Source organism: Vanessa atalanta, chromosome 14 (assembly GCF_905147765.1).
Source record: "Vanessa atalanta chromosome 14, ilVanAtal1.2, whole genome shotgun sequence".
Taxonomy (NCBI): Eukaryota; Metazoa; Arthropoda; class Insecta; order Lepidoptera; family Nymphalidae; genus Vanessa; species Vanessa atalanta.
In genome coordinates, this window is record NC_061884.1 from 9,052,716 (window position 1) to 9,196,894 (window position 144,179).

At 31.6% G+C, this 144,179-nt stretch overlaps 1 protein-coding gene across 1 annotated transcript; it reads right to left on the bottom strand.

Moving 5' to 3' along the window:
• Positions 1-30,909: 30,909 nt before the first annotated feature.
• LOC125068691 (connectin-like) lies at positions 30,910-86,276 on the bottom strand. Its single transcript, XM_047677971.1, has 3 exons — positions 86,165-86,276; positions 36,542-37,605; positions 30,910-31,364 (listed from the first exon to the last, which is right to left on the bottom strand). Exons 2-3 carry the CDS (start codon positions 37,587-37,589, stop codon positions 30,937-30,939), a joined length of 1,476 nt encoding a protein of 491 aa, XP_047533927.1. The 5' UTR covers positions 37,590-37,605; positions 86,165-86,276; the 3' UTR covers positions 30,910-30,936.
• Positions 86,277-144,179: the final 57,903 nt, after the last annotated feature.

Genomic DNA, 144,179 nt, shown 5'->3' on the forward strand with positions numbered 1-144,179 from the left:
CGACCTTCATAGTTTCAGTAGATTTCAGTTGTTGTTGCCTTTTCGAAAATTTCTTTATATTCTTGTACTGATATGGTCATCCTTTTTATAATGATATCTGGTTCTATTTTTATACTACAACATTGTTTTAAAGTTTCATCATTCTCAAATTTTATGTAAAAGTTACGTATGGTTGACGTCTCCTGACCTTTTAACTCGTCATGATAATGTCTACCCAAGCGTCGTCTTTTGAGAAATCAGAACATTTAGTAATGGATATTTTATAAGACCCTCTAACAATATCTCATTTGAAATTTCAATCCGAGAATAATATTTACCTTACCAGATGAACCGTAAGATTGATATGTAAGTGATAAATTATTAATAACATGCAATTTATGTACTGAAACTCCACAAGAAGGAATAAAATTGGTTAAACTGCCCAGAACAAAATCTCCTACTTCGATTGAAAACTCTGTTTTAATAAAGCTCTTTAATTGAAATTATAAAATACTTTTGATGCTAGTGTGACCCTCCACAATACTTGATACTAGACTAGTTACTTGAACTCGATTAAGCCCTAATGCTTGTACTGTTGCTTCAGACACAGATGAAGCCTTAAAATAATGATCAATTAGTGCTCGTATAATTTGAGTGGTCATTCACTTATAGATTCTTAACCATAGCAGTGGGAAAAAAACTCTCTGAATATTATTTTCGCAAAATGTTCTAAGAATTTTTCAGCTCTCAGAATATATTCTGGCGGTTTTTGATTCTCTAACAGTACACTCCGTCTACTAAGACGGGTATAACTATATATGTGATTTAATAACATAATCAACTATTGAAACTACAAGATGAATTATAACAATGTGCCAAGAATTTGTTTTGACTTCTAGGTTTTTAAATGACGTCATGCATGAAGATGTAGTATCAAGCAAGTTTTTGATTAATGAAGAGGATTAACCCTTTTCTGTAAATACAGACGCTTTAAAATCTCATTCGAATTGAATCGTTTATTGTTATAGCGCCGCTTCACTTTTTCCCATGTCTCAATATAATTTTCTTTTACAACCGGCAAATTTCGCAATAAAACTTCAGTCATACCGAACAAATATTTGTTTTAATAACTCTCTCTCTCTCTCTCCTGTGCATTTATTATTCCTATCTGATGGCGGGGTCTGCCTTCCTAGTCTTTTGCTTCCACTTCGTTTCCAGTAACATTGCAGGAATCTTTTCTGACCACATTTGTCCATCTGGTTTTAGGTCGCCCTCTGAGTCTTGACTCTGTAACGTTAAGATTGGTCACTAAATTTCCTATTTGTTTTAATAACATATAAACATTATATAATTAACATAATATAAACTAGAAATTAAATGACGACCTCCGTTGTCGAGTAGTGTGTACACCTGCTTTCATGGGTACGCAACTCCGAGGTCCCGGGTTTGGTTCCCGGCCGAGTCGATGTAGAAAAAGTTCATTAGTTTTCTAGTCTTGGGTCTGGGTGTTTGTGGTACCGTCGTTACTTTTAATTTTCCATAACACAAGTACTTTAGCTACTTACAATGGGATCAAAGTAATGTATGTGACGTTGTCCAATATTTATATTTATTTATTGAAGTAAATTCTAAACAAAAACATATATCTGTAAAATTCAACAATACTTCGATCTTTTGTAATAAATATTACATTACACACATACATAAACAGCCTTTAAATTTCCCACTGCTGGGCAAAGGCCTCCTCTCGAACCCGAAATCATCGGTTAAGATGCACGCTTTCTAACCACTGCGCCATCTAGGCTTTTGATATTGGTAATAAATATTCATAGTAATATTTATTACGTAAGAATATGAAATTTACGCTTGTCATGTCAAAAGTCTGAATAAAAGCGAATAAAACTGCGAAGCGTAGTTACTTATATAATAACATTTTATTCTAAAAGCTTCTCAGAAACTTCAGATACGCATTACAAAATAAAAACTCATCTCTCATTTATTAGTACAGACCGATATAGAATTGTACATATATAGATTCGTGCGACGACATTGTTTTTTAATATGTACGCCTCCGAATTAAATTAATTTAATTCGTATCATTTAGATTCAGAATTTCATCATATAATTCTTCAATTTACAAAATTCATTTTATAAATGTGGGTCCCGCGAAATTTCAGACTTTTATACAAAAGATTTTTAGGAATTTCGAAACTTATGACAGGCTTTATTTCTAAACTACATTTGGCGCGAAAATTATGAAACTATAATTGAATGAAATTTTATGTCAAAAAGTATACATTAGTTCAGTTAGAATTTGGGTTTTTTTAAAAACAATTAACTTTAATTTTGGTAGGCCAGTAACATTTTTCCGCTCTTTAAAATGAATTATTTGTTAAATTGTAAAAGTTTAGTAATTCGCAATCAAGAATCCCCTTTAATTTTCTGCATATCTACTGCTTCTATTCTGCATGCAGCTATAGTGCCATAATCACTGGGACTAATATCTGCTTAAGCTATTGATATATAACATAAGCTTGACGAACAATATGTATGTATCCCCTAGCGACTGTCATCGAGATCGTTGGTGAGGTGAACGGTGACGTCTTGCACGTTGCACATGCTGCTTGCCAACATTAACAGCGACAACGTAACATACAAATATTAATTTTAAATTGCAAAATAATTTTTAGTTGGTAGTATTTTTGAATCTTATACGTCGTAAGATACCTAATTGAAAAGCTTAACGAAATAATAAGTCATTATTTTTCATCTTTCATTTTGCATATACATTAACGAGTACTTATTTTTTTCTATTATTAAAATAGGAAACCTTTTCCAAGCTAATACGCCTCACGATTGGCTTTAAATTTATTTATGAATTTAAGCACCCTATAAAATGAACGTTTACAGAATTACGGAATTGTTTCAGGATATATTGATAGAATATTTTAGAAATCAGTGTAACTTTGTGTTCACTTGGTGGTTAAGTTTTGTGCGGGCTCGTCTGCGTAGGTACCACCCACTCATCAGATGGTCTACCTCCAAACAGCAGTACTCATTATTGTTGTGTTTCGGTTTGAAGGGTGAGTGAGCCAGTGTAACTACAGGGACATAACAGGCACAAGGGACGTAACATCTTAGTTCCCAAGGTTGGTTGCGCATTGGTGATGTAAGGAATGGTTAATATTTTTTTACAACGCCAATGGGTAGTGGTGACTACTTAACATCGGTTGGCCCATATCGGCCGTCAAAATGATATATAAGAAAAAAAGAAAAAAAATACATAATAAAAAACTTACCACTAAATGGTTCGACTAGGTACGTTCTATGTTACTGGGCTCTCATTTTAATGTTATATCAATATTTATTTTATTTATATATATTGAAAAAAGACCCTCACCTCACCCGCAAAATTTTTAGGTACAGAGACAGTAGTACAGTAACAAAGTTACAGCGTTATTGTACTCTATACAGAGAATGTCTGTAAAGCCAAAGCAACAATGTTTCATCATGACCCATTTAGGATAAATTGTAATAAAACTTGTAAAAAACGGATATTATAGAAAGTTTTGTTTCAGAATGATAATGTTCTCCTAACTGATTTGAGTCACAACTGCCAACGGAGAGTACCCAAGTATGCAGAAGATTTTACAGTGTTCGAGTACGAGTACCGATACAAGTGCATTCTGTTTTCCGTCACTCTCACAAACTCATGAATATTACAAACACGAATTATTACACAAATTATAACGTGGAATAGTCCCTAGGATTCAAACAAAAGTTCCAAGCTTTAGGCTGCTACCTATAATTTAATGATAAAAAAATCTAATACAAATTTTACTGGTCCTAACGGGGTTTTAGAACCAGGAGTTCTAGATCTGTAGCGTTATAGGTAGCCACGATCCTAATAAGTCAATCGTTACGTTGCAGAATAATTCTATGTTGGTATAATAAACCTGTATATAATTTTATTATGTACAATGTGTACTCGTGTATAATAGCCGTTGATCGATAGTGTAAGGGAACATAAATTACAGCCTTTTGAATCCGACCTTATAAGACGCTAGGGTCAGAGCATTCAATCGCTGAGATATCTTACTATTAATCGAAATTAACGAATGAGTGGCTGTTATATTATCGAATTAATACTTGTTCCTTAATTGTTATGAGATAGAATATTTTATAAGAAAATTTCAATACAATCCGTTCAAAATTCCGAGTGAGAGAGTATAAAAATAAAAAATCATCTAATTTTAAGAAGAGCGTAACAACAGATTTTTTTTTATTGTTATAATATAATTGATATACTTTTTTCTGGCGTTTTTATCGTAACTAAAGAACAATGAAGCTTTTCAAGCAATCTATTTTATGTTTTTGTAATATTTTATTGGAACACAGTGTTTACATACGACCTACACTAACAATAACGACAAAACAGTAGCAGCCTATAAACGTCCTGACCGCTGGGCAAATGCATAAGACTTCTAGGAAAGATTCTTTTTCCATCACTGAAATGCTGATTGGAGGAAAACGATATAATACACTGTTAACCAAATGCCGCGGGTATATTCGGGTAAGCGATTCAAAGGTTTTCAATTATTTTTGTGTTTACAATCCATCTCGTGCTCTGCAGCTAATGTAAACACTGAGTTCACGTACCTGCATCTCTCTGAAGATACTCTAAAACATGCATAACCCGCTTCGGAGCGGTGTGGATTAAATTCTAAATCCATTTCCTTAACAAAAGGCCTTTGATCTAGCAAAACAGGCACAGACTTAGTTTTTGAAGACATCGCAGTCATAAATATTTACATACGTTTTTAGTATATTCTTATATAAACTAGTACTCAGTTATAAGTTATACGTACTAATTAAATTCTCAAATATATTGTTAATAAACATTTTGATTGTTTATTAACTCAGTCGTATCAGTCCACGTCGCATCGTTTTAACGTAAAATTATGTTTTATATTTGCGTACGAATAAAAAATAAATAAACATCATTTATAACTATTTTTTCTCAAATTTGTTAAGAATACTTTCTTGTCATGGCTTGACGAAATATTAATAATGTATATAATATTATAGAATGAAAATTGACTGAATCGATTACGTCAATGAATACATCTATTTAGAGCAGACAATCTCTCCTAAAGATATTACCTCAAAATAAATAGACTGAGGCATTAGGAATACTTGGAAACAATTTTGGAGAATAAAGGTAATAATTAAAAACAAATATACTAACATAAGTATCAAGCGGCAACTCTTGTCGAAGAGTGTCGACCAGCGTACTACCTATACTCACTTATGGCTGCCAAACTTGGGCATTTAAATTCCACACTAAGCACTAACGCACACGTAATAAAGTTAAAAACTTGCCAAAACTCCATTTAATGGAGTATGATGGCCAAAAGGCTATCCGACAAAATAAGAACTCAGACCATAAATAAATAAATGAAAACAAAAGACGGTATACAAAGGAATTAGAAAGTTAAAATAGAAATTAACAGGACAGACAATTAGCGGAAAGAGCAAAAATGGTCAAAATCAATAACAAACTGTTTTACTGGTCACAATATAAGGAAAAAAAGGTAGACTACTTAGAAGATGGGTGGGCGATATAATAGTTGTAGCAGGAGGTACATGAATAAGAGCTGCTAACGTTAGAGAGGAATGGAGGAAGTTGGAGGCCTTTGCCATTAAAGGGCATACAGACAGAGTTATCGTTACATTCAGTTAAGCAAAAATATAAGTTATGTAATAATACATATGAGTGGGTTGTTATACAACAAAAGATAAATACTGTAATTGAAATACTGTCTGAAATAAAGGTTATTATTATTTATTTTATTGCTACTTTACTTTTTCTCGCTTATGATGTAACTAAATCCTACACGCACGGGCTATAGCCAAGCGCTCGTATGAGCTAGGTAAGGGTATAGGCACCTCAGATGGATGAAGTCGTATGGAACTTGCGGATGAGGCAGCAAGTGTTGAGGATTACTGCCTTTTGGAGTAAATAATTAGTGTGATGAGGTACCTGTAATATATCAATGCTGCATTGTAGTCTTTTGAGTGCGACTGTATAATTAAAAGTATGTGACTTCATACTTTTACATTTTCAAAATACTAGTTTTATTTATTGAAACGCCTTTCTGTTTTTGATGCGACCTAGCACACCGGGATACTCACTAAAAACCAGCGTTACCGAGACTGTCTTGTCGGGGGCTCATGGGATCATCATGGGATTGCTTGCACATGTCAACGTGACGTAACGTGTCTCTGGGCTGATACGCCTAAGACAACCGTTCTCGGGCACCGATCGAAGAGATCAACCGTGGGTGGCTACTCGCTGCGAACTCTAGCGCTTAGTTTTGCAGTAACGGATGTAGGAGAAAGCGGTCGCCCCGTACTGGGACTTTAATCACACGTTACGGATATGGAGGTGATGTTCTTTCTCACTCTATATTTTTATTAGGCAGCAGTCTCTCCCTCTAATTAGTGGCTAATTGGGAGGGAGCTTGAGTACTCATGCAACCTAAGAGATGGGCGTCTCCTCATAATCTAGTTTTAGTGTTATATCAACGAGGTAGTCAATAATAAAACGAACTTTACAGTGCAGGCGTGTACGATGTGTGTAACATATTTTACTAAAAAGAAACATTGACATTATATCCTTTTGGAAATTGGGTTGGTACCACCTGACGGCTAACTATATCGACGCGCGCGCTCATTTATCAAATCATTAACAGATTGATTTGATCAATGAACGCGTGATACTTTCGTCCCTTTTCACGAAATCATTCCGATTGCAGGAAAGCGAGAGGGAAGATGTTACACAACAAGAATAAAATATAACATCATTTGTGATATAAATGATAAAAAATAAATAAAAAAACTATTATTCAATGTGACCAGTGTTAAAAATAAAATTGTTAATGATAACAATAATATGTAGGTACTTAAACTAAAACCAAAGTTTCGCATTCTCATTCAGGAGCCAATCACGATCACATATTGTCGTCACGCTGATTGTATAAGTTAAATCGAAAACCAACAACTTCAATGACTGAAAAAACTTTTAATTCATTTTTGTTATAGTTGTCGTGATAAGAAAACTCAATTTATTGAATGTGTATTATTTTCTATGTATGTATGTAAATTATTTATTTATTCAGATTATTAATAAATAAATTTAACTATCATCACGACTAATTTATTTTATAAGTAGTAGTTACTAGCATGTGGGTAGGGCTTTGGGCAAGCCTGTCTAGGTAGGTCTGGTACTCATCATTTAATATTCTACTACCAAAAAGCTATTTTTAGGTTTAAAGGGCGAGTAAACAAAACTCCGTTTCTTGCCGGTTCTTTTCGGTAGAGTCAAGTTTCATAATTAGTGCTAACTATAAATTTAATTTCCTCTTGTAAAATGATTCAAGAGCCTACTTGAATTAAGTAAATAAATAAATATTGGACAACATCATATACATTACTCTGATCCCAATGTAAGTAGCTAAAGCACTTGTGTTATGGAAAATCAGAAGTAACGACGGTACCACAAACACCCAGACCCAAGACAACATAGAAAACTAATGAACTTTTTCTACATCAACTCAGCCGGTAATAGAACCCGGGACTTCGGAGTGGAGTACCCATGAAAACCGGCGAACACATTACTCGACCACGGAGGTCGTCAAAATTACTTTTAGATTTTGAAAAACAAAGAAAAAAGTAAATATCGATGCGTGAATTAATCACCTTTTCCTTGGCCTTGATTATTATTAAGCTGCAAAACGTTTTATAAGATGTCGTTAACCTTTCTTTTTACCGAACTGTCTGCGCCGGCAACGGATGGATAAAACATTAATCAACATTTTCTTACGCTGGTTGGCTACAGCTTAACAGTAAAGTGATGTCGATTTATACAAGAATAAAAATAAAATAGTATTCGTCATCTCTATATATAAAAACTCTTTAACGAGTTTGTACCTTAAGATATCTTCGGTATCATTTTAATCATTACATCAAAAATACATTTTGACGAAACTCACTCTGTCTTTATTTTGGTGGCGAAAAAAATATGGTTGGATTAAAAATATATCGACATAGCAATCGTTAATATTATAGCTATAAATATATATGGAATCATTTTTAATATGAAACATCAAAAAGGATTCCAAGAAGTAGGAGAATTGCTTCATAAATGTATTTAGTGTTTACGAAACCAAAAGTTTAAAAAACCAATATTGAAGAATATCATTGAACTAGATGAGCCGAGATGGCCTAGTGGTTAGAACGCGTGCATCTTAACCGATGATTGCGGGTTCAAACCCAGGCAAGCTCCACTGAATTTTCAAGTGCTTAATTTGTGTTTATAATTCATCTCGTGCTTAGTGGTGAAGGAAAACATCGTGAGGAAACCTGCATGTCTCTAATTTCAACAAAATTCTGCCACATGTGTATTCCAGCAACCCTCATTGGAGCAGCGTGGTGGAATATGCTCCAAACCTTCTCCTCAAAGGGAGAGGAGGCCTTAGCCCAGCAGTGGGAAATTCTCACGGTAGTATGCGCAAGTGATCCCGTGACGTCTCCCAAAAAGACAGAGTGGGTACCGCTGGTTTTTTAGTGGGTATTCCGGCGCCTTCAGCGCCGGCGAGCCCCAAATACCCACCCACAACATGTGGGGGAAACGTGTTATGCGTTTTACCAGCGAAAAAAAAAAGCAGTGGGAAATTTACAGGCTATTAATGTAATGTAATGTAATCATTGAACTCAAATACGCTTTAATGTTCTAGAGCCTTATATACAGTTGGACACCGATTGAAGTGCATGGGTTGAACTTGTTCAAGTTATCGCAGACGTAGTTATTTAAGCAAAGCCGTGAATATCAGAAGCAAAGCTCTTTCAGGAGATAATTCTATGAAATAAAATATTTTCATGAGATGTTAAGACTCTTTGCACGGCAAGAATAGAAGACCAATTAACACCGAGAACAGATCACATGCATGTGAGAACTTATCTATCACGTTATAAAGTTTACCTTAAAAAAGCCTCCTCTTTAAAGAGTACTTTGTCAAAAAATATTTAAAAAGGGTTGAGGAGGATTAATACAATTCAAGGCTGTGCTGCCAGGGGGCAACAGAGGCATACCCTGGGGACGACTATGGGCGGAGACCTCTCGACGAAATGCTCAGTAGCGAGACGTGCAGGTCGGAGATGCGCTCCTTCTGCGAAAACGTGATGTCACAGAAGTAAGCCACGGAGCAGGAGCGGGAAAAGGATGCCGCTGGAGAACCTTTTTTTTTTCTCGCTGGAAAAACGCTTTACGCGCTTCCCCCACGTGTTGGTAAGTGGAGGGGTGTGTGGGACTCCCCAGAGCCCTGGACGAAGAGAGCGCCAAGGTACGCTGGGTTTACCCACTAAAAAACCAGCGGTACCCTCTCCGTCTTTCGGCGGGCGCCACGGGATCGCTTACGCATGCAACCGTGACGCCCTGACGGTCGGCCTGCCTGTGCGGGCCTCCAACACCTAGAGGGGGTTCTCAGGGTACTGAGACCCCCCTAGTCCCTGTGACGCCTATTGAGGCGGGGGGAGAAGGTGCGCGTAGCGCTTCTTCCTCCTCCCCGGTCGTCTTCGGCGGAGCGGGTCTGCAGCGGCATGCTGCTGCGGAAGCCGCAGAGGGTTATAGCGGTGAGAGGCATCAGGGGGTACCGTACGGTGTCGTGGACTGCGGTTTAGATAAAAAGAACATACAACAGACAGACAAAAAATAGACCCTATGCAAAAAAAATAGGTAAACGAATTCATCATGAATATATTTAATGTTATAAATAAATTTAACAAGCTAATTTTTAGCCCAGTTTTGACTGATTTGAGAATCAGCTCCGCAGCATACGCGGTTAGAAAAGTTAGACAACTAACTGATTTTGATACTGTTCGGTTAGTACTTTGGTTACTTTTATTTTTTTTTTATGTCTTTCGGTATTTTGATTCAGAGTAACGCTACAGATATTAAATCGGTTTTCATTCCATAAAGGCCGGCAACGCACCTGCAAGTCTACCGGTGTTGCAGATGTCTATGGGCGGTGGTAATCACTTTCCATCAGGTGAGCCTCCTGTTCGTTTGCTCACTATAACATAAAAAAAGAGCTGAAAAGGGGGTCTATTTATAATGATGGACCTCGAGGTTCTTTCGGGATGATTTTGTTAAAGTGGGTATGTTTACAACAATATGATGTTTATTCATCATTACAATCATTGTAAAGAGACGAAGTGGAAAGGATAACTTAGGAATTGGAAACTGGTAACTAGGTGTTATCACCTAGTTACCGTCTTCCCAAAGTTAATACATCCTTCCTGGAGCATGCTATTACTTTATATAATAAGACTCCACAGTTACCTAAACATAACCTACTTACAGACGTAATCTGTAATTAAAATGGTGTAAAAGTACTACTGAGTTTCTTGCCGGTTCTTCTCGGTAGAATCTACTTTTTCGCATCGGTGGTAGTTAAAATTAATTCAACTCTGTAACGTGACGATTCAAAAGTACTTTTACGAATCTCCTTGAATAAAGGATATTACGAATTTTGTTTTTTGATGTATTAATTGAGCTACTTTAACGAAATACCACTTAACGTAACCTAAATTTTAACAAGATGGAATAACTTAATACAAGTACGTTAAAGGCGAAAGGTCTGAAATATGCTTATAATAATTATATATCCAAAATTAAGTTCATTTTCATATGAGTTCATCTTGGAATGAAACACGTTATCATTGCAATGCAGGCGGAGTGAGCTATACCGTCCTTTTTTAATATTCTTATTCTATGACTGTGTATCAACAACGACCAACTGTTCAAAGGCATTTCACCTGGACTCGTTAACGGTTTATTTTATTTCGATTTAACTTGCTTAAATTACTAATTAATTTGATATATAGTTTTCGTTTTATATAATGCAAATTGTTGTAAAAAATGTGTATTAATGATCTGGATGGGTACTAAGCAAGCGTCAGCTATTTTACCGTATTCTACAATATTTGGGTCTGTAATGTGTTGGATTTAACTATGAGTATGATAAAAGACACATAAAAATGTTAGGTCCCTTAGATGGTTGGGTATTATCGGTGTAACTGCCACTGTCTAGGAGCTTTTGAATATTAATAAAATCAGTGTAGTCAAAGTCCCTTTATAACATTTACAATAATTTTCTTACAGAATAATTACATTAAGACTAGCTGAACCTGCAGCTTTACTCACGTGAAATTTACAATTTTTACATACAGTACGCAAACCTTCAAACCCATTTTCATCCCCTCGAAGGGTGATTTAGTAGTATATTAAATGTATATATATATAATCATAAGGCCTTTTCAGGAACTCTATTTTCATACCATACCATACCATGGTAAGCGAACTATACGCCTTCATAGTTTCAGTAGATTTCAGTTGTTGTTGCCTTATCGAAAATTTCTTTATATTCTTGTACTGATATGGTCATCCTTTTTTAATGATATCTGGTTTTCTTTTTATACTACAACATTGTTTTAAAGTTTCATCTTTCTCAACTTTTACGTAAAAGTTACGTATGGTTAACGTCTCCTCACCTTTTGACTCGTCCTGATAATGTCTACGTCCTATAAAAACGACGCTTGCGTCTTTTGAGAAATCAGAACATTTAGTAATGTTCAAATCAGTTTAGTGTGAAGAGGTAACAGACAGAGTTACTTTCGCATGTATAATATTAATATATTTAAAATGTTTTAATCGTGCTATGTTTAACATTGTGCAAGTTTTACTATACAACACATCTTCAAAGCAATATTCCATATTGCTGCGTTTCGGTTCGAAGGTTAGGTTAGCCAGTGTAATTGCTTGCACAAAGCAACATAACGTATTAGTTACGAAGGATTGTGACACATTGAAGGAATACCTTCCTAATAAGGAACAGTTAACATTTCTATAGACGGCGGCGGCTACTTTCCATTATAAATACTTTTAAAATATATATGCATAATTATCGCATTATATTATTCAATAAAAGTGGAGCGTCAGTAAACTATTTGGGTGTTTAGTTAAATGTCTTACGACTGATATTGTACATATCACGTTTCGTAGACTCTGTAAGCCAAGAATATTACAACGTTCGATGTTTTTTCAATTTCACGGCTCATTGTTATCTGTGTAAAACATTTATATCGATATAGATTGAAACGACTTGGAATGTCAAATTATAGTAAATACGAAGCAAAAGTGTACTAAGACCCTATATTAATAAATAAATAGATAATTTATAATCGGAGCTATAATATGCATTGTATATTTTCATACAATAAAACAATCCCAAGATATATATATACCTTGATTGATAAAATTATATGTATTGAAATAAAACGTGGTCACGGGCAGACTCTGCCCGTGCCGAGTCTGCCCGTGACCACGAACACTGCAAAGTGCTCGAAACGTCGGGATGTTAAAATAAAATAATTAATATACGCGATTAAATCCGTTAAAAACTAGTTTTATTTCAATGTGTAATAATCGCGAAAATCTAAGACAACATTAAATTATATGTAGTCTAATATTTCCATATCTAGATTAGACTAGATTGGAATATTTTAGGAAGGTGCTTTTCATTAATGCGGTAAACATAGCAGAGCAGAGCTAATTGCAATCTGTATGAATTGAAGGAAATTCTAACGTGGTAGCCCGTCTGGGCCAACCACGCATCATATATTCTATCGCTAAACAGCATAGACTAAGTATTGTTGTGTTTCAGTTTAAAATGTGAGTGAGCCAGTGTGAATACCCTCAAGGGACAGTGAGTTGGTGGCGCATGAACTTACCATCATATCACCCATTTGCAAGACATAAAAAGAAAATTAGAGCAATTACAAAAAACGGCATGTAAGTCAACCCTAAAAGAAGCAATGTGATGAATTAGGCTACTACTTAATAGAAATTGAAATACTTCCTTAGCAGTTTCGATTAAAAATAGCTGCTGTACAAATTAAAATCGCGTGGAATAGTCGCAAGAATGCTATTACGTTCCTCTGGACGAAAAATAACTCAGCCCTGATGTCACCAGTTGAGACGGTTGTAGAAAAGTGTAAATTATCCATTTCATATATTACTGTATTCGTATTTCAATTGTTGTTATCTTTATTTATTTATTATTTTAAATAATACTAGCAATGGCCCAATTAAATAAGGAATTACTAATATTCCTATTTACCCCTCCTTTTAAGCTTATCACTTGTGTCAGGGGTGGGCAATAGCCCAAGGGGTCAGGATCGATCCTGTGACTTTTTAAATCGCTTGGCGGCCTGTAAACCATTGCGTTATTGACGCTTAAGCTTATCATATTTATTTGAATTATTTTTTTTACCAGAGCACCTTTCGTAATCACGAATTCACTACTTCGGTAAAAATATTTTTACGAATATTATGTGTTCGTACAGTTTATTCCAACCATAGGAGCATCAGCAAAATCGTTGATTGTATTATGAAATATCAAATTCGATAAGGGATTTCACTGGCCCTTACGCATTACATAATAAATCTAGACTCAAACCTATACTGAGATAGATATTTAGCTACTCCCGAATCCGTTTCGAATGCTCCAGAGCTGAGCCAAACTTTGTTCAAACTTGGTGAACTCGACTCCAGTTAGGTATATGTGAAAGTTTGGACTTGCCTTTTCTTAAGATTTAAATATTGCTATTGTTCTGAAAACAGTGACCACATATATATGAATATTTAAATTCGCAGCTGTGCTTTACGGAATGTTAAAAATTGGCGATGAACAAGATAGTCAGTCACACTGACGTTTCGTCGTTAAATAGCGAATCAGTCATGTACTGTTTCAAGGTATTCAATAAAATATGAATAAAAATATACACGAATTTATTGGGAAGAGGTTAGTCAGGGCAGCTGCTGCATTGGGTCACCTCTATCAGTGTGGCGCGCCTTTTGACTCGGGACGTCATGCCATGACGGCGCTACGTGTACCTTCTTCAACCACTTTAAACGTGTAAGCGCGAAAAAAAATTGTCCAGCACTTCCTTTACAAGCATCTACCATGATGAACGATGACGACAAACCCAGGTTTGACCAGTGTCCTGGTCGCATGGCGCCGAAAATAATCGACCACCGCGTTGTCAAGAATTAAGGTGGACAGGTACTAAACATTTTGTAATGACCGCTCCTCTACTCCAAACTTAAAAGGAGTTGGATAGGTTAAAATAATGTTTTACTCAAATTGCTAATCATTATTAATAATCGCGCAACGATTACTTAAATCTCACGTAAGCACGTATTGTACTTAGTACGATATGACGTACGTAATTCTCAGATAGGAGACGCGTGTGATAGATGACTGAGCGGCCGCAGTTTAAAGTCACTCGCAAGCGCAAATAATGTAACGCGTAACAGACAATAAAATGTCCGTGAGATAGGCAATTGTATTAATTATTTATCTGAATTACTTAAATATATATAAGATTTATTTATTAATAATAACATGTATTACCGAATTTTAATACTATTAAAATAATTATTTTGCATATACAGTTAGTAACAACAACGTTACAGTCAATATTTGACAGTCAGTGGGTGATATTTGACAGTAAATACTTTATTTGTCAAAGTACAATTTGTCGATCTTATAGTTTCCCATCCGGTGGTCAATTTACTCGTCCGCCAATCGATATCATAAAAAAATGTATTTGTTCGTTTTTTTTTTGGTTACACTTTAAATAACTTTTTAAAACTTTATTTTATATATTATCTGTTAATTAATTGTTGTTATTAAGTTCATTCCATGTTTTAATGTAACAGTGGAAACTTTGTTGGCTTATGTGAGACTTATTTTGGTATCAAATGTTGGTATTATACAATGTTGCATGTTTCCCGAAAATAAAATAAATTGTAAGCATAACGTCATGATTATAATATTGTCCAATTTACTATCGTTCCTTTTCATATAACAATTTGAATTAAATCGTTTTATATTTGGTAATGATTTAATTTATACTTCTCGCTTTCTAATTTAGTTAATGTATAATTGGATAATATCTAATTGTAAACTATGTTATGTAGTCTTTAAATTATTATGAAATATGGAAAGTTATAAAACAAAAATATTCTAACATTTTCGAAGTGTTAATAAAATACACAGACGAACCGGGAGATCTTCTGCCACGCCATTTACTCAGATGAACCTTTTACGCATCATTAATTTCCCCTTTTCCTAATATCCAAGACAAAGTGTTACTAAGTACCAGTGGACGTACAATGACCTTCAAAATAACAACATAGAACGTAACTATTGTTTTTTGAAAGGCACAAAATGGTCGCTTCATTTGACGCGTTTAATGACCTCTGATGATAGGATGATAAACAGTAGTATTAGGCAGTAGTTATTAACAATTCCAAATGGTTAGGCATCCTAGTATTCTTTTAATAATAATATACTTTATTGTATATAATAGATATTTTTATAGTATAGACAGGTGGACAGGGCATGGGCATAGTGGTAAGGGGCCACCACCCTCAAAAATTGCTCAATTTGTGTTGTTTTTTTTTTTCACAAATTATAATGTTTTAATGTTACCTTTGATTGACGGGAAAAGTTGACCCAAATTTTTGGGTTCAATGGGATCAGTAGGAAATCTAAATAATCCTTTTTAATATAAGATTAAACAAGTAAAAAATTTCAAGGAGAGAATGTTTTTATTTATGACAAGCTGTTTAAAAGTGTTTTTTATATCGTTAGTTTTATATCGGACTTTGTGTAATCATTATTTTCTCTTACGTCACTTGAGCAATAGATTGAAGGACGCAGTAATCAAGCATTTATGAGAAACCAATATCAACCTGCAACAATAGAAAAGCGCTTTTTATTTCTCGTGTGTTTATATGAAAGTGCTCGTTTGTTATTAAATTTTGTATTATTGTTGAGAATCAATATTAAAGCAATTTCTTTCCGTTTATATTTGAAAGTAATAATTTAGAAGGGAGTTGATTACAAAGTTATCCAAACAAGAATATTAATAATTAAAAATATACATCTACCACATCACACATAAATTAGATTAAAGATGTTTTTATTGACTGCTAGTGTTCAAACGCGGCTTTGACCACCTTTGTAGGGAGGAGGGGAGGAGCAGATGTTACTTATTCTATGTGTACGCGATAGAGATAAATGGATTGTATTAAGATGAATAAAAAAGGGAGTTGTTAGCTCGAAATCTGGGCTCTTATTTTCGAAGACGCTTACTTCTTGGGAGCGCTTCCTTGGTTTTCACACACTTGAAGAACACCGCTAAGGAATGGGTAGGAGAGAGATAATAGTTCGTTACACTAGCTGACTCTTAAGCGCGGCGCACTAACGAGACACACTTTTCCGCGGCCCACGCATGAGGGGAAGTACGTCGTGTGTAAAAATCATACCACGGACAATTATCAACGTTTTAATATATTCATTATCCTAAACACACTACAATATGTCTTTTTCTGTAATTTCATAGTGATTGGTTGAGAAGTATAGACGCAAAAGTGTATCAAATATTTATAATATTAGTTAGGATTTTTCATTTCAAAGATACTATAATATTTTTTTCAGCCTTTTGCCGTCCACTGCTGGACGAAAAATGAATGAATGACACTAGGGAAGTGCAATTGACTGTCTGACCAAGTGCATATAAAAAAAGCCTTTGTTAAAAGCCGACGACCATTGTCGTTCGATGGGGTCTTGGGCAGCCCGAACCTATCCTTCACCTGCCACCCTTTTTTAAAATGTCCTCTATTCAGTCATTACATTTAAAGGGTTATGTATCGGACTTTGTGCAATCATTATATTCTTTTAATAGATAGAATGATGCATCTATTTCTGTACCATTTTTTAAGCTTAATATTCACTTCAAATGTCAATCTTAACGTCGCACGGCATATGAGATCGTATTTACGTACATTCTGATAGACGCGAAGACTGCTAAACTTCGGGCATGCACTACAAATTTCCTAACAAAAAAAATAATAATCTTTTATTAGTTCGAAATGAATGCATCGGGTTCTGCAGTCTTAATTGTAACCATTAGACCAAAGACAGTCAACTATATTAATGAACAGCAAAACTGTGCTAAGTGATGAAGACACATGTTGTCTGTAATATATATAAGCTCCAAGCCTTCTCCTCAAAGGCAGGGGAGGTCTTAACCCAGCCGTGGAAAATGGCTGTTACTATACTTTACTTACATTAAGTAGGTAAAGTAATCCCTCAATAGTGGAAGTATATAATTTCACAACTTAGTCGCTACCCGAAGTTTCATGGAAGCGACAATCTTGATAAATAATTGAAGCCACGAGAACATTTGTCCACTAACGCGATGAGTATTACATTAATAGTGTTTCTGTTTGATTGTTTTACTTTTCCCTAAATCGTTGGTTAAAATCAACGATTTAGGGAATTATTCCTAATTATCCGTATCACAATTTAACAAAAATATTTTTGATTTGTTACTTTATATGAAGCTGGCTGTCACCAGTTTTAGGGGTTGGTGTTAAAAAGGCATAAAAAGTGGCCTATGACGTGGCCTATGAGTTAAAACTAGTTTCATACCAAATTCAATAAATTAAGGTTCAGTGGTTTTGTCCGTGAAAGAGCAACAAACAGATATACACAGTTACTTTCGCATTTAGAATATTAGTATGGATATTACCTTAACACAAACTTCGTATAGTGTAGAAAGTAAAGTTCTAGTGTGTAAAAGTCTCGCTATCGGGTCTACATTTCCTCATAAAGTTAAGATTTTTTAGAGGTTACCTGCCATTGCTCTAATGCATCATGGCGGATACACGCGTGGTTTTATTTTATTTTGTATTATAAATAATTTCACATCAGTTGGATGTTTTGAATAAATAAATAAACTCTTTATAAATTAAATATGCGTTCAGATATATCATTATAAATAAAATAATAGGGGTAATATGCGGTAACGACTAGTGACAGGCTTTGTGCACGCTCGTAGGTAATACCTATTGATAATTTATTCTACCGCCAACCGCAATACTTTGTATTGCTGTTTTCCGGTTTAAAGGATGAGCGAGTAATTGTAATTACGGGCACTAGGGACCGACAGATAGCCTATTTATTTGATCTTCTACTATGAATGAATAATGATACACATCCTATCGATATGAACTGTGTATTGTTAACTTTAAATTAATATACAGATTCATTAATTATAGACCACTCTTTCAATAACCATAACAAGTATCAACAGTAGCGAAAATATTTTACACAGGGAAATGAGAAAAAGTAAACAAATGGTACTTAAAAATTAAAAATCTAGTAAATATATATTTTATTTTCAAAACGTAAAAATTTATACCACAAAAATGAAAAAAGAACAAAAAAAAGTTCAACGAATATGAAACAACGTGAAAAGTCGACGCGGAAATTACAATGAATATTACTGGACGTGTTTAATTACTGTGCCTTTTGGTATTCCACCTCATCCCAGATATGGAAGAGAAGTACCGGGAATGCGTAATGAAATAGCCAGGGAAGGAATGTCAAATGAGTACAAACCAAAGGAACGGTACACACAGGTGACAAAGGTCATTTAGACTAGAGAGAATAAGAGATTTGATACGGTGAAATCCGGGCGGATGACTAGTGAATTCTTAATTTTGTGTTAACTTCCCTTTGCGTACTCTATCCCTGTATAATATTGTCTATAAAATAGTTACTTTTATGATATCAGTTTTATCTCATATAAAGTAAAATTGCTTAGTGATAAATATTTTGTGTATCTCATATAACTCATCAGTTTATTTTTTTTATTTTTATTTGCATCATATATTTTTATTTGACAAATAAAATTAAGGTAAGCGATAACTGACGTATAAACTCGATTTTCAAAAAAATAGCAATTCAAAATAAATACATTCTGTTATTGATATTCATGTAAAGATTTTAATTCTAAATATAAATTTAATCTGTTTGTTTATGTAGATATTATATTTTAATTTGAAATATAAAATTCATTCTACCGATTACAGACACGCAATATCAATTTTCTAAAATAAAAAAAAAACATTCTGTAATTGAAATTCAGTGAAAGATTCTAAGTATAAATTGTTTTTAAAATTCGAATAATTTGTTTTGCGTTATTCATACGTAGGTCTTTTTGGATCTATATGTTCTACGGATAACATCCTCTACGTATGATATCAACTGTAATAGATACTTATTTCGTGATCCAATGTGACATTCATGTGAACATACAGTGACCCAGTGACATGAACAATCTTAACCGATCGATGGTAGCGGGATCAAACCCAGGCAAGCAAGCATTGAATTATGATGCTTGTTTTGTTTGTAAATCAACTTATGTTCAGCGATGAAAAAAAATCTGTGTGAGGAAACCTGCATGTGTTACAAAACAATTGGTTTCATTTTATCGGTTATTAGTTGTTGACGTTTACACATCATATATTACATATAGGTTTTTGTAAATTTTATAAACACAGTTTTGGCAGCGCCCGCTTGGACAGCTCTCAAACAATTTCCTCTCTGACTACGTTGACGTAATGAACAATTTATCTCGAAGATGCAATATATGAACTTACAATGCAGCTTATTTCGTTCCAAAAGTTATATAACATAAAAATATAAAAGTCATATAAACCATTATTTTAGTTAGTGTGTACAAACCAAAATAAAATTATCTATTACCAGCAATATATTGAATATTATAGTTCAATAAACAATTGCATGATTCAATTAATAAAACAATATTTATAACAGTACATAATGATTTAAACATCTACGTTATTCAATGGGTAGAAAATAATAACTATTGGGTTGAAATAAAACTAGTTTTTTAACGGATTTAATCGCGTATATTAATTATTTTACTGCCTGCCCGTGACCACGAACACTGCAAAGTGCTCGAAACGTCGGGATGTTAAAAATAATTAATATACGCTAATCGCGTCCGTTAAAAAACTAGTTTTATTTCAATGTGTAATAATCGCGAAAATCTAAGACAACATAACTATTGGGTTTTTAGCAAATTATTTTCGGTATAATATACATATCATCCCAGGTATAGGTCATACGTATATGTATATATATTAAAAGATTTTAATATTATGGAACAGTATAGTGAAACGGGCAGCAGAAAGGCTATTTTGCATCAGATGATTAGCAACAAAAGTCTGAAGAAACAAAGACTCAACTCTCATTTGATGAGAAGATCTCATTATTACGAGAACTTTTGAAATTATCTATTTTATTTCATACTATTAAATTGAACTGGCACCTGAGAGAACTCTCACAATGTTACTACTATTATAAATGCGAAATTAACTTTGTCTTTCTGTTGCTATTTCACCACAAAGCCGAATTTTATGATATTTGGTATGAAGCGTGCTCGAATTCCAATGAAGGACGTTTTATGCCTAAGACCTAACGACCAACACCGCAAACGCAAGCGAAGTGGCGAGCGAAAACTAGTAATGTTATAATAGTAGATTTTTGAACTAGACTTTTCTATTTCTCTATATTTTTACCTATTAAGAGTGTACACACACATATCACAAATGTTTTATTATGTTGATTTCTATCCTTAACGCGGCAAATGACATAAAGAAAGTGGTTGATGACGATCACGTATTTATTCCGGAAAAATACATCACATACACTTTATAGTTTGGGATTAATTATGAATTACCATTTCTAACTATAAGTACTACAGACATGGCTTAAATGCTCCTTGTACTACATGTACAATTACTTATAATTGGATTTCGGATAATTCGTCCCCGTGGGCACGAAACGGGGAGGCCTTGAGATATTCGAAAGACTACCGATATATTTAACTCTACAAAATAAAAGGCTTGAAATTCGACATTTATATTGTTTGTAGGTAAACAACTTTGAATGCAGATTGCGGAGGCGTCAAAATTAAGAGATTAAAATAGTAGCTTATTTTAAATTATATTCTAAAAACATATCTTCGTAATAAAAACACCCGAAGTAGGTGGGTTTTAAGTAAAAATAAATTCTCAGAGTGCGAAAGCTGTAGCTGTGGGTGGTACCTACCCAGACGGGCTTGCACAAAGCCCTACCAAGTAAACTAACTAACCATAAAGTAACTTTGGTAAAGCAAAGGTGTAATCTGCCTTTATGTCAGCAATTATCTTTATTCTCATACGGCAATCCAACTCGGGATTTAAACCCAAGACGGTATCTGAAGCTTATGATAATGTCTTGAGCCACGGTGGTCAATCTCAAAGGAGATTATCCAATTACGCAGGCCATATTGTAGTGTACATATTTGTGTGAGAGCATGCACTTTCTAAAGAATTCAGCGAATTACAGCTTCATGTAAGCCTTACTTTTCGGAAAATAGTGCTTTCCGAGGTTCGGGGTATCTAAACACTCGGTAGCGGTAGAATTTTCGCTTGCTTAATTTGTGTTTATAATTCATTTGTAACAGGTTTAGAACCTGCGATGGCTATAATATAATTCGCATATGAGAACTGCCAAGTCAGACCTTAGGCTACAATATATTCTCCTAAGTTATAGACAGAAATTATATTTTTTGTAGTTATAAATAAAATTTCAGGACTGACTATTGAACTTGGCACCCATTTAGATCTCACTTCTTTTGTCGTTGAAGTCAATATCCAAGCCCTTTATCATAATATTGAACTTCGCTCTCATTTCACATTGATGTTTTGACGATATACAATTTTCAGAGACCAGGCTGCTTCTAAGAATATTTGGATAGAAAACCCACAATAACTTTTTATCGGTCAGACTAGGGCTTGAACTTAGGACTTCGGGATCTGCGGCATAAAAACTTTGTGAATACTACTATATCGTAAGTATTATTAAATATACATTTCAAGCAATATGCCTGATCTACTTATTAAACTATGTTATTACAAACGAGAACCATTGTAGGTAACCATGTAGGTTAACCATCCAAATTTCAAAGTTTACAGAGCAATATTAAAAGCTAAATATTGGTGTCGTTTATTTTAAAGAGAATTTTTAAAACTTTACATAAAATTATATAAATTACAATATTTTACATTCAATATAATATAGTTAAATCTGAATGGAAAATATATAAATATTTGATGTGAAAAAACTATATCCTCAATCAAACAAAAACGATGATATTCATGTTAATAAAACTGAAACGAGAAACAATATTTATATAATTCAAAGAAAAATCATAATGTTTTGATATTAATTTATGTTCAGTAAATAATAATTACAACATGGTTATTTCTCCCTATATCAATAGTTTGTTACGAAACAATTTATCAAAGGCGCCGAAAAGATCTCCATCGCCAAGCAACGGAATATTAAAACTTTCTTTTGAACGGATACGTGTTCTGCAAAAGAAGATGTGCGAATAATACGATATCTTATTTCTCTGTACACAAACGGTACATTACAGAACATTGTGTTGTGTTCGTTATTCGTACGTGTATTAAACTTATCAAGTATTTTATTAGATTGGATATAATGCTGTATACCATAAAGTTTAATTTTTTTTATTACATTGGGAAAACGGGAAAATGGGCCATTTGATGTATGCCATAAGATATTCTTGCTATTTTTTACATAGCAAAATACTGCTAGAAATATTAATCATTACTGATATCACCAATGCACCAATACTGGGAACTGAGATGTTAGATCCCTTGTGCCTTGTTACACTGGCTCACTTACTTTTTAAACACAACAATAGTAAGTATTGCTGATCGGCGGTTCAATATATTATGGTTGTGTCTAAACAGGCTTGCGTAAAACCGCCAAGTAATTCTTTATTATTAGTTTCGAAATGTAGATTTTACTTAAAAGAACTCAGTAGCACCACTCTTCCAGCAAGACATATTAATTAAATACAATTAAATTGATTATTCGTACAGCTTGAAAATAAACGAATATGAACTATCAAATATTTTATCGAGTAATTAGTTCTATCATTGATTTTTTGACATGAGATCTTTTATTAATAGAAAAAAAACACATATTATATTATATTTTGTTAATGAACAAAACATATTCAATTTTGACGACGACGTTTTCATGTGTAACCCCGATGTCCCGGGTTCGATTCCCGGCCGAGTCGATGTAGAAAAAGTTCATTAGACTATTGACTGGATAAGCGTGATTTTTTTTGTATTTGTATGTATATATGCGTTATATTATCGGGATGTATATTCTTTGACTGGTGAATGAGATATGTAATCATAAATACATACTTGTAACGCCCTATTTTAACGTGACTATGTGCTCGTCGGTTTTTGATTCATAAGTATTATTTTTTGATCCTCTCATTTCGCGAGATGAAAAAATATATATAGAATTTAACACACATATAAAACATAACTTATCTGTTGTTTTTAGGTATGAAGCTCGCTTTATAGATCTTTCTTTATTATATTGTAAATTGTACTTTATTGACATACTATTATGGTGTAAAAGTAACTACAGAGTTTCTTGCCAGTTCTTCTCGGTACAATCTACTTTCCGAACCGGTGGTAGCTTTACATTTAATTCAACATTGTAACGTGACGATTCAAAGGTGCTTTTATGAGCCTACTTGAATTAAATTTTGTTTTTGTATACATGTTAGAGAACGGTAGGCAAAATTAATAGTAAAACCAATTTATAAGTAAACATAGTATATTTAATATAATAGCAAGTACTTATCATTATTTCTAAACACTGATTACAATGAATTCCATAGAAAACAATTAAGTTAAAAACAGAATAAATACAACAAAACGCTCACCTGGGTTATTACTATATAAACAGTTCAGAGCACCGATAGTGCCGTGTTCAACACTGAACCACTTCTGATCTGTTGACATCTGTCGAGCTTCTTATAAAGACTTTTCATTTGAGTCAATTACACAACTGTGTTGTAAGATCGGAACTTGATTAAAAATATTATTATTACGAATTTATATTTATTACGAAAGAAGAGAAAAAAAAACCGCTGACTTCTATCGCTGGACCCGGCCCTGATCGTTTTTTTCCGAATCGATTGTAGTTCTTACTTAAACGATTATTATGTATTGCTTTTAAGTAATTTTAACAATAAAATAAAATAAATCATTTTACTTTGATAAAATTTCTTTTAATTTCTACAAGGATCAATCTCAATCGCTGACATTCAGTAGCTTGATTCTTCCTACAGCGCTAATCACTGAGAGCAAAGTCAGCGACTTTCTATCAGGTAACTTATTTGTTAGTCTGCTGAATCTCTTAATAGAATGATTTTTCTATTAGGAAGTTCAAGATGGAAATCGATTTTCTTAAATTAACTTTAGCCGAAGACATGAACTGTTTCCATTACTCGAGAAGTTACGAAGAATTCGTAAGCGATTACCATACTTTATGACTCGCATTAAATTGAAAATTGTTTTTTGGGTTCGAAACAATGGAAACTTTAAATATGTCAACTTAACTTCACTCTTTAAATCAATCGAGCTGATCATTAAATAAATAACGCCTAAATTCATTAGAATATTATATATAATTTTAAATATCTTACATCTTATTGCAATACAATATTTCCTGTTTTGAGCTTTTAAATATCAAATCACGGTCACATTTATGAAAGTAAAAATAATAAAATTAATATTTGTGCTTTAAGAACTAAACGTGTTAAATTATTTTCTTATATTACTTTAAGTGAGAGTGTGTGTGTATGTATTTATTATTAAGTCTGACTACTACATACAAGCTAATTTCTAATTTTAAATGAACGTAAAATAATAATTTAATTACAAAACTGTCTGCTACTTAAATGTTAACGATATAAGCCGTAAGTCGCTGTTAATAATTATCGTCTAATTTTTTAACACGATAATCCGTAACATGTAAGTGTAATCTGGCTTAGCGTAATGCTAAATTGATACGAAAATCCGTTTCACTTTTCGTTTATAACCCGAGGTTAAGCCGACGATTAAGGCTTCATATAGGTGAATTTCGGGACAACAGTGTAAAGCTCAAATAAGCCATTTAACATATTTTGATGGCTTTGTAATATTATATAAGTTAAGTAAAGTAACAGTCTGTAATTTTCCCAAGGCCCAAGACCCAAGACCTCCTTTCCCATTTGAGGAGAAGGGTGTTCCAATTTGGGGGTACACGTGTCACAGATTTTTTTAAATTAGACACATGCAAGTTTGTTCACGATGTCTTCCTTGCAAACACAAACATTAATCATATGAAAAATCAGTAGTGCCTGAGTAAGTCGGAACCCGCTGTCACAGGTTAAAATGCACGTGTTCTAACCATTTGACCAACTCGGCGTAAAACTCTTATAAGATAAAATGTAATATAAATGTAGTATATTGGAAATATACTTTGAAATACCAACCTAGTACCGACATAGTATCGTAACTTTATGCAATTACTCACAGATATTATAAAGGAAAACATTTTCACTCTGTATGTTTTCTATAAATGTGGTTCAGTTTACACAATGAGCTAATGCTACAAGTAAATTACAATATAATCAATTACCCATTGAAATAAAAAAAAGTTTGAGTTGTTTATTGAAAAAAAAATTTTAATTCATTTTGCAAACTTCCCGTATCGACTTAGAAATTGTTAAAAAAAAAAACAACAAACAACATAATAATTGTAAAACATTACGTAATCTCATTTAAAGTGAACTATAAGGTTTTTTATGAAAAAAATAATGTTCTAACATTGTTTTTCTCATAAAAAAAACACATAGGCATATCCGTGATTCTCCAGCGAGTCCAGCTAAATGCGCAGGACATTTTTGGTGCATAGCTGTATGCAAATACAAGTGCATCCTCTTTGCCTTCACTTCTTATAAACAGATAGGACAGCAAATCCGACGGCCACGAAGACGACGACCGGGATGAATTCAGGCGCAGGACTAACGGCTTTATGTACTTTCCGTGGCACAAAAGTGTAAACACTGTCAACTTCCAAACGCGACCGGAGCTTACTGAGAATTTCTTGTCAGAAAAACCCAATTATGTCTGTGTCCACTTAAAGTTATAGCACATTTTTCAATTTATCTGATAAACTAAAATAAAAACAAGTTACTTTAAAAGTACACGCGATGGACTATAACATTTGGCTATTTGACGTTGGTATGTTTGACAGGATGAAATTTAGCACAGAAATTCCTTATAGAACGTATGTGATAACTAAGAGAGAAATTTTGTAAGCTATTTTATATCAACAATTCTGATGTTATAAATATAGATATCGGTATTTATTTATTACATATATGTATTTTTTATAAATTAGTTTTTCATCACCTAAGAGGGTGAAACTTAGGATGAAAGTTTAATCATTTTTGAAAATTAGAAGACGGTATTTAGGCTTGCTTTTATGAATAAAGACTAGTACTATCGCTCATCCCTTAAAGAGATAAAATTAGTGTTGACAGTCTTTGTGGACGTTGGTAATTTTATAAAGTTAGAAACATGGAAATCGTTTACACAACCAACGTCATGGCATTTTTCGATGGAATATCCATATCGTGTACACGGCGAGTTTCTATGTAATAATATATTTCGTAGCAGAAGGCTAGTCTTCCAAATTGCTCACTTTAACCGAAATTGGTCAGGAAGACAATATGTATATATCCAATATAGCTCCGATATTGCTAGCAATTAGGACAAATTACACTGCAAGACAATGGATTTCAAAACAATCAATAATTGATTGCTCAGTTACAATTATAATTATATTATAAGTGGATAATTACCCAAAACATTTGAACGTTGTTGAAGTTCGTGCGTTCCTTTTGAAATAACTTGTTTTCGGTGAGAATAAAGCGGAGATATACAATTTGTTACAAGACAATGCTCAGACATTATAACAATTATTAAAATTAGACTGAATTCAAAGACTCATAAATATAATTAAAATAGTTAATCGACGATTCATTTTCAGTAATTATATTTAATATTATACCTTTATCTTCACGCTGTGGAAACCTTTTTATGTGGGATTCCTACCCACTAAAACCACTGCACTGGTCGTCCTTAATACGGATTGGAGAGGCTTCGGGATCGCGTCGATCTCCCACACAATACTCTGTTCGTAGCTCGGCATAGCTCTCTTTATGGGTTCGTAATATACCTACGCTAACTTACGTGCGACTTTACACGTGTTCTTAACTGTCTGTTTTGTTTCGTTGTGACTATTTCCTGCCTTTCCTAATTTAAATAGTAATTCGTTCACTTGTAATGCTACATCATTAGCTTTTCATTTTATCTAGTTATTTAGGTTACATACTATTCTGGTAGAGCGTTAAAGGTCAATGAACTAAGAACGAGTCAAAATGTTAAATATTATCTATTCTTAAGAGATTTTTAATACATAAAATTTATATATTTGTAACATAACATCTTAGTTCGGCAATATCAATGTATTTCTATTGTACCTTGTTGTTACACTTGCTCACTCACCCTTCAAATCGGAACATAACCATACTTAGTATTGTTGTTTGGTGGTAGAGTATGTGATGTGTGGGTGGATGCTATCACCAATTATATACAATTATACACGTAATAGTCATATACAACACTCAATGAAATCTTATTTATCATAAAAGTAATCTAGTTTCGCATAATATAACGTATATTATACGTTACAAGATTAGTTGTGTGATATTCGCCGTATTTATCTAAATCTCAGTGCTACAAGTCTATTTTAATGTACTGTATTCGTGTCTATACAATATTAGTATTTGTTTCTATTAATAAATCACTTTTGATACGGATAAATATGAAATGATTGTTACCGTTTTTATATCTAAAGCGTTACCCCAATGTGGTATAGCGTCAAACACATCCGCAGGACACATTGAAGATGATTTACTGAATATCTGCCATATAAAATGTACTTGTTTTTTGTAATCTAATTAATAATAATTACTTAGATTTTTTTTTAATAGATACTCATCTATATGTACTTGTTCAGCACAAAATAAAAATGTATTACAAAATATATAGTATATTTTTTCACCTATGCGAGTATAGTTTCCGTATTTATTTTATCTTAGATAGTAATTTCGTTGCCATTTGAACTAACTTCACGATGAGCTAGCGAAATGTAGGGAGCAGTTTGAATTAGTATAAAAGAGTAACTACTGAGTTCGCAAAATCTTCATTTCGAACCGGTAGTACTTTTACTTCTAATTAGTCGAATAAAACGACGATACAAAAGTGTTTGTTAAAATCTATTTTAGTGAAGTTTATTTTGATTTTATTCATAAATTTAGTTTAAGCTGGTTGCAGTTTAACTTAAATCTTTCACGGATAATATAATTACTGAATTGTAAAGGACTAAAAGTTATGTCAAAAGAAGAGACAGACTCGTAGTTTTAACGCTGGTGATTCAATTAATTAAGCGAATTAATAAGCTTATGTATAATTTATGAATGAATTTCATACATGATATAATTTTTAAACCTTATTTATTCTAAGTAACAGTTCATCACTGTCATTTTATAAATCTTCTCCTAATTTATTTCGTCACTGTATCTTCTTCTATTCTCTTCTTTATATTAACTTAAGTCTATCTCAATTCCCAATTCATATCAACTCCTTTCAACCGAAACGTCTTACTTACAATATTTACGTATTCTATCATTATCATTAATATTAGTATTCAGAGCTCGTTTCGTCTTATACCATTTACCCCTTATCATTAAATTACAATAAGCGTTTCTCTTTCGTTCTTCTTCACTTATAAAAATAATATAAATCTCCCAGAATATTTATTACATACTACGTAGGGATTATTGGGATGAAATAAATACGCGTTATACGTGTAGAAATATTTATTACAACAGATTCTGAGCTATCCACAACATCTGTAATTACATGAGATCTATGGGTAAGAATAAATATATTTTGTACAATTCGTTGCGTTCATAAATAATATACATCTATTTATCTATATTCCACACTTCATACGAAATAACACAATTTTTTTTTAAATATATAAGCAAAAATCGCTATTTATTATAATTGTTTTAATTATTAGCACGTTAGGGTCTCATGGTGAGGGATACTTTTTTGTTCGTAAATCGACATAAATAAAAGCGAAGATTGCCCAACGACTAGAACACCTTTAAATCTGAGCTAGTTGCGTTCAGTTTTTATTTAATTGTAATTTATCTCTTGCTCGAAGGTCAAGGAAGACAGGACGTGAATTGAACCAGTAAGTGTTACGAATTCTGCTATATGTGTACAACGCCTTGGGGCATTGTGGTGAAATAACCTCAAACTTTTTCCTAAAGGATCGGCGATTTCTCAGTAATGAGATTTATATACTGTACTTTTGTTATAATAAATAAAATACATGGAACTAAGTCAATGCCAATGGTTCATTGTTCATGGATTCTGGTTACAATTGCTTCTAGACTTAAAAAAGTTTTACTAATTAGTGGTCAGATTTAAACCACATTTTTGTTAACATTTAAATGTTCTATCTATTGTTGGCAATCTTCAAATTAAGAGAACTTAGCTTATTTTTTTTTTTTCAAAACATTCCACTAAATCCAAAAAGCAAAAGAAATTAAAATTATAGTCAATATAATTACACGCAACCATTTATTCTAATATATCTTTACAATTGCGAAATATATTTTATATTTAATTTCACGATTCTCATTAAAAAACATATATTGGTAAAGAAAATCCGTGATAATGGAATGAGTGTCGAGCATATATTAAATACGAGCTAAAAATGTGACCCGTAAATTCCACGGAGGGACGAGCTTATATGATTTTTATATGGGCATACAATTTCGTTAGCCTTTAAAATATTTGCAGCGAACGAACATATTTTCACTTAAGCACGGGATCGTGACAAAAGTTTTCACATTTCATTTATTATTAAGCTCGTTTCTGCTCAAGTTATATGGTGTGTAAAAATTTGATCCACAAGAAGTACTGCCTTCCTTCTTCAGAATGTTAACGGCATAAATAATTTAAAAGTTAATCTTTCAGTTTGTGAATATATTTTAAAGGCATACTTTTATGTTGGAAACATTTAAAATACTTAACACGAGGAAACGTGGGATGAAAAATTCACGGGTTTTTTCGCATAACCGATGAAGTAATTAAAGATGGCCATTCACTAAAATTATCTTCTAAAAAACTAACACGAAATTAATAAATATTTTTTACACATTTAAGCAAGCGCATAAAATTTAATTTTAAACATTTAATTACATTTATATTATATTGTATGTATTTTTGGCATATGATTTAGTAACATATCAACGAGTATATTGTATTTTTAATATCAAACTGCAACGAGTGATACATCTAAGAATCGGAATGTTAAGAAAATTACTTTAAACAAGTGCGTATTTATAGACACGTTAATATATTTAACAATATGTTGAGAACAACAGATAATAAAGACGTCTTGTTAATAGTATGATTCATTTCCGTTGATTGGCCACGTTTACGCACGGTTGCCATTATTGTAAGGTTCACAGACGTGCATAGTACTGACTAATGTCATTATTGTGTATCACCTTAGACACACTCGCTACTATTTTTGTTGTTATTCATAATACACTCACTTCACAATAAACATCACAACACACGTCATTAAATAATCATACTACTAACAATTTACCTTATTGTAAGTTACAATCGCATATAGTTTTTTTTTATATTTTTTTATATCGAGATATGAATTTTATGTACAATAAATTTTGAAATTGTTAATTTCCTTACATAGCCTATGAAGAACAAAAAAATCTTAGCCTATTTTTAACACTTAAATTTCTACAATTTTTACAATATTAAATAACATAATTATTGACAATATAGATACGCGAAATTTTAATCTAATATCACAAACATTGTTTTTGTCTTTTAAATATTACAATTTAAAATAATATCAGCAACGTTGCAATGAAAAGGAAGTTAGGCAGATCTCTTCCGACATTCGAAAATGCTTTTAATCTAATCTCATTCTGTACGGGATGGCCATAAGTTTCCTCGATCGACTGCATTAATTCCTTTGGACAAGGTAGCGTCTCCAAGGGGATATCTGTCAGTTTAATGGCTTTATTTGCTTTCGGTTTTTCCTTATCGTTGTTATAATCGTCACTTTTATCGTAATACTCGTAGTTGTCGTCAGCTAGGACATTACCATTATCTACTTCTTCATCTTTCGCTTCAGTGAGTCGTCTATCGTTAGCCGGATCGGGAACACAGGATATTTTTTCGAGGGCATGTTTCATTGTATTGTCTTGAGTTTCATTACGCAAAACATATATCCAGGATAGACGACAGTTACAGTTGAGTGGGTTACCTGAAACAAAGGAGCGTATTAGATTTAATGCGCAGAACAATTGCAAATTAGAACCATCTCGACCTCTGTAATTAGCGAAGTCAAGCCTTCTGTGTCATTAACCTCGAAATCCTTGGATACTTAATATGCATCACAAGCATTGAGATTGCTTCTTTGAAATTCAAATTTTAATAGTTTTTTCTAATCTAACGAGGGATCTTCGCGTTCATTAATTCTAATGGACCTAATTAAAATTTTATGCACATTTTTATCACTTCGCTGAAAATGCACTTTTCCCCTTTCCATATATTATAGGATTCATTATGCCTAAAGGACCTATTATTTTTTAGAATACTTACTAAGAAATGCTATTATCTAACAAAGAGAAAAGTATCCTATTGCCTCAGGGAATAATTAAGAGCGTTGAACCTCTAAATCATTTACTTAAAAATGCCGTTAAATAAAAATGCTCAGACCTTGAATGTATAATAGGGCTAAATAACTTTTTTAACGGTAAGACTTAGATCCGTTGGGGTACCATTCACTTAACGATTATCCTATGGGCATAAGTCTAAACTTTGTATAGCTATGTTTTAGCTGTGCCATTATTGGACCAAAAATAATTTACTAAACACAGAAACATAACATCTAAGAAAGAATAATAGCTTAAACTAATTGAGTAAATTGGTGACTAGTTGTCACACTATTCGTCTATTTTATCCAAAATTAATTAAAATATGAATCAAACGTTAATAAGAAAAAAATAATCGATTAAAGCAAAGTCTAATTCTCATTCTGGAACACGTTTGTAAAATGTTAAAATTTTAATCTGTAAAATAAAAGATAATAGTTAAACTATGAAGTAAATATATTACAGCTATTCATGTGAAAGAGTCAATTTAAATTCAGCGAACGTTCCAGAATTATCTACCAAAGTTAGCAACATGGAAACCTGCGAACAGATAGTGGTACCTCGGACTTAGTGGAGAAAAATGGCTCCCATCCTTGGATAGCACGTGCGGCATCCATATTCGTTGTAAGAACATTTCATGTTGAATCGAATTGACGTTGAGATATTGCATATTGGAGCTATGAGGCTATTACCATCTTATGTTGAACAAATATTTACACAAGACAGTTTCGATAGCGGAAGTTTGCTTGCAAATTCATGTTACAATAAATTGTAAATACATTTCGTAAATCGAAAATGTTGTTATTTAAATTACCATTTATTTATGTTACCCCAGGGACGTTTTAAATGTTTTCAGATAATATAATGTTTTATCAGTTTTTAAAATAATTTATACGAAAATCATATTCGTGGTGATTTATTATATAAACGAACTAGCAAACCACGTCCCTGTTTCAACCGTGAAAATATAAGAATTATATAATATATTAACAATTCGACTGTAGTGCCTTAAACCTTATATAACATCAAAATATACTTTATTCGATAATGTTTATTTATTTTTTTAACCAATCAAAATTTTAATATTTTTATTCGAAAGTCTTTGAGCAAAAGGTCTGGATTTGATTACTAAAAGAGATAAGACCGCCTCTGCATTTTTCATTATAATATACCCTAATTTTAAGTTGATTTAAAATAAGCTAAAAATACTGCTTCGAAATTTAAATAAATACTATTCTATGCTTGCGGTATTTACATAATATCATATTCTATTTTAAAATTAATTTGTTCGATTATTCAATTTAAATTTCATTTCCAAAAATTAAAAAACAAAGAAGGGTATTACTTTGTTCAATATTATAATTGTATATTTATCATTAAAATCCAAAATAGCTGTATGTTGAATAATAGCCCGAAATAAGTTCATATATTTTGAAAAGTCTATAATGGTAAATTTAGTTTACATTCTCGCTTCAAAATAACCACTATTTCAAATAACGATTTTTAATTTTTCAATCATTTACCGATTATAAAATTTATTTAATATAAATTAAAATATAATTTAAATTTAAATATGGAAATAACTGTCTATTATTAACTTTCACATATAATAACAGTTTTATCTTTAACATATTTTTATTCATTTTGATCGAATATTTGTGTAAAGCTCAGCTAAGTTATTTTCATCCGTTCCATATATTTTGTTCCGAATACGTAATGCGTTAAACTCACTTTAAACAAAAAAGTGGTTCCTTCATGGGATTATCTAACAAAGTTTAACTTAAGTTCATAAATTTAATATTCGTAATAGATCTGGTATTGTACCAGACCATTGATTAATAGAATTATCTGTTGAATAAATTTGTAAAACGCTTGGAAACAAAATTCTGTTTATTGTGTTAGAGAAGTTTAAAAATGTCGAATACTTTACGTTACTTTTGACGTTAAATTTATTATGCTTTCCAGTCGATGTTACACAAAGTGAGAAATTAAATATTTTATTATAATTTTTTTCTAAAGCTCAAGGATTGCTAATTTTGTAACAAATCACTAAATAGTTAATACTACACTGTCATAGTTTGTTTTGTTTAACGAACATATATATTGCACGAATTTTATTCGTCTTTACTGATTAGAATTACTTTTTCCAAATTATTGTCATAAATATGCACTTCGCAGTCAACTGTTTCCTCAATATGAACCTACTGTCAATAGTTTGTATATACGTATAACATAGCAAATCAACCATCCATACATAAACACTCTTATCATCCTATTAAAGCAGCAGTTAATGGTGATTACTCGCCACAATCAATCAGTCCTTGTTAATGACGATGGTAGATACCACCCACTCATTATATATTCAACCACCAAGCAAATAGTACTTAGAAGTGTTGTGTTCTGGTTTGTTGAGTGAGTACCCATGGTACCATTAGCATAAACTAAATAATTGGTAAATTTCCATACGGAGCCAAAGGGGGATGAATACCTCTTACCATCGGTCGGTCTATTTGTCCACCCGCTAAGGTTAATGGAAGAAACGAAAAAAAAATGTTATATAAAAAATATATACATAACAATATAATAACCATTGAAATGTTGTGTATCTGAGACAAATGGATGCAGGTTGTCATTATAGAAATCTACTAACTAACTACGATTACAGGAACAAAAACGCATCACGGATTAAGAGATACCTAAAAATTAATTCAATACACTTCATCTGACCCGAAAAAGCATATTCACTAACAGCGATATATCGACAAGTGGAAAGTGATAACGAATGATGATTGTGGGAACCTTTTAACTCAAAACTACCATCACACACTAGTTGCCTCATCCGGTAACGGCAGTGTTATCTGACGCAAAATTTCAAATGAAATGAATTGTGATGCTAAATTCATCAATATAACTTTTATAGTTACATTGATTTAATATGTATTCATATCAAAAATCATTCAACCGATTGATAAAGGATAAACAGATAGTTTAAATGTCGATGAAGAGAAAAAAAAACTATGACCTACTTGTGACCCGATAGAATAATATTGTGTAATATTTGTTATTGGTTTGAATGAAAAATCTAGCTACATATAAATATACAAGAGTCTTAATAAATTAAACGAAAAAACCTCAGAGTAATTTACTAATTTCTATGAAAACATAATTAAGCCGAAAACGTGAACAAATTGGAAAAATCGGTTTGCAAAATAAGAAACGTAACATTAAATATTCAGTCATGAGATATTCTTGGATTCCATTACATGTTTATTATATATTAAAACCTAATTTACGACAGTAAGCCAGCCGGAGATAAAGGTGATAAGACCCTAACCATTTCCTTCAGTTTACCTAACAAAATACGATTCTTATTTTCAATAGCTGCCTTTACAGCTACCGAAAATCCATTTATGAATAATATAAAGGATTAAGCACGCACTGCTATAATAAAATCGATCCTGTTTTATAAAGGTACGCATTTGTTTATTTGTATGTATCGAATTGGGTTTATACGATTAGAAGTAAAACAGACAGGACTTATTCCCTTTGGGCAAAGGCTGTTAAAAATATATGGCTGTTACGAACATTGCAGGTTCAAATCTGATCCTTAGACCAATGTCGCATCCACTCTAGACGCAAACGTTACGCTTAAGTGAAGGGGAAAATAGAAATAAAAGTGATTCCTAGAAAACAGGCGTTGCTAGTATTCTTAAAAGTAAAATAAAAAAGAACATAAAGCAATTCGCATCGCAAGATGCTCTTGTATTATCTTGTCTTATTGATACATTCCTCACATCGAATGTGTTATTGAGGTTACATTGCGGTGCCGTAAAGAACAATTCAGAGGCATTTTATCATTTTGATCCTATGTTTCACACATTTTTTAATTTAACGATAAAACTTAATATGAAAACTTATATGAATATGTAAACTCTCAGCATAGATAGAAATCCTACCAATTAAAGAGAAACGTAAAAAAGACTAAATCATTCGAAACGTCATTAATTACAAACAATAAAAATTAACAATACCTCCTTAACGATTACAATTGTTGGCAGTGAAAAACAGAAAATTGTTTTTCAAGAAGAAATTGAAAAATATGGCAAAAAGTGGCCTTAACACCTATTCATTCCAACTTTTCAAGCTTTCACACTTTCCGCATTGTAAAAAGACAAAGCAATTTGAATTTCATAACTGAGCCCTGGTTACAGCGAACTTCTGTTTACGAGGAGAAAAAGTAACAAGAAACGACAGAACTAAATTTATAACAAACTCGACCGTCCAAAGTTTTAATCCTATTTAGAATGAGGGTAATAGAAATGGCTTACTTGATAAGGATTATTTTAATACAGTTGAAAGTAAATATATCATAATCAATTTGATATTTGCTTTTAGATTTGAAATTATTTGAGATAAGCTAACTCTTATATGATATAAAATAAATACACGTATTAACTAATGGAGAGAGTTCATGTCAAAAGTGACGTTAAAAATAAAGTATAAGATATTAGATTTGGATGCAGTTCTTAGACTTCAAAAAAATCAGATTTATTGAACATTATATTTTTTGAGGAAATTTATTAAATAAGCTAGGTCATATATTTAAGCAATACATGCAACCCACTTTTATAAAGTAGAAGGTCTTTTATGAAGTTGACAAGAATTGTATTGTGACATTAATCGCAGTTCTTGGCATAACGATGGCCTTCTAAGTAGGTCGCAAGTGAAGTACAAAAGAATGACGTCAGACAAGTTTTAATCATGCGAAATATCGTTGGGTACTTACCGTCTAAATAAACCACAGATGAAAGGGATTTGTCATTTTCTACAACAGGTCGTATTGTTTCGTACGATATTGTCGTCAAAAGATTGTCTCTTAGATCCAACACGATGAGACTTCTTATGTCTTCAAGTATGTCCTCGTAAAAACTTGTCAGTTTATTCCCCGACAACGTCAACTTTCTCAATTGCGTTAGTCCCCCAAATGCTCTCTCTGATATATATTCTATAGCGTTGTTATCTAACATCAATTCTTTCAAACCCCACAACTCACTAAATGCCAAGTTTCCAATCATGTTTATCTTATTATTTCTTAAGTTCAATCTAGAAAGATTCTCCAAGCCCTCTAACATTTCCCTAATTACTACTGAAATATAATTATTATCTAACTTTAGTTCGATGAGATTATTTAGGTGCTTAAAACAACCTTCGTGCAGTAAGCTTAAATTATTATTCGACAAATGTAATACATGAAGATTGGGTAAATTAAAGAATACGTCCGTTTTTAGTTCAGATATTTGATTATCATCCAAGCTAAGGTTTGATAGCATCATCATTTGCGAGAAGGAATGTTTTTCTAAATTTGTTATTTTATTCGATTTCAATACAATTTGGCGTAAAGTAGAAGAATTAGTAAAAGCATATGGATGTATAGTTTTGATCGTCCCGAATTGGATCGATAAATGCTTAAGTCTGTCGAGTCGAACGATGGCTTTGGCTGGAATAAATGTTAACGCGTCGTCGGTACGAACGTTGAACATGAGATGTTCTATTTCGGATTGTGATGAAAAACTCGGCCATATGGAATCGTCCTCAGTTAATCCACCGCCGAATATCCAGCAATCCGCTCGAGTCGCCATTTTAGGCTTATTACTGTCGCAGTAGCAATGTACTTTCGAACGTCTATCGACAATGTCGCAGACATTGATGAAGATTGGCATTTGGTAGTGACGTCTATCAATTTTGGGCTTCGTCTCGTTTTTGCTCTCGGTGACGGTCAACTTGACAGTCATTAACGACGTGATGATTATGAGGTACTTGCTCATTTGTTCCATTATGTTATAAGTAAATCTGAAACAAAAAGATTTTCGTTTATTAAATATATTCGTAGAAATCCATTTGTAATACATTCGTCCTTCATAACGTTATTCTTATATTTTATACTGAAGTTTAATAAAGATAAATATTATTCCAACACCAAGAATGTTTTTTATTATAAAACAGAGAGCCTAAGAAAAATAGACAATTTTTAATGTAATTAATTGAAAATTATAACTGGCCCGAATAAGTAAAAAATACTTCGTCGTTTTTTATAAGTTATTACGAGTATTATATCTAAAGAGGTTTGAATTAACCGAATTTTATATTTTAGCTTAACATACATGACAATTAAATTACATACTTTTAATAAAATAAAACTTATAATGAATTTGTAGGAACATAACTCATAGTTTTAATTTATGATGTGTTATTAATATATTATATCACGCAATGCAAATATTCAGGTCGTCGACAAAAATTTAGTAAAACACCTAGTTTTCAAACCGTTTTCAAAGTGACCCATATAGGTACTATAGAACATAGATAGAACTTCCTATTACTTACTAAAACCTAACAAAGATTTAAAAGTGCAAAATTTATATTTACATTTCATCTCGAGCGCTGCGGTGAAAATATCGTGAGGAAATCTGCACACATCGAAGGAAAGGCTGACAAATGTAAATCCGCTAACACGTAGTAAAGAAAAGTGGGAGCTTCTGAATACTTTTCTCTTAACATTACAGAAGATTTGCCAAACGTATTGCTATTTATATAATTTTATGAAAATTAATATGAAAGTAAAAAAGAAAAATAAAAAAAGTAATAATTATAATGACTCGAATTCAAACAATGGTAATGTCGTATTTAATTATCGCGCGCTATTTTATGTTTATCCAAAAAGTTTTCACTCATTCAAAGTATTGTACATTAATACAAAAAGAATACCAAAACATATTTGTAAACATCAGATTCTATAATTAACTGACCATTAATTTTAAATTGTTAGAGGAAACATAGGAAAACTAAAACTTTTAAGAAATGAGATTTACTAACTTCACCTTATCTGTTGACGAAATGATAATAAATTGAATAATTTAACAAAATGACCTTACCATGAAGAAAACAAAGATTTATCACTGAGACAATTATCACTGAGTTTAGGCATGATAAAATATTCATGACAGTATAGAAAGTAACTTCCTGTATTCAACACCAAAAAATTTGAGCAATTAAATTTTATTTAATTTACGACCATCACGTCTCACCTGAAAATAAATCGTCCCATAACACATGTTATACATTATGTTAATTAATCATCACTATCTTTCATCAAGGCATATTAACCTAATTAGGCTTCGTTGGTAATTTGTACTAGGTTATGCCGTGACAAACTAATATATTTCATTGTCGGCTTAAAGGATTTCAAACTGGAGTCGCTACTAGAAGTTCACAAGCGGATTAAAAGTTCAGTGGGGATTTGCATTGTTAAAACTAAATTTTGACGCGGAAAAATGTTCAGCGGTATTTATGAAACTGAATTTTAACAGTAGTTTTAGCAACTGCGATATAACAGCCTTAACTTTGAAGCTGCAATTGATATAGGTATACTCGGTGTATTTAAATATGTGAGACTAGCTATCCGTCCTGACTTCGCACTTGTGTGTGCACGAGAAGCGTGTTAGAATTCAGGCATAGACAATATATTAAATTCTCTATCGAGCTAAGGTTTTTTTTTTCACCTGCATTAAATTAACTACATTTATCTTAAAGGAAAACTGTTACAGGTTTCGCTTTAAAATCACAGATGATATTCTCTGTGACGTCACCGTTACTTAGTATATGGCATATCCAATTAATTATCATTTCGTCAAACGGTAAAATTTAAGACAACCTGTTTTTCCAAAAGCTATTTAGGCGTTTAGCTTTTCTTCACTCTCTCTCTCTCTGACGATTTGTATCCTTAGTAGTATTGACAAAGAGTTTAGATTAGAATCATCAGTATATTCAAATAATTATTTTATATAGCCTATACTGTACGTCGTATGCCACAGCCTAACATTTGAAAATTTAAATAAAAACATTACCTATGAACATACCCATAGACTATAATAAACAGTAGGACGATAAAGATGATTAACTTTACTTGATGATAAGTACTCGTACAAGCCCATCCGGGTATGTACAACAACCCCCCCCCCCCTCCCCAATTTATAGTATATTTTAGTCGCAATACTTTGTTAATACAATGTGCTTCAGCTTGAAGGATAAGTGAGCCAGTGTAACTACAGATAACTATGTTAATAACTACGGCACCAATGTCTATGGGTGGAGGTGACCACTTACCATCGGGTGGCCTAGTTGCCCGTAAGCCTATTTCATTAAATAAAAAAAAAGTGTAAAAAAAACAATATATAAAAATATATATATTGTTTTTTTTTTACACTTACAATAATATAATTACCGTCTTAAGAGTAAATGTAATGTAATCAAAAATGTATGTTAATATGTATTTTGGCCGAGAATGTTATGGGAACACGTGAGTTCACAATTTATGATGTAAATCGCTAATCGCTTGATTTGCACTAGGGATGTCGCATGTATTATAACATAGAATGTTTTGTATAAAAAAAAAACTAAGAAAATATAACGTACATTTAAATTTCTCCAACATTTTGTATGAAAACTTTCATTTAAAATAAAATAGTAGATTCATAATTTATGTATTTTAATCAAAATAAAATTTATCCGCCTATTCTTAAAATAAACTCTGAATCTTCATTTAGAAATAAAATAAATGTAAATCTACCATTGGAATAAATATGGTTAAGCCTTTTCACTGGTAAAATTATAAAGTGATGTTAATTAAACAATCAATTTAATTTATTCTGCATAAACGAATTAACGAATACTTACTCCACGCTTTCATAGTTATATGTTCTTTATTTCAATATCTGTTTAAAATAATATTTAAACTTATTAATTGGTTAAGTTAAAAGCAGCAACCAGATTTTATATGCCTTGTCCAAAAAAAGATGCAATACCATTTTCCGTGTAGGTTCAGAACATGGTTTTAAAACTTAAATAAAAAAAAAACAATTATATTATCAAATCATTATATTAATCATAACTTTGCTGTAGATGTATTATATATCGTAAGCCAATCGTGAGCATCCCTACTTTGTAAAAAATATCCCAAAGGGAGTCCCAAGCTCCGAGATTGCAAATAGCCCGAACAGATATTTTCATAAGATTTTATATAACTTCACCCGTAAGTATATGTGGGTCAAATCGTGCAACTGAATTTCAAATCAGATCCAACTAATCGAGATGCAATTAATAACTCGTTTGATGCTACAATTAAAATAGATTCATTTAAGTGTGAAAGAATATTATTCATGCATAACATCTCAGTCGGATCAAAAGGAAGTTTGCTTTAAATGATTTTTCTAGCTTATGTCGTTTAGTTGAGAAACATTTATTGGCACCCATCTGGGGTAGTACCAATTTACATTCACGACATGTTACTCTCTTATAACGTCATGACGTACCCCCTAACCGTCGACGATATCGACTCTCTATTGCATGCCTGGCGCTTATGTTATTATTAAATAAATAAAAACATATATTACTAACGAATTCCTACGTTTTATAAAACTATCTATTGACATCTGAAGCACAGAGTGACTATTACGATTTTCGTAAATAAATAAAGTATACTAATAGAATAGTGTCTGTATCAGATAGTTGTCTAACGGAATGTATTCTGTATTAAAAGTGAAAAGTGTTTCCAGAATTTTAAAACACTATTAGATCTCGATAACATTTATAAAGTTTTCATTGAACGAGACCGGTCTCATGAGACCATACTCGGGGAGTTTGAAACAAGTAAATTTGAGTCAATAACGAAACTAGATTATTATCTTCAAGATGATATCAGATAATATTCAAGCTCCATAATAAAATAATTCTGATCACAATTATTTGAGACCGTAGCTTATAACTATTATGTAACTGATGTTCGAACACGATGAGTTTACGAGTGTCAGACATAAGTCTGGTCGCACCTGACTCCTCAAACTTTTTTTTTTATTTCGCTGGAAAAGCTCGTTACGCATTTCCCCCACGTAGAAGTGGGGGGGTATGTGGGACTCGACGGTGCCCAAGATGTTAGCGGCACACCGGAATACCCACTAAAAACCATCGGTACCCTCTCCGTCTCATCGGTGGGCGCCAGGGGATCGCTTTCGCATGCTAGTACCTGCGTCATCCTGAACGTGAGCGTGTCACGCTTTCTCTTGGACCAGCGACTCAAGTGGGGACTGTCGCCAGGCCTGCGGGGCTATGGCCGATACGATCAGGGCTTGCTGGGCTATGGCCCTGATCCGCCCGACCTCCGCCGACACTGGACGGTCGCCGCCGTTCCTTGCCTCCACCTGGAACCGGTACACCTCTGCGAGCACATCCGCTTGGAGTTCCCAAGGTGGATTACCCGCGAGAAGTGTCGCCGCAATCCATGACTCCGTACGGTACCCTCTTATACCTCTCACTGCTATGATCCTCTGCGGTTTCCGCAAGAGGGCCCGATTGCCAGCGGTGAGGGCGTCTATCCAAATCGGGGCACCGTACAGCGCCATTGACCTTACTACACCGACATATAGTCACCGGCATAGCGATCCCGGCCCTCCCACATTTGGTAGGAGGCGTCCCAGGGCGGCAGTGGCGTTGATGAGCTTCGGTCCGAGTTGAGCGAAATGCTGCCTGAAGCTCCATCGTCAGTCCAGGATCAGGCCCAGGTTCTTCATCTGGACCTGCACCTTGATCACCGTTCCCTGCACGGTGATCAAGGTGCAGGTCCCCTTCGTGGACCGAGGAAAAGGAGAGCCTCCGTTTTCGAAATGGAGACCCTCAGGCCCAGTGCTTCCATCCGGTCAACGGTGAGAGCAGTTCCGACTTCACCCAAGCGGGCTGCGTCCCGAAAGTCCCACCCTATCACCGTGATGAGGGTGTCCGCGTAACAGAGCACCCTCATCCCGGGAAGGACGGGAGCTCTCAAGAGCCAATCGAAACCAACATGTCACAGGATTGGGTCGAGAACCGGCCCCTGTGGAACGCCGCAGCCTACCCGATGCCGGACCAGCTCCCCATTGTCATACCATTGGAGGTACGCCTCCAACAGCCCCCTCAGATAGGTCGGCTTCCCGTGGTATAGAAGTGCCTCCCTGATCGTTTCGAATGGAAGACTGTTAAAGGCGTTCGCCACATCGAGTGGCACCGCCAGGACGACTTGCCCCCGGGCCACCGCTTTCGTCGTCCGAGTCTTCAGGGCGTCCAGGGCGTCGACTGTTGGTCTGCCTGCCCTGAGCCCATACTGGGCCTCTGAAAGACCCGGACCGACCTCCTCAAGGTGCTGAACAAGACGGGCTGCGAGGACCTTTTCGATAAGTTTAGCCGTCTCGTTAATCTGCACTATTATCCTGTACGCTGAATGGGAATCCATCGGCCTTCCTTCGGCAACAGCACCAACTTTCCCTCCTTCCAAGGCTTCGGCGGAAACTGCCCACTGCAAAGACATTCGTCGAACAACTCCCGAAGCCTTGCACCTAGGTATTCCAGAGCGTCGCACAAAACACGCCCTGGAACCCATCTGGACCCGCCGACCTGACTCCTCAACCTACCTATATATCTTCAATACAGATTTTTCTTTTATGTCATAAGTAAGCGGACTGGTAAATCAGCCACCTGATCACAAGTAATCAAAACTGCCCATATACATTGGTACTACAAGAAATATTGATCATTCCTTTTATCTTCGATGAACTAATAACCTTGGGAACTAAAGTGTTATACTGTCTGTTATACTGGCTAACTCACTCTTCAAACTGTAACAGCTACACTGAGTATTGCTTCTTGGCGGTATAATATAAGCTGAGTGGGTCATACCTACCCAGATTTATTTACGAATATTGTAGTACATACCATAGTTTTAAATACTTCTACGTTATAGCTTAAAACCAAACACAAAAAAAAACCTACCATAAATAACCTTTTTAGAAAATAAAATTATTATAATAATTCTGTTAATTTATAAAGTCTTACTAAAATTGAGCTACAGGTAAAATGAGATATTTTAGATTACCTTGGTTATCAAATTCCAATTTATCGCCCTTGGGTACACATATACGACACCTTGGGTACAATATTTATGGATTTTTAATTTATTGATAACTTAATGAGCTATATGATGTAATTTTGATTGAAAAATAAGTTTCATTAAAATAGTCAAATATTCTCCGAATTAATATTATTATTTGTACCCAAGACCATAGCGGAAAGAACCATTATAATATTATAATATACATAATTAATTCCTTTGCCCTAAATTCGCCGATTTTAATCAAGACTGCCAATTTCAAAGAATATTTAACTGCGTCGAAGTAATTTTAGGGAACAAATGTGTACACAAGAGTACCCTTTATCCTCTAATGAGCCACCTGAAGGGAAGTGGGCACCCCCGCTTTTGGACACCAAATTTGAGAAGAAAGATGTTTTGTCCCTTATAACTGTAGTAACACTGGCTCACTCACCCTTCAAACCGGAATTTAATAAGCATTGTTGTTTGACGATAAAATTTATGATCGGTGAGTGTATCTATCCAGATGGGCTTTCATAAAGCCTTACTATCAAGTAAATTTATTATTAGGGTCCAGGGTGTTAGTAATCTCGAACGACAGGTTAGATAAAAAGGGAGAGAACGCTGGAAGAACAAGAAAGCGAGAAAATCTTAATAAGTTTTGTTAACACGGCCAACAATTTGAACCCGGAAACACTGGGATCTTAAAATCAATATAAACTAACCATTTGAAAGAAATATTGATGTCCATATTCCTACAAAGACTAGGAAGTTCAAAAAGGCTGATCAAAATTTGGGATTTTAAAAATCGAACCCATTACAATAGCTTCAAATGACTAGTTAATAAAATAAATGAATAATGGATTAAAACCGGAAACTTTCACGATATACAAACCAAAACTTTTAATTTCAAAACGAATGAAACGAAATAATTTCTTTCCATTCAACTTAAAAGCAAACAAAAGTTAAAGTTTCGAGTTTGTTAACGTTATTTCCGTTTTGTAGTTTATTTTAACGAGTTGATAATACAGGTATGTTTTTTTTTATTATTTCGAAGAGCAATTAGCTTGAAAAACAAGGAGTAAATAATTCATTCTGTGAATGGTCGTTTGGACGATAAGGCTAGTCAAAAATTAATTTGTAAGCACGCTTCGTGGCAGATAACGGTTGTTTGTAAGTTCGTAAATATATCAAACTGAATCACATTTTTTTAAATGAATGTCAAGACAAACACAGTGGACAAAAAAAATAAAAAAAACTGCGATTCCACTTTTAAATTTGTGAAAATATATTCATAAACTTTTTAGTAGGCGTTTTGTTTAAATTGTAATCGATAGTAATAAACGATAACTTTAATTTAAAATTTTAATGCATTATTTCAGTATGTATCTTTACTAAAAACATTAACTAAAAAATCCGTAAAATGCTGTTTTTTTTATTTTCGACCAGTAATTTAGAAAACAATAATCGGGTAAAAGATTTTGGGCGCTATAACTTCAGTTCAGACATCGTTCAGTTCAATACTTATTAAGTATTTATTGATAGTTATATTAAAATCATATTTGACTGTTTTGTCGGTCTAGTTGCTAGATTAGGGCCGCAGATCTCGATTTCAAAATACGGGTCTGGCAGATGGAAGTATGTACGCACACTCTCGTGTCTCTGAAAGCACGTACCTACAACCGTCTCAATCAAGGTCGCCTGAACATTTTTTCGGTCGCGTGGGATTGCAAGAGTGCAACTGTATCTGCACACTCACTTATGCCTGATAATATACGTAGTTAGCTAGCATTTCTTGCGATTGGCTGATTATTTTTTTTACGGCTGTGGTTGTTGGCGATCATATAGGCCACCTGATGGTAAGTGATCATCACCGCCCATAGACAATGGCGCTGTAAGAAATATTAACCATTCCTTACATCGCCAATGCGCCACCAACCTCAGGAACTAAGATGTTACGTCCCTTGTGTCTGTAGTTACACTGGCTTACTCACCCTTCAAACCGGAACACAACCATACTGAGTACTGTTATTTAGCGGTAGAATATCTGATGTGTGGATGCTACCTACACAGACGGACTTGTACAAAGCCCTACCACCAAGTAAATTCCTCAAAAGGGATGTGGATAAAATCGGTTAGGGTGACATCGCATTATCATCATCAATATCATCATTTAACTGCCTAGTTGATCCAGTGAGTAACTTATAGGGAAGCAAAACCCTGAATTCCTGGTCGTGTCGTGGTTTGGCCCAGGATCGGATTAAGAGATTAAAGAAATAGAGTCCATTTATATTTTGTCACAACTGCTTATTATATAAATACTATAATATCTTCTACGTTAGCTTATCTAGACAATGGCTTACTATCAAATCGTAAAAACTCGTATTCAACAAATCATTTTAGAATTATATTTGTTAATATTTCTCACAGGCTTATTGTTCTTTAAATGTTCTCGCCTAAATTATTCAAATGAAAGAAAAGACTCATTTATTATGTAAGATTTTTTTTACAAACCGGTTTGTTGCTTTGTTGCGTATTTAATTAAGCTTCATTTAAATTTGTCACGAAATGATAGCCTAAAACATTTAGTGAATCTCGTTTTTTTATATAATTCTTTGAATTTTTAACACTATTACTGAATATAAAGCTTTATCTTCCAATTAGTACTAATTGCGTCACTTAAAGTTAATACTTTCTGTTGAAAAGTATAAGATTTATTCGAAGATTTCTTATAAGTTCTCAAAACGTTTTTTTAGCAAAAGTAATCTAGCAGATCATTGAACTCTAAAACATATAAAATATGCGTATAAAACGTGTATATATGTAGCACTATCGATCGTTCTAGTTTACTCCCGTTATATCCAAGTTTTCGATAACTTATCTCGTGGGCACGAAGCATGCTTGCTTTTAGAGGAAACTGATTTAGGCACAAGCGTTGTTACGTCAAAGGTAAGTAAGACAAGCCTAACTCAGTTTGATGCTTCAATTTTGATGTTATTACATTAAGTAATATAATATTTTTATAATTTTATAATAGCATTATACACTCTTATGAATGAAATTAATAAGATTATATTCTTATTTGACCTAATTAATGAAACCATATAGAGTTTTTTTTTTCTCGGTATATTATTATGACTATCGTTAATTCATTCTTTGTAAGATATTGATTTTAATTATTGAATATTTTTTCTTGAACTATTAATATATGGTTATACTTCTCGGTTATCTGTTTGATCTAAAGGTTAACTGGCAGAGAATGCCTTCAGGCACTAAGCCCGCCTTTTCATTTACTTTGTGGTGGTTAAAAGTCTTTAAATAAATAGATAAGTTAATTAATCAGTTCTTATAGAACCAATGTGTTAACAACCTTGGGAACAGAGATATTATATCCCTTGTGCCTGTAGTTACACTGACTCACTCATTATTCAAACCGAAACGCAATAATACTAAGCATTGCTGCTTGGCGCTTGAATATATTATCATGAGCTACCAATATATACAATTATACTAATACTTATTATTTTGACTGTACGCTAATCGTTATAATTTCAAACTGATACTTATTTTTCAGAACGTATAGAAGATATATCTTATAAGGAAATGAGGATTTTATTTTATTGTCCAAGAGTAACAAAATTAAATTTAGTTTATACTCTTTATTCAAAACTCCATGGTTACAACCCAGTATAATGATGATTGCAAGAGTTTGAATATAGCAGGAAATTGGACACTTAGTCTGATTGGCAGTGCACCTTGGGCACGATAATCTCAAAGCGTGCGAGTCAAACCAAGTTGCCTCGTTTCAAGTATGATATTACAGAACACCATTAGATATTAATGTTTTGCCGAGGCGAGATGGACCGGCGGCTAGAATACTTGAACATTTATCAACGATTGCGGGCTTAAACCAGAAACGCCGAGTTCTTCAGAGTTTTTATGTGACGTCAAAATTCTTGCACGTGTGTATCCAACCCATATTCTAGCAGTTTCGTTAAAAAACCAGCATACTTTATTCTCAGATACAGGTCATTTACAGGTATCAAGAGTGATTTTTTGTAATTTTTTTGCACTCAATTTTTTGGCACTTATAGTAATATCCATAACACAGGCTGAATTATCTCAGTTAAGGTATAAAAGTTTTGTATTTGATCTATTTTCATAGCTTTCGTATATTTGTTGCTTAAGAGCGTAGTTTGTAAGCGTGGGAATTTATTTTAGAACACACACATAGGTAATTTCCAATAATACAGTTGCATTATGCAGTGTATCGTACGCATCCCCGGAGACAATTAGTTGTTTGTTTTAGGTGCAACGAATAAATTAAATTTTCATTGCGCGTTCATAACGTAGGATTTATAAAAATACATTTAATTACGAATAATCTATTAGCTAAAACACAATTATAAATTATTTGTTTGCATAGGGTGCAGTCAGAGTGCATTAAGATGCTTAATATACATTATGATTTTTATTGTTTCAACCGCATTTGTCTAACTAAACAATTAATATTTTCTGGATATTTTAAGGTTGGAAGGTATACCGAATTAGGGCGTAAAGAACATAAACTTTATAAATAAAAATAGGTAAATATTAATCAAATATTTTTTTTAACTAACAAAAAACTAAAGACAAAATACTTTTTCTTGGTTAAACAAGTCTTTATTTTTAAAAATTTAATTACGTATTTTTATGAAATAATTCAATTCAAATTTATTTATATTACACAAAAATCAGGGGGGTGGGCCGTTGACGGTATCTGGTCATGAAAGGTACTAAGTATAGCATCAATACACAATGGACTGTATATCAACCGTTTTTTCTTAGCACTATGCACTATTTTAATAAAGCATTTAAATAATTAGAAATTAACCAGACGAACTAAGCGACATGAGTAATAGTATGAGTTGGCGTTTGTTTTAAATTTCGAATTTAGAGAAAAAAATAAGCAGGATAGTGCAAAAATTACATTACATTCAGATATATTCAGGTATTCACTATGTTTATTCTTACAATTTTGTACTTTTAATTCGACATTAGGGGAAAGAGATTACCCTTCGTACACTTTTTAGATTTGATTTTCTTACTATGTGATTAATTATCGCATTTACCTAGTTTATGTACTTAAGTGTAAAAAATATATTATAGTTTGTTACAAAAAAGTCCAAAACTATTATAAAAAGTAAAAATTAACAATTGCATCAAACGACACTCGCGCCCCACCCTTATACTAACTTAACTATGTGTGCGTAGACGTAGTGTAGTAGTGCGTAATTATAAGACTCGGCTCGAAATAAAAACTGACGTTCTCTCCTTGGGCTCTGGGGAGGGACTGAAAATGTATTGACAGAAATGTCGAATAATAAGTCAAAACCGTCAAATTATTTTCTCCATACTAAATAGTATGGACGACGAATGCCAAAAAGTAAGCAATATTTAAATAAAAATTACTATAATATTGTGTTATATAATAGAAATTGAACATGGTGAATTTATTATTTACACTTTTATGTCCCCATTTAACCAAAAATACATGTATAAACTAGCCGCTAAATAGCTTAAAAATGTTAATAGAAAAGGCGATTTCAGTATTTGGAGTGATGTTGACGATGAATTTACTAAGCTATTGATATATATTTTATAAATATGATCCGGTGAAACTTGAGATATATCTATTCACATACTGAATGTATTTTTTTATCCATAATCAATGCTCCAGTTTTAAGATATTTTGAAAATAGTAAGCGCTATTTTAGCGTTCCGCAAGGACTGTCCTCTTAAGAACCTTTTTCTTTATGAGTAAATACAAATATTGACGACAGATAGTTAAGACAGGTAGTTTAACACGTAAATTTAGCAAGCTATATTGTAACCATCACAACCAACATAACGTAATCATCACAGATTCAAGGGTTTGCGCTGCATTAACGGTGTGAGGACTAGTATCTACTTCTCGCTTTGCCAGTGCACAGGTGACTATTCGTAATCACACGTATAAGTAGCATAGGTATTTGAGACAATATGGCTGGCTGAAAATATAAAACTAAATTAAAAAAGAAAAGATTAGAAGTGATACAACCCTATGATTGACTTACTTCTATCGATCGTAACATTTTAGAAGAAAACAATTATAATTCTTAATTTAAAAGAAAAACATTGTGTATAAATTTAAATGATTCCATTATACCACTTCACAGTTAGTTATATAATATGAATTTATATACACTATGACAAACTACCACGTAGTTTGCATCCTGAAACTATTACTTCGGTCGTATATTTTAATACCTTAGGTGTTCTAGGTACGGACACGGTACAGCAGTAATTGTATTAGCCATTCTGGCATGTTATAAAGTAAAGGTTAGTATCAATTTATGGTCCTTTATCTTGTGCACCAATCTTCGTTATTTATTCAGTGTAACATAAATATTTCAAGGAATATTTTAGCTTTTGATGAGCTGCTTGATTTGGTAACCATAATCGTTTAGTTTCTTTATATACTATAAAGGAGTCTTCTAGGAAATTTAATTTATATATGTGCTGATAACAAAATATTGTCGGATTCAATTTGGCTTGAAGTGAATAAAATTGTAAAAGTTTTATTAACTTATACAATATTGGTTAATCTGTGTCTTTGATATAGTGGCCAAGTCTTACAAGACTGAAGATTCCGAGATACTCTGTTGAAATCTTGCAACCAGTGATTTCGAGTTTTCTTAAAAAAATGCCAGTGCAGTTTGAAGTTTATAAGTTACCAACTGCCCGATCTTGTCTTGCGACTGTACCATTTCAGTATCAGATGCACGGAAACACTTCTCTGCCATCGGATCCTGTGCAGTGGGATAGTCCTTGAGATTGACCGTATTTTCGAAAACCGGACTGGAGGAGTTTTCATATAACGTTGATTTAATCTATATGCTATTTTTTTTTCAGACCTTATCACATTTATATTTACAATTAGAATAAAATTGACTTAGTTCGGACTTAGTCCATTCCTTCTTCCAAGTGGATTCGAACTGTAATAACAATTACGGCGGATTTCTGTGTTCTATTCCTGATAAAGGATTTGGAAATTTGAAGTCTTATCATAACCTTATTTGCGAAAAGTAGGCGAATGATCTTGGCGATGGTCAAGAAGAAGGAAAAGATCGTGAGAAAATTATTCGAATGAATTTATTTTATATGGTGGGTTTTATAAACTATATAAGTATGCTCTAAGCCTTTTATTAAAGAAGGAGACACAACAAAATCCTTAATGTTGTAATTTAATTTCTTTACGTAGTTAAATATACATAAAAAAGCCTGAATAGATGTTACACGAAGTAAAAATACTTAATTTAATTCAAGCCGTGTAATCCAAAAATAGATTCAACAGTTGAATGTGTTCTGCTATTAGTAGAACATATACAACTGTCCTATATATAACTATAGAACTTAGATTTATGTAAATTAATTTCGAGTTACTAGATACTATTGTAATAAAATTATCAGGACATAAACGGTCGCAATTTAATATTTTTCTATACTACCAAGCAAAAAACAGTTTTTCTAGAACCGATTGAGGTTTTGCTGTCATTCAATTTATTTCTCGTTGGTTTATGATTAAAATCTCCGATTAATCTCAAGTTAATTGTGGGTTAAAATATTTCGATAAAAAAACTTTAGCTAAACAGTGTGACAAAAATCTTTAAAAAAAAATGTATATATTAAATGTATCGATTTATTATATCAGATTCAGTAATATCTTAATGCTATATTTGTACCTTGAAACGACAGGCAATCGAAATCAGCCACTATCCCAATTACAACAACCATCGATGACTACATACTAGATCTAATGATACAGGAGTTGCCAGGTTGGTTCGACGTGTGTGCGCAACTTTACCGGACATCAATTAGGTATAGTGCTAGCAGCGACGATTCCGCAAAATTGACGCACGATTATCACCTAGCTTTAAATAACGACCGGTGTGAGTGGCGGCTGGCAATTGATGACGTACTGGAGGAAGGTTATTGCTTATTAACGTTACTACGACTATCTGACGAATAGAATCAGATCAGTAAACTCCAACCAATCAAACTGTTTTAATGAGATATGTTTGGTCCAGAGGTTACAGGTTACTTAACCGAAGAATCTTATTTCAAACCCGACGCAATAATAACTGAATTAAATTGAACTCATGCTCAGCGGCGAAGGAAACATCGTGAGGTAACCCACGTATTGGATGAGAATTTGCCACGTATGTATATCCAACTATCCGAATTGGAGCAGCGTGATGGAGTAAGATCCAAAAAACTATTTCCTCAAGAGGCCTTTTCCTGTGTCTGGAATTACACTGGCTATATTTGCCTAAAAATTTAATTCAATTGAAGTTTGACGGGAGAGCACCTGTTGTTACAGTTACATTTATGTAAATTCTTATTTGGTTAAAATTATATATTTTATTTCATGTCATTTCTCATGAATGTCAGAAAACAATTAACTACGTGAATTATATCTTGCAAAAATATTTATAATCTTTAAAACTGACAATCAATTATGTGACCTGTATGATAAAATTATTCTTAGTTCGATTAAATTAATATTGTTTAAAACAAAAAGTCCAAACTTATATCTAAATGTGATGTAATTGGTATAAAGAAAGGTAGGGTAATAGTCGTTATCGGTAAGGTTTTCGTTACGTCATCAATTAACCCAACGAAGTCAATAACCGTTGACTAGGTGGACTTTACAGAGAACTCGGCTTAAATTCACCCTTATAAATAGTTGATTCCAGAACCGATAGTAATTTTGCTTTGTTTGCAATGTAAAAAATAAATGAAACTTAGTGAATTGAATTTATCGTGCTATGCCTAAACTTCCAAACATTGTGATCGAACTTCGTCTCCTATTTTCTAAGTATCACTGTATAAAAATATGGTATCAATTATGATCGTCATTTATGGATTATATTTAAATGGACTATCTACTCTAACTATGATGGATGGTAATAATTTTTTTTTTATTGTTTACTATATATTTACCAACCTAATACCGAAATAATAATGAATCTATCAACTATCTATAGGCTATCAACAGAACTCAAACAATTTGTTTTCAAAGTAGGAACACAAATCATTTAATCGATATATTATAGATATTTAGTAAAGTGTTTTTTAAGCATTTTACTTCTCCGAATTGCTACAATAATATTGATAAGCAGTCGAGTGACAGCTGTGATAAGTTTGTGTGTCTTTTATATTGATGATATGACGAAAACTTTAAATACTTTCCGAACATAATACATAAGAGCATATGACTGTATTGAGAACAGTTAATATGCTTATTTGTACAAATTTATTTCTTAAAAAGTATTCCTTAGTTAGGTTATAAGCTGCGGGAACTGCCCTATTCTGCAGAATCGATTTTGTTTGGTTGGTGGTTGAAAGCAACATGCCTTACTTTACAACAACTATATATAGACTTTAGATGTATATCTGTTTAATCAGGAAGACGTGCTCCTCCATGTTTTTTTTTTCTGTCTTTATTCTTACGTCAGTCATCTCACGCACACTAAGACATCTTGCAAGTACGAGCATCACTCATACTAATGCAAGTCGATTATTTAACTTGGAGGGGCGCGCCTTGATGAATGAATAGATCTATACACGGCTAAATCGAATTTTCGGCAATTTCCTTAGTTTATATTTCGTTTTACATTACGTTATAGTATAGTAGTACGTTTCAAGCTACTTGCGCAATACATTACGTAACTAGTGAAAAAGAAGAAATGGTTTATTTCGTATATTTTTTGTCCTACACATTCTTTGTGAGAAAAATGAATTAGTATTCCTTGAACGTAAACTGTCGAAATGATTTTCATTCTCTGTATATTTATTATATCGCTTAAATCGTGTTTTAAATATTCTATTTTTGAAATCAAATTATAATATTTTTTTTCTGGAAAAAAGAGCAAAGAGAGAACGGCGAGCTATATAAATAGGTAGGCGTATGGACATTGGCAAATATACTTACCTCTTTATCTATATACATTGCTATACGAGTAACCCCAGCGTGTCTATTTACATTGGCGCCTTCGAGGCGTCTGGTCTGAATCCTAACCATCAAAATATTTTTGTCATATTGTAGGTTCAAATCATGATGTAATTTTGGGTCTTTCAACAGACTCATTCAACAATTAGCTTGTACAGATAAATTACGGGGTATTTGGCTCAAATCTTAGGTAAGGCAAAAAAAAATGTAAATCAAAATAACAGTAATTAGAAAATTGGCAGTTTTATACTCTCAGAGCAATTAACCGGGTGCCTGAATTCTCTCTGGTCATATAGGATTGGCGAACCATCTACAGGCGGACTATGAGTGAGAGGACGGAGATGTTTAATTAAAATTAACAAGGCAATGTAAATTTTTTATAAATTGTGAAAGGAGATTTAATTAAGTTTAATTACTTTTTTGTTACAATTTCTTTTTAAGCTGTGACTTTTGATTTATTAAACATTTTATCTCATCAAAATTAAAATGTTTTTAATTGAATATTTTTAATTGTTAAAGAGAGTTTTGCTTTACACATCTACACAATAATATCTTCTGAGTATTTGACTAGAATCGGAATAAATCACGGCGTTAATTATTTATCAACGTCCAATAACTTACTGGGAATAGATTGGGATGTACTTCTTTCTTATGTTATCTCGAGATACCCCGAGTATTACCTTTTAACGGGAGTGGTGTCTGAGAGGAGGAGACTCCCCTTGCACCCTCAGCTCCTCCTGCCAATAGATTCCGAAATTTTTCCCATTATAATATTTAAACTAATGGAGTTTGGCGAACACACATTTTGGAGCATCATTTTTTCTCAGTAACGACGAGTTCTACACGAAAATTGTATTAAACGAAATATGACCATATTTTCAGTACCTTAAACTTTTGTGGAAGAATATTGAAATTTTGACTATGAAAGTTAATATGTTTGTTACTAGGGCGTCGAAAACAATCGGAGGTAAGAGCTAAATGGAAGTTTATTCCAAATTGGTAGATTTGTATTGTTACCAATTATTATTTTATCTAACATCATATTCAAACAATTATTTTTATCAGTTAGAATATTTTTATGTTTATAAGTAGTACTCCCAATATAGAAAGTTATTTAAATTAAAACTACTGTGTAGCTTCACGTCAGAACTTCCAAGTTAACTGAATAACAATTATGGCTTTCTAAGTCTAGTTAACTGGAAGTCGGTTATCGACCGATCTCTTAACTTAGCATCTACCAAGTTACATTTCCTCGTTCAATCGTTAAATAATTTAATCTTTTCAGTTAAAAATAGTCAAAATAGATGCATTGGTTTTTTTTAAAGTTACAAATAGAATCTGCCACTCAAATGATACGACAAAACTGAAATCAATTTACCATTCAGTAGAGTTATTCTCTAGGAAAAACCTCTAAGCTCACCGCAAAAAACTATTACGGAATGTCAGAAAGAGGTAAACGACATTTTCTGTAATATTTATAATATCTAAAGGATATAATCAATAATATAGCATCACATGAAGTAGGTTTCTACTTTTATATTTTAAAAAAAGGAGATAGGAAATGAGTTCGTATATCTCTGCCGTTCTATGTCAGAAACATCACACTCAAATTTAACCTTGAACTGTACCTATCAATATGTATTAAAAAAAACTCTTGCTTAATATTAATTTGAGTAAAATAAAATAATTCTAGATTTAAGAGTTCAAATAACTACGGCGATTACGTTCTGAAGCTGTCTAAAGCAATACATTCAAATAAGAATACCACGTTACTTTGAAACTTTATTAATTTTTGTTATAATAATTATTATACTATAATATATTATATTTTCCTCAGAATTTATTTATATCATACCCAAGGAATATTAATACAAAATCCTGGAGTGCAATGTACTAAAATCTTATCAAGAGTACAGCGCAATACTTAGTTGCCTATTAGAATACGCCACAGAATTTATAATTACTCTAAGGCAGGTAACATTTACGTAATTAGTCGTGAAGTTTAGTGAAGACTAAACTTCAGACATCAAATTCGACACCGAACTAAGATAATTTCGGTAAACGTCACGTAAATAGAACACGGCTTGATTTATGAATCCAACTTTTGTTTAATTGAAGGCACAGTTTATTAAGTAGGCTTTATGCATACTTCCATTGAATATTTCGTTTTAATTTTTACGAAACGTCGGAAAAATAATGCAGTCTAGAGATTTAATATGCGCCTGATATTTTAAAGGCTTCATTTAAGTATCTAAATATTCATTCGTTCACTACGTCAGTCCGTTATAGTGATCGGTAAACATAAAAAAAACAAACACATCAAACATGTAAATTTATGAAATCATTTTTTTTTTATAAAAATGATATATATTTCTTTAAATTATCCAATCCATTTTTTTCTGTCACAAAACAATATTAAATAAAATGTCATAAACGTTGACAGATTCTAGGAATAGTTCAAGACAAAATTTAATTCTACTCGGTTGGCACATTTTAAACGAATAAAATAGGGTGCCAAGATTAGATGAACAGCGCGCAAAGTTCGCGTTTTCTGTAACCTTTTGTGTTTAACCTCTGCAGTGTAGATGGTAGATCAGCGAAACGTGCGGAAATAGACTGAAGTTTTGTCTAAACTAGGCGAGAAATAGTAACGTAAGTACCTATGCAGAAACTCGAGTTTTATTTTCAGTGTTTAATTTGCTAATACACATTTTGATATATGGAATATCTTTGAGTTTTATTAAATATTTAAAGAATTATTAGCTATTGATGTGTGCGTGTGTGTGACACTCACCCATCAAAACTAAACACAAGCGTGCTAAATATTTCTGTTTCGCAAATCAAATATATGATGACTGGATGACCTACCCAGGCGGGCTTGTACAATGTTCAACCACCAAGGAAACATTTACGTATAGATATAATTATTTTTTTTGAGCCGAGATGGCCCAGTTGTTAGAACGCGTGCATCTTAACCGATGATTTCGGGTTCAAGCCCAGACAGGCACCACTGAATTGAAAATTGCGCTTAATTTGTGTTTATAATTCATCTCGTGCTCGGTGGTGAAGGAAAACATCGTGACGAAACCTGCATATGTCTAATATCAACGAAATTCTGCCACACGTGTATTCCGCCAACCTGCATTGGAGCAGCGTGGTGAAATATGCTCCAAACCTTCTCCTCAAAGGGAGAGGAGGCCTTTAGCACAGCAGTGTGAAAATTTACAGACTGCTAATGCTAATACTAAAAAAATAATTATTTTAACATTTTAAACGGACTATCCCTATACAATAAATCCCTGAAATTATATCAATCGTCTTAATTTCACGGATCAATTGCAGTTCAAATATAACTGGTCAGAACGTGGCGTTAATTATCTTTTGTGTATACGATATTAGATTTTATATCACCGTTATATTGTCATATAAAATTAGTAATCAACCCAGGTACGCAACTTGTTCGAAAATTATGTAAATATCAATAAGTAACAATTCGTAAGTATATTATAACTTTTGATTATTCTCCTGAACTTTTCTTATTGGAGGGAATTGAAACAATATATCGATATATTATATAATTCAATGTATTCCGAAATAAGTTGATTTCAGCGCGGTGTTTTCTTTCTCTTCGCGTTGAGTTACCATTAGTAGGTATTGTTTAAATATTCAACAATTAATCATAGAGATAGAATAAGTCTTACAGATCATCTTTTGCTGGTTTCCGAGTTATATTTCTTAATATTTATAAAATAGGTGATCATATTGTCTTTAGTTAATAGATACCTGATATAAAATCAGTCTAACTTAACATATCTGTATAATCGTGTATATTACAGCGGTAGGAATGGATGCTGTTAGTAAGAAAAACAGAGAGATTGTTTCTTGCCAGTGACGACAGCTCAAAATATGAACAAAATGTATTTTAATACTAAATTTATTGTGTTGGCAATCTACAAAAATCTGGATTAACTATTTTAGTTTGTATATACTTAAGGGTTTCTATATAATAAACGAGTAAATTATATTATATAATATTTTATCAAATCAAACACAAAATAATCAGCTGAGTTTCTTTCGCGAGTTTTACTTATGTCAGGATTTTGTTTTCTTGAAAGGTAATTTTTTTACCTGTCCACTGGTATGTGGATACGGTTTTATCGAATAGATTAATATAGTATAAAAATATTTTTACAAACAAACAATTATATTCAAAATATCGTGTTATTGTTGATCATTGATGAGATCAATCAGCCAATCCTGGAGAACTAATATACTAACTTAAACCAGTAATTACTTATATATATAACTTCAACTTCAATTGACCAATTCTAAGAGAACCAATTCTACTAATATGCATCGTTTACAATGTGATCCCGATTATAATCTAGTCCAACTTTGACCGAACCGCAACTAAATCTTTCTGTTTGGAGAATAGGAACACAACTAAATTCCACCGATTACGTTTCAATTTGATTGCAAGAAACTATCAATTACTTATTAGAATTCGGGATCAGAGTATCGAATTGAGGCATGTTCGTCTTAAAAACTAGACATCCAGCAGGTTAAATTTAAGCTCGATTGGATAAACGGTCGTAATTCTATTTCAGCTTGTAACAGAACAGAACTAAACAAACTAACATACATTGCAAGTTAAATAAAAGCACTTTTTTCACTTTATTTTATTACAAATAAAATAAAGTGAAAAAAAACCTCAATAAAATGTGTATGATTTGTTAACATTTAAACTATTCGCCGCAACTGACAGAATTAATAGTATGGTATAATTGCTATTTACTTTTTTTTTTGTATTTACCGTGCGTGTCTTATAATTGACCTAGTTATATTTGCCAGTGGCATAACAGACGTTTTGTTAGTGTGTGGGTTTCGATCGTCATTATTCATTTCAGCTACATCGTGTTTGTTACTTCATTAAGCGACGTATGTGTGCGTATCAAACCACAAACGTTTGTTTAGTGTTTGGGGTGAATGTTTGTTTAGAAAATTCGAGAAAAAAGAAATAAGCGTAGTTTTAGAACATTTGAGAAATATTGTTCCGATAATCTATAACTATGTGACCAAGACTTTATCGATCTGCAATTATATGTTAACACTAGTAAATCGGCTATCACTACAGGAACTCATTCGTTACAAAGATTATAAATTTACCAATTATTTCTTGAATGGGCTTAATAGTATACACTCTCTTACGGAGATTTTAGTAAAACAGTAAAATTAAAAATAGAACACCGAATGACGCCTACTAAGATAACAAACAGATGTAGAACTCCTTGTTATTGGCACATTTACCCTTTACAATAAAACGTATTAATATTGAGTCGCCAACTCACCCGTTATTGTAGTACTAAATAACACTAAAGTAACTTTGAAGTGCTTGCAGATAGCCTTAAAAACAGTAAAATCTCATTAATTACCGTCAATAGAATGTCAAAGATAAATGAAGTTGTGGGCATAGCTCCGCTGTTTGTATTTATTTAACACTTTGTCATAGTAACCGGGAATAAAATGGATATGAAACGTTTAAGGAGAACTAAGTATTGATTTATTATTTACTAATGTCATCCACAGCTTCGTTTGCATTTTAGGGGTTGCTCGGCAGGTGTTAGGTATAAAAAAACTATACTATAGTCTAGTTTAGTGTTATTCCTAGGGGTTCGAGATTGCGTCAAAACAAAATTCTTCAAATTCGGTTCAGTAGTTTGGCTGTCAAAGCATAACATGCAGAGTTACCTTCGTATTTATAACATTAGATATAAGATATAAGATAAATATTGATATATCAAAGATGTATTGTATAAATCATTTAAATTTCTAGTACGTAGAGTCCGGTTGACTCCAATCAATTTTAATAAGAAAAACAAACATTACTTTATATGCATCTAGTAAACGACTACTAGTTATTAACATAACGTTTCAATAGTGCTTTTAACTTTTAAACTCTAATTGAAAGAATATTTTTATTTTGATGGTATAGTAATATTCTTATTTTGAGTTGAATTTAAAGTATAATAAGTATATTTCCCTTATAGACTTCGTTCAGCTAACCAAAAAAGAAATAAATTAGATAAATAAGATTTTGACACGTACACTAACACAATATACTATGATAAGATCAGATGTATCCTCAGTTATATAGTATTATAATAATATATTACAAGCACGTACGAAAATAATATACATATAAATATATTTTGTACTATATCTTTCGGTATAATCAAACAGAATGTTTCTGAAATTGTTCAGACGTATAATTTAACACCTTATTGTTCGAATTTATTGTTTGGAAGTTCTTGTAATGAGTCCGATGTTCGGAAATTCAAATTCAACAACGAATATTTTTATTCTTAGAAAGATGTTTGGTTGTGTGTGTATTCGGGAACATATTTTTTTTAAATTCATATCATAAGAAAATACGATGATAATTTCGACTCCAAACCTATTCAATATATATAAAACCATGAAAAGAAACGTCCGCGTATTTAAAAAAAAAAGCCAGTCAGTAATATGACAAGAAATCTTGACAATAAATTGCAGAATTATTATGAATTATATTAAATTTGAAATTATTCCATTTGTGTTCCAATTACAAAAAAAAAAAAACATAAAATAAACGTACCGAATACGTCACTGTGGTTCGCGGTCAAACAGGTCATTATTCACTTCAGCTTCAACCTATATGTTACATTATTACGCCTCTATTTGTCACACGATCATTATTTACACGGCAATGTATATGAACTGTAAATAAATCATTAGTCAATTGTTTTGACACAACATATTTATAATACATCGCACTTAACAATGATATGGTTTTTGATTGATTCTTATGAATATTATACAACAAATAATATAAACCAAGAAATTATTATATGAAGGATTAAGTTATTTTTTTAAGTAGTTATTGGCATTACATGCAGGTTTTTGTCAAGTAAGGTTTTACTAAAAATATATATATTTAAGAGATATTGCAACGCATATTAAGTCTACAGTACAAAATGAAAAAAAAAAAAAAAAATTACGTCCTTTACATTTGCCCAATACGCACAAAATATTCTTAGTTACAAATACTATGAAATAAAAACGAAGGAATTTTGTTGGATAAATACTTGGATTGCAATTTAAAACAACATAAAAAATATTTATATAATATTTTTTTTTTTATAATTAAATTATTTATTTTATTCTATAATATAGAACAATAAAAACATTATATGTCTCTAATTAGCGTTCTTTTACAAACACACGACAAATTATTAACACTTTGTTACTGTATAAATACAATAATTTTTGTAAGGCACTAATTTGCATAATAAATGCCATGAATTACAGTGAATATGCTGTGTTTAGTATTAAGGCACCGATTTACTATATTATATATTATTAACTGAGAGTCAAGAGTGCGAGAGTTAGTGTGTTTGTGCTTAAAGACCTTTGAATCAAGCCAGTGACCTATATTACACCCTTTTACAAGCAATTCTAAATGTATTTTTGGTCTGAATTTACTGGTGCGCCAATCGAGCTGTATACGTCACTGTTCAATGCGGACGCAGCAGTAATTATTTATTTGAACAATATATATATTTTATATATCATTTAAATTTTGCTTGCAATGGGACTCTGTTCAGTCCGTCTGAGTTATCAGCTGATCTGTTATTTTATTGCAGAATTGTAATAAATAATACTTCAGATCGGCTGGTTATTATGCTTTTGGATTATGTAAGCCCGGTTTTTTTTTAATTTGTCGGATTATTATGATAAAATGTTGTGATAATTATGGTAAATTATTGATGTACCTAAAACACGTACGTTACGATTTGCTTCCTCGTTTCTGATACGCGCCGTTAAGGTCTTGAATACCCTACTCCGTACTCCCCACAACCTAAAATATAGTGAACAGGCATCTAGGCAAGGGCGCTCCACCTTAGGCTGTATCATCACTTTCCATCAGGTGTGATAGCAGTCAAGTGCCAGTTTATATGTTTAAAAAAAACGTAGTTACTTCCACTTCACATAAACATTCACAATTCTACAAGTATTCTTATAAAAATTAGTCATATTTCCTTACAAAAATTGATATAAATGATTACTCAAATATCATGAATATTATTTAATAAAAATTATACAGGCAAAATTAAATTAATTTTAAATACTGCTAGTGTATTGTGTATTAGAAATTACAAAAAATATGACGCAACCAAAAAAAACTGTTTAGTATTTTTTGTATGATGTACTCGTACATTCAAATCGCATAATATATTAAATATAGATCTATTGACTCACGAAGGCGCGCCCCTATGCGTTATTGAACAGATCTATAAACATGACTGACAGTTAGTTAGGAAATCACGAGACAGTCCCAAGTTAATTTTATTAATGTAGTTAATTACAATAATTCAAGTTGACGCAATACAATTAATGCATATTACAAGGTAGTGTAACAAACACTTATAGATAAACTCTGCAGGTTAAAAATAAACATATTCCACTATAAAATAGAAGTACATTCCTTTCCTAATTATGATGCGCACTAATGTCCGGTTACTATATTCAAGAAATTCGTTTTGCTTACAATAAAGTCGTCTACGATGCGAAATTCAAAATATGTTACATTATTTTCGAAGTAATGTTCGTAAATGAACATAAGAACTTATAAGATTAGCTCGTTAATAGTAAATTTAAAAACAAATTTGGGGTTATCACATACACTCAGGCAAATAAATTTATATATATATTTAAAGTTTTTCACAAAGAATGTTATATATTAGTCCATGGTAGTACTAGCTTGTGTTTATTTTGCCTTAGTTATAAAGCAAGTCTGAATACGTTTAAATTCAAGCATGTATTTTAGACGTGTATATTTACTATAGCATTGATCGAGCAGTATGTCAGTGTAGAGCGCGGTCGCTGTGTTCATTATTTAAACAATGCTTCTATTTCACGTTGAAGCTCTCTATTTATTGAATAGTTTTTATTTTTTACTTACAAAATAGAGTAGACAAAGATTCTAAGTCATACAGCCTAACTAACAATTATTCAGATAACATCACGTGAGGGTAAAAAATGATTATAATGTGTCTTATTACTTACATAAAAAATGTAAATATAAGATGATTTAATCACGGTATTTGTATTAAATATACATATATTTTCGTATTGGTTTAGTGGTCATTTTATTATAGTTCATTATCGGAACAGAAAATCAGCAGTGATTACACTCTCGGACATTAGAAAGCGTTTAAAGCCGTTAGTGCATCAGCTGATACTTCTTCGGACGCATCATATTGCCATCCATAGGAGTGTAAAAATGCATATGCACTTAGGCGCTCAGTTGTGCATTTTAATATCTCCTATGGATTTACCTTTATGAATTAATTGTAATTCAGTTATGAAAACTTATTTAAGCGAAGCGAAATAAGTATGATATTAACTAATTTATAAATCGGTAGTATATTATTTTGTTCTATACGTTTTTTCCATTACCAAATTAAATATAGTAAGTGTGAAATAACGCTAATAAATGAAGCGTATAATCTTTGTCACACCTTGAAGTGTCATGTTGCGTCTTGACCTAAATCACAAACGTATGAAATCTTCAAAGAAATTTCATTCTTCAGTATATAGCTGATAGACCGAAAATCGCATAAATACTTGAATTTTAAGGACAATATGTCTTCATCGTGTCTCCTAGATAATGAAAAGTTATTACAGACTTCTTTATATGCATAGCTGAAATATATGAAGCACCCGAAACATTTTCTGCGTTTATTAAGAAAGTTGTATTGGAGTATGGAAATGCTTATAAAATGTCTCATGTTTTATCAATACTTATAAAAAGAAATGTCTTATGAATATTTGGTCAAAGCCTACAAATCATTTAGAATAATTTAGACGGTGACTAATGTAACAGAATTAATTAATTAATTTATCTGTTAATTATATCGTTCCCTTTAAACATAATGAGGTAAAAAAATATTATGATATATATTTATTGAATAAAACAAACGCGTTGTTCTTAATATGTACTAATATATTTCCCATTTCTTTCTTCCGGCGAAGACACGAGGGTTAGCGCTAGTTCAATATAAAGGAAGCTGGCAGATGAGAGCCTGTCAGTCATAGTTCTTTGAGAACAACTTGTCTGAAATAATATTTTTCTTTATATTATTTTTTAATCCTTTTCGTTAGCTTTTTTGTTTTTTATGATATAATCTGATGCGAACGTTTCAATTCTATTTATTTTTTAATTCTAAAATAGAAATTGAAGCAAACTCTTTCCCTTTTAAAGAGGACGTTCAGGGCTTACTCCGATGCGTGATGGTGGACACACGAGGTAGATTATCATCTATCGTGTGCAGGTTTCCTCGACATCGGTTACAATGTCACGACTTGTAACCACTGAGCAACATGGTGAGCTATATACGTTCGCGTGATTTTTTATGGTACTACTATATATATTCATATATATTTGACCGGTTTGGATGATTTAAGCGTTATTCTATTAGTCCCTAAGTGCACATCCTGAGTGACGACGCACGCGGATCCGCCAGCATAATGTAATTGATCGTGTGTACGCCCGCTCGCAATCAGGTACCAACATTTCGAATATTTGATACGCGCGTTCTGGATCCCGTATGTGGATGTCAGACGCCCTGGATGCTCACTTAGCATTAACGAAAGTTTAAAGTTCTTTAAGCATTGCCTTAATTTGAGTTAGTAATTCATTTCGTGCTCGGCGGTGAAGGAAAATATCGTGAAGAAACCTGCATGTGTCTAATTTTAACGAAATTCTGCCACATGTGTACACTAAACCGCATTGAAGCAACGTGGTGGAATATGCTCCAAACCTTCTCCTCAAAGGGAGAGGAAGGCCTTAGCCCGGCAGTGGGAAATTTACAGGCTGTTAATATTGATGTTAACATTGGCTTCCAAGTACTTTGGGGCACATGAAATTAAATCTTCAATATCGAAACGTGGCCGTAGTGAGATAATACTGAAATTGATAGTTGATATGAAATTATTTCTAACATAAAAATATAATAAAAAATAGAGAGGTGAATAAAAAAGATATAAATTTTAGCTTATACCATGAAAATGTTATGTTAGCCGTGTGTGTATGGCGAGTAAAGAAAGGGTCAAGGCCATTTTCCGTAACAGTATCCGAAACCAAAAAATAAATTCCACATCAAAAAACCCACAAATAAATTTTAAGTGCATTTTCTGTCATTTTATAGGTCGTTTATTTAAAAAATTTCGACAACTAAAGCTTAACAACCTAAAACTAACAAATACGTTTAAGAAAGCGTGTAAAAATCTAGTTAGAATTTAAATCTATTTTCACAGTTCGCGGAACTAAATTGAAAACCAGCTGACGGGCTACGTAGATACGAGAGGTAGCAACTGATGGCGCGGCGTATGCATCGTGACTCACAAGAGCATATTATGGAGATACCTACGATATTCCTAACTAATATTTTAAATGTAAAAGCGCTACGGGTATTACTGGGATATTACTTAGATGCGATGTTCTGAAATAGAATCTTATCTTTATAGACTTCGCCTACGAGTAAAGGGCAATGTTTTAGGTAGTCTATGAGTTAAATTGGATAATGAAATATAAGCTCATCTATATAATCTATACAATATTATAAACACAAGTAGATCGCTACATTTGTCCTGAGTGCTGTAGGGTATTTATATTTATATAATTACAGTTTCTTTCTTAATAAATTGCACCCGTGTGACGTTGGAGCGGGTGTTGGAGAGGGTGGTGTGAAGTATTTGATATACTCAAGGCTTATGGGCATAAATTAAGTCTAGTTTTCATTAGTGGTAGGGCTTTGTGCAAGCCCGTCTGGGTAGGTACACCCACTCATAAGATATTTTACCGCCAATCATCAGTGCACAGTATTGTTGGGTTCCGATTTGAAGGTTGAGTGAGTCAGTGTATCTACAGGCACAAGGGACATAACATCTTAGTTCCCAAGGTTGTTGGCGCATTAGCGATGTAAGGAATGTTTAATATTTCTTACGGCACCATTGTCTATGGGCGGTGGTGACCACATATGTGGCTCCATCAGGTGGCCCTATATCATCTTCCGAATTTCATCTAATTATATCAATCAATTTTTGCATGTTCGAGTAACAAATATGACAACATTTACTCACTATTTTTCACTCTATTTGTCATTAATATTTTATTATATATATAAAAAATCTTATTTTATATACCTACCTGATAAAATTACTTGTTCTTAATCGGTTCACTCCATGTTTTTATGTTACAGGGTACTTTTTTGGCTTATGCGAGGCTTATTTTGGTATCTTTTGTATGCAATATATAAATCATTATATTATATTTCTATTGAACTAATAAGGTAGCTTGTTAGTTCCTCATTTAATCTTTCGCCTAAAGATTACATAAATAAAACCTACCCGATGGTTGTTTTTTAACACAACATTTAAATTAGACACAAACCCAATTGACACTGGTACGTAGACAAGCACAGCGACGAAGAGTCTATTTAGAAAAATATGTATATTTTTTTAAATATCTACAATTTAATTTTTAGAAAAAAAGCATAGCAGTATTCAGTTTCAATAACTACATCTGTTAATGTGATATAATAGAAGTCGTAAAAAAACAGCTATATATATATATATTTCTAAATAAGCTATATAATAAATAACGGAGCGCGGTTACTTTGGTTGTTGATTTGGATAATTAATGTATCGAGTAGTTGGCAATAATGTTTGATGGCTGATTTACTTTTAAGAGTGGTTCACCATTGCACGCCCACATAGTCTTCAAAATGTCTGATCAATCCCCGAACCCAACTGTTCGGCATCCTGTTCCTCCGACATATATATATATTTATACTATCTGCAATTTATACTTTATGTTTTCCGAAAGTAAATAAATAAACATAACAGTTATACTATTATTAGAATTACAGTCAAATTTATAGTACAGTTATATAATGTATAAACAAATCACGTGATCACAAATTTCCAAGAAATTTATGTACGAATAAAATGTCTATTTACATTTTATTATCGTATGTCGTCGTTTTGCGTTGTTTTTAATCGCATAAAGTACCGGGCAAATGATAACATCGTTAAGCGGCTTCCAAATATTCATACATTACTATTTTTACTATAGGTACTGTTCCCGTGTTTGAATAAAACTTATTGACGACTATTTGTTAATTTAAACTTTAAAAATAATAATTATTAACCACAAAAACCATTTAACTTATATTATGAATTTTTAGCCAATATTATCATAATTAACAAAGATATGATCAAAATCAAAATATAGTTCATTCAAGTTCTTTTGAACAGACAATTTAGTCCATAGCTGAAATCAGCTAGGAGGGAATCATTATCATTCAAATACAATGTCAGTTTGTTCCAATATATGAAGATGTTCTCAGAGTGTGTTCCATTGACACGGAGCTTCAGGCGAATCACAACACAAAAGCAATTCGATAACGATCAACATGCTCCATTCATAGCGATATTGGCTTTTATAATCATGTCAAGTAGAAAAGCTTAGAACGAATTTATCAATAAGTACTATAATCATAATACGAAAATTTATAACTAATGGAATTTTAAATGTCACTCAATATAATATCAATCTTTTTTTTTCCTTTGTACATGAAAACGGTTAAGCCCTGTTGATACAATTATGAGTAGAATCGTATAATTGAACAATATTATATACAAATATATATATAAATATAATTTAAAAGCCTGTTGTCTCTAATATTTTATTAGTTTTTGAGTGAAATACTATTATAATTAATAAATCAATGAATATTTAAAATTATTCAGATTAAGGACTTAAATTTTTAACTTTGCCGTTTCATCATCATCCGATTCAAGTCATTTGTAAAAAATACATTGGTAAAGAAGGCATATTATTCGATACACGATTATATAGGTGATAAAAAGCGTGGAGTTAATGCTTGTTGACTTTCAGGCAGGAGACATAACATACATATATAATTATATTTAACTAACATGACTGTATTATTGTTGTTGTACATGTTCTTCTCGGTAGAATCTATATTCCGAACCGGAGGTAGCTTTACTTTAAATAGCTTGTTAAATGACGATTCAAAAGTGCTTGTAAAAGCCTACTTGAATAAAGTATATTTTTATTTGAAATACAAACAAATCATGACCTTATGGAATGATGGCAAGAATGTTAACAGCATTCCCCCGTTAATTCGAAATTCCTATTCTCTGAAGGTGACAGGATCCCTTTTTATTGTATCATTAAGAGTTAGCCGTTGCGGATAACCAACCAGAACTTCTTGAACGAAAAGGAAAATCAATTTATTATATGACAATATTATACAATTTTAAAAAATCTCTACTAATTTGCAAAATAATAAGTAAACGACTCATGCCATCTCCTTCGGGACTTATTTTTTTCAAGAATACAGAGTAAAGCGAAAAAGGGACGACGTTACTCAATCTGCTCCCTGTTTAAATTCAAGTGCCTCTTTATTAGTCTCGTATTTACATAGAAATGATACAGATGGCAGCTGTTTGTTTACGACTTATATTATATCACATTACCCAGGAACTTAATTAAAAGTAAAGGATATCAAACTTCATCATGTAACAGATGTGGTTATTTAAACTGAATACTGTTGTGTGTGTGTGTTTTTTTTTTTTATAAAAATCAAAGTGCAGATAATATATTAAAAAATATATATTTTTCTAAATAGTTTCTTCTTCTCTGAGTTGGGTAGGTTCTTTTTAATGTAATTTCAGGCGAACGATCTACCCGCAGTTTCAGATGTAGCATATAGATTTTAAAAAGCCTAATTGGGTTAAAAAACGCTATGTACATTTTTAAAAATGGAACTATTATTATTTACGCGTTCAAAAAGAAATAAAACTCTTCAACTTTATTAATTCAATACATACATAACATAATGATGTATGTAACACTAAAAACTAATCTATATTATATTTAGGTAGGTATACTGTTACAGTCAATAAAAATGTATAAACTCCGCATTTTAATGAATTGTAACTGCAGTGCTATTATGTAAGCACCCACTTCGTATCTGGCTCGTGATGTTGAAAATAAACTTCCAGTGATGCGATATTTTGATGCGTCTCCTTTAAATGTTATAATTAATTATAATAGTCGATGTATGATATATCATTCTGACGTTTGCGATCGTGATCAGAGTGAGAGTGCTCGGCGAGTTTCGAATTTTTTCTTTTAGAATACGTCTATACCTTTATTTGTTGGACTGCCTCTTCGGTCTGGTTCTCTCTGTCACTATCACTGTCAGATGTAAGGCCAAAAATCTAGAGGTATTGGGTCAAGCCCCAGGTTGGGCTAATAAATATCCGGATAATATCCGGAGTCTGGATGTTGAATATGTGTATACTCTCGTGCTTCGGAAAGCACGTGATGCATTTGATCATGTGCCTGAACTCTTTCCTGAATCTGCATCAGTGCTCGTGAACACACTTGAACGCAATTATATGTACTGTGTAGTTAGCGGGTCACATTTGACACTGGCATCCGTGACCAAAACTAGCAGGACGACACGAACATGCGACGACGATAGATACAAATTTTTAATAGTGTAATAATAAACTTTCTTAGTTAGCTATGAAAATATATACAGTAATGTAACCATAAAAAATACGTAGAAAAATATATTAAAACACAATTGGTATCGCAAATAAGCTTGTATTCAAACACAAATATTCAAATATATACACGAATTCCAAACTAAGGGAGCCTAATAATTAATAGGGCGTATTCACAACGTAACTTAAAACATAATATTACAAGGTTAATAAAGGTCAAAGTTAAGCCCACTATGTCCACAAACAAAAACAATAGCATCGCGGTACGACCACAATTGTATCGCGGTAAAACAAAGACGGGCGTCGGGGATGTATACTAACTTGATTTATTACACTTGGAAGGAAGAAACGGGAATTAAACACAATTGCGTAGGAGATTAATGTTAGGGGATACAGCGAATTTAATGCAAAGCCTGCCACGAGATAAGATTTATTTCTGATCCCCAAACCTTTATTCTTTTAATCAACTATGATAATATTTGATTGGATTTTTTGAAATTATACTTATTTTGACGCGTTATAAAAAAAATCTTCAGAGTAAACTTTTTGTTTGGCGTGCAATTTGAAAACTACCCAATGAAGTTGTTCGCTAATCCGTCAATTCAGTATCGAGTCGCTCGTAATAGACATATTCACATTTTATATTGTTTTACAATTTTTATTTCATTATTCACTTAAATTAGGAATTTTTAAATCTGTTTGTATGTTTTGTAGTAGTGTTTAATAAATAAGTAAATTTTTATTAATATAGTATAGGCATAGTTAAAAAACTACTTTTTATTCCAACGAAGAAGTAGAACTTTAGATACGCGTTCCTGCACCTTTTTAATCTTTTGAAGTTTTAATTCAATATCATTATGCAATCACATAAGCTGGTGGTACTACTTGAATTGGTAGTTAGATTAAATACTACTAAAGATTTGAAAAATAACACCCCGGACCTCAGAAAAACAGGCGAAAGAAAGCGTAAAATTTTATAATCGTTTACAATTTTCGTATACAAGAAACATCCGAAGGCGATCGTACCCATAAAATTACTTAATTCGACCTTTTGCTCACAAAATTTTCGGTCGCATTTTAGTACAATAGGAATTATAAATAAAATTATAAGCTCTATGTAATTCAGTGTTATTTATTAATTTTATGAGTAAAATATATTTTTCAGAACATTTGCATTAGAAAATACGTATAAAGAACCAACATTTACAATAGCCTTTATTAAGAAGACTCTTATTCAATAAAAAATATATTAATAATCCGTCTAAAAACTAACGGTTACAATTTATTTGAATATTAATTAATAAATATTAAAACCTCACTTTGATCTTAATTACTAAAGCAAAAATTAAATTCAGCACTTTTTTTACGCTCATAAAAATCTTTATTTTTATTTGGATGTATGAATTTATATTTTAGCGCTATTCTTCAAATAAATCTTAATTTTTTTTTTGCTTGACCTTGTAAAGAGATTAGATAATCCAACGTATTTATGAGACCGAGCGAAGAGATTTACAAAGCGACTGCGGCTTGTTTTCATTACAAGCATTATGCTTAGATTACAGTGTCACACTACAAAAAAACTAAAACAAACGAGGCAGCTTTGTTATCACTGTGTGCGTTACAGCTATTAAACTTCATATACTAGTGTGCGTTTACTTAGTTACCGACTGTTGGCCACTATTTTTTCGACGCGTTCCCTGCTTTGACAGTTTATCTAGAGAAACATAATCAAAGGCATTGTCACGGCATTATCACGCTGTCCCTTGTCATATTTTCTATGTTAGAAATACCCTCACTTCGCGAATTGTTAATATACTGTGTTATATTTAGTAGTACTAGTTTTATCTTCACATTATATTACTATAAGGGCATTTCTTATAAACAACCAAAAAGGACATTTAACTTGTCGGAAAACATCATAAAAAATCTGCTTATTACGTTGAATGAAATTTTACCGTCTACCGCATAAACATGTACCACCAATTCCTACTGAAAAGTACAGCCTCAAATTTTTGGAAGCACAGTCTATTGGACATTTAGGAACTGTCAATTATTTGAATTTACCCCGAGGATTTATGATTTTTGACGTCACACTATAAGCTAAAAATAAATAAATATATACAGGATTTTTTTTCTAATAACGCTTAAATACAAAATTGACGTTTTTTTACCAAGTTTAACAAAAAAATTATCTGTTTATATAAAAGTAAAATACTTTTATTTTACATCAAAGAACATTTGAAATTTACTTTTATGATTTGACCACCCAACCAATACGCATCAATTAACGTAAATCAACTTTTCAGAAACTAAATTTTGTTGAACACGGTAACAATTTGTAATTAACGAACCGTTTCCGAAACTAATTTTGATTTAATCAGCAATAAAATTGTTCGATTCGTTAATTTTTACATTGAACAGCTTTTCGAAAAGTCGCATTTAGTTAAATAATTGCCTGTAAAAGTTTTTCAGCTGAATAAAAACCTAAACTACCGTAAAGGATTGAATGTTTAATTAACGATTAATTGGTCGACTTGCTTTTTACGAACATTTTTTTAAAAACCACCTTAAGCGGCTAAAGGTTTAAAAGGCCTTTTCTGTAGAGGATTCGGTTTAATATTAATGTAAGTTATTTAATGTATGTCTTAGATTTTCCAAGACATATCAAATTTCTAGCAAATTATATTCTCGTTTCTTCGTATTTATATCAAACTCTTATTAAATAAAATAAAAAAAATTGAAAATTTTGTTGCGTATATTTAAAATATTAGCTATAGTATGATGTGTTAAAGAACTACAAATACATTTCCAATCCAAAATTGGTGTTTCATCAACACTTTACCAATATAAATCAATTACTCAGTCCACTTCACATGAATTATTATAAAGATAACCTTCTGACTGATTTTAGTCACCGAAGCCATTTTATATCTATGCACTAAGTGCACTGTCAAATGGACCAACAAATACTAAGAGATCACCATCACCTATCGATATGGTCGCTGTAAGAAATTATAGCCATCCTTCATTATAATCATTCATAGCCAATTTATCACCAACCTTGGGTACTAAGATGTAATAACCCTTGTGACTGTAATTACATTTTCTCGGTATTTAAGCGACTCTCGCTTGCACAGAGCCCTATCATCATGTGAATTTTAAGGAGAGTCTTATCACCAGTCCAAATGAAATGATTTGACACGCCTGTGTGCAAACACTTTACTAAGCTAACGTACTTAAAACATTTCTTAACTTCGAGCTGCTAATTGTCCGGGGTTTTAAGTTTAAGGTCCTTGGGGTCTTCAACCTTTTCTAGCTAGCCGCGAGTCTAGCTGCCAACAATAAATTGATTTATAGATCATGGTCAATTTATGTCATGGTGACTTAAACCTAATCTTCAAATGTCTATTTTTAAAAAACATTCTTATCAAAGTAAGTTACTTCAAATGTATAGGAAACTAGAAAAACATAATTATTTTAATTTATAATATACGTTCTCCTCGCTTCAGTCATTTCAATAAATATAATTTGTTTATTGAGAGCAAGCTGTAGCGAGAATAAACGATATTATTAAGTAGGGGATTTAATTTTACGTTTCTGATAGGGCTTTATGCAAGCCCGTCTGGGTAGGTACCACCAACTCATCAGATATTCTACCGCCAAATAACTGTACTCAGTATTGTTGTGTTCTGGCTTGAAAAGTTAGTGAGCCAGTGTAACTATAGGCACTAGGGACATAACATTTTAGTTCCCAAGGTTGGTGGCGCATTGGCGATGTAAGGAATGGTTAATATGTCTTATAGCGCCATTGTCTATGGACGGTGATTACCGCTAACCATCAGGTGGCCCATTTGCTCGTCCGCCAAATTATATCATAAAAAAAAAAAACGAATAAATAGTTTATTTTAGAATAGTCAAGTGGTCAGTAACAGAGAGAAATCAAAAATATAATTTGCCCGTATTTTCAAATATTATCAAGTTTATATTTAAGACCTTAAAATAGGTCTGCAATATTAATTTACAAATTATGCAGTTTTCAGCTTAGAAGAGTTTTTTTAAGTGAATACTCAGATAATAGTCAGACTTTGGTTAAGACGGTTTCATCAGCAATCTTTCAAAGTAAAACTTATAGAATACACAATTATATTGTTTAATAAGGTAAAATACATTGGGTAACGTCATATATCTGGTAACCGACGTACCGCATAGGACCAAAGAACTAAGGCTATAAAACGTCTTCAACTTGGTATCTCGCGGGTAACATTAAAATAGCAAAGTTTCGTTAGTATCGCAGATGTCAAGTGGCGAATAAAACAGAAAAGAAGTTAAACTAGTAAGTTTTGGGGTTAGGAAATAACTTGAAGAAAAACCTTCACAGTTATATTGTGCGTTATTGAGAAACAACGTTTTTGTTTGTTAACTGAAGTAGTATTTTCTTTTTTTTTATAACAGAGTTCTTCTTATAAATATTTATCTATACATATAATAACATTGGAGTGTCTGTATTTTATATTGAAATAACTGCTTTATTACTAAATGCATATGTATGTATATACGATACACATACTTAATAAGATTTTTTTTACAATTTTTGTCTGTCTGTTTGTTCCGGCTAATATTTGGAGGTCCGATTTTGACGGGACTTTCACTGGCAGATAGCTCATCAGCTTATTACATCTAATAAGGAGTAACTTAGGCTACAACAATATTTTATTTGTTAAATTCAAACGTGCACGAAATCGCGGGAACAGCTAGTAAATAAATAAAAATGCATTATCTGTGCATTAAGTGGTCTCAACATTATTGATATAATTAATTATCCTTAGGTATTGTTTTATAAAAAAAAACATGGTTACAGCGCCACCTATTATTAGATTTATGATGAACTACATACATTTGGAACTTAAACTACATTTACGAAATAAGTTTCCAAATGTATATTCAATTCAATTCAAAAGAGAATTTATGTTGAATTTGTATTATTTTAAAAATACAAAATAATTACCGAAAATGTTCATGATTTTATTAAAATCGTTCCGAAGATCAATTACACGCCTCGTTTCAACGGAGAGTAATTTTTAATCTGTTATCGAATCTGGTACCCGCGGGATCCATTCATCCATCATCAAGTCAAACACTACTGAAATTTCAATCAATAATAAATAATAACTATAAATATAGAGAACAATATACATCGGAGTCTCGGTCCATTAATTCATCAATTACAATAGACAAATGGAACTTGACGATTCAGTAGGAAATCGTTAATACTATAAATTAGAAATAAATAAAAGTATCTAATAATTATAATCTTGCTTATGTTACTAGGTCTTCTTGTAAGGAAATTATTACGTACTATTATAAAACGGTATTTGAACGTTTGTTAGCTTAATACTGTTTATTGTACTGAAAAAAATAATTTAGACAATACCAGCACAGGATACCAAATCAAATCAAAATATAACTTATTCAAGTATGCTTTTACAAGCATTTTTGAATCATCATTTAATAAACTATGTGAGTATAAGTGAAGCTACCACCGGTTCGGAATGCAGATTCTACCGAGAAGAACCGGCAAGAAACTCAGTCTCTCTCAGGCAGAGTGCCTTTAAACATTTAAAAATATAAAGTCATGTAATACCTGGAAGTCAGCAAGTATTGGCTCCACACTTTTTTATTATCTATTTATATATTATATTTTTTACAAATGATTTGAATTTATGAATAGGCAAAGTTAAAAATATCTGCGGAATTTTGCCCTAAGTAAGCAGACGCATGTCTTAAGCGATAATTGGGGACTCAAACTGAGGCAAGAACCACTAAATTTTTATATGTTAATTTGTGTATGTAATTCATTTCTTAATCGGTGAAAGGAATTAATTTACTTTAAATCTTCTTCTCAGAGGTAGAGGAGGCCTTAACCCAGTAGTGGCACAATTACAGGATGTTACTTGACTTCACTTTGTCAATCACTACGTGCAGTCGTGACTTGTCATCAGGATATATCCTAGTTAGGTCGACATAATATTATAATTATTTAATAGCATTGAAGGACAGTGAACGATATACCACGTAAATATATCTAAAATATACTAGAGATTATTCTACTTATATAAATGTAACAGCAATCTTGTTCTTTATCGGTTTGACCTTCGTTCAGATGACTTCATATTTTCGAGATGAAATAGCTTCTTAGACCGCAGGCATACTTAAATTTTCATCCTTTAAATTGTATAGCAGCAAAACTGTGTGCTAAAAACCAATCTATGTGTATTTTACTAGCCAATAAAGTGTGAATTATCATTAAAAAACACTTCTGAAATTGTTTAATTGATTTTAATCCTAACGATGATATTGATTCCCGATAATATACATATATTTTGTAAGTTTGTTTAACCATAAATAAAGTTTCAAATAAACTTTAATGTTAATAACATTTAATTACATTAAAAAAAAAAAAAACTAAATTAGTAAGCGTGCCATAGTTACTAAAATCTAAATTTAATTATTAACCCCAACGTCAATTTTAATAACAGAAATCACCGACCTTTAGAAGTAATTAAATAAGTTTACAAAGTAATTAAAAGCTAGTGATTATTAAGCAAAGTTTATCAGTTTACAGAAAATCGATTTTCGTATTCGAATCGGTTCAGTAGAGCTATTCTGTAAGAACAAACTCAAAACTCACTTCACGAACACAATAATGAAAATACGATCACGAAAGGTCAGAATATGATATACATTAACAGCCTGTAAATTGAGGAAAAGGTTTGGAGCATATTCCACCACGCTGCTCCAATGCTGGTCTATGGAATACACATGTGACTAAATTTCGTTGTTTCCTCACGAGAACATCGTGAGCCGTCGAGCACGAGATGAATTATAAACACAAATTAAGCACATGAAAATTCAGTGGTGCCTGCCTGGGTTTGAACCCGAAATCATCGGTTAAGATGTACGAGTTCTTCTAACCACTGGGACATCTCGGCTCTTGATTTCAGAATATGATATGCGATATTGATTTTAAAAGCTTTAAACCGTAAGTCAGTTTTAACAGTTCACAAGTGAGATAGGAAATGAGTTCTTACAATTAATGATTGCGGTAAAAGCCTTTCGGGTAAACACTGACCCACTTCATTGGCAATCATATGTACGTTACATACATACATCTTTATATTTAAGAAGGTTTTATAAGACGACTTAAAATTCATTTAATCTATCCAGATAAAACTAAATGTTATTCGACAGCTTAAAAAAAGATTTTTGTTACGTAATCAAATGAAATTCCTCGCGTGAAGTATGTTGGCTCTTACGAGCATTTTTGCAAGAATCATTAAAAATATTAATTGTATTCTTAGATACCTTTCACGCCAATCAAATTTAGTCTTTTAACTCATATTACCTTATAAAATTGAAGCATTTCACTAAGTAATTTACAGTCAAAGTAAAAATTACTATCCGCTCGAAAATAAAATGAACAGAAATGAAAAGAATCGGCGAATAGAATTCGCAGAAAAATTGCTATAAAATATCAAAATAAAAATTCGTCTAGCTAGCTTTTATCTATAAATGTTGTTGATAAGATAATTTATTAAATTCTTTTTTCGAATGTCAAATCAACGATCACAGAAAGAATAAAACAAGCGTTAAATTAAACATCCACAATCAACGTATATACGTTAGACCGGAAATCATAATAGTTAAACCAAACCCTTTTCTTATGCAAATCAGATCCAATTCAATCTTGATTAGATGTTGATGTTTCGTAAGAGGAGAAAATTTACACGGAGTTAATTAGTACATGTTTCTATTTAAATGATTATCAGTGTTTATTTTAGTTTTGAATGAAGCACGACATAAGCGATGTGCATATATGAATGAAACATTGCTCGCTACATAATTCAATTGGTATATTATTTGACGAAGAAGCGATGTAAACCCAGCTGAGGGCTGGTAACTACGTCAAAGTATCGACGGTTTTGGTGCAGAAATATCATAAAATGAAGACTTGAATTAACAGACACGGGGCCTGAAGGAGGCTATTGGACTCGACTGGATGAAAAATTACTGGGATGTTTGGCGCACCTAGGGGAATTTATGTCCGGCATTGTATTGAAATTGGTAAATGATGATACGTTTCTGAAGAAAGATTGAAACAGAGAAGTATGACTAATATGAAACATCACACACGGAAGAGATATTTTTATGTCAAAAAAAAATAATCAAAATATACTTTATTCGAGTAGGCTTTTATAAGGACTTTTGAGTCATTCAACAAACATGAGTATAAGTGAAGCTACCTCCGGTTCGGAATGTAGATTCTACCGTGAAGAACCGGCTCTCTTTTTCAACGTTTAAAAATATCTTTATGTAGACTAATTAAATATAGAGTTGATTGCTAGTTCTTCTCGATAGAGTCTGTATTCCAACTCGAAGGTTACAATAATGTATCTTGTAAAATTACGATTTATACGAAGGTGTAGTTTTCGATTATTTATATATGACAGCAGAACCTGACAGATGTTTGCCCTGTCTGTGCAATCATTTGACAGTTCACAATCTCTCGAGATAGTTTATAATCTAACGGTATTCACAATTATACGGTGACATATATATCAATTATCATGGTTATAGATTGAACGGAAAATAAGCTGTTATGCTGCAACTAGTGGCGAGTTACATCAAAGGGGACAGCATAAAAACCTACTCCATAAAAATACATACTAGTAAATGTGCCAATTTTCATGGTGATCGGTCAAACGGTGTCGAAGTCTTTTAATCTCAAACAGACATACCAAGCTTCACTTTTATGTATATATGTCGTTGTAAAATTTTAAAAATCGTTAGATTATAATCCATCGGTGATTCAACTTACGATAAAACGTACATATAAAATTTGGAATGTTTATAATCTTCCGTTTATGTTAAGTTAACGTAAATTATAATCAATTGAAATAATGTCAAAATAATCTTTATTCAAGTAGGCTCATTAAAGCACTTTTGAATCGTCATGTTACAGTTTTGAATTAAATTTAAAGCTAGAACCGGTTCGAAAAGTAGATTCTACTGAGAATAACCGGCAAGTAACTCAGTGGTTACTCTTATCCACCGTTAAAATTACAGAGTATGCCACTGAAATACATTTAAAGTTTTATATATCCTGCCTTGAAATCAATAAATACTAAGTCAAAGCATTGCAAAGTTTTTTAATCTGACTTTAAATTCTTTAATGAGTCAGATTAGAAATAACTGTGAAATCCTATTTTAGTAACAATTACTGTGCCCCAGGAAGGGTGTATTAACTTTGCGAAGTCGGAAACTAGGTGTTAGTAGTTTACCTTTTCTCCTCGTGTCCATACAATGATTGTCACTGATTATTTCTAGAATATCTACATTACTGTGAATTAACATAATATTGTTGTTAACATATAAGGGAGTCTGGAGCTCCAAGAGATTTTTTTTTTCTTTTATGTTATAGGACCGGCATATGGGTCACCTGATTAAGTGTTAAATGGTCACCACCGCCCATAGACGTTAGCGCTGTTAGAAATATTACCCATCCCTTACTTCGCCAATGCGCCACCAATCTTGAGAACTAAGATTTTATGTCTATTGTGCCTGTAGTTACACTGGCTCACTCACCCTTCAAACCGGAACACAACAATACCAAGTATTGCAGCTTAGCGGCAGAAAATCTGATGAGTGGGTGGTACCTACCCAGACGGGTTTACACAATGCCCTACCACCAATTTTGCGAGATAGACTATAATCTAAAGGTATTTACAATATACGGTGACATATACACTTGTACAAATCAGCTGACGCCGCTTTACTTTTGTACATAAGCGTATAATATCTGACATAATAATAGGTATGTCTGCTTAAATAATATTAAGCAGACATACTTTTATGCATATTTATATGTATGATAATGTATATGTGATATGGAAATATTATATTATGATGATACTGAGGGTATCCTCATCCTCATCATCCGTATGGATACGATTAACAAAAGACTCTCTAGAATATGCGTGGGTTTTCTATATAATCGTGTCTAATGTGTTCCCGTATAAGTATTTCAGTTTATGACATCCATATAAAAAACTACAAATAGATGTATTTAGTATACACGTCAGTGTAGTTATTAAATCTATAATAAATTCAAAGTTAAAATACTTTAAAAAAAAAGGTTTTATTTCAATGCTCTAAAAAGAAGAAAATAAAATTTTCCTTTAAAATTTTAGCTATCAGTTTATAATCTCATTATACAAAATTTCTTTAATCATAAAAGCTTGCCAAATCAATCAATCAATATGTCAATTAATATGGGTGATATTTCATAAGTGCATAAAAAAATAACTATTCTGTCATCTCGAATGTTCCACCATATTGAATTTATAATAACGTCACATTATTATTCGAATTACTCACATCGAGCCCTATCATTTGATACCTATATTGCAGAAGTGCATAAAAAATAACTATTCTGCCATCTCGAATGTTCCACCATATTGGACTTATAATGACGTCAAGCTTATCGTATATTGTCATCCAAACTTAACGTATTTACAAAATTTATCTTAACGTTTTTACAAATCGGTTAAAGATATCTGCTTCAAAATTGAGTAGCAAGATTCCACCCGCACATACATATATGTATAAATAATTGCAAGCTAAATAAAAGCTTAAAAAAAAATTTTGTATTGAATAGTTTGACTATAAAACAGGACTATCTGTTTAACAGTTATAATTTTTTTTTAAATATACCAATAAAAAATCATTGTGATTATTCAAATAAAATGTAACAAACATTATACTGTCGTGGGCACACATAAAAACGGTTTATCAATTGACTTCTTCACTAAAACGAAGTTTTAAGTATCAAAAATTATAAACTAGTGGCTAGGGAGCTGACAAGCTAAATTCTTGTATGATTTACTCATGTGGTAGACAGTGATAATTGCGCCTCCATAGTGGCACAGAGTTATCTATTAGAGACAGTGCGTTGAAGATATTTAACAAAAGTGATACCGTATGATTAACTCTTGTCTTGTCTTTGAGACTAGAATCCTTCTGAAAAGGAAATCGAAGAGGCATCTAACTCGGACCGTTGTAGTTTTTTAAAGTTAACAGTGCACAAATCTTCTTCTCGAATTGTTTAATTAACGACTATGTAAAACAACACAAAATTACAGACATGCTGTTTCCCATTTTTAAATTGGAAGCGCAACAAAAACTTTAAAAGAATGCCATATGTATTTATCAATTTGTATTCACCTGAAACATGATATACTATTAAAATCATAAATATAAGACAAATCAGATATATAATAGCAAAATAAGATTGTAATAGTTATTTATAAGTTGAGCAAATATGACCATATTTCTGATTTTCGATCAAAGCTTAAGTGGCCCTTTCACCTTTACCGTAATCTAAAAGTTTATTTAATGCCGTGTATTACATGACCCAAGTAGTTATTTTAATTTAAAGGGAAGGTTTGTTTTTGCTGGAGAGTTCATTGAGATACTGGATTCCTCTGACAGTTTGAGAGAGAGGTTGCTATACATAATACTAAATAATTTTGATCCTCGTATATTTACTAATATAATTATATTTTTTATTTGCAGCACCTTTACTTCTCATCAAATGTTAATTGTTGAAAGATATCGGTATTAAGTGATAAGCGCAATTTATTGTACATGTATGTACTCATTATTATAAGTGAAGTACTTACTTATTTTGTTTGTATATACATTAAAAAAGTATTTTTAAGGATATTGTATCGATATTGATGACGTATTACCATTCATATTTTTTATCATCGATATGCAAATGGTAATAATTTAAATAAAGTATTACTATCACCATAGAAAACAAGTTTCCTTATTTAATCATTTTTCTATTAAATCTTATTTATGAGTAACTTTAAAGCGGCTAGCAATAAAGACATTATTCACATTTCTCAACCCGTAAACAACATAAGTTAAAACATTTATGGTTATTCACAAAATTTCTCAGGCTATTTAAGCAATTTAAAAAAACATTTCGGTAACTCCCAGTAATTTCTATCTCTTTAATTCGTAACATTTAGACTGTTACGGCGCTTTTACGCTTATTTAAAACGCGACTGGCTCGAGTAATCTCTGACAAACGTCTATAGGACAGCTGGAATTCTAGCCTGTATTTACTGCCTTTAAAAATGCTCGACTCTCTTCCGTAAGTGCCTGTCTTATCTTTTCCAATAGACGACTATCTATTCCGATTTATGGGTCAACTTTATTGAAATTGAACTGTAAGTTTTATAAGTTGGAACACTTGACTTAGAAAATTGAGTTCATAATAGGAATCATTTCTCTAGTTGACGATCTATGCGCGGAACTACATCAATCAAGTTAAATAAATACAAACACTACTTGACTTGAAGTTAAATTATACAATATGTACGTGTTACGCGAATGTGTATAAAATGAAAAATATCCTGATAAAATAATAATTTTAGAAGGTAATTTTTTTGTTTGAGAAGTTAAGGAAGGTAAGTTTGTAACTATAGGCACAACTAATGTGTTGTGCCTGTAGTTGGTGGCATATTGACGATATAAGGAATGGTTAATATTTCTGACAGCGCCAACGCTTCTGAGTTGTGGTGACCCATAAACATCAGGTGGTCCATTTGCCACCTACCAATTACATAAAAAAGTATATTATATAATATAAAATAGGACGTGACATCAAATATAAAATTTTGTATTTTTATGTAAATATAAAATAATGTGTCCAAAAACAGGACAGGACCTCCTAAAGGGTGTCAGTCATTCATCACACTGCGCTACTACAGTTCGGTGGAACTGCGTTTAGCAGAATTTCATCCGGAGCGTGTACCTAGGTTTACTTATAATATTTTCCATCGCAACTACGCACGGGACAACCAAATATTAAGCAAATGAAAAATCAGATTCTAACCCGTGACGTTTCGTTTAAGTTCGAAACCTTCTACCCAAGACGAGAAACGGTGTGTTACTTCACTTTTATTTTGCATTATATTGTGAGAAAATTGAAGTGTATACTTTGTTAAAAATGTATCTAAAGGAGTCCCAAACTCTTCTCTACATAGTATAAAACAAAGTCGCTTCCCGCCATCTGTACGCTTAGATCTTTTACAGTTTGCAACGGCTTTTATTGAGGTTGTCGTCAATAAACAGAGTGATTCAAGAGGTTTATATCTATAATAAATGCATATTATAGTAGAGAAAAAAACCCGAAATTTTCAACCATTCCTTTTTATTTTTCTTTTCTAATCTAGAAGATTCAAAAACAGTCCTCGAAATGGAGACCTATGTAAGTTAAGTATACGCCACAAACAATGAAAGTATAAGTTATTCATAAACAAATTGTAGTCAAATTAATGATTATTTTTATTTCGTTGTATCGTATATTTTGATAATATTAATTAAATTTCATTTTATATAATAATAATAAAAAAAAAACCTAAAAAATTTAATAACATTTAAAAATAACTAAATCAACCAGCTAACAAAAAAATCACAACTACAAAATATTTAAAACAAATTTATCGTGAACAGAATAAAGGCAAAGTTCATCCCGAACATAAAACAAATTTTAATTGGATTTCAAATGTTGATTATTTGTATGATATATATTTTATTATTTATTTCAGGGAGGCAAATGTGCTACTAATGTTTTTTTATATTTCAATCGAATAAATATTGTACACCAGTAACATTTTTAAAATATGAGCAACGGATTGTCGTTAGAAGTACTTTGAATAGTCGCAGACAATTTTATCATCCATAAGCAAAACCTATAGATCTTGAATATTAAGTCACCGACCAAAGGTAATTACAACACAATGACTTTTTAGTTGACTGCACACGTTGTGAATGAAATAATCGCCCACAGACTGTTTCAAATAACTAAAACATAATTATTATTGTACATGCAAAATGGAAAAAAAAAATATCCCGCTGAGTTTCTTTCGCCGGTTCTTCTCAGGTCCGAGGTGTTAAATTCCGAACCGGTGGTAGATTTTTGACTATCAATAAGCAAGTGTAAACACTTCTATATTGAATAAAGATTTTTGACTTTGACTTTGACTTATGTACAATCACAATAATTTACAATTATATACCACTTTATACACCGCTATCAATAAGATCTCAGTTGTTTTGCGTACGTTATAATGTATAATTCCGGTTTAAGCCTTGGTTAAGTAGAACCATCTTTATTCTATATAAAATAAACCCTAAAATATCGCAGTGACTCTTGAAATTATACGTAGTGTATCACAAGTATTTAATCAATAGACCCGATAACCCTAATAGTTGTGTAAAATATATTTTGGTGCGTTTTGGGTATAAGATCGATCCAATACGCTCTCTGTGTCGCGTAAATGCGTGGCGCGTATAATTATAACTTTGTTACTATGAATTATTGATTTTATTTAAGAAAGAAAATTTCTATATATCATAGTAAAGGATGTGGATAATTTTATTTATTTACTCCTATTCTTTATTTATAAAATGTTTCAATGACCTTCTTCGATTTTTCATATATATGCAGCGTCCTGTGACAGCCATATGATTTTTCTTTTTTTTTATTTATTAAAAGATAATTCTTATTGATTTTAATCGTAGTCAAAAAGTCAACTGTGATAAGCCAATCATAAACTATTAAACTATATTAACTATATACTTCTTGTCGCATAATATGTAGGTACTTATTTTGAGAGCTTAAGATGCCTTTAAATGTTTATAAAACCCTTATATAAATAACTGGCTTATAAGATTAAGAAGTTAAAGCAACAAATCGCTTTTGTACTCTACAATTGTATTGAAGTATATGTTACTCTCATATATGTATATTCAGTATTATATAAGTGTTCGTATTGTATGATTCTTACAAAACAGTTTTCCATTTCAAGCTACTAAGCATATGAAAAACATAATAATCTTTATGAATAACACTGTCAGTAGGCGAATGCTTACAAAATGCACATAGGAGTTATGAATTCTCTTGCAAATACGATAGTTGTCGCTTTAATAGAAACATTGCGGTTGTATAATTGTGATCTTAGTAATCTTTTTGTTTTTATCTCTGTTTACATGTGGCCCCGTTTGCGTGTGACATTCGCACTTTAAAGCTTATTTAAAAATAATTTATGATGTCGGGATATTAGATATATAAATAATTTTTTTTCTTAAAATAATAACAATAAAACTGTTATTTAGTTGTTAATATAATCATTATATAGGGCTGAGTGTTATATATAAGTCATTATGTCTCTGGAATCCCAAACCAGGAGATATTTGGTTTAATTAAGACACTGTTATGTTCTTGAAATGTTAAAAAAGAGAGTCTAATTCGCTTGTATGCATTAGTCTACTAGCTTATTCTAAACTATGCAATGGATGTCGATGTGATTTTTATTATTGTTAATATTATTTGTCCAAAAAGATTCTCGTTTGCAATCACCTTAAATTAAATATGATAATAGTAGATAACTTATTAAAATTTTATCAATGTAAAGATAAGAGACATAATTATCTAAGATTTAAAAAATTCATCATACATAATTATGTAAACCTTATTTTTATATATAAGTAACATATTAATTGTAAGCTCATTATTTAAAATAATGTCAAGAGGTTAATGACAAACCACATTTCTTCATATTCGAAACGGACGTATAGCTAGTGTTAAAATATTTTTAATTCCACTCATAATTTTATTTAACATTTTTCTTATAATATAAAATAAATTTATCAGCTCATTTAATGTTAAATGAATTTCTGAATTTACTTGAGTCAGATATTTTTTTTTAATTAACAATCTGACTGCGCTAAAGTATAAATATAAAATCTGTTTATCAATATTGTTATTAAAATATTTCGATAAATTTTTAATTTTTTTTAAAAGTAAATATCGAATATTAATATTATCGTATTATAATTATAAGTTATTATTTTTAAACTACTATCATGTCATTGTGTATATATCGATCAATTTTTTTTACAAATGTATCGAGCAACAACCGTAATGTGTTCTGCCAATAACGCCGATTTACAAATCGTACCTTTATACGAAAAGGCTATCCTCTTCAACAAATAAAAAGTTTTTATTAGGTAATAAATCTACTGTATTTTTTGCGTTATAATAATGATTCTTGTTATTGAGGAAAACGAAATCAATATATTTCCGTAGACGAACGGTCAAGGAATGTCAAGAATCCTATAAAATATTTTTATGGGAATCTTGACATGGATCCGTCCTTTTTAATGGTGTCTGTATGGTATTCGGCTAATATATATTTTTAATTACCTTTACGCGCGACAATACTATATTATATGATAATACTATATTAACTCTATTATCATAATATGTTACAATATCTTTTTTTTTTTTAATTATTAGTATCAATATTAGATTCAATTTAAAATCATACTGACTTCACATGACATTTTAAATATTTTAAATTTCAAATATGTACTTGTTTTCTACAAATAAATTATATAATAATAGCTTGAGAAATACTGGTACATAACTTCTAGCGTAAGGGAAATGGCATAAAATGTTTTTTTTTTTTTCTAAAAAGTTATATTTGCCTGACGAGGCAATGTTAAAAAATAATTAACATATGTTTTAACTCTCAAATTAAAATGTAACAATTAAACTTTAATTTAAATTAAATTATATAAGTATAAAAATGAATATGAACATATGATAAAAATACAAAATAATAAATTAGCATAGAAAAACTCACCTAAATTATTCCAAATCAACAAAACCACATGATAGTTCAAAAACACGCACAGTCAAGTACACCGTATAACTGAAACTTGGTTTTGTAAGCCGTAGTGCACACGTCCACCCAGCACAACGGTCCGTAAGCTACTGGATTCAAACTTGGAACGCCGCATGCATTCAGTTCTAAACATGCGCAGTGAAAATTTCGCAATACATTACTGGCTGGAATTTATTAAGCTGTATAGCATATTTATGGGACCATTGCCATTTTATAAAGGCGTCAAAGCCTTTTCGAAAGCATAATGACTGGTGGTGTTTGAACATACGGCTTAAGTACTCTATTTGTAACATTTTGGGTATATTAACAGCCCTGCTGATTATAATTTGAAGTTAAAAAAAAACACAGATTGTGTAGTTTTTTTTAATGGGTCGTATAGTTTTCATACATGTGTTTTTATATATATTTTTTATAATATAATTACAAATTGACAACACAACAACACATATACAAGAAAATATCCCATAAATCTCTAAAAATATTATCTTCCTCACGGACGTTTCAAATTAAACAGTACGTTAATAAAAGAGATTCTCGGCTAGCGATAAATTTGCATTAATTAAGTTTCGAATATCGAATAAAGATTGACGTGAAAAAAAGAAATAAATTCAAATTAACAATTCGAATATCTTAAATGGAGTTCGGGATAAATATGTCGCCGCTTTTTTCACAGGAAACTGTCAAACTCGCTGTCTGGGCTAAAAAGTTATGGATTTAAATATTTTATTTATTTACATAAAATAAACGAATTGCAAAAATGGAACACCTGTACTTTATCATTGATTTAATATTTTTAAATTTTAAAATCTAAAGCAAATAAATGCAAATATTCGTATTTTATTCTAAATTATTCCGTACTTCCAATGGCAGTTAAAACACTTGGACTTTAAAACTGCACAACCCCTTATTAGAAGTATCCTCTTTTTGTCAAGTGGCTGGCTCACTTCGCCCAAAGCATTGGAATTGAGATTCAACCGGGAAACGCTGCTAGGAATCTTGCCACCATTCCACGCGGTCATGATTGACTTGAGACACTTAATGTAAATAAACCTTATGTATTAAATAAATTGTAGTTCTGATTTTATCAGCCCACACTGACCCAAGAAACGATGGATAGATTGTATGGTTAGAAAGAATGTTACTTGTGAGATGACGTCTGACAGAGAAGTATGGAAGAAGAAGACATGCTTCACCGACCCCAAGTAAAATTGGGATAAGGGCAGGAGGATGATGATTATGATTACTGTGATGATTCAAGTATAATAACCACGTTCTTCCAAAAAAACCGTTTTGGCCCTACCCTGAGGATCTAAAAATGTCAAGACTTGTTAAAATTTCGATTGCCAAAATTCCAAATTGGAACTTCATAATATATATTCTAAAGGCGTTAATCTAAAGTGCTTTTGACCGGTTTACAGCGACTAATTTATAAATTAATAATTATTTTTATTTACTAATCAAACTTATTTCATGGCAGAACAAAATTCAACTCCAATTTTTTAAACAACAATGTTTCACTTACATATTGATACATAGCTTTAACGATTAAGTTAATGCAAAAACTACCGCGTGAATTCCATATTTATTTATAAAAACAAAAGTAATATTTGTACTACGAAAAAATAAATGTATATATTTTTACATCTCTTGTTCATAATAAAGACAGTTTAAGCGGCATGCCAAATGTATTAGTCCATAGTATATTAAAAAACTCTTATAATTTTTATAGCAACTCAAACCCAAATTCAGTGTATTAAAATTATTTAATATTGACACAAAACTATTTTTAAAATTCATACACTCAAAATATAAATTTAAAATTACAAACGTATAAATTAAAGATTAAGTTATATTCTATAAATTCGAAAGTTATTGCACCTCCGAGAGATCCCCCACTATGCAGAACCCCCCCCACCCCGCATAAAGACGGAAACTAGTGCTAAATATACTAATACTATGATCTACTCGTACCTCAATGTACAAGTAATAAGCTTATATATAATCTTGGATAGAGTATTGACTGTTCGTCTATATATATGCTGTTTAGATTGTAAACGGGTGCTGCACCATATCTCGTTGAATATGTTAATCCAACGGACTCAATTATACCATTAACGTATAACTAGGTACGTAGTACAGTTAGTAGTTGTAGCATATATATATAATTGTATTTTATTAACATACTCGTAACTATGTCATTAAATTGGTCAAAGCGACAACGGAGTTTCTTGCCACTGCAAGAATCTACATCCGCCTTCCATTAAATGTGATCATGTTAAAGTTTGAAACTAAAATTGCTTTTAACAGCTTCCATGAATAATTTTTTTTTGTTATTGAATCGCTGATATATTTTCACCTGCTTGGTTTATCACTATTATTAATCTCGTGTCCGGTATTGCTAGTGTCTTGTATGTACTTAAACAACTATGTATTCGCAGTGAAACGGAATAAGCTCCAAGCCTTATCACTATCAGGTTCCTTTACCCAGCTTAATTCACTGTTAATTTTGGTATGATTGTAAGAAAAGGCCGAAAATCCCAAGGTTCTAGGTTTAAGACCCAGATCAGGCCGATAAAAAGCTATTAATATTATGTAAAATTAACTTAACCGCATTATTTCTAATGTAAAGTGTGTATAAATAAATATTATGTACTTAATCCCTACATCCCAGAATTATGGTACACAACGAGGATGGAGAAAAAAATAATTTTAGATTGGTATTCTAGGTAGAAATAAAAACATACAGGCCATCAAACTAAGGCACGGACAACGCTCGTGTTAAGATAAGAAACAAGAAATAAAAAAAAACATAAAAAAGTTCTCCTTGTGTCATGTCTGACGTAATTTTTTTGTGTGTAATAATAATAGCAATCCCAGCAATTTGTTACCGTAATCTTTTAATCTCAGGGTAAGCGTCTCTTCGTTTTTAAGGTTGCCTTCCACTAAGCGCCCATGGGACTCACATCGTGCTATAGCACAGGCGATGCCTACGCTTGCGGACGACAATTTTATGATGGACTTTGAAAATGCATTACAGTGTGGAATTACAGATTTTGTCATTTTTCTCGAGCACTTTTCATAGTACTGCTTTTTTCCCTTATTGCAGTTAATAATCCCATTGATACAGAATATATAATAAAATAAGCTTCGATGCTTGAATATTCAATGTATATTTTAATATGTGTTATTTTTATGTATTGCTTTTTTATTATGTATATCTCATTTATCTAGGTACCCCGGATCAGATCGGTCCTAGATTTGAATTCCGGGTCGGGGCACTAAAAGTTTTATACCAAGAAACTCTCAGCCTTACGCCTACTCTTATTTGGGAGTTTCAATATCGTGCCTTGGAACACAAGTACTGAAAAGGAGATCTGAGCTAGTGTACACCTATACAGAGATATCATTTGTTTTTAACGAAGAGTTACCAAATGTTACTACATTTTACAATTCGTTAGAAACTGCGTTTTTCATTAATCATAACTTAATACTAACTTAATGCTGTTACATGTATTTTAAACCATTCGACATAAGTATTCATATCAACAGCGTTTTAATTTTGAATAAAACCTGTTTGTAAAATAATGTCATTAATTATCTTTTTTATATTACATGCATGTATAGAAAAAAATTTTTTTAGGCCATAACATTAAGCGGCATTAAATCCTTTAAAGCAGCAATTTCGGAAGTCGAAACCAACAGGACCAACTGTTTAATTATCATTATTCTAATTTAATTTTTCAACACTGTGTAATGTAATATATAAACACGAACAGTAAACAGATATAGTATTTACTGGAAGTGCCGAATTCTATTTCATATAAGCCGTGTATATTTACATTATATTTGAATAAACACAAATAATATGCATGTATTTTTACACGTCTCTTCTAATATGATTAACTGGCGACTCACCCCTTCTTTGCACAGGTAAATTTAATAATATAGAAAATGATATCATATAAATATATTTTATAACCTACAGCATTCAGAACTTTAAATGTATCTTTCTACTACTATTGAAAATTTTAAATTGTATCATTATTATTAATTATCATTATTATTAATCATCATTATTATTATTATATTCGGCTTGGTTCAAACCAAATTTAATCGAATTCAATTCAGTGTGTAAACCCTAAAAGCGTAACAAACAAAATTACTCCCACATTCATAATATTAATAAAGATTGGCCCCTACTTACAAACAAACAAAAATGTGCTTTTTATAATGTTAGTACAGATTTAGAGATTTTATTTGTTTAAGCACGTCCATTTCAGTATCTACAAGTCTGGTAAAAAAAAATCCTTTTAGCGTTTAATACCTTAATAATTATTAAGGAATATTGTGGGAGTATAATATTGTAATATTACGCAACGACACCGGGGTCGGATCAGTGAGATTTAATATGGATGAAAACAAACAAAAAAATTCCCCTCTGTGATAGTTTATAGAAAAATTTTAAACTGAAAATGAATGTAAATAGTATATTTTAATTTTTACCGTTAGTTTCAATACAAATTAAAAACACAGTTTTATCGATGCTATTTAAACGTCAAAAGTTTATATTTACTCAGCTTATTGAAAGCTAAAACAATTAAATTCATTTATAAATAAGATCACAATATCGGAATACGTGACCAGAGTTTTATTTTATTTCACATTATTCAAATTTTCCGACGAAAATGTATTTAATTTAGTTAAATTCCAATTACAAGATTATCTTCATTACGATCTCTTCTTGTAACTTTATTTCAATACTGTAAAGGTTACATTTTAAATTAAAAAAAAAGGATTTTTTGAGCATAACAACATTATGTTGAGTTTATTTTCATTCGTGTTGCGAGCAACATAAAAAACGTATTACGAGTAAAGTATTCCGGAGCTGAGGTGTGAGACGGGTGTATTTAATTATTAAATGTGCTTAAAAATACTTGCTCACATTTGCAAGTATAAATTTTTCAGAGCTACTTTTTCATATTCAAGTGACATACCATACAGTTTTAATACAAGCAATGTTATATTAAATGGGATGAATATTAATTTGTTTTAGTACGTAAACAGCATTATATGTTACGTCGGTGAGAAATCATCTTATTGAAGAATGGTGTAATTTGTTGAAGTTTATGATATTCTTTTTTCAAATTTAAAATTTCAACGAATTCATTTGTTATGAGATTTTGTGAATTTGATAATGTTTAATCGAAATATATCCGTAGTTAAGATTTGTGTAATATGTTAGCAAAATTTATATTGTTTATTTTAATAATTTTCTATAATACAAATATTAATATGACCACGAAAATAAGCTTATCTATGAAGTAAAGTAATTGTTCAGTAATGTTTCATGGTTAGGCGTATCCTTATGAAAAATCTAATTGATGTCCTACCAAGCTGCTATTGGGTATCGATACACATATACATTAAACATCTGACAGAAGTTTCTTGAAGTTATTCGAAATCCTTCCTTACAATGTTTTCATTCCATACGACGACGGAAAGTGTAAGCATGAATGAAACCGTGGCGAGGACAAATGTATCAAAGCACGAATTAAAGTTATTATGATTTAATAGAGAACATCACTTTTACGGTTGAACTGTTTAATTATATATGTATATAACAACAATGTTATGCAATTAATTTGAAGACATTACACGATTTTTATTTTTTAATAATAACTTTGCTTCTCGTATTAAATCTTTGGAACTTTTCGAAGTGCCGTTTCCGTGGGTTAATACATTTTACAGAACACGGTTCAGTTCATCACATGAAAAGGATATCCTTGTGGTTTGAATTAATTTTATTTAAGTCATTAAAATTTGTTATATCCGGATAAGGAAGTTAATTTGTCATATCAGACATAAAACATAAATAAACACACGTAACCGCTTTAAGAAAACGACCAAAACGGAATTAGACGAACATTATATATAAAGATGGTGTGGTGTGGCCCAAAATAATAATTAATTTCCCATATTAAGGAATGCTAAATATATGACTTACACTAAAAACTATAAACATGCGTAGTTATTTAAATATCTATTTTGAAATATAACACTTAAAAGGTATGACTTTTTTTATATTTTTAGTTTTTCTTTATCTACACACCAGACAGTTGGGAACCTGATTATGCTGCCAACTGTAAAAACTAAGATGTTTCGTAAGCCTGTAATTATAATGGTTCATTGACCCTTGAAAACCGGACAAAGCAATACAAAGACATAATTACGACTCTTGCAGAGATCTTGCACAAAGCCTTTCTACTAAACTTACTACTATTGAACTAACTTAACTTAATTAACTTCTTAAATAATATCTCCTACGATAATTACATTTAACAAAAATATCATTTATATACATTATTCCATATATTTTTACTATATATATGTAATCTTGTACTAAAAAAAAAACAGTTTTATAGTGAACGTACATTTGGGGAAAACCATTTGGGCTGTCATCGTTTTCAAGTACAAGACGCAAAACCGTTAAAGACGTATTGGTAATTTAACTCCAGCACTCGTAGTCACTAAACTGTTTAAGACTTTCCTTCTTCAACTTGCCCTTCTTTATTGTAGTTTTATTACAAGGGCCCCAAACTCAAAGAAATCTGATATGCTATTTGAATTAGCTTACATAATATTACAGATACACTAAATTAAAAATCTCTAATTTATTGGTGTTATTTATTTATAAAGAAAATGATAAGATATTATTATAATTTATACTTATATTATAGCACTCATGGTAATTAAATTTTCTATGAAAACATTTTTCGATTTTTTTCATTAGTTACGGAGATTTTCCCGTACACATCAACAAACAATTTTACTTCTTGATAATATTAGTGTAGAGTTATTAATTGCTTCATTGGTCTAGAAACTCACCTGTGAGGCTGATTCCAAGAATCGGTTTCAAATTCCATTTCAGCCAACATTTCGTTATAAGTTTTGCCATAAAATTCTAGCCGTGCTTCCCTTAATCCTGAGTCTCGGATGAATATAGTCATTGATACTACGCCTGATCTTCCATCGGTCGTGTAAAGTGCCGTCCGATACTTTAATATATCCAGGTAGTGTAGCTATTGTTTTAGTTAGTGCTATGGCTAAATCTCTATTACGAGGTGATTATTATATTTGTATTCTAATATTTAATTAAATTAATAATTTTAAGATGGAAAACTATTACAAATAACCTGTTTCATGCATATTTATAACATAAAATATTTTTCAGCTATTTCTATACCGTTAATTACCGAGCAGAACATCCTACATGTACTTAAATAAGTTCTAAATATAAATTAATCCGAAATTGAACTCTACATTTTAATACATTAAATTAAAATAAGATTTCATTCATTTAAATAAACTTATGGTGATAAATATATCACATTTTTAAAAAAATTGAGAAGTTATTTTCAAAAGAATTTTGTTTTATTATTAAACCTGAATTTACTCTTCTATAAAAAAAAACTATTATAAAATCGAATATAATTTATTCCTTATTCTATTATCCGTGAACTGATTTTATTTTTTGAAAGAACGGTATTTTATATATAAACATTTTTTATTGTAATTGCTTGTAATTGCCTATTTCAAATATCACTTTCATATGCCTTTAGCCTTTAAAAATGAACAATATTAATATCTCGAATAAAGTGTGTTATAACAATAAAAACATATATATATATATATATATATATAATATTTAAGTAAGTCTCGCCACTTTTTTGAATTTCGTATTTATATTTTATCGTCATATTATAATAATAATAATATTAAGACTTGACAGAATATATCCATTGCACGATAGCTCAGTGGGTTGTCTAAGGTTTGAACGCACAATCTTCTGTTAAAAGTTATACCACTTGGCCTTCTTTGCTTTCATTAATCATATAAGCCTTATACGATCCCTGTTTTACTTTGGACTGTTTTTTTTTTATCTTCACCTTTCCGAATTATTAATTAATTTATAGCAATTCAAGTAAATCGAAATTTTAACTGTTTTTTAAAAATCGATTTGGTTGTGTCTAACAAAGTTATAGAGGTCGTCCTTAAACGTTTGATTCGCTCGGATGTTATCAAATTCCCTTCCTCTTGGCTCCGAATGTAGGTTATGTTATAAATAGATTCGTCTTTGCTTTCGCTTCTAGCGAAATGGCTTGTCATTATTTTATTTACTTGCCTTTAAAAATGAACATTAATTGTGATAGCCAGCGGCAATTTTTATTGGGATATTTAAATTTATTCTTACCTTTTTCTTTTTGTGTAAAATAGAATATTTTATCTATCTATTATTCTAAATTCAAATAGCCCTAAACGATTCCCACAATCGTCGAGTTTTAGTTGTAAAAATATGATTTATGATGGTTAGTGATCACCACTGCTCATAAACATTGGTGCTGTAAGAAATATTAACCACTTACTAATAATAAAATAAAATACTAACTGACAAAAGAACTATTATCATTAAGGTATAAAGTATACAAATAAAAATTAAAATTAGTTACTGTAGAAATCGTGACCGCGTGGAATGGTGGCAAGAACTCTAGCAGCATACTATAAATAATAATAATAATGTATCCAAACGTCGCCTCATTGACATAAGTATTATATACATTGAGATCTTACACAAATCAAAATTTAAAATAGCTACTGTACAAATCGCGATTGTGGGTATTCTAGTGTACTAGCATCCTGGTCACCGGCGATCCCACAAACCAACCAACCCCCCCCACATATCGAGGAGGAATTTATGTACCTGAGTATTGTGTAATTGTATTTTTAACTGATATATTCGAATATTGTAGCACATGTTATAGTACATTATTGAAATTGTTATTCGAAATCAAATTGATTAGTTATGTTAATCAAACCGTCAAATAACTCAGAAGATAATCTCGTTGTCAAATGACATTATATAATTATAAAAGCAAAAAGTATTTATATATTTTTTCTTTAGTAATCACGAGCCAACAGATCTGGCTTTGTAGGGCTAGAATAAGGATCAATATAAACAATTGTATCGGTCCAGTATAGCTCGTAGTTTGTATGTAAAACATCGTAATATTTCAGTCAATTTACACGAACTCCGTATTAAAAACCATATGAAAATAAAAGCGGTAGTTTTGGAGTTTTTCACGTTCAGACAGATAAACAAACCAACGTGGTGGATCAACTTCGTTTTATAATATATAGTAATCTTTAAATAATAAAGTTTCTTGATAATATTAGAATACCACTGCCTACTACTAAATAACCAAAATACTATACTAACTTTATTGAATACATATATATATAAATTCAAATTCTAAAAATTCATATCAAACTTTAAATAGTTAATATTAATTCCTATTTCAAATAGTTGCTTACTTAAACATATTTTTTCAACCTAAAACTTTCTGTGTGATCTTAGAATATACAATCTTCCTCAAACACCACACTAAAGTGGTTTGATAAACTATTCACGTAAAGCATGTTTCACACATGTGTTACTACAGCGCAGTCAATTTGGAGATTTGTCACTTCATCAGAAGGAAGGTAAAGAGAATATAGGTTGACTTCAAGAGCTGTAAACGCATTATATATACTACAAAAGGATATTTAGTACGTAGCGCGAGTTTATAGGTCATCTGATATAAAATCGTTGAAATTGTTAATAACATCCACTGTAAAATCAATAATTCTTGCTTATACGTATGTATATTTAGGCTTTAATTTTCTATTGGCTAGTCTTCAGAAGGTGGCCTATTTCTAAAAATCGAATTAAAAATTTAACAAACCTTGTGGCTTTGAAAGTTTTTTTTTTTTACAAGGATTGTTTGATAAAATATACGTCTATGTATGTGTGCTTGTTTGTATATACGATTAAGTATTTATATGTATGTATCGATTCAGGTCTTATTTAACCTTAGACGTTACATAATAGACACATCATGTAGCATTTACTTTAAAATAATTTATTTGATTACAATATATTTTATAACCTATGACTCTTGTATGGTGAAATTACCGATTGGATTCATGTATTCTTTTCAATTTTCCTGAACCATTAATTATATCTATCATTATAATATTATGTACCTATATTATTTTATGGCATTAAATGACGACCAAAAATACGTCGTAGCTACCTATATAAGATACTGATCAAGGTGACAATTTATGTATGAATCCTGAACTGCGGTCTGCTTGTCATGGCCAAATACCGTAGCTTATCGTAGCATTTCGTAGCTGTCTCTCCTGATCGTAGCGTACTGTAGCACCGTCGCATGTAAACAATTAAATCAATAATTAGTGATGTGATCTGTGAATACTAACATTGAGCGTAGATTATACGTCTCGATAATAATTACCTAATAATGTTTAATTCATCTAAATGTCTTAAATAATTCTACGGAAATTCGAGTGTTATTTCGTTGTATTTCGTTGTTTCGTGTAAAAGCTTATAAATTATAAACACATTGGTGGTATATTTGAAACAATTTCAAGGCCTAATAAAATATACAAAATATCAAGTGTTACATAATAATAAATAATAAAATCATTTTATTTCTTAATGAGTATTCCGGCGCACTCGGTGCCGTTGAGCCACATCGACCCCACATTGAGAAGCAAACAAAGTTTGTAGCATACAAATTCGTAAAAATACGTTTTCCTTAAATTTTTAATAAATGTAACGGTTGAATTTGGTAAAATCCAACCGTTATAACGTACGTAAAATTATAATGCATTAATGAGCCTATGATACATACATATCATTGTATTTAACTAACATAACTTTTTGTTTTAAATGTTAGAAAAGTAATTACTGAGTTTCTTGGGTTCTTCTTCTAGGAAAAATTCACATTCCGAACCGGTGGTAGCTTTATTTTATATAATTCTGCAAAATGACGATTCAATAGTGCTTGTAAAATCTTACTTAAATAAAGTTTATTTTGGTTTTGATCTTTTTCAATGTAACTTTTACATTGGCAATACACAGCGAAAAAACACATCGAAAATAAAACTCAACAAAAGTACGGACGTTAAATGACTCCGCGACAAAAATAATTATTTACAAAAAATATATATTTGTCATAATACTCCTATTAAAATTATAAATGTTTAATACGTAGGTTAAAGAAGCATGTTGGGAACGAGGCTTAGTGATAGGATCAGAAATGAGGAAATCAGAAGAAAGACTAAAGTTACGGATATCATATCTCGCATAGAGCATCTAAAATGGAGCTGGACAGGACACATGTTGCGCTGGAAGTTAAACAAGTGGAGCCAACAGGTGACTCTTTGGTATCCTAGAGAGAACACCAGAAAACCAGGGCGTCCAAAAAGTAGATGGAGTGACGATATCCGCCTAACCCTGGGACCATTTTGGACTAGAGTCGCGGAGGATCGAGCTCAATGAAGAGAGCTGGAGGAGGCAATATGCCAAGAGGCACGCCGAACTGCGTGACATATTATAAATAAATAAATAAATATTGTATTGTTTGGTATTTGTACTATGGTTCGGAATAAAAGGGCTTTATTAGTATTATATTATTAATACGCAGATACATACGTCTTTCAACGCAGCTTTTTATATCAATCTAAAATATATTACATATGTGTTGCAAATAATCTTGACAGGTTGTCCAATATATACATAATACATGTCAACTTAGTAAAATATTGTTTAATATCCGGAGACAAAAATAATACATATTTCATCTAAATGCGTAGGGGCGCCGAGAAATCAAAAATGCTTATATGCTTATGATGATTTATTATTAACTCATGTGAAAACGGAAGTAGAAAAACGAATTCAGAAATTTCTTTATTCCTTTTGAAGCTCAGATAAATAAATAAATAAAAAAACTCTTTGGTACCACTACCTGGCTAGATAAAAGATTAAAGTGCTTTCTGCTAGCCAAATTGCGTAGGTACCACCCACTCATCAGATATTCTACAGCCAAACAGCAGTAGAGCATGAGCCAGTGTAACTACAGGCACAAGGGGCAAAGCATCTTAGTTCCCAAGATCCGTATCCGCATTGGCAATGAAAAGAATGGTTAATATTTCTTATAGCACCATTGTCTATGGGCGGTGGTGACCACTGAACATCAAGTTGCCGATTTACTCGTCCGCACACCTATATCAAAAAATAATAATAAGCGAAGTCTGGAATTTTAAAGTGTGTAAACTTCCATGCCTCGGAGAGCAAGTAACACCATTTGTCCTGCGGCTGAACTCTATCCCATCGGATAAGTAGAGTGAGGGAATAGAGAGGGCACCTGTGATTTCGCACACACTTGTGCAATAAAATGTGTCCTGCGTAGTTGGCTGGTCTCCTTCAAAAGATTTATCGTGAACTAAAACGGTCAGAACGACATCATCATAATATATTTATTTACAAAAAGAAAATATATTATTCATACTTCATATATTGAAGTATATTCAGTAATCATCATACATAAATAATCATAATTTGTGTGAGCAATTCCCACAACAACGGGGTGTAAGCCGCACATTACCTACTCGCTCTGGTGACCTCACCATCAAGTGTCACATTTGGCTTACTCTATTGTCTTGTTCACTTATCGGTATTTCAGTTGGAAATAAAAAGTAAACTATACCTTAAGCTATTAGTCTAAGGATTACTTTAAAAAAATACATGCATTGCCTGTCTTTGCAGCATACAAATGTGCAAGTGTTGGCAAGTATTACTGACATTTTAACGAACTAATGTAGTAGGCTAGTTATTTGCATACGGGAGTCAGTTTTGTAGTATTTTTATGTTATTTTATTTCTTGCACCGTTAAATTAAATATTGCTGTAAGTATTTATAATGACTTAGTATTTGTATTAAAATATAATTTAGAAGAAAAAAAAAACGTCTTGGAATAAGAGGATATCCATCCAATAATTATTTTCTCCGTGCTATACATTACACATACGCCATCATACCTTAGTTTTGGAAATAATATTAATTAAAGGTAATATTTATGTTAATTAATTTTGATTCCATTAATTATATATGTATATATAAACTCTAAAATATAAAAAAGGTCAAAGATAATTTCGAATATTTCACATTTTTAAATAAACGCACGTACATATATTTCAACCATATCTGCATATCCAAAATCTTTGTCCTTGAAGACAAAACTCGTTAATAATAATATACAAGCAAAGCTGAAAGATCACGTATCTTATTACTAAAGTTTGCCAAAACGAGTCACTGTTGTTCTGTGTTTCACGCATACGAATCTATGCTACGACATAAACGCTACGTTGCTACACGCATTTCATTACGTGCTACATATTGCTACGCGCTACGGAGCGTCATTGAGAGCTCCAAACCGCAGGTTAACGAGACGGTGTCTCTCGTCACTTGACTAAATTTGTCGGACGGTAGTCACAGTGCTATCGATTTACATTTATTTACAAATTATTGAACGATTTTTAATTACAAGCAATATACCTATATTTATTCGTTCATTCGTTAGATGATTATTTTGTAATACGTTATAATTATTACTTTCTTTTACCAAGAATAAATTTGAACTACAAGTACAACTCGAGGTTTTTTTATTTATATTTAGACTTAACTTAAGTTATAAATAACGAAAATATGTTACTGCTACTACTAAAAAAAATATTTCCAAAAACAAGATGAGCTATGGTATTTATGGACTAGTTTAAACTTAACCTTAACCATTAAGATCAATTTCTCCACTTTTGCAGGTCAACTAACAGTTGGGCACTAACCAACGTTGCTACTAAACTTGATATCGACTTCCTTATTTGTGATTATCACATCTGCACATAGTAAGTGTGAGAATTCCGTGATCTATACTAAAAAAATGATCAATGGTGCAGTATAATTTAGTTAAATAGCTAATATTTTCGATAATGAACTATTAATAAGTACAATTAACAAGAGAACTCAGATATTCTATAATTTTGGTTCTAAATACATTTAAAGAAAGAATAAAATATCTAATTATATCATGACGAAATTGATGCCACGAGTCGAAATATAAAAGTTCAGTCACTACGCAGGAGATACTGCGAGTGCGTGCGGACTTGAGTGATTGAGTGATTTCTGATTCTCGGTCTGGTTACCTAACCTCAAAATCTGCAGTATTATAAATTAGCCACAATACCATCGATGCAATTAACCCACAAATGTTACAAATTGTAATATCAATCACAACTTAATAACTCGCTTGCTTAACCCAAAATGTTGTTAACTTAAAACTTGAAACCTAGAGTCACACACAGCATCACTACTTTTTCATGTAAGAATAAAATCATATAGGTGGCAACATAAAAACCAATCTTAATTAAAATGTTCATTTTGCTCCTCAAGTATTGTCAAAATAAAAATCGAGACTATTGACTCGTTGCAACAATCAATGAGACTTCTTTTCAGAGAGACCTCTTTGAACGTCTGACTTTTTAAAACAAATAATCCAATGGAGGCCTTAAAAAAGTCTTAACCCGATTTTTAATTAAGAACTCTCAACAATTCTGAAAAAAAGCAGTGTAACGTCGCTATAACATTTTAAAAATATATAATCATTTCATTGCATGGACTTATCATAAAAATTTAAAAAAAAATGTATTTTTTTATTAAAAAAGTGCCAAGATAGCCCAATGTTAAAAACACGTGAATCTTAACCTGAGATTGTGGGTGTTACAGTCAAATCTTGCTTGTTGACTTCCAGGGAGAATATATTACATACATATGTAATTGTATTAAACAAACATAACTGTATTTTTAGCTGTTGAAAAAATTAACAACTGAGTTTCTTGCCGGTTCTTCTCAGTAGTATCTACATTACGAACCGGTGGTAACTTCAGTTAATATAGGTTGTCTATAGATTGTTAAATGACGATTCAAAAGTGCCTACTTGAATAAAGTATATTTTGATTTTATTTGATTAGATAAATCATCTGCTGAATTTGATTTAATAATTTATCTCGTTCTCAAATAATTTGAGAAAAAAGTTGCATGTCCAGAGATGAACATTTTTGATTAAAATCAGCAATGCGCAAAATTCGGATTAAACTCCAAATATATTTCTTAAGGGGCCTTAGCCCATCTTGACGTTAAATATGATTTCTTAATCCTTTATTTAAATAAAAACTGAAGAAAAATAAATGGGTTAATAAAAAATTGTCTATTTATTTATTCATCAAAGTTGCACACAACCACTTTGTACCGATATAACCTATCCTTTTTATTATAAGTTCAGTTGTTATAGTAATTAAAAAAAAATAAACAGGTTAATAAATAAATAATGTGTTTATGTTGCTTTATTTTCAATTAAGGATTTTCGAATGCATTTCTTTACTGAATTATATCATATTGTGTTAAATTGGTTACTAGAATACTGTCCAGTTTATAAAAATAGTCAACAATGTAAACGCAACTTGATGCGTAATATCCCTCTTATGAAAATACGCCCATCATTTTATTGACTCAAAACAATGAAATTCACTCAGTTTTTAATTAATTAAAGTATTTTTAGTTTGTTTTATTCTCAACGTTAAATGGAATTTTAACAAATAAATAGCACAAAAAAATACTCCGTTTTATAGAATCGAGTAAAAAGATCCCAGAATTATTTTATATGATATATAAACAGTAGACGGATCTTTTAAACATAATTTTCCGCCCATCATGGTATCCTTAAAGGCTATTTCACAATGTTTCATTTCTTTACCTAATAAAATACAGAAAAATTGAAGAATGTTGTATAAGCGATGTCTACGACGTATGATCGTTACACACAATAGAAATCTTATATGGTTGTTTAAAAGAGAATGTTTCCTGCCTCGCAGGAATATTTGTAGTCCAAGCCAAAGATATCAGCGATTGATTACCTCTTTTATTTTAATATTTCAATACGGAATTCATCAAAATCCAATATTATAATGATGACAATTAAATTTTATTGTAAAACTCTTAGTGCTTATTCAAAACCTTGGTACATTTAATATAAGTGAATCATTATCTTAAATTTTAGATAGGATTTACTTAAAGTACGTATTTACTTTTTTATGATATCGGTAGGCGGACGAGCAAATGGGCCACCTGATGGTAAGTGGTCACCACCGCCTATAGACAATGGCGTTGTAAGAAATATTAGACATTCCTTACATCACTAATGCGCCACCAACCTTGGGAACTAAGATGTTACGTCCCTTGTGCCTGTAGTTACACTGGCTCACTCATCCTTGAAACTGGAACACAACAATACTTAGTACTGCTGTTTGGCGGTAGAATATCTGATGAGTGGGTGGTACCTACCCAGACGGGCTTGCAAAAAGCCCTACCACCAAGTAAAAAGTATTTGTTAATACTAAACATTACCTCGATTTAGTAGCCTTCTAACGCCATATATTATTTAAGTAGGCAATTATATTTGAACAATTATAATAATGATTAAATTTACCAAACAACTACGAAACTACCTCTGTACATGAACTTTGTTATCCCGTTTGAGTGCTATTCGTATGCCTTTTGTTACTATTGTATTATTAGTTTGAAAGACTGAATGTGTATTGCGTAAATAACTATTAGCTTTGTAATAACAAGTGTAGTTGAAAATTTAATGCATGTAAGTTAAACCAAAGGTTATGTATGGACATTGTCCACATAAGTCTTATGTGTGTTATTAGGTTTGATAACATCGAGATATTTGTCGAATAAAACGAATTTGTCTAAAAAAAGTATATTGAACGAAAGATGAATGTACATGTACATTGCATCTTTTTTATCATAAATGTAGACTGATGGTAAGCGGTCATCAATAGATATTAGCACTGAAGAAATATTAAACAACGCCAATGTGCCAACAACCTTAGGAACCAAGATGTTATGTCTCTTGCGCCTGTTATATTGGTTTTCGGTGAAAGAATACCAGATGAGTGGTTGGTATCTACCCAGACTTGCCCTACCATCAAGTTGCATCAATTGTCTTTAACAATTACTGTATTTTATATATTTAATTTTAAACATAAAACGATGCTGAAATGAAAAATAAAACGGAAGACTAAGTAATTAATTTCTTGCTCGTTATTCGCGGTAAAATTTACATCCCAAACCGGTAGTATCCTTACATAATATTGTTTAAAATTGTTTATTAGAGCACGCTTGAATAAAATATATTTGATTCCGATTATATTTTTGAAATAGTAAGTATATATTACGAATAAAAGGTAGTTATAAATTTCAATTTACTTTTAATTATAAAATTTAATTTTTATATGTGTGTTACCCATTAGTATGTGTTTCTTTGATTTATGACTTAAGTTAATAATAATGTAATATCTATTTGTCATATTATAATGATATTAATATTATTTTATTTACACGGGCAATCTAAATTGTTCGCCTTGTTAGGGTTTACAGAAAAATTACAAGAGAATACTAGTTAGATAATTTCACCGAGCATACGTATAGCAGACATATTCGCCGATCTCTATCCAAGTCTGGCCAGTCACTCGTGAATAATTTCTGACCGACCGACCGAGCTGAGATCGCGTAAGAAGCGATTATTAATGGATTATATTTTAAAATAAATAAACGTCAAGTGTTCGATTTAATATTTTTCTTTCACATCACTATATTTACATAAGAATTATTAACATTAAGGTCTTATTTATATACAAATAATAATTAAAAATACACCTGGCCCTCTTAGTAGTTGTGCAAAAACCTTTATTAAAAGTATAACACCTCACCTTTGATTGGTAATTTGAATTGGGATTCAACGGGGAAATACTGCTGGCATTCTTGCCCCCATTCCACGCGGTCATGATTTGTACAGTAACTATTTTAATTCTTATTCGATTTAATTAAAAATGTAAATACCTATACATTCAGTTATATGAGATCGGTAACGGAAACGGTACGGTTAAAAACACGTAAAAACTAGACGTGTCATTCGCTTATAAATTGTATCAATTTTAAAAGACACATCAGCAGCAGGGTGAGGGAACAAAGGGCGGCACTCGAGGTCTAACCACTCCACTCGCTTTGTCCCACGTAACATTGTTTAATTTTACCCAAGCCAAGGTTTTCGTTGTTTCAGATAGATGCAAGCTTTCAACGTTCGAGCCCAATAGGCAAGTATTGTGTAATATCTGGTAAGTATGTTTACAATCACCTGCATGGAGAACAAAAACTAAAGTACAAGTAAATATCTTTCTGCTGAACAATAATCTTCAAGGAATTTGGATCTGCAGTCTTGGAAGGTACCGTATCAACGATGGTCAACATAATATTAGGCAACTATAGGTCCAACGTATTGATTTTGAGTAGATATCCCGAGTATTCAAAGTTGTAACTGTCATGACTAAAGCTGACAAGTAATAAGACATTTAGAGTTATCCTTACAAAATAAAATAAATTTGAAAGGGATTTTTTTTGGTTCTTTCTTTTGTTTTGATTGATTAATACTGCATAGAGTGGAATGGAGATATTATGTCAAAAAAATGCTCGATTTCAGTAAAATGATTTTTTAGCGTTATTATGTAATTTTATAAATAATGATAAATTTCATGCAAACTGATTAAACGTAAATGGATCTTACACCTTGAAAAATACAGTAAGACAACATACAAGCAGGACTTTTTTGTTTGATAATTAACATTTTATGTCTTATAGCTCTTTAGCAATTCATTTTTTTGTGGCCAATGTTAGCGGACGAGCATATGAGCCACCTGATGGTAAGATGTTATTATGCAAGCCCTACCCCAAAGTAACAATCTTATTGGTGTTCTTTTTTTTTAAATTCATTATTTTATTTCTCACTAAAAAGACTGACCGGCGTTTATGAGATACGCTATAAAATTGTTTTAAATTATATAGCACACAGAGTATATTTCTCATGGAAAAATGAATGTTTCGTGTGATATAGCTTTATAAGCAATAATTTTGCAATTTCTTCTTCACGCTTTAAAAGATTGTAATATAAATATGTAGAAATTAATAGATTCTTTTTAATAATAATATATATTTCCTATTAACTTTTATCTAAAATTTACTATTAAAAAGTCCCAAGAGATATATACATTTATATGCACTAAGAATATAAAAAAGATGCCATTTCTACCAACTTTGTTTTTAAATGACTCTTAGCCCGGTATTAGAAAGACCCATTATCTTTGGATACTATTTATGCATCCCTAGTTCCAATTCGGTGTAATTTATAAGTTCTTTATAATTTGAATTTTAATTTTTTTGTCTAACGAAGCGTAAACTTTAGCTAGCATATAAATATGTTTAAGATACATTGTTTTATTGAAATTATATGATTTTTAATCTTCATTTTTAAAACCATTTAATTTATTGAGATGAAAATATTTTCTTCATTTTGCAAAGATGTAAAGAAACTTTAAGTTATACTGCTTATGATTGGTGCTATACTGCACAGAATATTCAAACTAAACGAATTTCAACTTGAAAACTTGCAGTTCTTTTAACCCATAGATATAAAGATAGCAATATATTTAGTATTATAAATATAATTAATCTTAAAAATTTGGTTTCAATTACCATTCATTGAGAGAATTGTTTTATTTCCATTTCATCCTCTTATTCTTATTACGAACATGTAGCAATTTAATAATATCTCAGAATTGATATTCTGCGACAAAAAATATTTAAATTTAATAAATAATAACTTATTCTATTGATCCTAAATATTTTATGTTGCTGTGACAGAGGTCAGTGAACTGATGCAACGTATGCGGGATAAAAATCATAAATCCCAGGGTTCACAGCTCTCGCTTAGTGTAAGAAACAGCTGATTAATAGAAATAGTGCGATTTAGCAAAAAATCACTTTGTACTTCACTCGTCAAATTTTGACAACCGACTTACGACGATATTGCTTTTCGATACGTGTATCCTTAAAAAATATATAATTATTATTGTCAATTAACGTTCGTGTTCTACCGTGAGTTTCGCGTTTAGTTATAGAATACGTCTTCGGTGTTGTATTTTATATTGAAGTAATAGAATTATATACGGAAGGCTATCATCTTCTTACAAATAAAACAGCCATAGCCAGCCAGCCAGTAGCCATATGCCAACACGAGAGTGTTTCGCAACATAAAATCGTCCTTAAATCTCAAGCATTTACATCTCAATACATTTAATCCATATAAAAATGTGTAATTTAAAATTAATGTATCATTTGCTATTGAATACTCGGACGTTGGAGTAGTACCGCCACTGTTGTCAGGAAGGCTGGTTCATTTTTTGTCCGGGGAATTCAACGGCGAAATGCTGCTAGAAATTTTGCCGACATTTTAAGCAGTAATTATTTATACAATTTCTATTTTTAATACTTATTAGTATACAGTTAAGGTTTTAATGATTCAAATGTCAATGTTATTGTATTTTTATTTTATTATTACTAGTATACCAAAACATGCATTAAAAAATAACGCCTACTATTATGTATGTCGGTGGGGCTTCGCCTTTTGGAAAAATATACGCATTGGTTTGAATAAGTTTCCCTTGCTCGTTTTTATTGAACTCATAACTGATTTAAGATTTATGAAAGTTGATAAAATTTCCTCATAAAAATCACCACACTCCTTTTTTCATCTCTTCCTTTTTCATGTCTGCGTTTACACTTTATATTTCCATCTCACTCACACATGCGGAAAAGGCGAGAGAAATATATTCGGTCATTTTAATTGTATTTGACTTTTTGTATTTGTCACCATATATCATGTCTTGTCATAAAGGCTATGTATTATTTTACAATGGTTTAAAAATTTCAATTGTGAATGTATAAATTTGTGGGCAAGTATTACGGAATTTTGAAAAAAACTTATTACGATTAAATATAAATAGTTTAAATTATTAATATCGAATTTAAACTTAAAAGTAAAAACTCATCAAGAGGTACGTAAACATAACTAATTATTACGCTAAGTACATGATACCTTACTGTAAGGGCCGTTAGTTTTTTTTATGGCATTGGTTGGCTCACGAGCATATGGGCCACCTGATGGTAAGTGGTCACCACCAAATACCACATAGACAAAGGCGCTGTAAGAAATATTAACCATTCCTTACATCACCTATGCCCCACCAACCTTGGGAACTAAGATGTTATGTCCCTTGTGCCTGTGATTACACTGGCTCACTCACCCTTCTATTCGGAACACAACAATACAGTGTACTGTTATTTGGCGTTAGAATGATGAAAGGGTGGTACCTACACAGACGGTCTTGCACAAAGCCCTACCACCAAGACGATTTTTTAATTTGTAATAAATATTATAAACTGCTGAAAAATTAAACGCTAAAAATTTGTTTTTAATATAACGGGCCAATTGGAGTTAAATTATAAACTTAACAGTTTATAAACTAAATTATTGAGTTTTATTGTAAATGTATCCTCCTCTTAATCCTTACAATTTACGGAGACATACGTGTACATATTTAAAACAACTACATTTTAAGTGAATATTATTTTTATTTAAATGTACTCATTCACTTGTTTGTTTTCTATTTCTTATTTATAAAGTTTAATTTGAAATGTAGTGGCATCTTTTTCGTTAAATTATCTGATAATAATTATAATGCTTAACATTGATTAGCCATATGTGACATTTTTAAAAATTCATACATAGATTAATTTTATAAATAGCATCCTGTTATTTTGTATGAAGAATTGTATAAAAAACCAAAGTAATCCAATAAAATATTTTTTATATATTATCATAAAAAACATATACAATATTTTTTTTTATTTATTAATCAATAATAAATCTGATTATAATTCTGTAAGTAGCTTATAATGATTCCATGATCATAATTATTTTATTTATTACTTGATTACATTTCAAAAGACGATTTAAAAACCTAGGTACTACTGAAAGTGCATCGATGCTGCATGTGATAGCATCACATGCAGCATTTGGAACTAATAACTCACTTCAAGAACCTAAGTGAAATTGTAGATGAATATGTTTATAAAAATAATAATAATCTTCTTACATTATTTGTATTTTCTCCTTTTCAAAATTTACTTATATTCATACATATATAAAAAAAAAAATAAACATAAATTACAAAAAAATTAATTACATAAATTATTTTATTTACATTGTTATTGTAATAATAATGATGTAGTAATTCTTAAGCAACGTGAGATTATTTTAATTAATTATTTATTAAATGGTGCAAAACAAAATGTGTTTATTTATAGTATTTATTACATAAACTGATATTTCATATGGTTTTTTTTTCTTATAAATTTTACAATCATACTAATTATGGAAATTAATATATACTAAATAAAGACATATAGAGCCGAGATGGCCCAGTGGTTAGAACACGTGCATCTTAACAGACGATTTCGGGTTCAATCCCAGGCAGGCACAACTGAATTTTCATGTGCTTAATTTGTGTTTATAATTCATCTCGTGCTCGGCGGTGAAGGAAAACTTCGTAAGGAAACCTGCATATCTAATTTCAACGAAATTCTGCCAATTGTGTATTCCACCATTGGAGCAGGGTGTTGGAATATGCTCCAAACCTTCTCCTCAAAGGGATTGGAGGCCTTAGGCCAGCAGTGGGAAATTTACAGGCTGCTAATGTAAATAAAGAGAGGAAGGCATCACGTAATTGATTATTTTTATGTTGATTATTTATTATAATGTAGAAAAATGAAACTAAACGTAGTACATAATATGTATGAATAGGTATATTAAAATTTGTAGTCTATTATTTTATACAGTCGGAATAAAAATACGTAACAAATCAAAATGTAACCAAATACTACAAAAATTGGAACTATATACCTACGTTCAAATTAAATACATATATATTTTTTTACAATATATTTTAATATAATGAAAACCGTTGTTAACATTTGAATTTCCCATTTTTTTTCATATTCCGTATATTCTTCCTTCGTTATTACATACTCCTGTTCATTATTTATAAACTCTAAGTAGTTATTTCAGATAACGGCAGACGAAGCTCATGGAACATGAAAGTAAAGCAACAAAAGCGAATAGAAAATACAAAAGCGATTGAAAATTCCCGGTAGGGCGACACGACGCGTCTTTTTGTCAATACGTCAAAAGTGCTTCCGTTTTAATTATTAATTATTGACTTGGTACTCTTGGTACTGAGGGTCTGAGGGGAGGCAAATACTTACCATCAGAGGACTCCTTTGTTCGACTGGTATTTTTTAATAAAAGTTAAATTAAATGTGTATTTAAACCTCACATCATGAGGAAACTTGTATATGTGTCTAATTTCAATATACCAATTTGCATTGGAGTAAACCTTCTCTTGAAAAGAGACGAGACAGTATTTACAGTAGTTGAAAATTTACAAGCAGTCACTTTTACTTTACTTTTATGAAGTTTATAGACTACTATGATATTCGAATATGAAAAACGCTTATAACTATTATACATTAACAATCTGTAAATTTGACAATCCTGGGCTAAGGCCTCCTCTCCTTTTGGAAGGTTTGGAGTATATTCTACCACGCTGCTATAATGCGGGTTGGTGGATGCACATGTAATAGAATTTCTGGTGAAATTAGACACACGCAGGTTTTCTCACGTTGTTTTCATTCACGGCCGAGCACGAGATGAATTTTAAAACACAAATTAAGCACGTGAAAATTCAATGGTTCTTGCCTGGGTTTGGACCCGCAATCATCGGTTAAGATGTACGTGTTGTCTTGGCTCTTGAAAAACGCTTGTGATGGCTAATTTATACTCTAAAATTATGTAAACAATTTAAGAATCATAAAAATGTATTATTTATATATATATATTTTCTTATAATACTTAATTTTCTGTGCTAGTTTAATTTTTGTCCTAAAAATTAAAAGACAGTAAAAACAGTTGTGTAAAATCTAATAATGTCACTAACCCATTTCATTTGGTAAAATGAATGGTTATATCCTTGAAAATATATCTACCAATTTCATCATCATACGTCACACATTTTCGAGCGCAATTTGAACATTGTCTCTTCGTCCAGGAAGATTTCAATCACTAGATTCAGATAAGGCCGAATGCAGGCGTATCTAACTACTACAAGCTCTTCAGTTAGTCTGTGACCAAATACCATTGCTTTGTATCGTTCTCATCCGGTACGAATCAGGATATGTAAGCCAGTATTATATGTGTTTCTAGCTACGGCTGGGAAAGGTAAAATTCTCGGCCCTACTCTACTATATTGTGCACGTATTATAAACATTCCTCGTAGATAAATGTTTATTATTAAAAACCGCATTAAAAATTGTTAGAGTTTCAAAGATCTAATCATGCTGACGGCGGGAACACGTGCAGTAATACATTTAATACAGTTAAACAGTAATTTATTACTAACATATAAAGCGAATATTAATATGTCGGAGGGACATCAGATCTATTGTCCCTATTATTGTTCATCGTGTGGGCGTACAGTGGGTAATCGTGAAAATAATACAAAGAACGCTTAGTTCATATTTAATTACACTTTATTACGATATTAGGTTCACGCGAAGTAATCAAAATACGAATTATAAAATTTATAGCAGTTCCGTGACCTCACTCGGCTAATGCTTTGCAGTCCGTGTTCTGCCTGACCCGAGCGATAACTTCACGACTCAGTCGAAGGCGCGCTGGAGATAGCTTCGAACTACACCGAAGTCAAGTTCACAACCGTAGGCGCGTTTTTCATTCCGTTGAGTGTCTGTACGCTTGGCCGGATGCGACAAATAAATATTTAATTGGCATATAAATATAAATAAAGTCTCGCAATTAATAATGACAATAGTAACGGATTATATTTATATAAATTTCATATAATCCAAGATTTTTTACAAAAATAATATTTAAATTGACTTTACTATAAAAATAAATTGCAAATACTTGTTATAATCAACATTACGATTTTTAAGGGCATTTGATATTCATCTGTATTTAGCAAAATTCTTGTCGCGGCTATATTGGCAAACATCCATTTCCAAAAAAACGTCATAACATACATACATACATACATACACAGTCAAAGTCAAAAATCTTTATTCAATATAGAAGTGTTTACACTTGCTTATTGATAGTCAAAAATCTACCATACATACATAATTTATAAATTAGGTGTCACGGTTCTTATCGTACGTTTATAATATTTATTTTATTTCATAATTGTAATACGCATAAGTATTCCGTATTAGTGTAAATATCGAGAAAATTCCGAGTTTTAAGTAACATGTAGACCCATTCTTTATTTTTAGACGCATTAAATTGAAGTAAACTAATCCGTAAATTTAACTCATGTGGTCACCTTTTCTCCCTTAAGAAGAACTTTGGGAGCTTAAATGCTGCTCCTGTGTGGTAATAAATTGTATGTATGACTGTTCTTCACTGTTTCTTTCGCAATGTGTATATTGAGAACAAAATATAAGGATACACACTCAAGTCATTTTATACAGTCATTTTTGAGTGCCGTATATCGTTTTCAGTACCCCTCACAACGTATCTGCCAAATACCATTATAATCGTTAAGTAATTGAGACTTGTCGTGATGTCATCCGTATGATTTCAGTCACAAGAGACCAACCAACGTCGCAGTACATATTATAGTGAACGAGCGTGTCCGCAAACTCAGCTGCACACTGCACTGCACACATTCCGTCACTCTAACAATCCGATCGGACGGAAAATCCGAATCCGGAAAAAGTTCAGGTACAGGATTGGTCCTGGAAGCCCTTGGGGGCTTTACGTGCTTTGCCAGGTACGTGAGTGTATATACTTGAGTGTGAGTGTGAGTGTACCACCTTCCAGACTGTTACCCTGAAAACCCAATTTTTTTTTTATTTTGCCGACCTGGGACGCAAAATTTTGAAATCTGGGTCCTTATAGCCACGCCAAACCACTAAACCAACGAGGCAGGCAGACTTGACGTAACAAACAATTAAACTCACTTTCGGGTTATGATATTATATATTGCGGGCATATAACATCATAAATATCTGAAAGTTGAAATTACATCGAGCGTTTTATTATCATATATATTACACTAATATTGGACGCACACACAGGAACACTATATTTAGATCTTCATATAATTCGTCGACATAATTCGCTAGTATTAAATACCAGTGCATTTGGCTGGAATTAAGTTCAATAGTATTATTTAAAGCTGAGAGTATTCCTTTCAATATTTCTTCAAGAAAAACTTTTAGATTTCTATTGAGATCGAGATTGCATCAATTACTAGATTTCAACGTCTACTTCAATTTTCTTTTAACTTAGTTACAAGTCAAGATAATTCTTAATTTTTCTTTATAAACTTATCACTGAATACGAAGCTTCTTAATTTAGTATTTTATGTACCGATATGAATATGAGCTAAATATTATAAAACAAGATAGGCAACCGTATAAGGCTGTAGGTGCCAAGGTCTTAGGACTAGTATTTCATTCTTGGAGCTATAAAACTTATTTATGAAGAAGTCATAATATTTTAAGATAGATTAGTAATTTATTTGTTTTTTCCGCTAATGTATGTGACCAGTTTATTGTTGTAGGATTGTGCCTATTAAAATATAATACTATTACAACTACTAATACACTACTATAGCGAACATCGATCGATCGCATTTCTGAAAAAAAGGGAATCGTTGGAACAATTTTGTCAATCAATAAGGAAGTGTAATGCATCTAAGTTCAATACATATTTGAATTTAACTAAATATATATATGCACACAATGTGATTTCTTTTTTCAATTGTAATTTAAAAATATGAAAATGAAAAGATAAAGCAAAAATTATGGAATATATATTCGGAATATTAAATTTTAAGGAGATGTTTTTTTATTTTTAACACGTAAATAAGCAAACTCATGGTAATTAATTACGTCTGTTTATATATAGTCTTCCCTGTATACATGAAATTGACAACCGGGCAAATTAAGATGTAGTGTAGTGTAGATGTACTTACTGTCTACAACTGTCTATAACCTTAAGATCTGTAGAGATCTGTGAGTGTAGTTAAAATATTTCTACAGATCTAAAAGCTATAGAAACAAGATTGAAACTCACCGAAGAACACCGTACTGGCATGCCAGTCATAATTATAACATTTAAGGAATTTACGCATCAAAAACTTAATAAATCTCGGGATAAAATTCTTGTTAACATGTACGAAGTTGAGCTATAAATTTCTGTTAACACTAAACATTTTAATTCTTGTTATATTTTTCTCCATAAGCACGGCCAAAGTCCGGATTTTATAAAATAACATTATAATATAATTGTTTTATAAACGTAAAGGTTTTTAAAATGTTTTACTTTTACGATGGGCAAAACAAATGCTTAATTGTATTTCATTTGCAAAAACAAATATGAAGTACCATAATCCAATCTATTCACTAGTGTGGGCCTCGTGAAGGAATCGACTCAGCAAATTACGTAATAGGGTATCCAAGGCTGGAGAATCCCTAAAAATAATATCGTTATCTTCTTCTTTCCTTGAGTATACTTGCTTTGGAATAAGGATAGTTTACATGGACTTATTAATTTTGCAACTGTCGGTGAGTTAAGAAATCATATTAAATTAACAAATTCAAATAAATTCAGTTGATAGTAATAAATTTGATATCGAGATGATAAATATGTTTTGAGCATGTTAACCTATGGCCGGTGATTTTAGCTACCTTTCTTTGTTCTCTGAGGAATATGTACACATTTATGTACATTCCCTCCTCGTGAAGCGAGAGGGTGTTGAACTCCTTGACACTACAAATCGGCGCTAAGATATCCGTCTCTGGGGGCGGTCACAGGATCTCTTGAATATGATATCTTGGCAAAACAATGTCCATTTACAATAATTTCGCAGTCGATATCATTTGATATCGATTTGATATTCGGGTCCGGCTCCCAAAGGCCTTCGGCTCCCAAAGGAATCCCTGATTTATTCTCTGCCTACGTCGACAGCACAACATGCTCTAACTAAAAAGAGGTATTTATAAATGTAACGTATACTTTCTGGAACTATCAGCTATATTTAAAAAAAAAACTGTAGTTTTATATACAATATGTAAATGTATTTGTATTTTTTTTTTAGCATTAGCAGCCTGTAAATTTTCCCACTGCTGGGCTAAAGGCCTCCTCTCCCTTTGAGGAGAAGGTTTAGAGCATATTCCACCACGCTGCTCCAATGCGGGTTGGCGGAATACACATGTGGCAGAATTTCGTTGAAATTAGACACATGCAGGTTTCCTCACGATGTTTTCCTTCACCGCCGAGCACGAGATGAATTATAAACACAAATTAAGCACATGAAAATTCAGTGGTGCCTGCCTGGGTTTGAACCCGAAATCATCGATTAAGATGCACGCGTTCTAACCACTGGGCTTTTGTATACTATATGTATATTACATTAGTGTACTAACAAGCTGTAATACTCCTCTTGAAAATAGAATTGGATCTTATTCCGCGAAGCACTTAAATTACAGATGGGTGAATATCAAATCTGACACAAAGATTTCCTATCTGTGATGAATACCACAAATTAAGCACTTGATAATTCAACGGTTCTTGTCCGGGTTGAAAAATCTTAGGTTCAGATTCATCTGTTACAACCACATCTTAGCTATGAACATGTAAAGTTATAACATTCCTTATTTGAATAGCTAAAAATTAATACTACACACGTACGACAATGAGTATAAAAAATGTCTTAGTACAGTTTAAAGCAGTGTAAGCGCGGTCTTATAGTTTAAAAATACTCAAGAGATACGTGGGGGATATCATTAAATTTTTATCTCGGAATTTTAACTAGGCAGCTGTTTACTCTCTCTCTCTATCAAATTAAATTGGTTAAGTTTGAAATGAAAGTTAGTTCTCGTGGTTTGTTTATTCGCGATTTAAACTTTAAAACATTAAAAACTGTTCGCCATTTCCTCAAATTATAGATTTTCCGAGCTCGGGTCTCGTTTGTTTCTTGGTATATGTTTTTTCATTCGTGTTTTTTAAAAAATATATCTAATTTATGGTTCCGTAAGACACCATTTAAACCAAGTAAAAAGTCATTGCGTTAGATAAGTTTCGCTTTAGAATCAAAAACTAAATCGACCTTATAAATTTACTCTTATCTATAATAAGAACTCTGTGATAAGTATCGTAGTTTCCTGCACATGTTTATTTAATTAATTAACATTAATAACATTATACAGCCAATTTTAAACTTTTAATAATATAATTTTACGAAACAACTGATGGTAAGTGGTAACCATAGACATTGGTTGCCTAAGAAATATGAATTACTTACAACAGCAATACGCCACCGACATTGGAAACTAAAATGTTATGGCTCTTGTGCCTCGTATTTTTTCTGGCTCAAGCTGGAACACAACTACTGAGTACTGCTGGCTTGCGTTAGAATATGTGATGAGAGGGTTATGCAAATGGACTTGTACAAAGCCCTATCATTAAAAAATTAACATCATAGCGTCCTCGTGTACATTAGTCATTACAACTAAGATAATTACGATTATATAATAAAATTATATTTAAAAATATAACAATTATACTATTTCTTTCTACGCTAAATGCTCCTCGGTTACATCTAAGTCTGCCTTTTACTGCGACTGCTATAATAACAGTCGCTCATTCGTTAATGATCTGAAAAGTAACATACAAATCCCCACTTGAACCCACAAACATATTTCATTAAGGCTGCTATGAAATTCTATGAACAATTTCCACGTAAATTACAATTCAACGTGAACTAGATTGCAATTTACGCGATGTTTGTATTGAAACGTACGCGTGAAAATAATTAACTTCACTGGTTTTCGTTCTCGATCTCGTCTGCTTTTAATTAGATCAGCTAATGATCTCCACAAATTTTCAGTTTCCTGATACTAGCATACTTAAAAAAAATATATAGCTCTAAACCCAATGGGATATCTCATCGGGAACATTACTAAGAATATTATTCCACTCATTAAAAAGCTTAAATATAGTTTCTATGTTCATGTTGCCAAATATTCCCAAATATGTACAATTTCATCCCAAATTTCACCCTCTCAAGTAGTAAATTTTTAAAATCATAAAATCGACTATTTATTACTTATAAATAGAAACCCAAACACCTATTTCTATATTTGAAATATTTAAGAAAAAAAAGTTTCTATACAAACTTGCATCCCGAAATTCTGCCTGCCTAGTTGCCTGTTAGGTGATGTGGCTATCACGACTCATAGAGCCTATAGATTTAATTAGCCATTTCTTCCAATCCAATTACGAATCACTTTTAAATAGAATTTGGGAGATACTGTAATAGACTTAAAACATGAATCTGTGCAATTAAACCACTGATAGAATTTGACACTATACTAAAAAATATAAGCCAGTGCTTCATGCAATGACAATACACATTCAACAAGGAATATAACATACATAACTAACTCTCTTTTTAAAGTGGCCATGAATAGGATAGATACACATTAAATATCTTATCAGCAAACATTCGATTCAGAATATTCTCTGTATCGTGTCACGAAGTCACGAAGTTTCTTTCGAGCATTGGGTATAAGATAAATTGCAAAAAATATTTGAATACTTATTAATAAAAAACTTGTCGTTACTTAAATTAGAAATCACGACATTCTGCTGTTCGTGCTCAATCAAAAGATCAAAATCATTATTTATCCCAGTAGGGTCATCTCGTTTCTACTTAAGATTCCGTAATCTCAAATGCTAATACAAATATTTATGAGATTATGGATAATGAGGGTGGCATTTTCATCGAGAGGATTATTTTTCCACTTAGCTTTATCCTGTTCAGTTCAGCTGGCGTGCAACTGAGTTTAAGTGACATAAGTGAAACTTTTTCACATCAGAAAGATTTTATCTAGTCCTTGCATTACGATACAGTTCGACCCAATAATATAAGTTTTTAAACCTGGAATACCAATTTTCATCACCTCCGTGCCTATGAGGTCTGGGATTTTCATCTCAAAAATAATTGTCCTGGTAGCCGAAGCCTGATGCTACTCGCAAGGAAACCACCGGGTTACGGGGGCACATCGATAACCATACCCGAAGTGACTTATAAGATACAAACAATTTTCACCAACGTACGAGTACAATACTTTTATATAACAAACAATTTTTGTATATGTTTTGCATGCAATACAACGATGGACAAGTTTTGGTTTAACTAACTTTATCAGAAAACCTTTTGTCTACCAATATTTCAACTAATGCCGTAACTTTAGAGGACAGTGCCTTAAAGTTTTAATATGAGTTTGTGTGTCACACATATGACTGAGTGTTATAACTTTTCGAATATAACTTACAGAATTATTAACCAAAACGAAAACTTTCGTCGGTTCTATTTTTATTTCAACGTTATTCAGAAAATGCTGCTCTTTTTATACTACGATTATAACGTTATGAAAAACCAGTATGGCTTTTTCATATATTTCTTTTTGTTTAATTTGTTTTTTCACCATTAGTTCTAAATTCAAGTTTAACTTGATCCAAGTCATTAAATATAATAACATATTATTATAAATGGAAGGTATGGATTAGCTCCAAGACACTTATAATTTTGAGTTTGATATATAATCTAAATTTTTAAGATTATGTTATTTTTGTCAATCGATTTAATAGTAAATAAATACATTAGGAAATAATTTCACTGGTATTTCATGTTTACTTTCAATTCAATAACAATCCAAAATTGTATGAAGCCAATAACATACATAATATTAACGCTGAAACAAAACACTCTTGATAATTAAAGTTTATAACAAAAACAATATTATTAGTCGTATTGTTCAACGATGCTTTATGATATTAATTTGAAATAAATAAAAATTAACAAAATAAATAAACTTAATATCTTAAAAGGACGATAGTTACAATTAGAATTTACCATAAGTATATATTACCTCTAGAACTAACCTTCAGAAATCGCGTATGCGGTTGAAGTTCCGGCTAATCTCAGAGGACTCGTTTCTGGGACTAGACTACACGATATGAAATTTTATACATGCTTTTAATTATGATGGCCCATTCCAAATTACGGCATAACTAAACAATTCAAGGTAGTATGTTCACCATACCATTGTCTATTCAGATTATTACTTGGTGGTATTTCTCTCTGCCCGTCTGGGTAGGTATTATCAGATAGTCTACTGTCAAACAACAATGCTTAGTATTGTTATGTTTGGTTTAAAGGATGAGTGAGCCAAAGTAACTACAGTCACAAAAGACATAACATCTTAATACCGAAGATTGAGGGCGCTTTGGTGATGTAAGGAATGTTTAATTTTTCTTGAATGCCGTGTACACACACATGCTTAGGAATGTAATCTAGCTCAAAATTGTGTAACTATGAATAAATAAATAAATAAATAAATAAATAAATAAATAAATAAATAAATAAATAAATAAATAAATAAATAAATAAATAAATAAATAAATAAATAAATAAATAAATAAATAAATAAATAAATAAATTAATAAATTAATAAATAAATAATGTCTACAAAGAATATGTTTGACTTTGACTTCGACTTTTGTGTATCATGTCTTTATAGCGGTATGGCGGTTTTTTGTATGACCACTTACCATCAGGTATACCATTAGTTGGTTGTCTATATTGCTTTAAGTACAGTCAAGTCACAAGAAGGTCTCTTTATTGAATAATTTGCTGTAACTGAACAGATAAGCGCAAGACAAATACCTATTTAACTCAGAAACGAACTACTGGATTGAACTTCATGACCCAAAACTTCTCTAGATCTACAAAATATACAGTTGTAATTTTTAATAAAAATCGAAAATTGACAAAAATTAGTAATCCTAAAAAATTTAACCACAACGATCGTTCTTTAATTATCAACTGTGTGAAACCTCATACTACAAAATTTGAGTGCATGAAACAACTTCACGCAGACTATTGTGTTAGTGTAATGTCCACATTATAGTAGATAAAGACCATAAAAGTGTAATGAAGGTGGAATTCGTGCCGGCGACGTTGAAGTGCGCCTGGAACTCTCTGTTAGCTCGTCTTCGATTGGTGCAACTCTGAAACATTGACATTTAAAAGTAATTAAGTATAAGGTGCAACTCTGAAACATTGACATATACACACACACAGTGGTTAGATTGCGTGCTTCTTAACCGATGACTTCGGGTTCAAGCCCAGGCAAGGTACCACTGAATTTTCATGTGCATATTTTGTGCTTATAATTCATCTCGTGCTCGGCGTTGAAGGAAAATATCGTGAGGAAACCTGCATGTGTCTAATTTCAACGAAATTCTGCCACATGTGTATTTCACCAGTCCGCATTAGAGCAGCGTGGTGGAATATGCTCCAAACCTTCTCCTCAAAGGGAGAGGAGGCCTTTAGCCCAGCAGTGGGAAATTTACAGGCTGCTAATGTGCATGTGTATGTGTAAGCATTTTGGCTTAAGTTTGAATACCTTTTTAACTTCACTTAAAAATATGACATCAGTTTTAAACGCAAATATAACTTAGCAATATATTATCAAATGTATTCATAACAAATGTAATTACAATATTTTACAACAGGACCTAAATTTTTAACTAATTGTAAACGCCATTCTTTTTTGTTGACTCGTTCAAATTTATGTAGACTAACCAGATGAATCCAGATCAACGGAGCCAATCAAATCAGGAACGTGAAACTTTCCTTATTTGTATAATAATAAAAGTTTTAAATGTAATGAGCAATTAGTCCTAATTACTAACTTGCAGGCTACTAACATCCGTCATTAGTATAAACGGCCACACAAGTGATTATAGATTGATAAAAACAATAAACGAAACGAAACAAAATATAACGCAATTTACCAACTATTTTGTAAACATGAAACTCACTGCATAACACGATTGTGAAATGTCAATAAGTGATATGCGACATTGACTGTAATTATTATAACATCACCTTTTAACATCCGTCAATATTAAACAAGTGAGATAGGAAGTGTGTTCTTACAGAATAGCATCGCTGTTTACGAGTTTACTTTGTATTTTTATGGCACAATACACGTCGACACGAGCTCCCTGTATGAACGATCGTCACCGAATGGCACGACCGAAGGTATAATTGAATGGAATATTTTAAGCGTGCGTTGAATTAACGATGCGACTTCTTGGGCCAGAGGACATTATTTAAATTAATTGAATTCCGAAAATATATCGTTATTTTACTTTATAAATAAATATAAAGAACCATTCATTTAAATATCCATGCAACTTTAGTATGTTGGGATAATAATTACGAGAACTTGCAGAAAATTGTTCTTTTTTATTCTGTATTTTGTCGAGTTATTGACTTTACTGGTCCTAATCCAGCTCGTTCGGAAGTCCTTATGAATTAGTAGTATTCTATCCTTATCATATTATGCAAGTACCATACTGCAAATGAAATAAAAAACGTTTTAAAATCTCTTTCGATACCATAAATCTTACATCACTTAGCGGTAGCTTATGCAACTCGTCTTGGTAGGTACCACAAATTCATATTCTACCACCAATTAGTAATACTTAGTATTGTCATGTTCCGGTTTCAATGTTGAGTAAGCGAGTTACTATGGGCGAGGGACATAATATCTTAATTCCCAAGGATGGTGTCGCATGGACGATGTAAGAGATTGTTAATATTTCTCATAGTACGAATGTCTCTATGGGCGCAGAATATTATAGAGTGCTAAAATTTTTCATTTGACCATCTGTCAAAAAAAAAAATGGTATATCACAAATTGAAGATGATTTGAAATGTTCTTCAGTAAAAATGACGTAAAAGACGTACATTCAATGAATCATCCGTTTTACAATTTGCTATTACGAAATGACGAATTTTATTTCATTCCAAACGAAAGACGGCATTTTCATATTAAATCTAATTGGTTTAAAGTACCATAGCTGGAATATCATTAAGAATTTATACCAATAGAGTAGGAAGTAGACTCATGTTAATCAACACTTTTTATTCTATCAAACCTGGTTTTAGAAATGTAAAGTCATTTATCCGTTCTATTCATTTCTAATATTATATTTATTAATGGTTTTCTGACGAGTACCAACTAACGAGATACTTTCTTTCAAAGGATTAAAAAAGAGCCCTCGGATAGACTGCATTACGATCAAAAGCCAGTTACGAGTATCAGTCATTTGGAAAAGTAGATCGAGTTACTAATTTCATTCGACTTTTTATTTATTTGAAAGGCTTTCTCTACTAAACATCTCTAAATATTAATTTATATTTTTGATATTTTTTAACAAATTGTAAATTAAGATATTTTTGATAATTCCTTTCGTGGTATAATTAAGGCACTGGATTCTAGTCAAGAAGTCAACAAATGTACAGTAATTCTTTTATATATACAACTTATTTTTGTTTTGTTCGTATACTTGAAATACATTTTCAGGTATCGTTTGCGATAAAATGAAAAAAATGTGATTTTAAAATGAATTAAAGTAAAATAAAACAAACAAAAAGCAACTAACGCTCTTCTTCTCCTTTTGAGGGTAAGTTTTGAAGGTGATTAATCCACCACTCTCCAATGCTTGTTGGTGGATACACATGTGACTGTTTCTTTTCCTACCAGCACCATAACGATAAACACAAATTTAGCATATGAAAATTCAGTGTTGCTTGCTTGGGTTCGAACCCAAGGTATTTGGGTACAAGTGCTCGATCTACTGAAGTCTCGGCTCGAAATCAATTAATAAATTGAATATGTGATGTATAGAGAATAAATTATCTTGCTCGTATTTTCAAGAGATTACCTATTCTATGATAAAAAATATTAATTAATATTGATTTAAATTATCAATGTACTTTTAAATATTTTTTTATACTTTTTATAGAAATAAGATATGATCTTTTATTTAATATACTAGTTGGCGCTCGCGGCATTTAGGAGTTGATTATCAGATCTTAGGTATAAAACGGTATGTCCTTCATGATTAATTTTATACTTTGTATAATTGTTGTTAAAAATTCGGTTGGAAAAAATCTGTCTCACTCTACATCTGTTAGTTGTATGTCAATTGTTTTCAAGGAAATTTTAATAAGCGTGTGCTGTACATCAGGCAAAGTTTCCGGAGAACACCGGAGAAAACAATGATAAATATTTTGTTGATATCCATCAAAATACATAAATATATAATAACATTTTTTTTAAACATAAATATTATTATACGAATCATAAAATTTATATTTTTATCTTGAAAAATGAACACGTAAATAATTGGGGTGTGATGTGATGCTTCCACGGTTTGGTTGTAGTGGGCTGAGAATGCGAACATGAGATTACTTTTACTGATAAAAACATTGAAAGATAAAACTTAAAGTTGTAATAATTTCAATACAATTTGATTGCACGAAATGAAGTGGATTCAGTAACTTTATATTGAAGCCGGTATTCATTGAAGCTATAAATTATTTTCTACAGCGTTAAGCGTTTTCTACATTGCGTTAAGCCTAAATGTAAAGGATTTTTATTAAGAAACACTCAGCGTAGTGTTACATTAAATTAAACAACAATATTTTCTAATTCGTAAACCTAAATACTTTACTCTTATAGACAGTACAAAATATTACAAAAAAATTATTAAAGACTAGCTGAACTTACAATTTACGTGCGCGAAATTTATAAAACTTTTACCTTTAGCTCACAAACCATCCACACCCATTATACCCCGTCGAGAGTGTATTAATATAAAAGGTCAATATCCTTTCCTGAGACTAAAACTATCTCTATACAAAATTGTATCTAATTCTGTTCAGTAGTTTAAGTGTGAGGTAACAGGCAGAGTTACTATAGCATTTATAGTATTAGAGTATTTTTATATTGGAATATTATAAATTGTATAATATATTCCAAAGCAAAAACCAGCTAACGCGATAAAACAATTAGTATGAAGAGATATAATCGAAACTTTTGCGTAAAAACGTCTAGTTTCATAAACGAATTAAGATCCCTTGTCCGCAATGAACGCCCGAGGGACGTACGATGTATGAAAACAAATGGCCTACATCTTATTATTAGAATATATTATATATTAAAAAAAGGAAAATTTGATATACTCTATACGTAAAGAAAATAAACGTGACGTAAACGCCACGAGATAATTTGACAGGACCAGAAGTAACAACAGTACTGTTCCATTTCCATGCAATGAATTCTTCTCCCTGTGTTTGCTCACACACATGTGCACTTCAATGTATGTCCTGAGCAATCGGCTGGTTTATCTTAAAAGTTACTGCCGTTGCCCAGATCTTGCAAGCGAACATCGATTAAAGAAAAAGAGTATTTTAAAATAATGAAATTAAATCTTTAAAAAGACAAAGCAATTTTTATTTACAAATTAACATATGGGATCTTCTTAAAAATTCTCAACAAACGCATCGATCGTCATGAATATTCTATAATCGCTCGTTTTCAAGCGTACTTGTGTTCCGCTGTACCGATTAAACGGGACTTCAAACTTATTATACGGCATTTTATTATACGAAGATAATTTCTTAATACCATTTATGATCTGAACTTGCGATAAAACTGGAGAAAGGATATTCTTAGAGAGGAGATGGCCTGGTGGTTCGTGATAGATTAATGTTGGAAATGCAAACACCAAAGAGATGAGAAAAGATTTTTAATCCGTATATTAATACATTCGAGAACGTTCCAGAAGCAAGTGAGAGATGTCAATTTTAAAAACTATACAGTTAAGGAACATTCTTTAAGACCCAATTATTAAGCATTTACAGAGTAAGTTACAATAGACATTATGTGAGACCTAATTCATAATTATTTTCTTATAACATTGCGTTTATAAAGACAGCTCTAATAGTTCGAATAGTAATCTAATATAAATCTGAATTGAGGATTACATCAGCGATGAAGGAATATATATTTTACAATAATGGAAATTATCTGGTGCAGCCAAAATAATAAATGTGAAAGAATTATACATATTAAGTCACGTGACGCATGTTGTGAATACGTGTATTATATATTAGCTAAAAATAAAATGATTAAGGTCAAATATTTTTATCGTTATGCCAGTTTTATAAAATTGATCAGTCAGGTATAGCTGTACAATTAAAATAATCCAATAAAAACGGATTAATACAACCCAGTTAACTTAATTAACTTATTAATATAATCCCCGACTCATATAACATCAATTTCAGTTGAATTTATCGTAAATATTGTCAAAAGTACTTATCGATTTTATTTTTAATAATTTCAATTGATTATTAATAGCGAAATTATACCTTATTGCTTCGGGTTAAAAGCTATACATGATGCATGTTCCCCACCAGAGTTGACTGGTGACATCCTTTGTGAGGTTATCCCTTTGTTAATGGCACCTTTGTTAGTTTGTTTGTCTGGAAACAGCGACCGAACTCTTATTAACTGAGAGTCACGCGACGCGCATAATTAAAAAGCATAATCATTTTTCGACTCTTGTTTTTTTTTCACGCCAACTTGCTCTCCTTTGCGATGATTTTAATCTAGCGGTTATTACGTTCATTGTTGTCTAAAGTATGTTTAATATAAGTACTTTTTTACAATAATACTTTGAAGTTGAAGCGTCTCTCTGACAAATCAAAAGATATAAAGTCAGCGCTACAATTATTTTTATACACTCCGACGATTTGAATGGAAATGTTACAAACGCGAAACGTAATAGATTATTTTTTCAAATACAAAAAAAAAAGGTAATTAATTCTTGTGTTTTGATATTTTTATCAAATCGCTGATGGATGAATGTAAAACGAAACGTGGTTTGCGTTCTCATTAATATATAGAAAATAAAATGCATAGATAATAAATTCGGAATATACAATATTTAATTAAAATTAAGGTTACGTCATCATTCGGTAATATTCTGTTTCAGCATTTTGTTTTCCATAAAAAAGGAGTACATATTTGTATAATCATTTATTTACAAAGATAATACAAAATTTATATATGAATTATGTATTGTACGCGCGAGAGAAAAGTGGACTGTATTTTTGGTATAAAAGGGTGTTACCTCAAAACTCTGGGCTCGGTGAAGACACGTTCTTCTTGGGAGCGCTCCCTTGGTCTTCATACACTCGAAGAACACAGCCAAAGGGATGGGTGATATTATAGGAGAAGGATAAGTCCGTTACATAAGCTAATTTCAAAAGCGCGGCGCACTCACATAACACACGTTACCGCGGCTCACACCAGAAGGGAAGAGAGAAAAGAAGTACGTCATACGTCAAAATCATTCCATAGACAAAACATAGACGTTTCAACGTACGCATACACCTAAATACGCTACATGTATTTAATTTACTTGGTGGTAGGGTTTTTGTGCAAGCACATACGTAGGGACCACCTGCTCATTATATATATATATAATAAAATAAAAATCCGCAGACATTTTTAACTTTGCCGTTTCATAGATTCAAGTCATTTGTAAAAACAGTACACAATACAACTTTACATTGGTAAAAAGGCATATAGGCATATTCGATACAAGATTATATAGATGATAAAAAAGATCGGAGTTAATGCTCGTTGACTTCCAGGCAGGAGGCCTAACATACATATATAATTGTATTTAACTAACATGACTGTATTCTTAGATGTTGAAAAAGAGTAACTACTGAGTTTCTTGCCGGTTCTTTTCGGTAGAATCTATCGAGCTTGCTCGTAAAAAGCCTACTTGAATAAAGTATATTTTGATTTTGATTTATATATCGCCAAGGAGTAATACTTAGTAATGTTGTGTTTTGGTTCCACGAGAGACATAACATCATAGTTCCCTATGTTGGTGGCGCATTAGCGATTTAAGAAATGTTTAATATTTTTAATAGCACCAACATCTATCTGCCGTCGTGACTTACAATCGCCCGTCCGCTTACAGATATCATAAAAAAAGTTAAATAAATAAACAAACGATAAAATGACTGTTGCTCTTTTATTTAAATTGATGCTTGCTTTTGTATGCATGCGTATTATATGTGTAGGCCTATTCGATATGGTTGATTCTTTTGTGTGCATCTGTGTGAAGGATTCTGACAATACTATCAATGTATATAAATAGCCTACAAATGTCAGAACGGGACCACAAATATTTGTATAAATGTGCTTTGTGAACATTTATTAAAAATATGTATATATTTGATAGTGACATTACAAAGGCAATACCTCGAAACCGCTATGCTTAAACATATTTCCAAATAAATGAATAGATAATATAAGTATAAATGCAAATACGTATTTTATGATATGAGGATAATAATAAATTGTTATTATTTTTGTAATATTATTAATTAATTTTATTAATAAATAACCTCTGATATTAAACGAGGATATGCTTTTTTTTATGAATAACTAAATTGATTTTACTGTATATATAAAAAAAAATTATATTAGTTTCACAACTTTTGCAGTTTCACCAACTGCATGGGAAATTTTTAAAATGACTCACAACCCGAACAGTTGGGACAAAAGTGGTTAAATTTGGCAATAGTTTTTTTCAAAATGTATATCCATGGGTTAAGTAGGAAGATTCGTTATTAACGCTAGGAGAAAAGACATTTCATACATCATCTTATGAAAATTCGTTACCTAAGGTAAATTAATTAAATATTTTATATAATAAATTAAGTAAATTGATTATTAAAGCTTGAACAAAAAATTTGAATTTTTTGATAAAGTATTTTTAAAAATTCCAAATATGGAAATTGGTCTAAAAGCAACGAAAGTTACAAAAAACTCTCATAAGAAAACTACAACATAATAGAAAATATTTAATATGTAACCTTTGAACAAAGAAATATGTATATGTACATCATATACGAAGTTCATCCAAAATATACATATACTAACCCAATATAATATAAATGATCCTTAACCCACAATTTGATTTTAGTTTAAGATCGAATTCTTGTTCGAAATAACAGGCGTATTAACTGAAATTCCTCTAAGTGTGGCCCGGGGGTTGACCCTCATCACATTGGACACTGTCATTGCACATTCGACGATTTTGTATGAAATCACGTTGGTACCGTCAGAAAAACATCTTATGAAATACATTTTAATTTTATTAAAAGAAAATCTTTAGTATAAAATTATAAAAACTTCTTCCTTATAAAAACTAAAACTATATGTGCAACTATTATATTTCAAACACTGACAATTATTATTAATAATAAAGTTTTTTTTTCGTTACAAATAAATATTAAAGTATCAAAACCTATTAAACGATTGAGTGGATATAGCCCAGTGGTTACAATAGTTGAATGTTCAGACTTATACGAACCACGTGCTTATAATTATCGACTTCAGCCCAGCATTGAAACATTCGCAGGCTTTTACTTTTTCACGATATAATCAACTTCTGCACTATATATTGTTATCAATCTTCCAACAGTTAAAATATAGTATTGAACTAACAAACATTCAAATATAGAAATATATTTCTAAACTACAACGCAGTGGACTAAAAAACTATTATAATATCTCGTAAAATATACGTAGAAAATCCAAAACGATCAAGTTTTTACCGCCACTACAATAAGTGAGCCATCAATCTAACTTAAGGGGGGATAGATTTCCGGAGATTTATTTTATGCCATAGATATTATAAACGACATTTACAGCTTTTAATGTTTTACGCATCTGGTATTTTCTTTATTTATAGCAGGTAGTTGGAAAATTCAGTACCTGATGGTAAGTGGTTTTACCGTCTTATCTACCATCAATACACTACTGGCCATTGGATCTATGATGTAATATATCTTATGTTTATAATTACGCTGGCCAAATTTTCGTATAGTTAGAATACGGCATTACAAAGCAAAATTTTAATTATGTCATTATTAATTATTTTGTAATTATGTATTTTAATACTTGTCTTTTATCCGGATTGCTACCGCATAATACTTTAAATTATTACAATAAAAGCGTCATTCTGTATGCTTTAAATTATTCGAGCCATGCCTGTATTTAAAATTAAAATATATTTGTAATTGAATATTATAAATCTTTCTAAATAATTATTTAACAACATTTTCTAATATTATTTTAAAAATAACACGTTTTTGTTACTAATTGCCGCTTGTGTTATGCGAATTATTTATTAATATTTTTTAAGTATTACTCATACAGGTATATACAGTAGACAACAGTAACAGCCTGTAAACTTCCCACGGCTGGGCTAAATCCTCCTCTCCCTTTGAGGAGGATTTGGAGCTTATTCAACCACGCTGCTCCATTGCGGGTTGGTGGACACACATGTGACAGAATTTCGTTGAAATTAGACACATGCAGGTCTCCTCACGATGTTTTCCTTACAGAGCACGAGATGAATTATAAACACAAATGCACAGGTGCATTCTAATCACTCACTCATATAATCCTACTACGATGGGAATGCGAATTCTACACAATGGGAAAAAATTCCGGGAGAGGACCAACGGGTTTACGTTCTTTCCGAGGCACGGGGTACACTTTGTCAACTTACAAGCAGTTATTGAGAAATACTCTACCTCGGGATCGGCTGCCTTATATCTGACACTAGACCAACGAAGCAGTCATATAGGTTTATTTACTGAAACTTTATCAGTTCAACGCAATTTTGTGTTATTTTATTATAAAATAGATGAAAAGTTGGCTTCGATGATGGATGACGATGAACTTTATGTCATTGAATGTTATGGATTTAATATCGAAATATATTGGTTATACGAATTTTGCAGATATACATATGTTGTCGACTAAAAAAAAAATATTATTTTTTACGATCTATAATTGTGGATAGGTTTAGATCGGGTCTATCAGATACCTGAACGAAATTATTAATATTGATTAATGTTGCACACACCACAACACAAAAAATTCCACAGAATTAATAATTAACTGTATAAAACAATAGGTTTTATATTATAATAAGCCATCCCACACGGATAACGTCATCAAAGATATATATAACCACAGAATCTGGGTAAGTACACACTTTAAACATACTTAAAATATATATCACAACGATTATTACACACACAATGAATATTTTTAAATTTAATATAATCGCTTGAGACTTTGTTGTAACAATTTTATAAATAAATATTCACAACAATATTGTTCCCATAAAGTTACAATAGTTTGTTCGATTTTAAGAATTGAATACAAAGTAAAATCTTGTCTCCCATGTATCAGGTATCGCTTAGGAGTTCGAGCAACAATGAACATTATATTTATGATATGAAGTAAATATTAGGGGCTGAGCTCCAAACAGGTGTCACCTGTAGGCGTCGTAGGTATTACAAAACTAAAAAAAGATTTCGATATTTTGTTACAGTATGAATAAAAATAAATCAGATATAAAAAGAATTTAGTGTAGTAATATCGTGTAAACTATTAGCGTTTAATAACATACATAGATGTCACTGGAAGTACATAAATATAGACTGGTACTATACAATTGTACGAAATTTAGTCACTTTTTAATATTTCGTAAAATCACGGACTATTTTTGGTTCAATAATAACTAAGCTAACGCAAAAGGAAAGGTTATCAAAATGACATCTGATTTTAACTAAGTTGCTTTCGACGTATATAATGTTATTAAAATTCCGTGTCAATTAAAACAAATACAAAAAATAAGTTTAAAAAAAAATTTTAACAGGGAAAAAGGTCGCTCTGCGGGAACATAACGCCCTTTCCTTACATGACGATTTCTTCCACTTCACTCTATTGTAAGTCGAGCAAAAGAACTTCGTTCAAGAAATTACAAAAATACACGAAATATAAAATTATTAGAAATTATATATTTTTCTTACAACCGTACACACCAAACTTAAATTACACCATTATGAAACATCGCTCTTATACATAACAGGATCGAATCACCGTTTTGTCTGATGAATCGCAGATTCTGATTTCCCTCCGGTTCCGATCTTGGCTTTGAGGTTAGAACTATACATGATTTATGACTGCAATCAGTTTTAATATAATACATGGTTTATTACATACAGATAAAATAAAACTATAAATTTTATGTTCACACGATCATCACCATAAAGCTTTAATGTTCATATATAATAGGAACCCAAGATATTGGTATAAAACAAATTATAAAATTACCTTTCATCATATGAAATGAATCTTCGTTATTAATTGAAATATACGCAGATAACTTTCCCCTCAAATAAACTAATTATAATACAAATAGTTCGCGGCTTTAGGGGTTGGTCGATTTGTGACATCAAAAGTATCAAAGTTTGCTTCATACCAAACTTCATCAATTCAGTTTAGCGGTTTGGCGGCAAAAGAGCAACAGATAGACAGACAGACACAGAATTACTTTCACATTTATAATATTAGTATAGATAATTATTTAACTAACATTTATTTGTGAAATGGCTAAGATAAGAAAATAAAAACCACGAAGTTTTTATACATAACAAAATAAATATATGTACCTAACAATGGTCCTGCGTTCAAATCTGCGAAACCACCAACACTTTTTTAAGTATTTAATTAGATTTTAAATACACTCAAACTCAGTCATTCATTTAAGGCTTGATGGTGTCGTGATACTCGTTGGATTAAAAACATTCTTTTTGAAAAGTAGCTTTTGTTATTTAAAATCGTTGTATTTTTATATTATGTTTATCTCTGCTATGTACACCCCTACCTCTTTTTATTTCTGTTTCTTTCCTATTGCTTGAGGTAGCTTGGAAGAGATCGCTGTTTTAGCGATAAGGCCGCCTCTTGTGCATCTTTCTTGAACGTGACTACCGCATGTGCTTATTGCTGTACAATAAGGAGTATTTTGATTTAATTTAATGATGCAAAAAAATAAATGTTAAGTCGTTGATGGTATCTGGTCAATGGTCATGTCTGGTATAAAAGAATACCACCAAAACTCTGTCAAATATATGTGTTAGCTGTTACGCTTAAAAAAATTTAAATTTGGCTATCAAACCAATTATTTGATAAAAAATTGCAAATATAATGATAGTAAGAAATTTAGTATGTAATTAAAATTGAACAATAATATTTTTTATGCTTAATTTGTGTTTATCTCATCCTCGGCGGTGAAACTTGTATGTGTCTAATTTCAATGAAAGTTTGCCACACGTACATTATTATATCCACCACCGCATTGGTGCAGCTAGGTGAAATCAGCTCCAAACTTTCACCTACAACGAAAAAGAGGCCTTAGACTAGCATTGGAACTTCTACAGGCTGTTCTAGATGGATATATTGTAACTACGGTATTTAATTTAAATTAAGCACCGTTGTCAAAACTCTAATGCAATGCCAAAGACGAAAGCAAACAATAAATTCAGAACAAAAATGATCTTAAACTCAAAGTATAGTTGTCAAAATCTGTGTTTACTAGAATAAGAACCCCATCATTAATAGAGTTTAACGTGTTTCATCTGTGCTATTTGACTGATACACAGAAGTCACGTGGTTAAAAATAAATCTTCATTGAACGTTGTAGTCATCAAAAACAATTATAACAGTCAAAAGAGGAACTAGATGACATGTACGTTTTTTCAGCATTAGCATCAGCTTAGTAGCTTTTTTTATATTTTTAATTATTCACTCGCTTTGGGAATTAAGATATTACATTTCCCTTTGACCAGTCCAAATGTCCTTTACCCTTATCAAATAAAAATGTTACAATTTCCACCACGGCCTGATTAAACTCTAATTTAATATTATAAGCCACTTATTAACGTTGTTGAGAAAACATGAATTTTATTTTTCGGTTCGTTACAATTTTAGCCGAATTCGTGTAATGTAATTGGCTTTCCAGGCTCCAAGGACAGAAATAAAGTTAATTGGATATAATTAAAAAACGCCGCGTTCTATAAAAAGACCAACACTTAAATATTTACTAGGTATCAAAAGATGAGTTAAGGAACGAGTTTTAATATGAAACTTAAAGTATAACTTATTTAAATGCACAAATACTTTCGTGTTTTAATTTTGCCAGTAAATAAAATTTAAGACTTTTTCAAATTGAAGTGTAATGTGGAAATTCTATTGTTTATTATGTTCTTTATATTTTCGACGGATTGTCACAATGGACAATACGCTTTGTATACCAATTTCAAACAATTTTTTGAATTGAATTTTTTTTTAAATGCAAAAAAAACACTCTTTTTTTTTAAACAAAAATTGTTTTCCATTCAAAAATATACATCGTAGATCTATTTTATGCGATATTAGCATTTTCAACAGTGTAATATTTTAATAACAGATTGACTGACTGACGATGTGTTTTTCAATGTTAACGGGACATTGTTGGAGTAAGGTGTCTATTATAGGAGTTGTCAATGGGCGTCCATAATGTCCATAAAGATCAATTTTGGGTCCATTTTTATTTTTGTTCTATATAAATGATCTTCCTTTTAATGTAAGAGGTATTTGTGATATTTTATTTTCTGCTGATGATAACTCATTACTTTTATAAAAAGTAGGTATTATACATTAATTTTTACGAATAAATATGTAGTTAGATAATTAGTAGTGGAATTGAAAATCATACTGTCATATTTAGAAAGACAATCGTTCTACAAAAAACATATTATTGTTTTCTAACTAACAACCGATTGTTAAAGTCTTGAATAATATTTTACATACAGACTGACACAATTAATTCAGCAATACTATTCTGCAAGAACTCACTTTGTATCTCAACAAATAAAATATAAAGCCTTATAATAATACGTTACATGTTATCTTTTAAATTGCTTAGTTAACTATCAAGCTATCCGTTCCGACTTCGTACGAGTAAAATTTATAAAAAGTTACCTGTCCCATCTTTTCCTCTTCTAATTGAAATTACAAAAAAAACCTTTCTGGTGCTATAAAACAAATCTACGTGTGTTCCAAAATTTAACATTACTTGTATATCTAGATGCATTAGTGGCAGTGCATTGACAGTCGATTTTTTACCTATAAATTCTCGATCGTGTTTTGCGTTGTTTCAAATTTATTTTTAAAGAATAGCTCGTCTAGTCTCAAAATTGTTTTCCTGTCAAAGAAAACGTCTACTATAGATATTTATTCAAAATTGGCGATCTAATGATGTCTATTCTTTCGATGTTTACCTTCACTTAATTTACTTTGTTATTCATATTATTATAACGTAGGCAAACATTTATTATATACGTTTTAGAAGTATAATTCAATTTATGAATGTTTTATTCGAAAATCAAATCATCTCGAACATTCAAGTTGTTTTCGTGTTATGTTTAAATATTAAATATATTCATTGCGACATATTGTTAATAGATGTAATGAATTATATAATTTTATTTGATTTTATATGATGTAATCTATTGTAATGAGTGTATTAAATGTTCCAAATGATTGATACACAATGTGTAATCTATATATTATTTATCTATTTTAGATTTTATTTTGTATATGTAGTGTATAATTAATAAGGCGGTATTTAGTATTGACTTTGTGCAAGTATTTAGTATTGACGTGCTCTGGTTTGAAAGGTGATTGAACCAGTGTAACATAAGGGACACATAATTTTTCTTCCAAAGGTTGTAATATTTCTTACGTTGCCAACGATTATGGACCGTGGTGATCATTTATTGGTGAGCCATTCGATATATATATATCAACACATACCGTATTACAATGTTACGTTAAGAAAAGTGGTTAAACAAACAATTTTCCATGAGCAAATTGTATTATTGCGGATGATAATTTAAAGTTGTTGCTGTATTTTTTTGCCGTATATTTGGACATACGGTAAACCGTTTGATAATATTATCTAAAACTATAAAGATAAAACAGTACTATTTTATATTATCACCAAGAACTTGCAATTCAAAAATTTTCATTCAAATTTTATGCAAACATTATTCAACATTTTTGTGAAAGACCTCTTTATGAACATCCAGACGGACGTTTATATAATTCCATTGTAGTTGCCCTAAATTCTTGAAATTTGATTTGTGTGAAAAAATATTCACTCTTGTTTTGCATTTTTATTGAAAATGCGATTCAAAACGAGTGAACGGATGATCAAATTGTAATTGTATATATTACAAAAGCAAACCGACAACAAAACAAAAACCTTCGTGGTAGGGCTTTGTGCAAGCTCGTCTGGGTAGGTACCACCCACTCATCAGATATTCTACCGCCAAATAACAGTACTCTGTATTGTTGTGTTCCGGTTAGAAGGGTGAGTGAGCCAGTGTAATCACAGGCACAAGGGACATAACATCTTAGTTCCCAAGGTTGGTGGCGCATAGGTGATGTAAGGAATGGTTAATATTGCGCCTTTGTCTATGGGCGGTGGTGAACACTAACCATCAGGTGGCCCATATGCTAACCCGCCAAGCAATGCCATAAAAAAAACCTATAATATCTAAATTCTTACTCGCAAATTTTCACAGAACAAAAATGTTTTTTTTAAAGCCTTTTTTGCAAACTCTTAATAAACATTCAGAGAAGTTCTTTATACAAACATCAATCGTAATTTATGTACTCGTAATTTTATAATCTATATAAATGATCTGACTCATTAAAACTAAGTGCCGATTCGATCGCTACAAAATTTGATCTAGACGTATCCAAGGACCGGAGGGGACACAGACATATAAGTTAATGGATTTACGGGATAAATAAATTTGAGGTTGACAGAGTCGCGGGACATAGATATTAAAAAAAAAATTGTCTAAGGTATACATGGAAAACGAGCAGGAGGCTCATCTGATGAAACTGAAACACCCATGGAAATCTGTTAGACTGTTGAACTTGCGGCTGCGTATATTTCCTCAAAGCCAAGCAGATTTTGAGGAAATATATTCTAATCATAAAATACATTTAAAGTCAATTCACCTTACAGAAATATTTTCTATAAATAATTTATGATAATATACTCAAAGAAGTTTTGTTTCACTAGATGTTCGAGAATAGTTAGCAAAAGTTCAGCCGACACATACAGGTTTTCTTTTGATATTTTCTTTCACCGTCGCGGCGCAAAATGTTTTATAATAAAATTACTAAAGTGTGGTGTATTCGAACATTTCGAAAAAAAGTAAATAGTTGTTAAACACTGAATTTAACAAATTTTAACTAAAATCCAGCCATTTAATATAATAGAACCCACTAGGAAACTATGTAGATTGCGTTTGAATTAACGTTACTTATATTCACCTAAAATGTAAGTAACAATTTGTTTTCTATATTCAAGGCAGAAATTAAATCAATCAACACAGACTTTTAGAAGTTTTTTATCTAAATCATTTTTTTTTAATGAAATAGTAAAGTGGACGTAGAAATTTACCACGTAATTCTAAATGGTCACACTATTCACGGTTCCTTACATCAAAAACGTAACACAAACTTTGAAAATGAGGGGTGGAATCACCCACTGTTCAAAGCGGAACCCAACAATACCTATTATTTGCTGTTGACTTTACTAAAGGCTGGTCGGGCCTTCACAAAGCCCTACCACCAAGTAAAGTATTAATAAAATCATTAAATAATATTTTAATTACTATAAAGTAAAAACATATGTAATTTATACATCTTATTACCGAAGTAAAATTAAATAAACTTCAAACATAACTCTAAAGTAAAAAAGGGACAGGTAAATCAATAGCGATAGGATATATTAAAGTTCACATATGTGCATGTAACACACGAAGGTGTACTTTAAATTTCCAATGCTCATAGTATGATGAGACTGCATTTATCATGACACAACTCGAGCGAGATCGGACGTACGGCATTCAGTTTTACGCAATGAGAACTATCTCGGGTCGGAAATTACATGTTATGTAATTTCAAATCTAATTATGTAATTCGAAAATAACACGAGTTATTGCTCAAACCCGGATTCGAACCTAATAAGATTAACGGAGCAGTTGTAGATAATACTTCAATATAGTTATATATAAAAATCATATTAAACCCTAAAACGACCCTATTTGGAAACTCAAGACAATTTAATTTTCCTTTTAAAACGAAACTCGCATACCAATATATTACAGATGTCAGACCAGATGTTCAATCACTGATGGTTTTCATTCCTCAAAATAACGGTCCTTTTATCTACAGCAGTTAACAATAAAACTTAACAACCTTATCGTTGTACGAATAAGGTACATAATACCATAGACAAATTCCTCAATAAAAGGGTCACCCCACGAAATGATGGAGTGATTTACAAAGAAGAGGATAGTCCGGAAGGTACGAGCTTGGAGATAATGATAAATTTACCTTTCGACAAAATTGTCTCGGATTTTGAATGAAGAAAATTTCGGAACAACCCTTTTATTTTGGTTCATTAGTTAAAATACTTCGTAACGAACATTGAAATGGCTTATTATAAATACTAGTGTTCGAAATTCAATCGTAATCATTATTGTAAATTTGAACACACTAATTTAGGTTTTTATAACATTTTATTTTTTAACATTATTTTATTTTTTTAACTGTAACACTAAAACTTCTAGTTACAAAAATATCGGTTGACAAGATCGATAGAGCATAAAAAAACTATTTTTCTTTGTTTTTTCTACATGAAGACCTTTTTCTATTAGAGTTCAATACAAAAGCAACATTGAAGATTTTTATTTTTAAAAGTTAACTTGATGAATAGGCTGAACTACTCATCGTTTATTACAATCTTAAAAAAATATATAAAAAGAAGACAATATTATAATTAATTACTGGATTTAATAAACACTTCACATTCGAGCATTTCAAGTATAGAAAAACATGAAAATTATCAACGTAACACACAAAACCTACATAAAACTATCTGACGACCGAATCCTTTTGAATACAAAAAGAGATAATTGTGTTTCATCCTTTGTAATCTAATTGGTCTTTAAAAAACGAAATCTCTTTTAAAACGTTCTGTCCTTGTTTTAAGTTTCTATAATAAAATGTCTTTATTCAAAAGTACTATCTTAAAATATTTCAATTTATTATTTTACAAATGTGTATCCAGCAAAAAAGCCTTCAATGTCTCAGTATTATGAAATAAACTGTACAGCTACTTAAAAGGAGATGCGGACTTTGCCCATCTGTGGAGCATTGTTGTATGAGTGTTGCTTATATAAATAAAACCAAACCCTCCATACAACAATAATGAGGAATCGTATATTTTTTTTTTGATTCCGTTAATAATTCCTTCTTTTTTCTCAATTATTTAATGCCCAGTGAAGTTTTCGGGTAAGAGGTAAGGTACAGTCAGTAAAAATTAATACAATGGCTTTTTATAACGAAATTGTATTGCTGTTTCGCAGAAGTACATGTGATGTATACATTACAGGTGTTGCATTTGCCCATCTGCCATAAAAAAATAAAAAACAAAAAAAATAAGTCTTTATATAAAATTGAAACTATTGCAACGTTTCAGAAAAATTTTCAACAGACGTCGAAAACATATTTGATTTGTTTACTTTATTTATCTTCACCAATTACTCGGAAAACGTCTAGACAGATTTAAAGTTTTATACTACTAACGTAAGTTCCTGGGTGGACCCACTTAGTTTCCTTTGACGTATTTTTCAGAAAATCGAGTAAAATTGAGGATTAAACCGTCACCAATATAATGTCTCTTTCATGGATTTTGTTTTATTTTTCAATTATCATTTCATTTAAAAATAAGATTTCGATGATGTTCTATATTTAAAATGGCAATGCCTTTGTATGTTGGTACTCTACAAAGAGCTGCAATCATTATCTCAAGAAAATAAATTTATTATTGCTCGAGTTAATTGAAATTACAAGGATGATATTGCATTTTCTTTATATTACGAGTGAAATAGCTTGCTTGGTCTACAGTAAGAATGTAATTTCACTTGTTTTATTTTTAAATAAAATAAAACCGACTTATAAAAAAAAATAATGGACATAAATTGGGTTTTATGAAAACGTTTTTATATTTTAAGTAATTGTCATTATTATGCATATTTAATGCACGAATACTAGTATATCCTACGAACTTAGAATATAACTTAGAATAGCCCTAGCCAGATATATATCAGGAGCATTGTCATTAATTTCATTATTTCGTTTTAATACGAGTATAAATTATGTCTTACAATGAAGGTAAAGCGATAATTTTTGCAATTGTCATATCGGTCTTAGAGAACTAAAAATCATTGTATAAACTCTATATAAAGCTGTAATACTCTATAAGGCAGTTTGTCTTTAAACAAGCAACCTCAGCGGTGTCCGGTCATTTATCACGTGACATCCGGGTGTTTGCGACTAATCCGGTCAGCGGGACCGTAAGACCGCGGTCTATTCTCTTTGTTTTTGTAGCCATCACAATCGCAATGATTCAACTTATTAATCAAATTAAATGGTTAAATGATTTTGTTATAAGCTGATTGAAATTTATACATTATTTATAATTAAATGTTCTACTATGTACAGTAATAGCCACAATAGCTTCATATGGGCTACTATCTATACCAACTTAAATCGTCTCTACTACTAGTACACGATACTCGATTACCCACAATAAGAATTTTAGTAACACCGTAAAATTAAATTAAAAATAAACTCTTTCATTAAAAAAGTACTGTAATAATAATTTCAATATTGTTTCACTTTACTGGTGGTAGGGCTTTATGCAAGCCCGTCTGGGTAGGTACCACCCACTCATCAGATATTCTACCGTCAAATAACAGTACTCTGTATTGTTGTGTTCCGGTTAGAAGGGTGAGTGAGCCAGTGTAATCTCACACGCACAAGGGACATAACATCTTAGTTCCCAAGGTTGGTGGCGCATAGGTGATGTAAGGAATGGTTAATATTTCTTACAGTGCCTTTGTCTATGGGCGGTGGTGACCACTTACCATCAGGTGGCCCATATGCTCGTCCGCCAACCAATGCCATAAAAAAAAAACAATTATTAAAAGAAGCTTAACACATTTCCATTTAATATTACGCATAAATTGTGTTACTAGAAATTAAAAAACGAATACAATGACGCACGGAAAAGGATATCGGTCTAAGCAAGTAGTAAATTCAAACGGGTAAAGCCGCGCACAATGACTCGTTAATAAATAAAATATACAAAAGCTGGTCTTTAAAGTGTCCGACTCGGCAATCTTCGGTCATTAGTCACTTGACATGATCGAGTCAGCAGAATAAATCCAGCATCAGACACTTTAAATTGTTGTGTACGGTTAAAATTGTAGTCGTTTTAAGGAATTATTATGATATTGTTTTTTTTTTTAATATATATTCTAGGAATAATGATAGTATAGTCACCTTTTTCTTTAGATATTAGTACTGAAAGAAAAAATACCGATTAAATAAATATGTTTTTTTACTTAAATAGGTGAGGAGATTGTCAAATAGGTCATGTGATGGTCAGTGGTCAGTACCACTCATAGACATTGCCACTGTAAGAAGCTTAGAATTGGAAATTAACAGTTAAGTTTTACGCTTCCGTGTATGACAAGAGGTAACGCCGGTGCTTATATTGGTGCGCAAAACCGGTGCACTCTATATTCCCTCACTTTGAAAGTGCATTAAGATTAGTGTTTATGTGTTTTCTATAGTAAGATTGTGTAACACTTTTAAACTTCGGACAGTTACTGAGAATGTCTCAAAAGAAAACTCGTGGTTCTATTATTGACCCAAACGGGGATCTTGAAGCCTAACCTTGAAAAATTAATCTCTTGCGTTCAAGAAATTTCACTTCAAAAATAATGTTTTTCCCGGTTAGGAGCATTGTAGTACGATTAACCTTGGATATTGAAGAAAATCGTTTGCCACCAATGCATATATACTTTTGCATACCTATATAATTTTCATTTAAAATTATTTAAATAAAACTAAGTCAGACATTAATATATTTAATCGGTAAAACTTATTTTATGAACATCTAATGTCACTTACAAAAATACATACAAAAACTAACGCATGCAGACAACCTTTTACAAAAGATACAAATAATTGAGGCATCCAAGCGTGAAAACTGGACTAACTTCTAAATGGATGAATAAATAGGCTCTTGGTATTTATAAATCCAACTGACCTGAACTTTTTCGATCGACTAATGTAAAAGGGTCTTTCTTGCATAATATTGGTTCGAATTGCTCGCTAACATCGCCAAATATGTTTTTCCGAGATGCGATCCTCTGAAAGAACTTTGAAAGATCGAGCCTAATCTTTTCACGAGAACATCGGTCGGAAAGTTTTCAATCGGATCGAACTCACTTCCCTTATCTAATCGTAAAGTGCTGTCAAATTTCGAACGGTTTACGAAACTCGATCGGGAGATGGTGTTATCGAAAAATAGAAAGGCATACCGCCCATGAAACATAAATTAATAGCAACTGATTGCGCAGTATAAAATTATAAAACGCAAACTTAGGAATCAAACGTTTTGAGATACCTTTAAGTGATATTTAGTAGTTAATAAACTATGACCGCCTCGTTGCTGTAGCGTATAAATGCCACAATATGTGTATCAATTTGTCATCTTGTCTCCACTGACAGGACGGCTGACCCAGAAAATCTGAATAATCATCATTCAAATGTTACTAGCATTCTTGCCATCAATATACGTGTTTATAATTTCTGTATTAACTTTTTTAATTAAATTTTTTATATTAAAAATAATTCATTAATTAAATCTTAAAACTATAATTTTGAGAGTTCAAATAAGAAACGAAATTTAGCTATGAGAACAAGGCTCATCATTATTAACAATATAATCAAACCTACTCTCCCTGATCTAGGTAAACCTGTAATCTCAGGATATATACTTATTTAAGCCCTTAAAATTAAATAATTCTTACATAATATTCGTCACAGAATTAATAATTTATCATTTAACAGCAAACACAAGAAAATAGAATGTTACATTTATAATATAAGAACTTGAATGTATAGCTAAGCATTTAATGGACTACGTGCCTATCCTAAGCGATGATATTCCGAGAAGTTTTTGTAAGTAGTCGAAAGTCTTTGTTAATTCCGTGAATCTCTCGAAAACCTTTGAACACAGAAATGTACTCAGAATTATGCTGACATATAGAAGCTGAGTGAGTGTTTGTCTGATTTTGCACTTAATATTAAGAGCCTTTTGTTGCGTAAATGATTTCCAACTTCTTTTATACCGATCGTTCCCTTTCAAATGTACATTTTCTTTACAATTATTTTTAAGTATCTACAATTATGACGAGCAATTCTCAAATGTCACAAATTCATATCTTTTGTGAATGAACGTTTACACTTTTTTTTCAGTTACAATTATTTTCGTGTAATAAATACTCTTTATAAACAATTCGCTACCCAGTCAAGATTTATTTATACGTTATCTATACTAATATTATAAATGGGAAAGTAACTCTGTCTGTCTGTTGGTCTGCCTGTTGCTCTTTCACGGCAAAACCATTGAACCGAATTTGATGAAATTTAGTATGACGCAAGTTTTAACTCCAAAAAAAGACCTCAAAAAGTTCAATACCTCTAAAACGAATTTTCAAAATAATAACCCTATATTTTCTGTATTTTAGTAAAACCCATTACATATCACTTAACATTTTGTTTTCACAATTATTATTACATATGTATGTATATAATAATTTTTTTCTTCGTGGTTGGGCTTTATTAAGAAAGTTATCTAAGATATAGGGCTTTTTGTATGCCTCTCTAGAGCCACCCACTCATCATATATTCTACCACCAAATAGCAATACTTAGTATTGTTGTGATTCCGATTTGAACGGAGAGTGAGTCAGTGTAACTACAGGCACAAGGGACAACTTCCAGCTCCCTAAGTCTGTAGTGTGTCTTACAGCGTCAATGTCTATCCACTATCCACTTGCCGGTCCACCAACCATTCCATAATTAAAAGTTACAATTACATATTTACTCATGTTAAACATTACTGCGTCGTCTGCGTGATAGTGACTTGATGTTTAGTATCTTATTTGCTTGAATAACTGAATTCAATACATGTATTAATATAATATTGAATTTAAATTATATCGTTTGCTTCTTATCTTATCTGTAGCCTCTGTCAGTCGACAGGACTCTTTGCAAAAAGAGCATTGATTTGTTGCATGAAACAAAGACAAATCAACAAATAACTTGCGGATTTAGGCATAGTATTAAGTAAAATATAAGCTGCCAAAAATGAGAATGGATAATCTTCCGATTCAAATGATCAAAATTATACTTGATTACTCAAATTTCCATTAACAAAAGATTAAACGATATTTTATCGCTCGTCTCAGCCTTTGCCGAGACATTTCACAACAATACACGGCTCCGGGAAATATTTATCTTTTGTTATAAAGGAAGCCAACAATGGGGTGATGTACGTACGAAATAAATGTCAACCCATCACTCAGGGTTCGCTTCGGAGTGTGTTTTGAAATTTTTAGAAGATTTTTTTAGACTAGCTATTCATCGAAACTTTATATAAGAAATTATTCTGGTTTTTGACGTACTTAATAATTTCATTCAATTTTACATGGTCAGCCTATCCAGTTTAACTTTATCGTAACATCGGCCCTTTTTTTAACTTCATCGCTTTAGTACGCGTCGGTCAAATCTTGCAAATATTCTTTAAATTAGTTAAATCCTTCTTATTCAGTAGTTGTTTAAATTTTGAACAAACATTTTGTTTCGTCATTGTCATCGGACGATTTAGTCTAGTATGATCGATTTTAGTTACTTTTGTGCATAGAAGATTTAATTATATTTAATTTTAGTATAATATTTTAAAGTTTTTCACTAATTCTTTTTATTATCAAGTTTGACGTCTATTTGAACGATTGATTTGGGCGATTTGAACTTTTCCAACAGCTCTTTCATAGGTTTTTGATCGATATATCCTGCTCCGGTTATATTATATGTACAAATATATCTAACATTGGTAAGTTTATTTGATTGAGACTGGATTTCAACATAGAATTCCATAAAAATTGACACATATTCCTAAATAAGCCATATTACTCAATACAAGCATATGTCAAAGATAAACTATAAACGTTATATTATCATAAATATATTGTAGAGCAGCCGTTAATACACCTATTTTTCACGTAATCCTAGAACGAATATAGTAAAACGTATTAATACAGTTATAAATCATAACAAAATTAATAGTTTTTAGGTTTTATCATTACATTATTTATTATATCGTTACGCTTGTCGACGTAGACGTACTAATATAATGATTATGGAAAATTTTGCTTTTAAATCGATGTTTTTTATATATTATTATTATTTAACCTTAAATTAAGATTAAATGAATTATTACTAAAATACACTTATGATTATATTTTAGTACTTATATTATTATTAAATTTCATTAACTTTTACTTGTCTAAACAAATGTTTATATACCAGAGTAATGTTTAAGCCGAAATATGTGTACCAACGTTTTAATAGCTTCTTTTTTTTTGTTTTTTTCTCTTTTGCTCATTTTTCGTTTTTTCCTTTTTCACTTTTGTTGTTTGCTACAGCAATTGTAATTAATAGTTTAATTAGCATGTAGTGTTTGTTTTTAAATGATTTCACATTAGGTCACCCAAAGGGCAATGGAGAGGGCTATGCTCGGAGTTTCTCTGCGAGATTGAATCAGAAATGAGGAGATCCACAGAAGAACTAAGGTCACCGACATAGCCCGAAGAATTGCTACACTTAAGTGGCAGTGAGCGGGGCACATTGCTCGAAGAACCGATGGCCGATGGGGCCGACGAGTTCTCGAATGGCGACCATGGACCGGAAGACGCAGCGTGGGTAGGCTCCCCACAAGGTGGTCCGACGACCTGGTGAAGGTCGCGGGAAGCCGCTGGTTGCGAGGCCTATGTCCAGCAGTGGACGTCCTTCGGCTGACATGATGATGATGATGATGATTTTACATAATCTATGGATGTATATACCTAATACCTAATATCGCTAGCGAACCTAATAAATAAATAAATAAACTATT

What these genes read in the sequence shown, in the direction of transcription:
- LOC125068691 (XM_047677971.1), bottom strand. Translation starts at nt 37,589, where the DNA reads ATGGAACAAATGAGCAAGTACCTCATAATCATCACGTCGTTAATGACT. An exon ending in ATCTGTGGTTTATTTAGACG is followed by an intron (nt 31,365 to 36,541) that starts GTAAGTACCCAA and finishes CCTTTGTTTCAG; the next exon opens with GTAACCCACTCAACTGTAAC.